The following is a 112750-nucleotide window of genomic DNA, read 5'->3' as shown; positions in this document are numbered from 1 at the left end:
GTTACCAAAACAATTAATGGGGAAAATATTTCATCAATGCTGCTAGAACAATTAGATAACTATGCAAAACAAACAAAAAATAAATAAAAACAGACCTCTATTCCTATCTCACATCATATACCAAAAATTAATTTGAAATGTCTCATAGACCTAAATCTGGAAAACTTCCAGAAGAAAGCACTAGAGAAAAGTCTCAGTTACCATGAGTTAGGCAAATAGTTCTTAAATATAACACAAAAATATGAACTGTAAAAGCCATAAATCAATAAGTTGGGCTGTACCAAAATTATTTTTTTTTCTTCAAAAGACAGTGGTATGAAAATGAAAAGGCAAACCTATTGTGGAAGGAAATATTTACAAAGCAAATCTGTGCAGTCAAGGATTAACTTTGCTGAAAGAAAGTTTCTCCTTTTGACTCCTGGTAAGTATAGAATGCCCCACCTGATAAGTGTGCCTTTGTTTGCCTGGGGTGTTGGACCCCAGATAGCCCATGTCGACAGCATGATTTATAGTGGATGCCTTAGGCCAAACAGTATCAACTTAATCTCTGAAGGGACTGGATACTAAGGTCAGCCACATGGGTGATCAGCCATGTATACATGGCTATACGCTAATACAACCTCTGGACATCAAGCCTTGGGTGAACTTCCTTGGCTAGCAGTACTCCATGTCTATTGCCACACAATTTCTGGAATAAGTAAATGCTGTTTGCATGAGTGCATTGGAAGAAGACAACTTGAATCTCTGTGCCTAGTAACTCTGGGACTCTGCCCTACGGACGTTTTCCTGTTGCTAATTTTAATCTGTATCCTTTAGTTGTAAAAAATCATAATCATGAATATAACAGCATTTCTGAATTATTGAACCTGAAGATGGCCTTGGGAACTTTCTGAACTTGTACTACCCATCAAAGGGCTTCTATTTAGGATACATAAAAATTATTACAATTTGATAATAAAAACACAACAACAATTCTTTAAAGGGCAAAAGTTTTGAAAAGTCAGTTGAAGGAAAATTGATAAATGGCAAATAATCACATGAAAAGATGCTCATCATCATTTGTCATTAGGGAAATGCAAATTTAAAGCACAATTAGATACTATTACACTTCCATGAGAAGGGCAAAAATCTGGAAGACTGACCATGCCAAATGTTGGCTAGAGTGTGGAGCAACCAGAATCTTGTACATTCCTGGTAGGAATGCAAAGTAGTACAATAACTCTGGAAAACAGTTTTCTTAAAAAGTTAAATATGTACTTTCTTTATGACATAGGCATTCCACGCCTAGATATTTACACAAGATAAATGAAAACATGCCCATAAAAAGATTTGTACAGAAATGTGCATAGTGGCTTTATTTGTAATAGCCAAAAACTGTAAACAACCCAAACGTCCATCCACACATAAATGGGTAAACAAATTTTGGTTTAAACATACAATGGAATATTCAGAAATGAAAAGAAGTAAACTATTGAGACATACAGCAACACTGATGTCTTAAAATAATTATGCTGAATGAAAGAGACCAGATACAAAAGAGGACATACTGTATGCTTCCATTTATATAAGATTCTGGACAATCCAAACTAATCCATCATGATAGAAAGCAGGTAAGTTGTAACCTGGGGATGTGGGAGGAGTGTGGGAAAGGACAGCAGGAAATACAAAGGGACATGAGGAAATTTTTGTGGGTGATGGAAAAAGTTCATTATCTTGATTATGGTGATGACTTCATGGCTGCATATGTATGTCAAAACTCCTCCAATTACACGTGTTAAAATGTGCAGTTTGTTGCATATCAATTATACTTCAATAAATCTGAAAAAAATCACTGGGATGAATGATATGAGGAAAAAAATCCCAAGGTAATTTGGGGATGCACTGGGAAGGCATCTAATCCAAGCTAATGCTTGAAGGCACAAAATAACTACCTAGAGGAAAAGGCATCTAGCCTGAACATTGAAGGAGGAATAAAATGTATCCAGACGGTGAAATTTTTGGTGGGGAGAACTTCCTAGCATGCAGAAGAAAAATGTACAAAGACACAGATACAGATGGTTTGGGAGGTCTTCCACAAGCTAAAGTACTTAACAAAGGCTGAAGTAAAGAATGAAAGGAGAGAGGTGATGGAGATGATATTAAAGAGGGAAAAGAGGGAAGTAGGAAGGATACAAGAGACTGTACATTCCATTTTATGGGCCTGGATTTTCTCTTGGAAGTTATGGAACGTTTATGAGGGCTTTAAAACACGAAATGATGCTACTTTCTCTAAAACAGTTTTAAGTAGAGAAACTTTAAAAATAAATGGCTCATTAGTCATAGGCAATGCAGGCAGTTCTGAGAAAAGAAAATTCAAAAAATTGTGTCATTGCTTATAATTCGATGTTGCTTATTCTTACCACAGTTCTCTGAAACCATTGCATTTATTTAGAGTAGAGTCCACTGCAGTCTTGGAGTCAGCCTTTCAGTAACATAAACATTAGTTGGTATCCCATTACAAAGAACAACTTTTAATTTACAATAATTGTCTATAGTCTGGTATTTAGACTAATGCTATTGTTCTTTTTCACTTTCAGTCTTAAACTCCTCCTCCAAAATTACAAAACTCAAACCTCTCATCTTCAACCAGTAATACACCAGAATATTATAGAAGAATAATGATTCTCACATACTCCTTGTATTCATATTCCCACTAATTTCTCTTTTACTTATTTTACCCAATGGTGTTTGATGTTAATACCTGGTATATATCCTTCCTCATCTTCAAATATATACAAAACAAATCTTGGTCCATCCAGAGAATTTTGGTGTTGTTTCAATTTACAAAAATAGTATTATACATTTATTTGCAACTTGTCATCACTTAACAATGAATGGACATTTATGATTTTATAACAAAATTTAAGAAATTTGTATCTACTCCTTTACATAAGAATTATGTACAATCCTGACTTCTGACAGCTAAAGCTTAAATTTCACCCAGATTTGACACTTACAAATCACATGCAGTACCGGTCAATGCTATCTTGGAAAGTCCAAAGTGAATCTCTATTTTGGATATTGTTCCAGTTTGCTAAAGCTGATGTTATGCAAAATACCAGAAATGGATTGGCTTTTTTTTTTTTTTTAAATCTTCATTTTATTGAGATATATTCACATACCACGCATTCATACAAAACAAATCGTACATTAGATTGTTCACAGTACCATTACATAGTTGTACATTCATCACCTAAATCAATCCTTGACACCTTCATTAGCACACACACACAAATAACAATAATAATAATTAAAGTGAAAAAGAGCAATTGAAGTAAAAAAGAACACTGGGTACCTTTGTCTGTCTGTCTGTTTGTTTCCTTCCCCTATCTTTCTACTCATCCATCCATAAACTAGACAAAGTGGAGTGTGGTCCTTATGGCTTTCCCAATCCCATTGTCACCCCTCATAAGCTACATTTTTATACAATTGTCTTCGAGATTCATGGGTTCTGGGTTGTAGTTTGATAGTTTCAGGTATCCACCACCAGCTACCCCAATTCTTTAGAACCTAAAAAGGGTTGTCTAAATTGTGCGTAAGAGTGCCCACCAGAGTGACCTCTAGGCTCCTTTGGAATCTCTCTGCCACTGAAGCTTATTTCATTTCCTTTCACATCCCCTTTTTGGTCAAGAAGATGTTCTCCATCCCACGATGCCGGGTCTACATTCCTCCCCCAAGAGTCATATTTGGATTGGCTTTTATAAAGAGAATTTATTAGTTTACAAATTTACAGTTCTAAGGCCATAAAGTGTCCAAACTAAGGCATCAACAAGAGGATACCTTCACTGAAGAAAGACCAGGGGTATCCAGAACATCTCTGTCAGCAGGGAAAGCACATGCCTGGTGTCTGCTGGTCCTTTGCATTTCAAAATGGCCTTCTCCAAAATGTCTCTGGACTTCTGTCTCTCTTAGTTCCTCTCAGCTCTCCACTTGGTTCTCCTAGGGCATTTCTCTCTAAGCATCTTGGAGTCCTCTCAGCTTCTCTGGGGCAAACTCTGGGCTTCATCTCTTAGCTTAGTATTTCCAAACATCCTTCTGTCTCCATCTCCCAGTGTCTCCAAGTGTCTGGGCTTGTGTCAGCTCTTAGCTTCTCCTGGGGGCAAACTCTGGATTACATATCTTAGCTTCTCTCCAAAATGTCTCTTTCAGCTTCTCTGAGCACCTTCTCTCTGTGAGCTCTCTGAAAGGACTCCAGTGATCTAATTAAGACCCATCTGGAATGGACAGGGTCACATCTCCATGGAAGTAACTTAATCAAAAGGTCTCATGCACAGTTGGGTGGGTCAAATTTCCATGGAAACATTCAATCGAAAGGTCCTACCCCACAAGATTGGATTAAAAGATCACGGCTCTTATGGTGTCCATAACAGCTTCAAACCGGCACAGATATTGTGAGGACAGTGTCTCTTCCATCTTCTAAACACTGTATTGAAAGTGAGTTTTCATAAACCTGATGAGATGATCCTTGGTTGTACTTCCTCAAACTCTTAAGCTTCTCCAGACCATCCCCTCCAAAATTCAAGGAGCAAACTCTGTAGTTTATATTTTGTAAACTGCAAAAGCTGAGGTTTCTCTGTTTTGGCTTGAGTTCCGTGTAAACAGAGCAAGAGATAAAGAATTTCATGCAGGAATATTATTGGGGAGCTATATTAGGAAATATATAAATAAGTGATGAAGAAATTCTGTTTGAGGTAGCTGCTGATCTGCAGTGCAGTTGAACTTAGGCCTGGTCCATCCTATATGTAGCTCTGGAGCTGAGATGGGTAGTTAGTGTTGTCTGAAATTGAGGCAAAGGGACTGTGCCTTTGTTTTCCTGTATCAGCCAGTCATTGGTTGTGGGCTGCCCCCAGAGACCTTGGGCAAGGCAGCTCTCTACAGCTGAGGGCAGCTCCCATTAAGGGACTGAGTTGTCAAGCATTAACTGAGTTGTTAATGCCAGTAGCTAGGCGGTGGTCTTCGGGGGCATTCTAGGTGAAACACCGTAGTCTGCACTACAATAACCAATTGCAGGATGATAAAAATCATAAATTAAGACATAATAAGTTAAGATTTAATGTTTAGCTAATTAAGTCAAGTAGTGCTGAAAGAAGCTGCAGTTTAGACTTTGGACACAAATATAAGTGATGAATGAGCACACGTATCTGTAAATGTTTATTTTGATCTAGCTACTAAAATGCTGTTCTAAAGTAGTCAGGTCATCCGAGCCAGTCTACACCTAGAGAACAATGCATTATCACTCACAACCAACTGAACTGCAAGAGCTATGAGTAATACTATTGGAGCATCAATGTTGAAGTGAAATAAATGGAATTAATACAATTCCAAATCCTTTAATTTGTAAGACATTTTTGCCCTGAAATCTTATTCTTCATGAGGCTGAAAAAAACAGGAGAAACAGAATGCAATTGAAAAAAGATTTCGCCACACTCCTTGCCTTACTAGAACTAGGTATTCATGCTAACTAGGCCCTTATGTTTCCAAAGAACATTGCCTCACTTCAAGTAACTCAAATCATTGGGGTGACATTATTAGGAAATATGTGGAAATAAGAAAAACAATATTTCAGCCATGAATCCAAGCTTCATAGAACCCAGGAAAAAGCTGACCAACCAAGGCTCTTTCAAAAAATAGTTACTATAGTACATCAGGCCCACCAAAAAAAGGAAATGAGAAGTGGTTCAAGTTCAAGATCCATTACAGTATTTTTGAGTGCATCTTCTTGAAGTACCTCCATGAGCAAGAATTGGTTTTATATCCATTGTGGAGACTCAACTTCTTTCTCTCTGTCTCTGATTTTTAAAAATGTATGTTTCGCATATGATCCAGCAATCCCATTATAGGTATAAACTTGGAAGAACTGAAAGCAGGGACACAAATAGAGATTTGCACATCGATGTTTATGGCAGCATTATTTACAATTGCCAATGGATGGAAGCAGCCAAAGGATCCATCAGCTGATCAGTGGAAGGGTAAATTGCTGTGTATACATACAATGGAATATCGTGTCACTGCAGGAAGGAATGGAGTTGTGATGTATGCAACAATGTGAATGTAGCTTGAGGACATTATGTTGAGTGAGATAAGCCAGAAACAAAAGGACAAATATTGTATAGCCTCACTAATATGAACTAAATATTATGAGCAAAATCTGAGAGTTAAATTCCAGAGCATAGGTTACCTGGAGATAGAAAGAGGGCAGAGATTGGGCAATTGATGCTTAAGGAGTACAGAATGTTTAATAAAGTTAATTGTAAAGGTTCAGAAATGGATAGGACAATACTGTGGGATGGTAACACAATATTGTAAGTGTAATTAACAAAACTGAGTGTGAGTATGGCTGAAAGAAGAAGATTAGGGTTGAGCATGTCACCAGAAGAAAAGCTAGAGGATAAATACTAGGACAGCATAACTTAGTGAAACCTAAAGTGGAAGATGATGGTGGTTAATTGCACAAATATAAGAAAGTTTTTACATGAACTAGAACAAAGGTGTTAATAATGGGGTGGTATTTGGGAAAAATACAATTAACAAAAACTAAGATCTATAGTTAACAGTAACATTATAATATTCTTTCATTAATTGGAACAAAGGCCCTGTACTAAAGTTAGATGTCAATAACAGGGGGTACAAATGAGGGGTATGGGATTTTTTTTTTCTTTCTTTTTGGAAGAAATGGGAATGCTCTCAGATAGACTGTGATGGTGAGTACATAACTATGTGATTATACCAGAAGCCATTGATTGTTTACTTAGGAGGGATTGTATAGTGTGTGAAAAAAACTGCTTAAAAAATATATTTGTATTTCTACTTCTGCTCCCACAATCACTTTGATGTTTCCCCCAAACCTCACCCCACCCTAGATCTCTAATTCAAAACCCTAAGATTGGTTAAGAAATAGTCATAGTTTTTGTTTGTGCACAAGTTTGGAATTACACAGCCTCACGTACCAGTGTACAGATCAGACGCTTGTGTCAGATGGCCATGTCTGCTTCAAACAGCTAGTCAAGGGTTAGAACAGCACAGTTCAGAACATGGCCACATATGCCAACAGAGCTGTCCAGATGGACCCCTCAGCAGGGGCAAAGGTCAGGGCAATTTCAGTTAGACAGGGCAAGAGGTAGCAGGTATTAACATAGTCATGTAGATAGAGAAACACAAGTCCATTTACACATTTAAAGATGAGATGTTCATATAGAAACTGTTATTTAAATGCCTGGATCTGCTAAAACACACACATACATAGAAGGTGGCACATACACTAAAACACCTCTGAATATGCTTTAAAATTTTTTCACCACTTTCAACAATTTTGATTTCAAAATAAGAGATCTATAAGAAATAGGTAGAAAGTATTGGAGGAAAATAATATATATATTTTCGAATGGGAATTAGGGAAATTATAATGAGAATAAAGTGGTTATTAACAGTGGCTTATTCTCAGAAGACAGCTAGATACATTGCCAGGATAAAGGATTCTAGTTTGGACTTGAGGGAAATTTTGGTTTTAAGCACCAATTTCAACAAAGATCAACAATATATAAGCCAGTCACAGAGATGGTTGTTATAACAGGGAAATCTGAAAGCTTGGAAAATAATTATTTGTATCACACCTGATAATTATGTGATATTCTTTAAGAAGTTTATGAAATCACCTTTTAAGAAAATCATTTTTGTGTGCTTAATCAATGCAATAACAGCTAAAATCATATAATATTATACTGATGTGGAACTAGAATTTACACATCTCCCTCGTTTGCAAACACTGAGAGGAGGGCAAGGTAGAGCAAGGACAAAGACTGTATATACATCTTTAAGTCCACTGTTCTGGGCACTGAGATGCTCAATAAATATTTGGTAAACTAATGATAAGTAAAAGAGACTGGGAAAAGGAGAGTGTGTAATGAAGTTACATGAGTGATGAAGCCAGAACTAAAGCTTATGTTTCTAACATGTACTTTCTACTCTACCACTTTTCCCTATTTGGAAGACTAATAATAATCCATAAGTACAATTTATAATGGATTTGAAAGTGCAGTGTTAGAGGACAGTTTAAGCACATTTTTCTATTATGGTATTAGAAAACCAGAGATATTTTACATAAATCTCTTTTGGTATGACATTTGAATTTACCTAAACCACATATTTTATTTGAAATGCTGTATAAGTAGTAAAACACCATATGGGAAGAAAATGACAGAACAGACACTAGCTGCATTTTTTAATGTGCCAAAATTCCATTTCTTTTTACATGCGCCTCCAATTCCAGCAGTAGCTCTTCAGTGGAAAAAATGATTTCATTATAGGAAAGCCTCAGGATACAAAAGCAGTGTGGGTTAAAAAACTAACCCTTTTTTTTTTTTTTCCCAGTAAAAGAAACATTTAACATTCTATCTTATAATATTTCTAAAGGTGAAGAAAGTATTTTTGCTACAATTGAAGGGTTTGCATTTTTCACTCTCATATTTATATCATTTTTTAATAAATCAGAGGATAATATGTCATTGTTCCAAATTAAAAATTGCAAAGGACTCATGCGAAGTCCATAGGTGGTTTAGGGCAGAAATTCAAGACATATTTCTTAAAGTGTGGCCCATATACATCCTTATCTCGAATCACCCTAGCACCTTGCTAAAATAGATATTCCTGGGCCCTACCCCAAATCTATTAGTTTAGAAGCGGGTGCAGAATCTATATTTTTAGTAAGTGGTCCAGGGGATTCTTACATACACTAAACTTTGAGATTTATTGGTCTTACATATTCCTCCTTTATATGCCCTAAATGCTGAAATGGACACAGTTACTGCACTGGGGTAGTCATTTTGAGTAGAAAATCAATGAGACTAAAGAAAATCTTATGATGCCACTTGGACACATGTACTTATTTGATACCACAGAACTCACTACTAACTCTCCCTGACCAATGTATTTTAAGTAGACAGCAATGTATCTTTACTGTTGCTAACTTGGAATTTCTTAGCATTTAATAAACTAATTTTGGAGAAACTACTTTAGAAGAGCCAAGATTTCTTCTTTTTAGAATATCTAAAACATATTTGTGCATATTAGAAACATTTTAAAACAGTGTTTGTCTCACTGAATTATTACTTGTTAGGCTGTAACAAAAAAGTAAACACATCAGTATTGCTGATTTTAAAACAAAGAAACCAAATCACATTTATGTGTATTGTAAAATAACTTTGAGTGAAATGATATGGTCTTTTAAAAAAAGGAATTTAGAAAACAGTACGTAATATTCCACAATGTATAAAAGTAAAACAGAAGATGGAGTTTTAAAAACTGTTGTTATTGTTGTGTGACAAGATTATAGGTGAATATAATTTTAAGCATTATATCTGTGTTTTCCAAGATTTCCACAATGAACACGCATTGCCTTTGAAATAAAATAAATGTTATTTTAAGAGATCACTGGCAATTCATTTGTATGTGGTAGCAGTAAAATTCCATTAACTTGATCAATCATGCATTATGTAGCCATTCAAAAATATTTATTGAGAACCTACTGAGTTTCATGCTTTAGATTTGGTTCATGAATGGGGTAGTGCATTAGACAGTCATAGTTGCAAAGCTTACAGTCTAGTGGGGGTATATGAGCTATTCAAATAAGCAACTGAGACTTAGTCTGAAAAGTGACATAGGAAAAGATGCATAAGATTCTCCAGGAACATTAAACAAAAACTCATAACCTAAGTGGAAGGAATTTGGGGACACTATTAGGAATTAGTGGCTACTAAATTGAGACCAAATATGAATAGCTGACTGTCAGGTGAAAGGAAAAATGGAGGTAGCAGTGTGGTGCTTTAATACAGCTAGTGCTTGCAATAAATGAGTGTGTCTGTGCATAGACATTAAGAGGGTCTGTGTATGTGTAAGTAGGCCAAGCTAGGAAGCCAGCAATGTAATCAGGGCCTAGATAAAAAAGACCTTACAAGCCATGCTCCTATATTTGGATTCTGTCCTAAGTAAATAGGAATCAATTGACAGATTTTAATCAAGATATGATATGATCAAATTTGTTTTTTTAAAGAGTAGTGCAAAATGCTATAAAAGTTAGCTGGAATAGGCAAAACAGGAGTTAATGAGACTTGTTAGGAAACTGATATATTAGTGATGGTGACTGGGACTAAAGAATGGCTATGAGAATGAAAAATGAGAATGTCAAAACTTGCAGTTAAAACTATTTATATCTAGCTTGCAAAACTAAATAGAAGGTAATGTTATTTGCAGAGACGGTAAACATAGGAGAGTAATTTGGTGGGTGGAGGAGTGAGGGGTAGGTGAATAGTTCAGTTTGGGACAGGTTAAGCTTGAGATAACTGTGAATGACCAAACCTAAATGTCCAGAAGGCAGTGGGATATTTGAGTCAGAGTTAGAGCAAAATATGGGAGGAATAATGACATCATTACAAAACTATATGAGATGGATTTCATACTCCAGGAAAGTATAAAGAAGGAGACCTAAGACACAACTCTGAGATGTCCCAAAGAAAACACAAAGGAACCTTTGAAGAAAACTGAGATAGACTTATGGCAGAAGTAGGAGATAAATTAGATAGACAAGCATGCTGAGGCAGAATAAATTAGTTTAAGAGATAAATAGTTAAATTGCTCAATACTACTAAGAGATGAACAAAAATAAGGAACTGTAAGGTCTTAGAAACAACAAACTCATTACCTACCTTTATGACGGCAATTTTAGCCACATGATAACAATAGAAGTCAGGTTGTACTGCCAAGGAATGAGTGGAAAGTGAGAATGTGAAAAGAGGCAATGCAAATTATACTTTCAAAATGTAGGGCCACAAAGAGAGTAGAATTATAAGGCATCAAAGCACATGTGCATTTGTGTATGTGTGTGTGTTTGTATGTTTGTGTGTGTGTTTTTTTAAGTAGGGTGTTTGGTGGCTATTTGAATAGAGATTTAAGATAAAGAAAGGGGTAAGAATAGCTAAATTAGAAATTATTTGCTTGCAGTGTTGAAATGTACAGTGATTGAAATTAAGCTTTGGAAAAGTAATTTTTCTTACAAAATGTATTTTGAGATTAAATGCAGAGAGAGACAGTTATTGTATATACAAAAGTGGGGGAAACTGCTGTCAGAATTAATCCATATGCACTACAAATTTGTATCTATCACAGTAACCCTGAAAGATGGGAGAGGGAAATTAGGTAATTAATTGAGAGAATTAAAACCATAAAATAAATCCCTCCCCTCACAACAACTCACCCACCTACCCACCCGTTAATACACTTTATTTCCAGAGCAATGATTAATCTAGGGAAACTGTAAAGATGGTACAATGATTTCCATATGTATTAAGATTTCTTTCCCTCATTTTCTTGTTGCTCATTGTAACCACAGGCAATCTTAAAGCAAAATATGTGTCCTTAATCTCACTTCATTCCTCTGCTTCTTATAAAACTTTCTTGGCTAAAGGCCCATAGAATTTTCATACTTTCCTTTAGGCTTGTTTATACTGTGGTTTTGCTAATAAATAGTGTATTCACCAACATACAACACAGCAGCCAATTAAAAAAAATTGAATTTCTTCTTGCATGTACAAAATATGCATATAGAACTTTCACTGTGAGGTGAGCAATAAAAGAAACCTGGCAACCAAGTTATTTCTAAAACTATGATTGTAAATATGGAAAACAAAATTCAGTCAACTGTAATCCTTGGAATTTTTATTTGGTTATTAATTTGTATATATATGGGAATGATTATACCCACTGTAAAGGCATATTTATTTGATTATAAGAAGACACAAACTGCAAACATTTTCTCTTTTGTATCAGTGAATAAAAAGAAGTTGTTATATGACTAATAAATATGCAATATTTTTCTACAACAGTCTCAAACTCTGCAACCAGACCCAGAGGAAGGGAGAACATGAACAAACACCATTTTAAACAAACTTCCCCAACCTGCCCCAGAAACCTAAAATAAATAAAAATAATTAATCCTTTTGGATCCTGGAGTCATATTTTCCAGAAATGAGCTCTTTTCAATGCAGTGGGCATGCTGAAACTACAAAAATAGTGCCAGGGAATTAAATTCCTTCTATGTAGTTTTTAGTTATATAATTTATTTTATCTATTCCCCCATTGCTTCTTAAAAAACTCTTTCATAAAATGCACAAACCTGTTTATTAGCTACAGACATACCTTGGAACTACAAAGAAGACCCTTTGGTTATTCCTTTCTTCTTCTTTACTAATGCTCATTCTTGTTAAATAAATTACTGCTGTATGTAGAATTTTGGTAAAATGACTAAATTCTCAGCTTAATGTGGGCAAGAACTGTTATCTGTTGGGTCCATTGTTTTAATCCAAGAGCCTAAAAGAGAACCTGACAGGGTAAAACACAATAAAGATCTGTTTGTATGAATAAAATAATTGCAGTCTTAGTTTTATTTTTATGAATAAAAATCAGAAAAATATACTTAAAAAGGCAAAAAGTAAGTGACAGAGTTGATATTCAAACTCAGGTCTTCTGAAATGAATTTTTAACAATTAGCCTTGTGAAATTGGTATTTTTTTAGCTCAAATAGCATAATCCACATACATTATCACATTTACCTTTAACAATATTCTGTGAGGTAAGTGTTATTATTACCGTCTTTTAAGATGAGAAAATTTATAGCCAGAGATAACAACCCATTAAGCAGGTGAATTGGGAATAGAAACCAGGTCTATCAAGATGCTAAAACCTATGGTTTGGAATTTGTTCAGATAATCTGGTAATTTGGTTCCAGTATTAAAACTCTTGTTATGAGAGGTAACTATCCTATTTACTGTATATTTTGATAAATTGATAAGTCATATTATACTACCCAATGTTTCTTTGTAATCCAACTTGTCCTGCTTATGACTGACTTTATTTTGGGGTTTGAAGGCTCTTAAGTGCTAGTGATATAATAAAAAGAAAGATGTAGATTTTTATGTTTACTTCTTTATGGTGTTTCCTCTTCTTTTCTTCTTCTTTTTTTAAATCATGGAAATAGTATTGAACTAAAAGAAGCCTGAAAATAGACATTTCATTGCTCATTGCTATAAGAAGTGTGTGACTAACTCCCCAGATGTTAGCTCCTGACCTCTTGAATTTTGATGTTTTTTCAGCTTTGTTTTCTTCCAGGAGAAAAACAAGTAAGACAGAAGGGAGACTTTTAAGAGAGCCTATGGTAGAACATAGCTACTGAACACCACCTACATTTGAGCAAAGGCCAAAAAATTAAGTGAATGCTACATTACTCATCACCCACCCACCTGGGTCAGGCCATTTGTGGCCCAACCCTAGGACAGTGGGTCAGTGTGGGGGAGGACCTGAAAAGTGACTTGTGTTCTGCTGTCCCTTTCTCACAATGAAGGGCCTAGCATTTAGGTATTCCTTTATCTAGGGAAGTCACTGGGATTTGGAGAGCACTTGTTGGCATCATACATTATTAAACTCATACTTACCCTGACTTCCTCAATAAATGCAGTGTTACAATGGAGAAAGATAGAGAAACTTTATCAAAAAAAAAAAAAAAAAAAAGAAGAAGAAGAAGAAGAAAATAAACAATCTAGACAGCCTAGCCCACTGAACTATTAAAAATGTTGAACTTTTAAATTTACAGGATTAATTAGATCATTAGTGGGAAAAAAAAAATCCTATTTTCTCCTAGGATGAGAGAACAAAAATGCCTTTTTTCCTCCCCTTCTTCTCTCCTCTTTCTCTAAATTTTAAGGCCAACTGGAGAAAGAGGAGAGAAATTCCATATCATAAACTAGAACGTCTTGTAAATTTGATTGTATTCATGCCTGCAGAGAAGTTTCCTAAGATTTGCAGGCTGTGTCTTTAAAGAGCTTTTGGCAGTCTTTGGGTCTCTGAAATGCGGGTGTGGGATTATTGGGGGAGGTGGAATCTGGGGATGCTTAAGGGTTTTGGGTACTGCTAGCTTTCATTCTTTTTTGGACTTGATGTTGCTTTTTTATAGAGGATGCACTTTCTTTTTAGAGAGTAACTTGAATTTTTCCTATAGTCTATGTCTTGGAAACCTAACATAGGAAGACTTTGAAATGCTGATAAAGTAAGTAAAGAAACCTCAATAATTCTATTAATTTAGTAATGGGAAATAGTTTCAGTGCATCCACAGAAGAAATTATGTAAATAAGCAAATTCTCAGCAGTCCCCTGATTTAAATATTACTGGTATCACAAGATCAAGATGGTAGATTGGGCCTAAAAAATATCTTCCCACCCCCTCTCCAAAGCCCTTTGAAATGTTAATGAATCTACATTAAAACAATGATTAAGAGGGGACTGCGCTTCTTATTTTGTTATTATTTTTCTAATGGAAAAACAAGAAAAGATACCATCAGTAGGCCAGACAAGTCACGGGAGATATTGAAAAATAAATCACAGGACAGAGAACTTTAACAAAGCCCAAGCGTGCCCGGGAGAGAGCTGCATGTTAGCTCTTCTTTAGTGGAAGCCCAGAGAGACATTCACACAGCTGGCTGGTACAGATAAAAGAAATGAGCTTTGGATCGTATAATTAGCTTAATTTACTGAAGAGCTGTTTATAAAATAAATGAGACAACCCCTTTCCCTATTGCATTTATATTAGTAAGCTGGCTTCAACATCTGCTCCCAATGCAGCCTTGAGAATTGGTTTCTAAATAAAGGGAGAGAATTTCTTAACACAGGGAAGAGGAGTGATTTAAAGGAGAATAGGATTTTGAGGTAATTCTAGAGAACCACAGAGTGAGCAGAAATAAAGAAATGGATAGAAGAGCTCTAACAATGCCTTCCTTGCTTTCACAATAATCAGACCCTGAGTCAGTCTTGTCTCTCTCCCTGGCTGAGGCTCTTAAAGGAAAGCTTGCTTATTGGCAAGACCCATGCATTTAGAGCCCAGAATTCAAACTTCTCATTCAGTGTGTGTATAGAGGACACTGGGGTGAATGGCGGATAGAGAGAAGGGAAGTGCATGTATTTACTATTTATTTAATAAGTCAATATTTACTGAGGGAAGTGAATGTATTTATTCCTTATTTAATAAGCAAATATTTACTAAGTACCTACTACATATCAGAAAGTGTTCTGGACACAGAATATGGCAATGAACACTACACAGTTCCTGATGGGCTACGAAGAACTCACAGTTCTCTGTTGAACAAAATTCTGGTAGGTTTTTAGACACACCTCAATCCACTTGCTCATTTACCTGATTGGGAATTAATCTTCCACATTTAAAAGTCAAGTAAAGTTCCTAGTTTTATTCCAATGAATCGAATACTGTATTTGGAAACAAAAGTGACAGTGTTCAAATGTTAGTATTCAGGCTCACTTTGAACATTGAGTAGATTTTAGCAAAAGTTCACCAGAAACAAATATTCTCCTTTTGATCTGAAAAGTAATGACCATTCTGGAAATAAAAGAGCTGGTGTAAATAAAAAGTATTACTAAAATTAATGGTTCTTATTGAAACTTTTCTTGAAGACAATACCAAGACTTATTTTGATCACTCATTCTGAGGTGATTTTGCCTTACTTTACTTTTTTCTCTCATTAGCTGTAATTTACCAAAGAATTAGCTAGCACAAATTATATTTCTTGCATGAAGTCTCCAAGACCACTTGGTTTTTTTTTTTCTTTAATCACCTGAAAGTTTGTTGCCCTGCTCTGAATTTGTCCATTTTGTAATGTGCTATCAGGGTATGCCTTACAGATATATAGGGTAGGCCACAACTGATTTGACATGATTCCTGAAATTCTGCCAATAAAAATATATAAATGCATTTCACTGGAGGAACCATCACTTCCCTCAGCTAGTTCAATAAAAATTCAGATACCTAAATGTAAATCCAACAGGCTAAGTCTAGTGATTTCATCAATCCATTCTGGCTCCAACATATTGTTGATTTCAATTATATTTTTAGCATATTTCTAATGCAAAACTCAATTTCAGAGTTTCCTTCCCTTTAAGTCATGCAGCTTAAATTAATGAATAGCTGCCAAGAATAAGTTTTGCTTAAGATGTGGTCTTTCTCACTCCCCACTCCCTTTCTTTGTATTCAAGCTACCAATAATGGTGCAAAGAAAGCGAGAATTCATATATACCAATGCCACATATTGATGTGGTTGAGTTCACAGTTTTTCTCATTTGGTAGCTGCTCTCAATTAATGCAATTCGTTTTCTGAAACTTACTAATTTGAAGTCTGTGGAAACTGAGTGACTGATAGGTATAGTTGATTATCAGTCTGGTCCTGTGTGCATGCCTATGTTTCAGTAATCGCTAGGGTATTCAGCTCTATCTCCAGAAAGTTGCCTACCTAAATTTTTTTAATGTGGGTGCCATTTTTGCTCCAAGCTATGCCTGTCGCTTTCAAATCTGCAGACCCCCTATCTTATTTATTGTCATTATCCTTGACTCAAGGTCAGTGGACTCAAGAAGAATCTTTTTTTCTGAGCCTCTCAACAACCTCAAGGAAGTGAGATGGGGTAGATTTTGGTCCTTGTCACTTTTCACCCTGTTGCTCAAAAACCATCTTGTCTTTCTTTCCAAAATAATCTTTGGATACTTTCTTTCACCCTCTAGAGACTGGACAGCTTGGGCTATTTCTGTTGCTAGCAAACCTCCAACTAAAGCACTGGAGTAAAGCCTAGACTTCCTGTCATTACCTCCCAAATTTTATGAGTGGATATTCTCGGTACCTCAGCAATAAAGACAGAGGGCCTGGTCCCTCCAAACTCTAGTTTCCCAGTTAACTTTGCATGATACAAGAGGTACCCAGCATTCCCCATATAAAGAGAGTGAAACAGAAGTAACTGAGAGTTGAGAGAAGTTGGCCTATCATGGGGCCTCAATGATGAGGGATGAGATGACCTTATAATGGAAACTGCAAAACACTTTTAGAGAATGTAGCTGAGATCAGAGTATGCGCTGTACCATCAAGAATTAAAATGGGGTAAAATTAATTGGTAAGAAGGGTCTGTGGGACTTAACTCACACTGAAAGAACAAGCCATGCATTTCACCAGCCACAGATATCAAAAGCAGATGTCAATAGGACAATCAGTAGCCAGTAAGCCAATGATATCTCAGAAAATAGAAGAACCAATGAGAACTCAAAGGAGAGCCTATGGGAGGCCCCTTCCCCACCACCCCCAAGATATAAATTTATCTCTATATGCTGATACCATCTTTACCAGGAGAATAATCACAGGATCCCCATGGGGTCATTACAATTATCTTTCCCAATTCAAGATGGGAAAATACAAGTTCTAGAGATTAATTAACTTGGTCATGGTCATAACTCAAATAAATGTTACTGTTTGGGATTAGAATCCAAGAACTCTGAATCCAGAGACAATATGAGTACTATAGTTTTTTGCTTCACTGCCACGTGCAAAAGAGTGGGGATACAAAGACTGACAAAACAGCCTCAGCCCTTGAGAGCTCAAGGCATAAGATTATAGTTTGTTTGATAACTACTACAAATAGAAGGATATGAAAAGCTCTTTGTGGGGCATCAAAGGAGGACTCATTTGACAAGAACACGATATTCACATGTCAACCCAAGGGATAAACAACTAATAACATATAACTGTTGTATGTGTGTCTATATATATATGTATATATAACAAATAATATGTAAAATGTGCCACTGTGCATAAACTGTCTATCTTGAACCTTGGAAGTGAACCAACCTCAAGCCTAAAGCAACTGAAAGAAAAAAGCTTCAAGTCTCTGGTATTTTAGCACTAAAGTTTCTTATTCCATTTTCATTTTTGTTTCACCTTTCAGACTAGATTGTCCCTATATGTTCCTGGTTTATAAAATCATCATGTCAGTTTCTAAGCATATACCTTAAGTGCAATCCTTAGACTGGATGACAGAATCCTGGTTGTGACCCTCAGAATGTTCTTGCAGGTAAATATCCATTTGCCTATCATCCTATTTAAGTGATCATCTAATTCCTTGCCAGTCTAAATCCTTATAGTCAGGGTACAATCCTTTGTAACAGCAGTATGTGGAAGGCACTCAGGCAAGTAAACAACAGCCTCTGTGCAAAGGCAGAATCCTTCCAAGCAAATGGGCACAGAATCTGGAATCATTGTTCATTTGGACCCCTGATGATGTTTGCTACTCTTGGAAATGCTGAAAAGACTCATAAATAGAATACTACGTAACATCCTAAACCAGGGGTGATAGCATAGGAGAATAGTCTATTTAAATGACACTTTCACTTACTTTCTGCTCCTTCACTCATATAAGACAATGTATTTTCAGTAATGGAATATTTAGACCATCATAACAGTATGACATCTCAGCAATCCTGAGAGATATAAGCAAAAATTCAGAAGACAGATGTCTGGAATGACTTATGGAACAAGAGATGATTGTTTCCATACTGAGCCAGCAAGTATTTATTGAAAAGCTTTGTATAAGGAATTGTGCAAGGTTTGGGAGAAACAGCTATTTTTGCTGTCCTGGAGCTTATATTTTATTAGTAGGTAATAGAATTAGGAAGATGCTCCAAAGTAGATAGTCCTACAGGGTCATCAATGACATCCAGAAGTTCAGAGTAAATGCTTAGCAGTTCAATCTCACTTCTCCACCATCCCTCTCTTTCCAAAGAACTTCTTCAAAAGTTTTGACTGAATTATGCCTATAATAAATTTCCAAGAATCCATGAGCCTCTTCCTCATTTGCACTAACCTAGCTGATTTGTATATCATAGAAACAGAAGTGATTTACACCAGAATAAAATTTGTCCGACAGTAAGTGAACACCAGGACACAGACAGAGTCCTGGAGCAAATGTCTCCAAGAAAGTGGTTCTGGTTGTATAGGAGTATGCAATTCTTAGCATCAGTAAAGCCTCAGGTCACTATCATATCTGTCTTTCCAAATCTTAGATAAATTATTTATTTTGAAGTCTCCTGCACTGCATCTCTTTATAAGGCAGAAATTATCTTAATCATCTTGTTGTCACCAGATCCTACTACTTGTGGTTGGAGAAAATAGCTGCTCAGTGAGTACTGGTTTAACTAATGTGATGAAAGTATTACAAACAATGTGCCACTATTAGAAAACAATATACACTGGAAAATAACTTTGAATATAATTTTTACTGAAATACTATAATACAAATCACATAAAATTTATGAATCCAAAATTTTAATTTTTAAAGCCTAGTCATAAAATTAGACTGTAAAATGTTGTATCATATTCTTTATAATTGAGTAGTAACATGTTACTACTCAAAGAAGATATTGCATATTATTTTATTTTCCTATATTTTGGAGTCTGGTTTCACTGACTTATTAATGACAATATATTTAATATCACTATAACATAGATGATAAAAACAGAAATAAAGAAGAGAAAACAAGATGGAAGTTGTAGGAAAGGCATTTTGCAATGCTATTTTGTTTGCAATGTATGTCTACTAGTACCTCACTAGTAACAAAATTAAATACTTTCTAAATATTCAATTAGCAAATATGAATAGTCTTCTCAGAATAATATAAATACAGAAAACAAATATTTAATTCCTTGTAAAATTGTACTCTGGCCATTGTAATATTTGCTTCCGTACACTCAAAATGTTTAAAATGTTTTTACTTTCATTTTTTTCTCATTGCTTTTGTAGATTTGGTATTATGCCAAGAGGAACATCATCCAGCTGAACAAATAGAATTTTTCCCAGTTCATTGGAGCATTGAAATGTACATTGAAAATAATTTGAAGATAATTTGCTGGTTTGGTCCAAAGGCTAAGATTATTTCTGAGCACTTGCCAATTTTTCTATACCTGGTTAATTACTTTTGGAGAGATGTACAACTTTGTTAATTATTTCCCATCGCTCTCAGAATACATAAATCAGGGGAAGACTAATTAAATTCATGAATTTTTGGCATGTATGTAAAGTTAATTTCTTATGGGTGGGGTCATTACAATTCTTGTGCATTAAATCATTCTGGGATAGGCAATCACTTAAGTATTTAACCAGTTGTATCTCTTTTTTCAATCTCCAGCCTTTAAACATTCTATATTATTACAGAATTATTCACATGGTTTAGGAAACAGGTTTAGCTAAATAAAAAAACTACAGTTTGCCAAAAGTACATCTGGAAACAATGTTAAAGGTATGATTTATACATACAGAATCTTATAGGAAAGGTATACTTCTAATGAAAAGAGAATTCCTTCAACCTACTACTGTTCTTTTAGGAATCATTTCTAATTTTTCAATGTTCAATAGCAGTTTAATATAAGTAATAACATTGGAGGAGGAAAGTATGGATCTTGGATTTCATTTCTTAGTACCATCCAGTTAGAGCTAAATGCAGAATGTCAGTTTACGGATATCATGTACATAACAGATTGAGGTTTCCTGGTATGTTCCTACTGTGGCCAGTTGAAATGTTTCCATCCCTCCCTTGAGTGTAATGAGAGAACACATTTTGGGCTTTGAGGCTTGCAAATGCAAACTTCTTCATTTGTATCTTTAAAAACAGCTATCAAATAACTCTTTGGTATGTTCCATTTTCTCTCATCTACTCTGAATCTGTCCTTTTCTTATATTTTTCTATTTAGTTTGGCATTTGGCCCAAAGCCTGTCCCCACAGGTGGTATCAATTTGACTCCTGGATTCTCCGGGACAGTATGTGCTTTGGTAGCCAGCTGGCCACGAGAAGTCTGATTGTGGCAATTCACTGACACAGTAAGCTGCTGTCTGTACCTTCCAAACTTGCAGGCTCTCCCTCATCTGGTTATTTGCAAATAGATGATACTTTCTTTTTTTCTGGAGGTCATTCTCCTACAGTGATGGAAAGAGAGAAATCCCTGATAATTTCAATCAGAGATGACCCAAAACATAAAATTCTGTCCTGATTGATGAACAAAGTAAAATCAATAAGCAAAGAGTCACAAAGGAAACTGAATAAAGTCAAGGAAAACTACCTCTCAGTTAAATCCCATACTCACCCACATGTTCTACCTTGCTTCATAGCAGAAACGGAGAAAATGGAGACATCTCCTTCTCCAAACAAAGGCTTCTCCTAGTCAATCAACTCCATACGTTGTCCTCTGATTATAACCTTAAAATTTCTCTTTCAATTGTAATTGCCCCTGTAAGGTTAGTAAGTAAACATCCTTAACTCTCTCCCATTAAAAATAAAAACTAAAACAACTTTTCCTTGATGCCACATCTTCCTCAAAATAATACCAGCTCTTCTCCACAGTTCAGCATTTTAACGAGTTACTTACACTGTACTTATTTGCTCCACGGTTTTCTCCAAGTCGCCTCTTGATTCTAATTTTACAATGCTCTCAGATGCAAATAACATCTGAGAAGAAAAAAAAGAAGAGTGACTCAAACAGTAAGTGTTTTTATTATGTCACCTAAAATAAGTTCCCAGTTGAGTGGTTCTAGAATTGGTAAATACAGTAGTTCAGTGATATCAGGGAACTGTTTCCACCTCTCTATGATTATCCTGAATTTCCTGTCACGGTCATAAGTAGGTCTCTGCAGATCCAAGAATAAGCTCCCTAAATAACAATGTTCAAGTGGGAAAGAAGGGACAGAACTTCTCCATAGGAATTTCTTTCCTTTTATCAAGAGAAGAAATATTTCCCAGAAGGAAAGCAAGGTAAGAAAAGCACACTTACCAGCACATTTAATTGGCAAGAAAAGTAGGATAAGATAACCCCGGTGTTAATCTTCCCAGTAAATCAAATTGCTTACCTGATATTTTTACCTAAATGTCCCAAAATCCCTTTAAATTCAACATATGCAAAATTTAACTCATTATCTCACACCTTAATTTCTGTACAGGCTCCCTATCCTAATAAGTGACACCTGCATATACTTATTTCCTGAGAAGAAATGTGCATTCTTAACTATATACCTTATCACCCACATTCAGGTGGACACAAAATTGTGGTCATTCTGTTCTTAATACTTCTTCAGTCCATCCGCTCCATTCCATTACCAGTGCCATTAATCAGGTTCAAGCCGGCATCATCTCTTGGTTGGATTACTACAATGCCTTGCTAAACTGAGCTCCTGCTTATCTTTTTATCCCCTTTTATAAATGTTCCACATTTCCAGAGGGATTGTTATAAAAAGTAAAGTGGATCATGTCACATCTACCTGCCTAAAGTTACTAAATAGATCCTGGCAGTCTTAAACATTAATTTCAAACCATTGCAGGTATATGAGGCTCTTTGGGATTTGGCCACTGCCAGTATCTCCAATTTCTCCTAATTTGACACCTGTCTTGCTAAATTATCAGCAAGTCTCCAATTCACCATACTCTCCTTTTCTCTCTCAACTACAGGCCTTCACAGATTGCAGCTTCTTTTTTGAGAATGGTTTCCCAGACCTCCAGCCCAACCCCACTTAACCTGGCTAACTCCTCTTTCAAAACTCAGTTCAGAAAATGTTCTAAACTTGTCCCATTTTTTCTCAGTCTGGTTGAGGTGCCCATTCTCTGTGCTCTCTCCATCCTAACACTTTCCTTATTATATTGTCATCATCTAGTTTCTTATCCTTTTGCTTATTGACTGGAAGCTTCTTTCAGGCAAGTACTAGATATCCTCTGAACTAAGACAATGCCTTGAGCATAAGCAATGCTCAATAAAAGTTTTAAAATAAATATATGCCGATTTTTAATACAAAATCTAGATACGTGGTACAATAAAGAAAATGTTCTATGTATTTTGATTCTTAATGAACATCTCACAAAAACAGAACAATTAAATTGCATTTAATTGGACAGTACACTGAAAATAATAAAATCTGGACTTTCTATAAACTCTAGAATATATGAACAACATACCTATAGCACAATAAATTATATTGGAGTTGCTTCTACATATGAAATCATATCTCTATTATTTTACCATTCTGAAATTACATTTTACAACTAAATTTATTTTTTAACTCTACTTCACTTTAATTTTTTACTCCTTTTACCATAGTACCATGTTTCCCTTCTATGGCTCAGTCCTGATCTGATTTAGCAAGTGTCTTGGCCAAATATTTGTAATTATGCCTAGTATAGTTAGTTAAGATTGGGCCCAAGGCTGGGGACCACTATAAATCATTTAACAAGTTGAGAAATTCATACAAGAAAATTCAGTCTAAAAAAAGCCCTAGAAAGACAAATAGGTAATACTCTGCATCATGGTAAAATTTTACCAGCATTTGATGGTAGCACAACATTGTGAATGCAATTAATAGCACTGAAATATGTATCTAAATAGGATTAAAAGGGGGAAATGTTAGATTATACATATGGTTAAAAAAAAAAAATCCCCTGAAACTGTACTATACAAACAGTGAACTCTAAGTTAAACCACAGACTTTATAAACAGGACAAGTATAAAAATGGGTTATCATCAATAGTAACAAATGTTCCACACCAATGCAAGGTGTTGGTGGTGGGCTGGTGTATGAGAATCCTTTGTTTTATTCATGATTTTTCTGCAAACTCACAACTTCTCTAATAAAGGAAAAAAATTCTACCAGGGTAAATCAAGGATTAATGACATCCTTATATGCAAATGTATTTAGTATTTTAGGTGGGCATTCCCACTGAACAAAGATTGACTGTAACTGATTAGATTTATGATCCAAACATTCTGTTTTGGTAGTTGCAGAAGAGAATTTCATTAATTAGTTAACTCATGCATAGACATATTAAACAAACATAATTACAAGTTTATAATGATCCAAGCTGTATGGTAAACATTGATGGTGCAAAGATAGTCCAGATGGAAGACAAGTAAATATAAACAAATATTTACAGTGCAATACAAGTCCCAAAATCACATTTTGACACAAATAAATGTACAGAAAATCTTAATTTCATTAATAATACTTTAGAAATATATTTACCATCAGTACTACCTGTGGAATCATGAATTCTATATGTTGACCATTTACTGTAAAAATTATTTCATTTTTAATTATCTTAAATATTCTCTCTTGATCTTTAAACTTCCTACACTAATATTTGTTCTCCTATAAAAGCTCAACTATGTACCAGACACTGTGCTAGCTCTTTTGTTTGTATGGTCTAATTTATACTTAAAATCGGGGAGGAAAACTATTGTCATTCTTATTTTACATATAAGAAGCTGAAGTTCCATGAAACTAATTGTCACAGCATAGTATACTTCCAATTGCACGTGTCAGAAACCCCAACTGAAAATGAATGAACTAAAAGCTTCCACTACTTTGTCTTCAGCCTCTGGCTCCACTTAGCAGCATGCTGCTGCATTAGGGCCAGAATTTATCTCTTCTTCTTAGAAACTCAGTGGGTAATTTGAAAGCCTCGGTAAACAAAACACTATACATAATCTTCTCTTTTCGGGCTGCAATTCTGCTGCAGCAATTGTCCCCTTGTGATACAGGGAGTATATAGCATGAGGTTCTTGGTTATTACCTGCCACCGTGCCTCTGAGTGTTATTTTGGGTAGCATTTCTATCATGCAAAGACTCAGAATTTCAGTCCCTCAAACATCACAGGTAATGGACCCTATGCAAACTGGCTTATATCAGAAAAATTGCATATTCTTCCTTCCTTGTTTCCATATAGGCCAGTTTTAACTAAACTTTTCTGTTTCATATAGCTCCTTTCTAAGTACAAAATGTAACCAACATACTCCAACATCCTAAATTTTTCCTACCGAGTCCCTTATCCTGTACCTTCACTAAGGTCATTATCTAAATTCCATGACCCAAAAGGCAACATTCAAATTAGCTGTCTCATCACCACAAACAAGGCTCCTCACACTGTCTATCCTATTGCTACTCCTCCAATATCAACATGTTAGGATCTGTTACTTGGAATACTTCCACACTCTGATACCAATATCTGAGTCAATTCTTTAGTGCCAACAACCAAAAACTCAACAGTAAATGGCTTTAAGCAATAAAGGGATTTATTGGTAAATACAACCAAGAATTCTAGGAGTTGACCTATCTCTGGCACAGGTGAACATAAGGCACAAGCCATGTCACCAGGACTCACTTTCTCATGTTGCCGATCAACACCTCCTCTGAGTGGTTTCCAGTCTCAGGTTACACGTGGCAATGAGATGACTGCTGCAGTGCCAAGCCTGGCAACCTCTTGGGTGAAGCACAGTGAAGGAGCATCACCTCAGCTCCAGCATTTCAAACTGAAACCTCACTGCTCATGACTCATGATCATGTCTGAGCCAGACATTGGGTCTGAGGCAAAATAATGCACCAATTAACTGAACAAGTTCACTTGCTCCAGCTCTGAGCTAGAAATGAGGCCCAAGGCAATCACATAGACTGAGAGTTAGAGGAAGACGTAAGGCCAGATGAAAGCAGGGTTTTTTTTTTTTAATGGAAACAGAGGGAAATAATATGTAAAACCAATTAGCAGCAGGCCACTACACCAAGACTGGATAGCTAGCATGTGACTGGAAAAGAACTTGAATCTACATAAGTCTCTAAGTACAAACCACACAGCTCCCTAATTCCAATATTAAAGATTTCCACAAATAAATCAATTGTCTAATTCCCTTAATTATCTTTCATATATTATAAGCCCTCCCTTTTCCAGAAAAATGTTCTGAAACCTGCTGTGAATAGTATCATATTATTTTTATCAGTGGCACTTTTGTGTGGTTATTAACAACAAATCAAAGTGTGTTTGCAGTTCATGCTTGTGCAACTTCAAGAAATAGGGCCTTCGTTATCTGTTTAACATGCCTTGATCTAAAAGTGACATTTGACCTCAACTAGTTTTCTAAGTTATTTTGTATTAGTATTAAACAAACAGACTGGGTCTTCATTCATTCCCAGTATACAGTTGGACAAGTTTTGGGTTTTCCTCATTTTTGAAAATTTTCTCCAACTCTTTTGTATTTCTACCATGATTTGTAAATGTATTTATTTTAATTTTCCTTGCCCTTTTTTTTTTTTAACTTTTTACTTTTCACTTCAAAATTTTTATACTGCAATTATTTGTCAAAATAAAGATTCTCAAGTAAAAAAAGAGGAAGCAAGTCAATCTGTAGTGTGCACACAATCCCAAAGGAATAAATTTTTTTGAACTAGAACAACATCCTAATCTAGGTATAAAGTTCACCTAATTGGACCAAAGGGATGGCAAGAAAAGGCAAGCAGTGAGCCAGTTACAATCTGAGAGGAGAATGGAAGCAATACGACATTTAGACCACAGCATAGACAGGTTTTTTTTTTTTTAAGTGAGCCTCGGTGTAAGTCCCGGAGAACTTAACCTTAAGTCTACGCTGAAACTTAGTGAGGCAACAAACATGAGGAATTTTTTTTTTAAGTAGAAATATAAATACAGGAAGAACACAATGAAAACTTGAACACTTACGTTCAGATTTTCAGCGATTCTTAGAGGAAGAGCAGGTGGCATATAAGAAGCATTGGGGTGCTGGACATTGTTGTAATTTGAAAAGTATGTTATCTGTTTAACATGCCTTGATGCATCTAATACTTCTTTTGGGGGGCAAAATATCTTTATTTGATATCATTTTCCCTATTAGGATGAGAAAACATTTTGAAATCAAACCAAACCCCAATTTATCTTGAATACACCCATTGCTACTATGAAGAATTTTAGAAAAATTTGAAGCTCTAAAAATTGGTAAAGCATTCTGAATTTGTTTACACTCTATCAGTAGCTCCTTGATTCTTGGGGTTATAAAAATTAACTGAATAGGCTAGACCTTGCCAGAGGGAGAAACCTCCTCTAAAGCCCTAGGCAAAAGAAGAACCAATATTTGCATAAACCGTGGCAGTTTTCAGGGTATGTTCCAGCTTGTGCTGGTTTGAATCTATTATGTACCCCATAAAAGGCCATGCTCTTTTAATCCAGTCTTGTGGGGGCAGACCTAACTGTGTGGTGGGAACTTGTGATTAGATTGTTTCCATGGAGATGTGACCCCACCCATTCAAAGTAGGTATTAATAGACTTGCTGGAGTCCTCTATGAGAGGATAAAAGGCAGAGATGGTTTGGAGAGAGCTCAGAGAAGCTAAGAGAGACAGAAGCCCAGAGACATTTTGGAGAAAGCTATTTTGAAACCAGAACACAAGAGAAAAAGGACTAGCAGATGTTGCTATGTGCCTTCCCATGTGACAGAGGAACCCCGGATGCCACTGGCCTTTCCTCAGGGAAGATATCTACCCCTTGATGCCTTAATTTGGACATTTTTTATGGCCTTAGAACTGTAAACTTGCAATTTAATAAAACCCCATTGTTAAAAGCCAGTCCATTTCTGATATTTTGCATTTGGGCAGCTTTAGCAAATTGGAACACAGATCCTTCAGATAGCCAATGATATATTTTATTTTATTGGAATTTTCTAATTTATGTTAATGTTTATTCTTATTCAAAGCATTTCACATCTTATATTCCAAACATTTTACTTTTGTATAAAAGAAATCAAATTTTCTAAGTTTCATCTTAGGACTGGCTTTATAATCTGAGATTACTTGAATTAAGTAATTACTTAATTGATTACTTGATTACTTGAATTATTCACTTCTGGAATGTCTCCAGATCCATCATATATTTTCAGGATAATAACACAATATAAAAACTTTCATGAATTTCTCACGAATTGTCCTAATTAAATAATTAATGAATTAATTCTAAAGTTTATTTTAGCCTTTTTCATATGCCAACCACTGTAGTAAACAATGGTGTTCAGTACAGGTAATAGTCACAATCTATGGCTATATGCAGTGCAGAAATAATTGCAACAAAAATGATACATTAAGTTTATTCTTTCAACAATATACAGTGAGCATTTGTCATGAGTCAGACATTATGCTGAGAGCAAGGAACATATTAGTAAATAAAACATGTACTCTGTACTCAGGTAATGATGGGATAAGAGACAAACAATCTTATAATACCGTGTGTTAGATATTACACTTTAAAAATGTTTGTTTAATTTCTTATTAATTTTTTTAGAAGGTAAACCCACTATAGGTGACTAATTTATAATAAACTTCCATTTGTCTGAACCAGTAATATTAAAGAGAGAATGTTTCTCTTTACCTAAGAAAGTTTAGATAACTTTCTTATAAATATGGGTTCCACATACTTACTATAATAATACTGCAGCATTTTTTCCCCAAAAGAATAGGTTGCATAATCATAATAATCATTCCTTCATTTCATCAATGAATTATTTTTGAATATTCAATAAACCAATTCTGTTTCAAGCCCAGGAGACAGAGCAAAGGGAAGAAAAAGGCAGAAAGGCATAAAACATCCTTTCTTTTGTGACGCTTATATTGGACAAAAGATTAAATAAATAAGTGAAATGTATAATATGTTTAATAGTAATAAATACTAAGGAGGAGAAGCAATAAGGAGTACTGACAGCAACACAGTACAGGGCATAAATCCAGTGTATAAAAGAGATCAATATAGGAAACAGAGGCAGGACTTCATGACTTTTAAGCATCTATAAGGCTGTGGTGTCAATAAGTATGAAATTACAGAATAAACGGCAAATCAAAATAATGAGATGGTAAAGTTGACTCTAAGCAAATGAGTCAATTTGAGAAGAAGAACAGCATTTTTAATGGTCTAATATTTATCCTAGATACAGTGAGGATCATAATAGATATAGAAATCCAATATTATAAATAAATTTAATAAAATGGAAAAAAAATATCAGAGGGAAAAATATCTTTGGGGTCTGACAAAGATTATCCAAAAGGATAATTGGTGTCCCCAGAAAGAAAACTCAAACAAATGAAGCAGAAAAATTGTTCAAGGATTTAATACAGTAAATGTTCCCTGAAATGTAAAAAGAACTGAATCTTCAGCTCAACAAAGACCACACAGTCTGCTATTAAAACAGTCTGCTTAACATAATGAACTCCAAAATTGAAGAATTTTCCAGTCATCAGTCATAAAATTAGGCACCTTACAGATTAAAAAAAAATCTTCAAAATATATCTAACTAAATTTTGATTTAAGTGTAAAGGCTGTCATTCATAGACCACTAAGAACTTAGGTAAAATGCCACTTTGTGCCCTTATAAAATCTACCTGTTGTCACTATCTGTTCAACTAAGAAAATGCACACTAAAAAAATTCAGTAATGGAAACCTGTGGCTATAAAACAAAACATAACAAAAAAGCAGGTGATAAACTTTGACCATAAACATACAATGAAGACTAAAAAACTGAGGAGTAGTGTTTGCAGGAAAGGTTGTAAATACAAACGCTAAGTAAAAAATAATATTAGCAATAACATTAGCAGTAAAATCAGAGTGTGGGAGAAAATAAGAGGAAGTGTGAAAGTACAAACCTCTTCATCTTTCATAAGAGAGAGTCATGAAGATAGTCTAAAGTTGGATATGTAGTTAACAGAAGGACAGTCCCTTAAATGGTTTATGAAATATTTCCCTTAATGTTAGAGAAATATAATGGGACTAGAGTACTTTATGGCAACTAAACATTTCTGAAATTCAGCGACTCTTTCTGTTTTACTTGATTTTTCCCCTTCTACCAATTCAAATATTAGACATGATATATTTTACTACTATTTTAAAAGTATTGCAGCATCACTGCTGTTGTGAGCATGAAACTAAGTGATAGATATAAAGGACTGAGAAGAAATGATTAAGTACTTAATAAAAGTTCCATTCCTATAAAATCAAATTAAAATATTTTCTGTCCTTTTGTCTCTAGCTATAAATCTCCTTTGATATTCATATATATATATATATATATATATATATATATATATATACACACACATATATATATACATGAAGACATTTGAAGTATGGTTCACCAAATGTTTACACTAGACAAAACTTGGTGGGGGTTTTTATTTCATTTGTTGCTTTATTTTTATATAATTCTAAACGGAACAACTTCTTTTATAACTAAGAGTCTCTATATAGTGCTCTGAGAATAAATAGAAAAACTGTGTCCTTAGGGATCCCTCATTTTGGACACATCAAGAATTCTGCTAGATGCTTTCACACACAAAAATCTACTTCAATTTTCAAAAAATGTGTTTCTATAAGTAAGTTGTTCAGAAAACATAAAAAACTCCAAGAGATGAAGACTCCTGTCTAGTGTCACCATGAAAGTAAGCAGCAGACTTAGTTCAAAACTTCTTTCTCCAAATGCTGGGTTCTCCCCTCCATCACACAATTCCACAATAGATTAAAAAAAAATATTACCATGGCTTCTACACCAAGAAAAATAAAGATAGGTACAGAAACAAACCAGAGGTCAGATGGTTAATAATAATGAAAGAGACTGCCATCTAAGGGCAAAGTGTGGAGGAAGTCAGTCAAAGCAAACAGTCAGCAATATGAAGCTTTAGGAAAGTGGGAGGCAGTATCTGCAAAGTTCTAAGGTCAGAAAAAAAATACATGGCCCCAGTAGAAAAGAAAAGGTAGCTTTGTCTACCAGCTTCAGATAGGCACCAGCTCTTCTTGGTTGTTAGAGAAAGTGGGTGTGGAGAATAGACTTAGTCATCTGGCAGAGATATTTTCTTGACTATAAACTATCGTTTGGCAATCTATTGACAATGAAATATATACTTGATATTTTACATATTATTGCAGTCATACTTAAAATCCCTGTTAGTAAGAATTGAAGGTTTACTTTTTAAAATGTTTATGAACTTTATAACTCTTAACTATGCAAGCAGAACCACAATTCCAAATATTTCTGCCAGAAATGTTAGACCCCTACTGCAACATCTCTTCAATGTCCCATAATCATACCTTGTTCAGTCACACTTCTTGCTCTGTGTTTGCCAATTTTAGCATTCTGAACTGACTATTCCTTTTTCTTTTATGAATGTTCATGTTTCTGCCATCTTTTAAAGATTGAGAATTTGCCCCAGTAACTGCCACTGCCCTCAGCCTTTCATTAGACTCTGAGATTTTCTTTTTAAAATTTTACACTTACCCACAGTATAAAATTAGTTTCTGTATACAAGCATTTTCTCCTTTTTCGATCTGTGTGGTTCTTAAGAGGATAGACTATGTCATGTGCTTCACAGCCCCTGAAAGTTTAAATCATAAAATGTGAACAGGAAATTGTTCTTGTCGGTTGCTGATAACTAGTACCTTAGACTCTTTATCAAATGTTACCTATTTTGCTCTATATTTCTAAAGTATATTATACATTCTTCTTTTAGAATATGAAGCAAAAGATTTTGAATTTTTGTTGCTTGCTTGTCCCGTTGTCTAAACTAGGATTTGCTTGAAGGTATAGCCTTCATTTAGGATGGAGTTCAGCTGTATATAACAGTAAAACATCAGTTAAAGGCATATTTTGTTTTCCTCTCTTATAAAGGAAGTCCAGCAGGAGGCAGTTCAGAGCTGATGTGGAATCTACAGCCCTGTGGGCTCATCTGGAACCAGGCTCCATCTGTCTTGCCACTTTGCCATTCCTTATGAACCATTCTCTTGGTCAAAGATAGCTGCTTGAGTGTTGGCCATTGCCTCCACTTAATACAAAGCAGGATGCAGAAACAGGACATAGCTTTGCCATTTAAAAATACCAAACACAATCACATCTTAACTTTAATTAAAACTTAGCTGCATAGCGCCACTTAACTTCATATGGGATGCATTAATGTCTGAATAAAAATCAGTATTAGGGGGAGAAATGACATTGTGAGGCACAACAATCATAGATTATAGTATTTCAAGATTTTGGTATATTAAGGTCTCAATAATTGAACATAGCAAATATAGACAATTTTTCAAGGTGATCTGGCAGCATTTTATAGAGGGACTCATTGAAGTCTGGACGGTTAAGGAAAGAGTTAGAAAGTGTCATGTGAGATGAGATCTGAAGGCTAAATAAGCATCAATTAGGCAAAACTTACAGTGTGGGGAGAATATGTTAGCCAGAAAGACAGCAGCTGTGAAAGCTTGGAAGTGAAAGAGAACGTTAGCGTTCTAGGAATTGAAAGGAATAAGGAGAAAGATTGAGAAGAGAACCAAAGGGAAATGACACAATATAATAGTGGAAATATTGGCAGGGGCACCTCTCTTACAACACCAACCACATTAGATCAATTAGTCTCATAATATGTCCTCTATTTGGCCACAAAATTCTTCCTGATTGGAACTGCTCCTCAAGATGCGGTTTCTTTCAGATGTTATGAAACTGTATGTTTTTAAATATCACTAAATGAGTTACAAAGCATTACCAAATTTTTAATTTGTTACTATATTTTATTGAACTCTCTAATTCTACTAAGAAACCTTGCTGTTAAGCCACAAAATCACCACTGTGTACACCCACGGACACATGGTTCCAAGCCCCATGCTTAGCATTGGTGATGTTGTCTTGAATTGCTTGGGGTTTTCAATTGATGCTATTCTTGCTTGTTAATTATAAATTATTGTTAGATTAACTTGCTTTTTATCAAAGTAGTTCCTTGATAATCGTTTGGTTATCAACTTTACAGTGTACATTCTGGCATATTTGCATCAAGGGCATCTTCAGCCTATGACTTTCCAACATCATAAGTTTAAGACTTGAATGTGTTTTGGTTCTTATATATGGCAGACAGATCCTGGAGTTACCTTCATAATTCCAACCTCCTAGTGTTTACGCTCTGTACACTCCCTTCCCCTTGAGTATGGGAAGGAACATGTGAATTGCTTCTAGCCAATAGAATATGGCAAAGGCAAAGGTATTTTTCAGCTAAGGGTGACCTCCCACAAGGAACTAAAATCCTCAGTCATACAGAAGGAAGGAAAAAAACATTCTGCCAACAATCTGAATGAACTTTGAAGTGGATTCTTCCCTAGTCAAGTCTACAGGTGAGAATGCATACCAGATGACACATGAATTGCAGCCTTGTAAGACACTGGGGAAGGGACCCAGTTAGGCAGTGCCTGGACTCCCAACCCTCAGAAATTGTGAGATAATAGATGTGTGCTATTGCAAGGCACTACTTTTGTGGCAATTTCTTTCTTATGCGGCAAAAGAAAATTAATACACTAGATGAATTACTTCTATTGCTAAAGTATACCCAAATACCTCTCACTCTTCATCATACATCAATCTCCTCACTACTAATATCTTGAATTTTAGAATCAATTTCATTTTGGTATCTAAATGAATCACTTATACCTCTATTGCTAAACTAGATCTGTTCATATTACAGCCATCCACACACAGAAATTAGTGTTATACCATGATGTTTGATTATTATCACATTGTTCATTACTGGATTTTAAACAAGCAGAGTAAGAGAGCTGTAAATTATTTGATTAATGAGTTTCAGAGCAACTGCTTTGCATCATAGATATTCAGAGCTTATTTCTCTCACTATTTGAACTCTCATATCTTTGTCAAGAGGATGCACATTTCACTCACCTATACAACTAATACACAAAGTAGTAACTCAGTGATCATTTGTTGGATAATTGGATGAAGAAAATAATGTCTAGACTCATTCACTGATTATTAAAATCTACATTCCCTGATTTAAAAATGCATATCTCCCAATAATAAATGCTATTTTTTCTAATTTTTATAAATTTTTTTTGGAAATGAATAACTGGAATAAAAATTAAAATATTAGTTGATTCCATACAAATTCATTTGTTGTAGGTATTAAAGTTACATTTCAGGTATATTTTTAGTACAGCTATCATGACTTTAGAAGATCTATATGGCTTTCTTAAGACCTAAGTATGATATTGAAAATTATGTCTTATAATTACTTACAAATGTAACCACTGGAATATTGGCATAAATCAGAATATTGTCTTGTATTTTGCTGTAGGTAATCAAAAAAATCATGAAGCAAATAGGATTGTGGTTTAGCAAAAAGAGCATGAGATTGGAAGGCATATGTCCTATGTCAAGACTTATTTCAACTGCTTTCTTTAGCCTTGCAAAGGCCCTTCAAATCTCTGAAACTCACTTTCCCATGTATAAAATGGAGATAGTACACCTGCACTATTTGCATGAGTTGTTTAGAAGATCAGTTATAAAACATTTTTGAAACAACATGTGTTACATATGATACACAAAACTACACAAATGTTAATTTTATTTATGGCTTTTTGCTCATAGTTTACGTCAATGAAGTATTTCATTAACTTTATAAATTTAATATGTTCAATCATATATTATATTTATATGGTAGCTTTCCATGAAGAAAAACTTAACATTTTATAACATGAAATATAAATGCTGGGAATGATTTTTTTAATTACCAAAAAGATTATAAAAACAATAGAAATGGGGAGGTAAATCTTAAAACGTTACTGTACTACATTTTTTACTGGGCACAGTGTGATCTATAAACAGAAAAAGAAAAAAAAAAAAAAAAACATGCCCACCACATTTTTCCTTGTGTATTTTCCTCCAAAGAATATTGCTAACATTCACAGGGAGGAGACAAGCTGACATTGAGAAGCTGATGACTTAGAGTCCACTGTTCTAAACCAACTTTCTTTTCTCCTGGGAGTGTTATGGATGGGTTGTGAGGGGAAAGACCAGCTATTTGGAACTTTCTACACATAGTCTGTTTATTCATTCATTCCACAAATATTTGTTGAACATCTTCTATATGCCCACAGTTCTAGCCAGGGAATACAAAGATGAATAAGTCACAGTTCCTGCATTCAAGAAAAAAAAGTTTATGAAACTATTCTTTTTTGAGATGTTTTCTGGTGACTGCCTAGAATACCCTTTTGGGCAGAGCACTATTCTATGGATGGTCAAGACAGAGATACAAATCTGCAAGAATGAGGGACATAAAAATGCTTTGAAAAGAACAGTAGGGATTAGTAATATATAAATACACATACAGAAAGGCACATTAGTCCCAAGCCTACAGTCAGCATGAAAGTACATTTGCAAATACACTAAGGAGGCAGAAGCTCATTTTCAAGAATTTTTATTTAAGGCATCTGAATGGCTTAGATCTGCTCTATAAATATATTCTTTATGGAAAATAAAGTAGAATATACATGTATAAACAAATAATGCTGAATAAAATATTTCTTTTACCAATAAATTCTCAAAATCTGTTAGAAAATTTCTGGGCTGGAGCTTCAGGAATATTTTGCAAACAAAATATCACTCAAATGACTAAATAATTGAATCAAAGTCTATTTTCCTTAACTCCACTTTGCTGGTTTGGATATCAGAATTTTGGTAACTTTTCTATCAGTGAATTATCCATATTTCTACTCCCCATGTCACTTGAATAAGGCTCCAATGGATAGCTCTGGTGGTGTTGGCTGGTAAATACAGAAAAGGGTTTTGTCTGTATATTTGTTTTGGGAGGAATAAGTTGAACACTTCTCAGAGAATCAACAAATCAGCTGCTTGCTAATTTTAATTCTGAACTTTCGGGAATGATCATAACCTTTTTATAACAGTCTCAGTAAAGATTTTTTCCTTAGATGGCCAACAGTACTCAGGTATGATGGACATTGCTGTGAGTACTGGGAAATAAATCAAGAAGAATATATTATAACATTAAAATGTAAGCCAAAAGACACACCAAATTAAAATATTGCTCTGTAACTTTTGGCTCATCTAAAGGAGATATTGTCTTTCAATTCATGGAAAATATAACTGAAAAACATTTTTAAGTCATTCTCTGATTCCTTACCATTTCAAAGAGAGGAATAATACAATTACAATGATTTATCTAACTACCTGCTTTTTCATGTCCTTTTCCCAAATACTTCTCTTCCATCAACCTTTGATATCTCACTCCTACATTTTTAACCTAAGACCTCTCATTTTAGCTCTTGAATTCCTATGTTGCCCTGCCTAACTTAGAATAAGACAGTATATTAATTTGAGTGGATTCCTTAGAAGTTTACTTATGCTGGAAAGATTCCATGTGAAAAAATATATCTACTTTCTAGGGGAATGGAAAGGGAAGAAAGCCATATAAAGATGTAATAACAATTAAGTCCTTTGGAAGATAATATTGGCTCAAGCCTGCAGAGGAAATCTGGAGACAGCATAGGAAAATGACACCTTAAGGCTGTCCTTACCAGAGATGGAATATTAAGACCTATTTAGGACAAGGCAGGACAAGATGGCAGCATAGGGAAATATGGAATTTAGTTCATCCTCTAGGGCAGCTAGTTAATAGCCAGGAACTGTCTGGAACAACTGTTTGGGGAACTTCTGTGACCAGTTATACATCATACACCAGCCTGGAATGAGTGGAATTGACTGAGCTCAGAATACTGGAAAAGTGCTGTGACCCAAGAAAAAGGGCACATTGAGCCAGGTACTACTCTGGCTCTTAATTGGTAAACACAGGGGGCTGGGGGCTGACTCTGAAAAGGAATTTCTTTCTTTCTTTCTTCCTTCCTTCCTTCCTTCCTTCCTTCCTTCCTTCCTTCCTCTTTTATTTACTTCTTAGGAGCCCAGTAAAGAAAGCAGGAGGCATGTTTAGTTGTCAGCACTGCACCAGGGCAGGGCAGAATTAAGGTATGTCTGAGAGACAAAGTAACTAGTCAGTTGAAGGAGATAATTCCTAAAGGATGTTTCTCTCCAAGGAAAGTGGGGGTTGGGAGTGGTTTGCATGGCCCAGCACAAGTGGTAGCTCTCAGAGAATTTAGGCCCTAGGTGCTGGAAAGCAAAAACAGTTTACGTCCACCCTCTGCTTCACACTCTTTCTCAATTATGCCCCATCAGAGACAGGGTCTTCTGAGAATCAGAGGCCCTGTACCACTTAACAGCAGTGGGGAGCTGTGGGCTGACAAGTGCCATCTGCTGGGCAAGATAGGAAAAACACAGAATCAAGAGGCTTCACAGGAAAGACTGGCATCCTGCTCAGTATCATCCCCAGTAAAGCTTGATACTGCTTACAACATCTTCTTGAGTCCTGGGCCTGTCTTGTCTTGGAAAATCTGACTGAGGTTGATCCTATCTGTGAGACACTCCTCAAAAAACTTCCATATAAGTGGGACAAGAATGAGAAAAAGTTAGAGCTGAAAAATTCTGATCAAACAGAAGCTATGCTAGAGGTCTAGAATAAATTGAAATGAATGTCAAAGAACAGATAGAGAACAAAGCCAACCAACATGAAAAACCTAGGTAAAAGAGAGAAAATGACCTACAGAATAAACTAACCAAGAAAATCACATGCCTAGACACAAGCAAAAAAATCATGAGTCATACAAGGAAGCATGAAGATATATCTGTGCTGGTTTTGATATATTATGTTCCCCAAAAGCCATATTTTTAATCCAATCTTGTGGGGGTAGAGTCATTAATCTTTCTGATTAGGGTGCTATCTCTTGATTGAAGGTTTCCATGGAGATTTGACCCCACCCATTCAGGGTAGGTCTTGATTAGTTTACTGGAGTCCTTTAGAGGGAGTGCACACACAGAGCAGCAGAAAAAGACTTCTGGAGAAAAGAAAATTGATGACCTCAACAAACCAATCACAAGTAAAGAGATTGAATCAGTCATCAAAAATTTCCTAAAAGAGAAAAGTCCAGAAACAGATAGCTTCACATGTGAATTCTAACAAGCATTCAAGAAACAATTAGTACCAATCCTACTCAAACTCTTCAAAAAAAATTGAAGAGAAGGGAAAACTACCTAACTCATTCTATGAAGCCAAAATCACCCTAATACCAAAGCCAGACAAAGATACTACAAGAAAAGAAAATTACAGGTCAATCACTTTAATGAATATAGATACAAAAATCCTCAAGAAAATATTGCAAATTGAATTCAGCAACACAGTAAAAGAATGTCTACACTATGACCAAATGGGTTTAATTCCAGGTAGGCAAGAGTGGTTCAACACAAGAAAATTAATTAATGTAATACACTACATCAATAAACCAAAGGGGGAAAATGACATGATCATCTCAATTGATGCAGAAAAAGGCATTTGACAAAATTCAGTATCCTTTCTTGATGAAAACACTTCAAAAGAATTCAAGGAAACTTCCTCAACATGATAAAGGGCATATATGAAAAACCCACAGCTAACATCATACTCAATGGGGAAAGAATGAAAGCTTTCTCTCTAAAATCAGGAAAAAGACAAGGATGCTCACTGTCACCATTGTTAGTCAACATTGTTCTGGAAGGGCAAGCTAGCACAATTATGCAAGAAAGAGAAATAAAAGGCATCCAAATTGGAAAAGAAGAAGTAAAACTGTCACTATTTGCAGATGACATGACCCTATATGTAGAAAATCCCAAAAAATCTACAGAAAAGTTACTAGAACTAATAAATAAGTACAGCAAAGTGGCAGGATACAATATCTACATGCAAAAATCAGTAGTGTTTCTATACACTAGAAAAGAGCAATCTGAGGAGGAAGTGAAGAAAAAAATCCATTTAAATTAGCAAGCAGGAGAATCAAATATTTAGGAATAGATTTAACCAAGGACATAAAGACCTACACACAGAAAACTACAAAAAAAAAAAAAATGCTAAAAGAAATCAAGGAAGACCTAAAAAAATGAAAGGACATACCATATTCATGGATTGGAAAACTAAATACAGTTAAGTTGTCAATTCTATCAAGTTGATTTATAGATTCAATGTAATTCAAATTAAAATTCCAACAATTTATCTTGCAGAAATAGAAAAACCAATCATCAAACTTATTTGGAAGGACAGTGTGCCATGAATAGCTAAAAATACCTTGAGAAAGGAAAATGAAGTGGGAAGTCTCACACTACCTGACTTGAAATTATATTACAAAGCTACAGTGGTCAAAGCAGCATGGTACTAGCATAAGTATAGATATACCAACAGACAGAATCAAGTTGAGTGTTCAGAAATAGACCCTCTCATCTGTGGACAATTGGTATTTGATAAGGTGGTCAAGTTGACTCAACTGGTACAGAGCAGCCTCTATAACAAATGTTCCTTGGATAACTGGATAGCCATATCCAAAAGAATGAAAGAGGACTCCTTATACAAAAATTAACTCAAAAAATTAACTCAAAATGGATTGAAGACCTAAACATTGGAACTAAGACCATAAAACATTTAGAAGGAAATGGTGGGGAAATATCTTAAAGATTTGGTGATAGGAGGTGGTTTCATAGACCTTACACCCAAAGTGTGAGCCATGAAAGAAGAAATGAATAAATGGTATCTCCTTAAAAGTGAATGCCTTTGTGCATCAAAGGACTTTGTCAGGAAAGTAAAAATCAGCCTACATAATGGGAGACAATATTTGGAAACCACATATCAGATAAGGGTTTCATATCCAGAATATATAAAGATATCCTACAACTCAACAACAAAAAGACAAACATGCCAACTTAAAAATGGGCAAAAAGACATGAATAGCAACATTTCCAAAAAGGAAATACAAACGGCTCAAAAACATGAAAAAATGCTCAATGCTCAACTTTACTTGGTATTAGGAAATGCAAATCAAAACCATAATGATGTATTCTTCTCAGACCTAATAGAATGGTTTTTATTAAAAAAAAAAAAAAAAAGAAAACTACATGTGCTCTAGAGGATGTGGAGAAAGAGAGACACTTATTACTTATTCACTCTTGGTAGGCATGTAGAATGGTGCAACCACTCTGGAAGGCAGCTTAGTAATTCCTCAGGAAGCTAAATGTAAAATTGTCATATGATCCAGCAATCCCATTACTACGTATATATTTGGAGGAACTGAAGGAAGGGACATGAATGGACATTTGTACACTAATGCTTATAATGGCATTATTAACAATTGCCAAAAGATGGAAACTGCCCAAATGTCCACAAATGAACAAGAGATGAGAGGATAAACAAACTATGGTATATACATGTGAAGGAATATTGAACAGCTGTAAGGCAGAATAAATTTTGATGCACGCAACAACATGGATAAACCTTAAGGGCATTATGTTGAGCAAAATAAGCCAGAAATAAAAGAACAAATACTGTATGGTCTCACTAATACGAACTAACTTTGATGAGCAAACTCTGAGAGTTAAAATTGAGAGCACAGGTTATCAGATATAGAAAGAGGGTAGAGATTAGGCTTCTAATGTTTCATTAGATGTTCAACAGGATTGATTGTAAAGATCCAGAAATGGATACACAATACTGTGTGATGGCAACACAATATTATAAGTGTAATGAACAAAGCTGAGTATGAGTATGGTTGAAAGATGAAGGCCAGGGGTATGGAAGACACCAGAAGGAAAAATAGAAAATAAAAACTGGGACTGTATAAATTATCAAAACCCATAGTGTACAATGATGGTGATTAAATTTAAAAATATAGGAAAGTTTTTACATGAGAGAGAACAAGTGAATGTCATCATTGCAAGGTGTTGAAAGTAGGATACTATAAGGAAAAAATACGATCAGTGCAAACTAGTGAATATTGTTAACAGTAGCATAGTAAAAGTCTCCCTTTAATTATAACAAAAGCAATATACTAAAGCTAGAAGTCAATAAGAGGAGGGCATAAGGGAGGGGTATGGGATTCTTGTTTTTGTTTCTCCTTTTTATTTATTTTTATTTTTTATTTTTTTTCCTTTTCTTTCTTTGCAGAAAAGTGGAAATGTTCTCATAGATTGTGGTGGTGAATGCATAACTATGTGATTATACCAGGAACCATTGACTGCTTAGGATGGATTGCATAGTGTGTGAATAAAATTGTTTAAATATAAAAGAAATGTACAAGTGCTGGAGAAAATGTGTAGGGAGAAATATACCTATTCACTCTTGGTAGGGAAATAGAATGGTGCATCTCCTCTGAAGGGCAGTGTGGTGGTACCACAGGAGGCTAAGTATAGGGTTGCCATATGAACCTGTAACACAGTTATTAGGTATATACATGAAAAAACTGAAACAGGGACATGAATAGACATTTGCACACTGGTATTTATAATGGCATGATCATGATTTGCAATGGATGGAGATGGCCTAAGGGTATATTGACTGATGAATGGAAGGGTGAACTGTGGTGTATGCATACAATAGAATATTCAGTGGCTGCAAGAAAGAATGAAGCTGTGAGGCATGCAACTAGGTGAAAGAACCTTGAGAACATTGTGTTGAGTGAATTAAGCCAGAAACAGAAGGACAAATATTTTATGTTCTCACTAATATAGACTAACTATAATGAGCAAATGCTGAGAAGTGAATTCAAGACCATAGATTATCAGGGGATAGAAAGTGGGCAGAGATTGGGCAATTGATGATTAAGGTGTACAGAATGGTCAATAAGGCTTATTCTAAAGGTTGTTAGATTGTAAATTCTTATGGCAGTCACAACTATTCATGATTTGTTATGGTTATTTCTAAATTCTGAGATGCTGTGCTCCTTGTATATAACCTGGCAGTTCCTGGAAATTTGGGTATCTGTGTGAGACCTGAGACTCAGAGTTAGAGTTCTGCAGCTCTGTAAGTCAGCATTACTCCATACAGCAAGTGTTAAAGAAGCTGAAAAAGAGATCGGACTATAATTAGAGATATGAATGAAGTGGACTTCATTAGGACTAAGGCAAATTAGAATACAGGGTAAAGGATGTTGACTATATTTTAAAACCCCAACTTCTGTGTGAGACCAAAGGAAAAGAGGTTTATTTGGTACAAAAATTATATTTTCTGTAGTGCACTAATTTAACCTGTCTTGTCAGTTTATTTAAACAAAGTAATTATATGGATCCTAGAACAAAGAATGAGTTATTTTCATTCTGTATGGGCTAATGTAATACCCAAATACATTCTAGAGTATTTTGGACAGAAAATAAAAAAGTATTTGAAAAGTCCCCTTGAGGGATTGGTGAAAAATGTGAAGCAATTAAACTTCCCCACCTGAAGAATTCCTGCTATTGTCTCAAGTAATAAAGGATCATAATGTAATAAGCCAAGCCCTCGATCTGGAGGCTTGCCCTTGTGAAACTTATCTCTAATGGCAAAGCTAAGCCTTCTTATAATTATGCCTAGGAATTAACACCAGAGAACCTGTTTTGTTGCTCAGATATGGCCTGTATCTCTAAGCTGGCTCTGCAAATTAACTCACTACCCTCCCTCTTACTTGGGACATTACTCCCAGAGATAAGTCTCCCTGGCAACCTGGCCCTGGCATCCTGGAATCGAGAATGCCTTCTAGACCTAAAGGGGGAAAGAAATGAAACAAAATAAAGTTTCAATGACTAAGAGATTTCAAATAGAGTCAAGAGACACTCTGGAAGTTATTCTCATGCATTATGTAGATATTTCTTTTTAGTTTCTAATGTATTAGAATGGCTAGAAGGAAATACAAGAAACAGTTGAACTGTAATCCAGTAGCCTTGATCCTTGATGATGATTGTATAACTATATAGCTTTTATTGTGTGAACATGTGATTGTGAAAATCTTGTGACCAATATTCCCTTTATCCAGTGTATGGGCAGATAAGTAATAAAATAAAGACAAAAATATATGAATAATAGTGGGCAATAAGGAGTGCAGCATATTTTGGGAGTTCTTTTTATTTTTTCTTAATTTTAGAGAAATGGAAATGTAAAATTGATTGTGGTGATGAGTGCACACCTATATGATGATACTGTGAATCATTTATTGTATACTTTGGAAGGATCACATGGTATGTGAATATATATCAACAAAATTGCATTTTAAAAAGTCCTATTTACCTACCAATCATTTTAAGGGCTGCTTTCAAGGGGTGGTATACTTCCAGGTACTTGTGGTCATCAGGGAGCATAGGCAAAGACAGTACTCACATCCTGAGAGCAGTCCTTCAAAAAGAGACAAAGGAACTGACTGGCAGGAAAGAAAGCACACCAAGAGCTTGTGAGCATGAAATGGCAAAGGTATCCAAGGGAATACATGCAGACCATTGACAGTGTCTACTTCATATGTGTAATCACTGTCAAGTATTAAAAAGATATACTTGACACTATCAGAAGTTCAGGATCTATTCCACCATTTGTCATTAATAAAGTAAAAACCAACACAAACTATTTTAGTCAAATAAAAGAGAATTTATTGGTTCATGTAGTTAAACCACTGTATTAGTTAAGGATAGGGTTTTACCCCATGGACCAGAGGAACCTGGTACCACTTACCTTTCTCATTTCTTCTATTCTTTGTGTGTCAGATTCACCTTCTTCCATGAAGTGGATGTCATCACCTTGGTCCATTCTTGACTTCACAATTCACAACTTCTTCATCCTTTTCTCATTTTTTTCATTATATATTCATTTTTTATTTCATTATGTATATATATGTATGTATGTATAATTGAAATTGTTCACATATCATACAACTATCCAAAGATCCAAAGTGTACAATCAATTGCCCATGATACCATCATACAGGTGTGCATCCATCACCACAATTAAGTTTTGTTCAATTTTTGGAACATTTTCATTACTCCAGAAAATAAATAAAGACAAAAAAAAAAAAAGGAGACTCAAATCCTCCCATACCCCTAACCTAGCCCCCCTCCATTATTGATAAATATTTTTGGTATAGTACATTTGTTACTGTTGATGACAGAATGTTAAAATACTACTAACTGTACTATATAGTTTGCAATAGGTATATATTTTTTCCTGTATGCCTCTCTATTATCAATTTTATTTGTCCTAGTTCATGAGAGAGATTTCTAATATTTGTATAGTTAATCATGGACATTGTCCACCACAAGATTCACTGTTTTATACATGCCCATCTTTTAACCTCCAACTTTCCTTCTGGTGACATACATGACTCTGAACTTACTCTTTCCACCAACTTCACATGCCTTTCAGCACTGTTAGTTTTTCTCACATGCGAACATCACCTCTGTCCATTTCCAAACATTTAAGTTCACGTTAGTTGAACATTCTGCTCATAATAAGCAAATGCTCCCCCTTGTTTAAACTCATTTTATATCCTGGTAACTTACATTTCATGTCTATCAGTTTACATATTATAATTAGTTCATATCAGTGAGATCCTGCAATATTTGCCTTTATGTGTCTGTCTTATTTCACTCAATATAGTGCCCTCAAGGTTTCTTCATCAACCACTTTCTTTTAAGATGGTTTTGTTCACACACCATACATTCCATCCTAAGTAAACAATCATTGGTTCCCTGTATAGTCACATATTTATGTATTCAGCACCATCACCACTATCTATATAAGAACATCTCCATTTCTTCCCCAAAGAGGAGGAAAAGTCAAAGAAGCCAGAGAGACAAAAGAAAAAGAAAAGAGAGAGAGAGAAATACAACAACAACAACAACAACAACAAAAACCATGACAGCTAGAAAGAAACAAAAGGAAAGATAACATTAACCTAAAGTAGAATAAAGAGTCAGGCAACATCACCAATGCCAGGAGTCCAATATCCTTACCCTATTACCCACCCCCCTACTGTACACATTTAGCTTTGGTATATTGCCTTTGTTATATTAAAGGAAGCATAATACAATGTTTCTATTAATTATAGTCTCTAGTTTGCATTGATTGTATTTTCCCCCAAACCCACCCTATTTCTAACACCTTGCAATTTGACATTCATTTGTTCTACCTCATATAAAAACATATTTGTACCTTTTATTACAATCATTGAGCATCCTAGGTTTCCCTGATTTACACAGTCCCAGTCTTTATCCTTCATCTTTTGTTCTGGTGTCCCACATGGTCCCAACCTTCCTCTTTCAGCCATACTCACAGTCATCTTTGTTCAGTGTACTTACATTGCTGTGTTAATATCTCCCAGAATTGTGTTCCAAAACTCTCATTCCTATCTTTTCCTGTCTGCAGTGCTTCCTTTAGTGTTTCCTGAAGAGCAGGTGTCTTGTTCACAAACTCTGTCATTTTCTGTTTGTCAGAGAATATTTTAAGCTTTCCCTCATATTTGAAGGAAAGTTTTGCTGGATATAGGATTCTTGGTTGGTAGTTTTTCTCTTTCAGAATCTTAAATATATCACACCACTTCCTTCTTACCTCCATTGTTTCTATTGAGAAATCTGCACATAGTCTTATCAAGCTTCCTTTGTATGTGATGGATCACTTTTCTCTTGCTGTTTTCAGGATTCTCTCTTTATCATTGACATTTGATAATCTGATTATTAAGTGTCTTGGTGTGGGCCTATTCATATATATTCTGTTTGGGGTACACTGCACTTATTGGATCCATAATTTTATGTCTTTCATAAAAGATGGGAAATTTTCATTGATTATTTTCTCTATTATTGCTTCTGCCCCCTTTCCCTTCTCTTCTCCTTCTGTGAATCCAATGACACATACATTCCTGATTTTCATATTGTCCTTAAGTTCCAGTAGACATTGCTCATATTTTTCAATTCTTTATCTGTTCTTTTGTGTGTAGGCTTTCAGGTGCCTCGTTCTCCAGTTCCTGAGTGCTTTTTTCTGCCTCTTGAAATCTGTTGTTGTATGTTTGTATTGTGTCTTTCATCTCTTGTGTTGTGCCTTTCATTTCCATAGATTCTGCCAGTTGGCTTTTCGGACTTTCAATTTCTACCCTATGTACACCCATTGTTTTCATTATACATACGGTCCATCTCTTTTGTCATATCCTCTGTAAACTTTTTGAATTGACTTAGTATTAGTTGTTTAACTTCCTGTATCTCAGTTGAAGTATAAGTTTGTTCCTTTGACGGTGCCATAACTTCATTTCTCTTAGTGTTGGTTGTAGTTTTCTGTTGTCTAGGCATGGTTTCCTTGGTTACCCCAATCAGGTTTTCCCAGACCAAATCAGGCTCCAGTCCCAGAAGGAAGAACTATTCAGTATCTGATTTCCCTGAGGGTGTGTCTTAGAAAATTGGTACACTCTGTGATGCCTCAGGTCACTGTGCTTTTCTGCCCAGCAGGTGGCACCTGTCAGCCTGTAACTCCAGACTGGTGTAAGGAGGTGTGGCCTGTGGCTGTTTTCTCCCTGGCTCTGGGGTCTGGTTCTGAATGAAAGGTGGGTAGTAGAGCTGGGTAGAGCTCTTAGGGAAGATAGACTCCTTAGGGAGAGGTCATTAGCATTTCAGTGGTCTCTTTCTGCCTGTGCTATCTCCATCTTTGTCTGGGTCAGAGCACTGGGAACTGAAACTGGCCAAGGCTTTCTCCACTGAGCCAAAACAGGGACAGAAAGCCACCTCAGGGCCAGTCTGCAGCCACCCTCTGGCTCTCCAAGGTCAGTCTTCACCCAAAGCCTCTGTCTGCTTACTGGGGATTTGTACCAAGCAATCCACATTTGTTAATGAAAACCCCAGTTGGAGCTCAACTGTGCCATATTCACTTGCTTGGAGAGAGCTGCTCTCTGGCTCCACAAGGTTTTGCAGCTCGGGCCATGAGAGGAAGGGGCTCATGGCTTGGATCCACAGTTTCTACTTATAGATTTTATGTTGTGATCTCAGGCATTCCTCCCAATCAGGTTCTTGTATGATGAGTGGATGGTCACCTTTGTCCCCCCACAGTTACTCTGGATTATTTCCTAGCTGTTCCTTGTTTTCTATTAGTTGTTCCATGGGGACTAACTAGCTTCCACTCGTCTCTATGCCACCATCTTAGCTTGATTCCTTTCATCGTTTTTGTTTTTAAACTGCAGAGGAGGAAAGACTCTGACTAACCAAAGTTGATAAAAGAACTTACCTCCTCTATAATGACTGTGGCTACAGGGGGATTTTCCCAGTTCAGGACATGCAGCTATCCTTGGATAGATCAATGTAGCCAGCAAGGTGTGATCACATAAGATCACGGATGCTCTGATTTGGACACATGTTTAGAGAGGGCAAAGAATAATTCCCTGGAAGGAAATAAGACATTGCCATATCATCTGAGCTTTAGTTTCTTCATTAATAAAGTGAGGTTCAAAATATTTCTCCCATTTATCTCACAAAATTATTGCAAGTTTTGTATATGATAACATCAAAAATTGTTTTAGAAATTATGAAGTTTGGCTAGTGTGCATCACCTATCTGTTATGCAGTATGCTAAAATATCTCTCTTACCTGGTCATCTAAAATATATTTTTATTCTACCATTACACTAGGAATTAGGCAAGATCCCAGAGTCCTAGATCTTCGTAAGTAAAATTCATATTTAGTTGCCCTGACAACTTTGGAGCTATAAATCTTAACATCCAGTTCTCTTTTTAAGACAACTGTTTATCATTTAATATGGGGACAGAAAGGAGCAGTTCATTTTCTCACCATTTTTTTACAAAAGCTTTTAGGCATACTATCCTTATATTGGTTAGAAAAATTTTCAGCTACCAGCTGGGTCATAGCACCTTTCTTGGAAAAAGTGACCTCTAGGAACCCATACAAACAATTTCTTTCTTCTGGGTGAGGGGTGGTGGGGAGTAAAGATGTAGTTTAGACTTACTTTCCTTACTCCTCCCAGCTACTCACACTGAAAACTTCTCCCACATACCATTAGTCACAAAGTTTTGTTCAATAAGATTTTGTAACCTCTAAATTTTACTATGGCCTGGCTATTGATTGTTATTTCAATATAGAGAAGTCCTTAAGGACCTCAGAGTCAAATGAGAGAGGTAAAATGTAAAATTCTCCTTTTTTCCATTCTGCCTGTCTTTTATATTCTATATTTTCCCTGACCTTTGTTCCAAACCTTATCACATCATTCTTAGATTTTAGTAGCTGCCTTCTAATTGGTCTTTCTGCCACCAGTGTTTCCTACAATCCAACACATAGTCAGACAATTTTTTCTAAAACAATTTTTGTACCATATCATTTTTCTGAAATAAAACAAAAACTCTCTGGCTCTTAAATTTCTATAGAGTAATATTTACTTACTGAAAGAATGCTAGAACTGTGGGGAAACTTAAAGATTTCACTGAACTCAATCCAGTTTTGGATAACTTTCACTCACCAGTAAGGCTAACACTTAATGAGCATGAAGTAGTTAATAAAATTCCTGGTGCTAGGAAGAAATTGTGGGAAGGTAAGTCATCTTTATGTTGAAGCATTGAGAAGTAAATAAAATTCTGAGCAATGGAGAAATGAAAAGAAAACTATCTGGTGTATATGAGTGAAAAATAGAGAAAATGAAGGCTGGAAGTTCAGTTAGGAGGCTAAAGCAACTATCTAGGCAGAAATTGATAATAGCCAAAATTTGAATGGTGGCAGTAAAAATGGAAAGAAAAGTACAGATGCAAAAGACATTATGAAAGATAAATTGACAGAACTTGATGGCTGAGCCAAGGAAGAGGGATATGTAAAAACTATTTTGAGGTTTTGGCTCTGGGAGAATGGTGGTATATACTATAACAAGAATAAGTAAAGCATAAGGAAGAATAAGTTGGTTGACGTTTTTTGAGAAGAAATGAGTTTAGTTTTCACCACATTAAATATTCTTGAACTGGGCATGTGTTGTTCTGTCACCAATCACTGTTCCCCTGATAACAGTGCCTACACTTTCCTTTGGCAAACCATTGCTCCTTGACTCCTCATCCAGCTTGTGCGTCAGTCCTCCAATAAGTGCATTGCATTTGCCTGGACCAGATGATTGATTCAGGGGCACATGAGACCCATTTGGAAACAACATTACAAAATAAGGTTTTGCTAAAACAGTTGGGGAGAAACAAGTGCTTTTCCACCTGCCTCCAAAAAGTTAGCATTATATGGCTGGGGACCACGACACAGAGCCTGTGAGTGAAATCAAACCAGCAAAAGGCAATGCCAAAAATGGAGCAAGCCTGATTTTCTGATGGCATCCTTTGAACCTCTAATTCAAGCCTCCCTCTACATTTTCAGAACATGAGGCAAATTATCTTTGGGATTAAAGAAGTTGGGTAGACACTATGTTGTTGGCAACTGTAAGGGCCATGACAGAGAGCTCCAGCTGCTTCATAACAGCCATCTAGAATAATGGGAATAATGGGACTCCTCACCTTAAAAAACAAATCAGAACTGAGAGAGAGAGAGAGAGAGAGAGAGATAACAAGAGCCTTCTTGAAAGCTAAAATGTTAGCACTTCTGGGAAACTGAAATGCATATTTGCCATTTATTTTAAGGTGAACATCTGTTGAGAATTTTTCCAATCTTTTGCTCATTTCTTTAAACACATGGCATTCTTCTCTGAGCATGTGCATGAGCTGAACTGTATCATTATATTTATTTTATATTGTAATCTCCCTCTGAATCCATAAGCAAGCCTTTCTTTTGACATGTGTTCTCTTATAAACCCACAAATTACTACTGTAAGGGTAATAGTATATTCCCTCTTTGGAGTTTTGGCATTTGCAGAGGCTGCTGTGTTTTCATTAGTGCCTTCCTTGCCTTTTCCATTAGAATTCCAGGGAATGAAACCCCAGAATCAAGAGCAGAAGATGAATGCTTGAGTAACTGGCATCACCAGCACATATGTTATACTTCATTTGATACTTTCTTTAAAAAGTAAAACTGAAACCTACATTTTTGACTAAAATATCTGGTTCTTGTCCTTTCCAGGGCCTGATCTGTTCTTTTATTTTTCTAAACTACTTGTATCCTTTAATTAATTCACTTATTTTCCCTGCTTAAGTAAATTATTTGATTGCAATAAAAAATCATACACATATACATAGGAATATTTATTTCATTTTATATATAGGCATGAATCAAAGTACTGATATAGGTATAAAACAAAACTAGCTTTTTCATATATATATACACACATACCCACATACATATACATTATTCTGTTAAAACACATTTTATGCTAAAACACATAGAATTTATGTTTATGGAATTCTATTCTGCAAAGAAAAGAATAGCAGTCTATACACTTTGATTATTCGTTAATACAATTATCTTTCTTTTCTTGTATTTAAAGCAAAATAGCACTCAATCTATCAGGAAATAAGTACTTATTAAGCTTCAATTATGTTTTTGCTATTATAAGGGATTCAGACTAAATATATCACAAAGTCCCATTATCGCTGAGTTCATAATCTAGTTAGCAATAGAAAATAAATGACAGACATGAGGAGGCAATATTAAGCTGAAAGAAAGGCATTAGATTGCTGGCCTGGGAAGTACATTAGCTGAAAGAGTGAGATAAAGGCCAGCAACAATTTCAACGTTTCCTACTAGCTTCTCAAACCCAGCATATGCAAAACAAAACTTTTGTTCTTTTCTCCAACCTCCCCCCTACAAAATCTGCCCCTGCTGACATCTTTGCCATTTTAGTTATTGACTACTGGTCCGTCCAATGACTCATATCAAAGACATTAGGACTGTATTTGACTCCACTCTTTCTCTCATACCCACATCTAATCTGAAAGGAAATCTTGCTGCATCTGCCTTCAGTTTATCCCCAGACTTTGAACACTTGTCACCACTCTTTCGTTCCCATCCTAGTTCTAAGCCACCACATCTCTTGCATGTGTTAAGTTAGTCACTTCTGATTGGTTATTGTGCTTTTGCCCTTGTTACTCTGTGGTCTGTTCTCAACACAGTAGTCAGAGTTATTCTTTTAAAACACAAGATAGATCATTTCACTACTTTTCATAGGAAAAGCCAAAGTCCTTCTGACTCCTCAATGATCTGCAGGATCTGGCCTCCTGACACCCCTCTGGATGCGCCTGCTGCTTACTCTCCTCCTTGCCACACTGGCCTCTTTGCTGCTCAAAACTACCAGGCAAGAACCCACCTCAGGCCTTTTGCTCTTGCCTTTCTCTCTGCCTGCCTGGAAAACTCCCTATCTCCTTCACCTTCTTCAAGTCTTTGATCTATTTTGACCTTTATAATGAACCTATTTAAAATTACACCTCCAGATATTTTCAATACCTCTTACTCTATACTTCATTTTTCATAGCACTTATCACTTTCTTTAAAAATGCAATATAATCTTCCTTTTTATTTTGCTGTTGACTATCTCTCCCTGCTCTAGCATAAGGTCCACAAGGGCAGGCAGCTCTGTTTGTTTTGTTTACTAATTTATTCCAAAAACTTAAAACTGGTGCACAATAAAAATTTGTGGTAAGAATTTAACGAGTATAGAATGATGCCTGCAGAGGATAAAGCATAGGTTTCAAGTCAGATGATCTTACCTCTGATTTGATTCTATCATCTTAGAACATTTTGCAATGTTTTGTTTAGTCATTACAGCAGTACCGTATGGTCGATAAGGGTATCACCCCATTTTTGACATGAGGAAAATAAGACACAAACTAAAGCAAATTTCCCAAGGTCACGTAACTGATATGTGATGGACCCAATATCTGAACTCATATTATCTGAGGCCAGAGGCAGCAATTTTTATCACTCTGCTACACTGTCTTGATTGAATACCCTTGAGAAAGTCATTTACACTCTATTAGCTTCTTTTCTCTCATCAGTTAAATGGAGACACTAATGCCTCCCATGTAGGAGTGTTGTAGAAAGCAGAGATAATATGTGTAAGTGTCTGGCATATAATAGGCAATCGTTAAATGAAAATACTATTCTAGTACTTCCCATATGATGAGAACAGTGAGAGAGGTCTCAATCAAGCTAAGTCCTTATAGGAAATGGCTCTGCTCTTAAAAGACATGTGGAATCAAGTCAGGGCTCAATGTAAAGGGCCAAGAAACAAGCATATCCAAATGTAATTTAGATCTTCGGCTAGACAGCCAAAATCATTTCTCAAAGGCCAGACTCTAACTTAGCTTAGCTCTACCTAATAAAAATGAATGGTGCATTTTTCAGAATGTCCTTTATGCATAGTTCCTTTGCGGGGTAGCCAAGGCCACCCTTGGAAACAGAGCTCAGTCTTCATTCCAGCTCTGCCACTTACCCAACAAGTACCTCTTGAGGATTGAATCATGTCCCCCACAAAAGGAATTTTCCGGTCCCAATCCCTGATCCTGTGGTTGTGAACACATTGTGAACAGGATCTCTAAAACATGTTACTGCAATTAAGGTGTGGCCTAACTGAATCAGGTTGGGTTTTACTTGGGATTACTGGAGTCCCAGTAGAATGAGACTCAGAAAGAGAAACACCACTGGAACATCCAGAAGTTAGAAGTCAATGGAACATAGAAGTAAAAGGAGAAAAAGCCCCCATGTACATTGCCAAGTGATAGAAAAGCCAAGGAACACCAGCGATTGCCGTTCAGACAGAGAATGCCAAACCCAGGAGGAAGCAACCCTTCTAGCCTCTGAATGCCCAAGCTGAGAAATTATTGTTATTAGGCCAAAACATTGTATGGTGTTTGTTTTAGCAGCCAGAAAACTAAAACATTACCCTTAAGCACTTCCCCCTCTCTGTGCATTACAGACTGTAAGTGAAACTAATAAAGCTTACACTCAAATAGTGCTGACTCTGTGTCAGGCAGTCTCCTTACATACTAGCTCCTTCAATCCTTCAACTTTCCAATCAACAGGGAGATCAGGGAAAGAGACATCACTGAGGGTTGGGGTCACCAGATGTAACAACAAGAAATAACTGGGTCTTAAGCTAATTCTTGAAGGACAGAAAATTTAGATACACAGGTAAGCAAAATGAATGCATTTCCAGAGGAATGACAGCACTGACTCTGCGAGTTAAAAAGCATGCATCGAGTACTGGGTGCCAGACACCTGCTAATGCTATGTGCAATATGTAAGTAAGGGCATGATACTTAAAGGAGAGGAGTTTACAGATTTTACAGACTGACAAGGAGACATTTAGTCATTATGTGGGGCCAACTGTGACCGATATTGTAATATAAACAGCAAAATGCTTGGAAGCAGAGAGAAAAGAAAGAATAATTTTAGCAGATCATCAGAGAAAATTTTACAAAGTTTATGATATATGAATATGTGACACAATGAGATTATGATTGATTGGAAAATATTTAAAGACATTGCAAGCAGCAAGACAATCTGAGTGGAGGCTTGGGTCTGTGAAAGAGCAAATGGCTCAAAAGCAGAAATGTATGTAGCATGCAAAGGGCAAAAATGAGGAGGGGGTATGAAAAGATAATGTTTTAATGGTATTATTGTAAATCAGTTAATTTGCTCTGAAATCCCAGTTTAATGAGGCAAAGTAAATGGTGAAGAAAATATCCTCATAACTGTTCAAGTAATGAATCCATACTTTGCAAATTCGTTGATTGTCATATGTAGACTTTGTCATCACTGTACACATGGAAACATCCCTGAGGGAAACCCAAAAGCTTGTTGAGATTTTCTGTCTGTTCTCTTTCTCTGAATTGCTACAGCCTAAGCACTTCACATCTCAAGGAAACACAGCTAGACTCATTGACCTCACAGCAAAGCAAATTTATTCTTAAAGGACTAAAGTAATTGATCTAAGAAAGCATACCCAGGAAACACCAGACCACACCACCACCCCACCCCCAGAGCATTTCAGGCAACTTAAGGTCTAAATTTGAGCAGATGGACTTCAGTGCAAGTAATTACAAGCTGGAACATAATTTCCTTGAAATGACACACATACTAGACAAACACTTATTTGTGGTTATAGAGTGGGTAAAGTTACTATAAAAGTAATAGCACACCTTATAATAGTGCCACATGCCATAATTTACCTTTGCTATATCTGAAGTGTCATATATTGTTCCAGACTTAATATTTAGTAACTAACAATTTCATGTACAAATCTCCAGCTGAAGCAAGAAAATAATTAGAAGAGGCAAGGCCCACTTTTGACATGAAAAAGTATAGTAAACCATGCAAAGTTCCTGGGGATTAAACAGAATGGGGCAGTGATTTTCAGTCATGAAAAACATAGAACAATTTTCAAATAACTCTCATAAGGCAAGTGGCTAACTCAATGTGCATATGCAGAAAAGAAGTAAATATCATGAAATACACACAATTTGATATGCGCCTGCCCTCTGGAAATAGAATTAAAACTTAGTAGAGTACAAAATGCAGTAAAATCCATCACAAGTTACATCAGCCACAGTGAGTGTGATGACTATGTTCTGTCCCTGCCAACATGTTTTGGGAAAAAAAAACCATTTTCCTATGTTACAGAATTCTTTGAGTTATTGGAGTTAATTAAATAATGGGTGATTGAATTAGCTTGCCTAAGGATTCAAATATATATATATTTGAATATATATATATTCTCTGGAGAGAATTTGACAGAGTGAAAGGTAAGTGTCTAGAATTCAACTCACTTGAAAATGTCAGCGCTCATAACGCTCTCCCAGAATAAAAGTTATTCCTGGGAGTTTATATGAAATCTGCTTATCTATCTATCTATCAAGGAATCAAAGGCAACATTTTATGAGCTTTTTCAAGTTACAACAAAACTTGTAAATTTGTTGAGGATTTTCACTTGGAGATTCATAACTTAGATAATGCAAATACAGTACACACACAACCTCTTCTCCATCTTCCCTTAATCTTTATTGTTTCAGTTTTTATCATTCTTGTCAAAAATTGGTAAAAAGAACATACAAAAAGCATAGCATTTATCACAAGGTCTAGTTCACAGAAGGCATTTAAGGAAGAAAGATTTGAGAGAGGAAAGGTGGAGGGGCGGAAAGGAAGGAAAAAAGACAAAACACAAATTTCTACCCAACCAGAGAAATATTTAGTGTGGTAGCACACAGAGTTGAATTTGAAACATTCCCTAAGAACAACAAAATTTATGAAATGAGACTTCCCTATTAAAGTTAAGAGTTAAAATCATCCTATAATTGACAAAAGCAAATATAAGCAAAGTCACTTTAAAGACATAGATTGGTTCAGTTATTAACAAACCTCAAGAAATTCTGGTAATATGTCTGTAAAGTTCTGTTTACATATCTGAAAAAAGTAATAGTTAATCAGAAAGTGCTTTGTAGCCAAGGAATCAATGAAAAAGAGATCCAAGAAAGCAAGCAAGGATAGTCTGGAGGTGAGAGAGAGAGAGAGTTTTTGCCATGGACTTCGATCACCTTCTGTTGAATTGAACTGATGGATGGAACAAACTTTCTTTACCTGATACTCTTTAGCTAATATACTAGTATTTTAGCTCTGTTTAATTGAACGATAGTAAATAATCTTACGATTAACATTTTTAATCCCTCTGTAGAACTGCCAACAGGGTGAAAATGTTGAAACTACAGAAGACAGTCTTTAAAGGAAGAGAACAAAAGTGTTAACTGTATCAAAGACATCATGGACGTTTCAAAATTTGTCTTTTTAGACCATGGGTAATCTTAGCACAAATCATTTCTGGAAGGTAGTAGAGCTGAAAATTCAATTGCCATAGGTTGAGGAATGAGAGTTGAGGAAATAAAGCCAGCAAATGTAGACAGGTTTTCAGTAAGCATTGCTCCGAAAGAGAAGAGGATAATAGCCAGATCCACGAAGGTCGAGAATCAAGATGGGAATTAGCCATTCTCTAAATTTGAAGAGAAAAGAGAAGATCTGCTACTAATATAAGTGAGCTTTCATGTTTGGAGAAATTAGTTGAGAAAGTTTGTGCCTGATAGCATATCTTTTTCTCTGTGAACTAGAAGTCCATCTATAATGAATCAGAGGTACTTTCAATTAAACATGGTGGATGGAAAACACCCACTTAATCTCTCCTCCCTCTAAAGCCTACTAAAATTACTATAAAGGAATAAAGAGTTGTTTTTAATGAATGGAAAAATAGAATGAAAAATCAGATAATAGCTGTCAGGAGATCAAAGAAACAGGAACTGTACCTCAGGAGACAGACAGGATTGTCAGAATGATGATAAAGGGACATCCTAGGACACAGTTGAACATAGTTTTAGAGAAAAATCAATCCTGGTAGAATCAAAAGAGCAGAGATCTCCAGGAAAAATGACATTGTAGATGAAAGATAGATGATGATAAATGATATAGCTAGCTAGCTAGCTGGATAGGTAGACAGACAGATAGACTGGTAGATTATTTGATGTATCTGACCATTTGGCAATCATTTTATAATTTTTTCAGAGTTAGAGGAAAATTACCAGAAACCTAAACAAATGCAATAATGAAGTAATTACTAATTCTAGGAAAAATAAAAGCCATTCAAACAAAGAAGTTTCACTAGAGTACATTATATAGCTCAGATTGAATAATATTTACGTGTTCGTAGTCACATACACACAATTTTTATACAAAAACTGTGATAAATCTATATTAGGAGTTTAGTGGAGGAAAGTGTGCATACTTATGTGTATGTATATGAAAGAGAGAGTTAATTTGGGGGCAGATTATTAGCATGTGTTGGAGAGTGAAATCTTCATCTTCCATAATAGGAAATCTACACATATAATTTCAAATTTGAATGTTAAAAAATAGCAGTGAGGGTATTAAATTTATTAATTTAAAATCAGGAAGTAAAGATTTTGTCAATAGCAAAAAGATAAAAAGTTTTTTGTGGAGTGGGACTTGGTGTTGGGCAGATTGAGCAGGGAACTATTATTTTTGTGATAAGAACTTTAGCTACAATTTTATTAAAATACACAAGTGTATTACTTTAATAAAAATAAAAATTTAATTAAAAAATGAGTGAAAGGAGAATTTCAAAGCTTTTGAGGAGAATAGCTGTAAACGGTAAGAAGGACAATGAAAATACAGAATTAAAAAATTGTTGTCTTGAATTGCTTGGGGTTTTCAATTGATGCTATTCTTGCTTGTTAATTATAAATTATTGTTAGATTAACTTGCTTTTTATCAAAGTAGTTCCTTGATAATCGTTTGGTTATCAACTTTACAGTGTACATTCTGGCATATTTGCATCAAGGGCATCTTCAGCCTATGACTTTCCAACATCATAAGTTTAAGACTTGAATGTGTTTTGGTTCTTATATATGGCAGACAGATCCTGGAGTTACCTTCATAATTCCAACCTCCTAGTGTTTACGCTCTATACACTCCCTTCCCCTTGAGTATGGGAAGGAACATGTGAATTGCTTCTAGCCAATAGAATATGGTAAAGGCAAAGGTATTTTTCAGCTAAGGGTGACCTCCCACAAGGAACTAAAATCCTCAGTCATACAGAAGGAAGGAAAAAAACATTCTGCCAACAATCTGAATGAACTTTGAAGTGGATTCTTGCCTAGTCAAGTCTACAGGTGAGAATGCATACCAGATGACACATGAATTGCAGCCTTGTAAGACACTGGGGAAGGGACCCAGTTAGGCAGTGCCTGGACTCCCAACCCTCAGAAATTGTGAGATAATAGATGTGTGCTATTGCAAGGCACTACTTTTGTGGCAATTTCTTTCTTATGGCAAAAGAAAATTAATACACTAGATGAATTACTTCTATTGCTAAAGTATACCCAAATACCTCTCACTCTTCATCATACATCAATCTCCTCACTACTAATATCTTGAATTTTAGAATCAATTTCATTTTGGTATCTAAATGAATCACTTATACCTCTATTGCTAAACTAGATCTGTTCATATTGCAGCCATCCACACACAGAAATTAGTGTTATACCATGATGTTTGATTATTATCACATTGTTCATTACTGGATTTTAAACAAGCAGAGTAAGAGAGCTGTAAATTATTTGATTAATGAGTTTCAGAGCAACTGCTTTGCATCATAGATATTCAGAGCTTATTTCTCTCACTATTTGAACTCTCATATCTTTGTCAAGAGGATGCACATTTCACTCACCTATACAACTAATACACAAAGTAGTAACTCAGTGATCATTTGTTGGATAATTGGATGAAGAAAATAATGTCTAGACTCATTCACTGATTATTAAAATCTACATTCCCTGATTTAAAAATGCATATCTCCCAATAATAAATGCTATTTTTTCTAATTTTTATAAATTTTTTTTGGAAATGAATAACTGGAAAAAATTAAAATATTAGTTGATTCCATACAAATTCATTTGTTGTAGGTATTAAAGTTACATTTCAGGTATATTTTTAGTACAGCTATCATGACTTTAGAAGATCTATATGGCTTTCTTAAGACCTAAGTATGATATTGAAAATTATGTCTTATAATTACTTACAAATGTAACCACTGGAATATTGGCATAAATCAGAATATTGTCTTGTATTTTGCTGTAGGTAATCAAAAAAATCATGAAGCAAATAGGATTGTGGTTTAGCAAAAAGAGCATGAGATTGGAAGGCATATGTCCTATGTCAAGACTTATTTCAACTGCTTTCTTTAGCCTTGCAAAGGCCCTTCAAATCTCTGAAACTCACTTTCCCATGTATAAAATGGAGATAGTACACCTGCACTATTTGCATGAGTTGTTTAGAAGATCAGTTATAAAACATTTTTGAAACAACATGTGTTACATATGATACACAAAACTACACAAATGTTAATTTTATTTATGGCTTTTTGCTCATAGTTTACGTCAATGAAGTATTTCATTAACTTTATAAATTTAATATGTTCAATCATATATTATATTTATATGGTAGCTTTCCATGAAGAAAAACTTAACATTTTATAACATGAAATATAAATGCTGGGAATGATTTTTTTAATTACCAAAAAGATTATAAAAACAATAGAAATGGGGAGGTAAATCTTAAAACGTTACTGTACTACATTTTTTACTGGGCACAGTGTGATCTATAAACAGAAAAAGAAAAAAAAAAAAAAAACATGCCCACCACATTTTTCCTTGTGTATTTTCCTCCAAAGAATATTGCTAACATTCACAGGGAGGAGACAAGCTGACATTGAGAAGCTGATGACTTAGAGTCCACTGTTCTAAACCAACTTTCTTTTCTCCTGGGAGTGTTATGGATGGGTTGTGAGGGGAAAGACCAGCTATTTGGAACTTTCTACACATAGTCTGTTTATTCATTCATTCCACAAATATTTGTTGAACATCTTCTATATGCCCACAGTTCTAGCCAGGGAATACAAAGATGAATAAGTCACAGTTCCTGCATTCAAGAAAAAAAGTTTATGAAACTATTCTTTTTTGAGATGTTTTCTGGTGACTGCTTAGAATACCCTTTTGGGCAGAGCACTATTCTATGGATGGTCAAGACAGAGATACAAATCTGCAAGAATGAGGGACATAAAAATGCTTTGAAAAGAACAGTAGGGATTAGTAATATATAAATACACATACAAAAGGCACATTAGTCCCAAGCCTACAGTCAGCATGAAAGTACATTTGCAAATACACTAAGGAGGCAGAAGCTCATTTTCAAGAATTTTTATTTAAGGCATCTGAATGGCTTAGATCTGCTCTATAAATATATTCTTTATGGAAAATAAAGTAGAATATACATGTATAACAAATAATGCTGAATAAAATATTTCTTTTACCAATAAATTCTCAAAATCTGTTAGAAAATTTCTGGGCTGGAGCTTCAGGAATATTTTGCAAACAAAATATCACTCAAATGACTAAATAATTGAATCAAAGTCTATTTTCCTTAACTCCACTTTGCTGGTTTGGATATCAGAATTTTGGTAACTTTTCTATCAGTGAATTATCCATATTTCTACTCCCCATGTCACTTGAATAAGGCTCCAATGGATAGCTCTGGTGGTGTTGGCTGGTAAATACAGAAAAGGGTTTTGTCTGTATATTGTTTTGGGAGGAATAAGTTGAACACTTCTCAGAGAATCAACAAATCAGCTGCTTGCTAATTTTAATTCTGAACTTTCGGGAATGATCATAACCTTTTTATAACAGTCTCAGTAAAGTTTTTTTCCTTAGATGGCCAACAGTACTCAGGTATGATGGACATTGCTGTGAGTACTGGGAAATAAATCAAGAAGAATATATTATAACATTAAAATGTAAGCCAAAAGACACACCAAATTAAAATATTGCTCTGTAACTTTTGGCTCATCTAAAGGAGATATTGTCTTTCGCTTTTGAGGAGAATAGCTGTAAACGGTAAGAAGGACAATGAAAATACAGAATTAAAAACAAATGCTTTATTCTTATTTAAACCTTTAAAATTGTCACAATCTATGTTTCCAACCACATATATCACAGTTTCAAAAATGCACTGTAATATTCAACCAAACTAAGCCATTTGCTGTACCACAAGATGTTCTCAATCCCCAGTATAAAATCACCACTTCTCCATTTCCACTTATCAAAATTCTAGCAATCCCTCTGGCCTACCTCAAATGTGGCTTCACATTTTTCCTGCCCTCCCCATCAAATCTTTTTGTCTTATGACTCCATAGAACCTTGCACTTTCCTTACTGCATTTATTTTAACCTGACCCCCATATTCTTTTGTCTAAACTTCTGAAATCTTGAGGCTGTGTTACTCATTTTTGCATCCCATGCATTAACCAACAAAGCATTTTGAACATAGTAGTTAATCTCATGGCTGAGTTGAATTAAATTGAAATTTGGCATTCAATATTTCTCTATTTTTAAAAGAAGTATAACTAAACTGCCATTATTTTTATTATCAGTGGTTAAAATTGCTTGTACTACTTTACTGCTAATACATTAAAATGGTTCATATAATTTGGTTAAGAGAAATGAAATAAAACCAGGGAACGAAGACTTTTATTTGGATTATTTTGTCGTAAAGTTAGTTTTATCAGAGCTATGGGGGAAAATGTTTTTCTCTTGTTTTAAAATTGTAAAAATATACACTTAACAGTCAGGATACTAGCATACAGTAGCTATGGATTTAATCACATGTCACTAATAAGAAATTCATCTTTGGTTAGAATCTTTGTGAGGGGAAAAAAGCAATTATTAGTCATTGTCAAAATCAAAGAATGTTCTCTATGGAAATAATAATAAAAATTATTTAAAATAAAATAAATGTTTGATTTGTTTTAATCAGTAACTGCAATAACTCCTCCTTAATAAGTTACTATGTAGATTTATTCCTATTTTTAAAAATTCTAATAATTACTAGAATATTCTAGGCACTGTCTATGGTCTTTGTACTTATTATCTTATATAATTCCACAGAAACAACAAAAAAAGATAGGTAATTTAATATTATATGCCATGCTCTTAGGAGCTTTTTATCACATACTAAAATATTATGCTTCATAACTACTCTTTGAAATAGATACTAATCTCATTATTTCTATTTCATAACTGAGGAAACTGCAGCACAGACAAGTTAAGTAACTTCCCTATGGTCACACAGCTACAAAGTGTAATACCAGAATTGGAATCCAGGTTTCAGAATTCATATTCTAATCTCTATGTTAGATATTCTCATTACCTTTATTATCTTTACTCTTTAGATGAGTAATCTAAGACATTAAGATGTTTAATAAGTAGTCCAGCCAGAATTTGAAATTAAATCTGTTATGTTTGATAAGAATTATGCCATAGACCTAACACTGAAAAAACAAACAAAAAAACAAAAACAAAAACTATTATTTAAAACACTAAATTAATTTTAAAAAATAGTCATTTTTCCATTTAAAAAATCTTTGGGTACATGCCTTACTAGTATGTATGATTCATCCCATGTTACACATTTCTGTATCAATCAGGAGAAAAATTGAGGAATTTAAATATATTATTCCTTTTTAGGTCTTTCTCATAAATTGGAGGGTAATATGGTCTCCAACACTGGCTTCTTAATATTTTTGCATTTGTATAAAGTACACATACCATGTGATTTTTTAAACTGAATTTTATTTCTTATTTTGTTTGCTCCTACATGTTTTGCTGCTCAAATAAGCAGTTGCCATGTATAACTTCAATGGATTCTTTCTGATGCCCCAAAATAAATCAAATTATACAGCAAGCAGGGATATCACTAAAGTCTATGTAAATAAAGTTATAAAGAATTAAATGTAACCTGTCATTTTCCTTGTGACTATTCAAAGCAAAACCATTCATGTTGTTCCAAATAAAACTCCTGAGGGTCACTATTTTTTCTAACAGGGTGGTAACTGAGAATGAGCACTTTTCAACAGGGAGAGAAAAGGTCTTTTGAAGACCTGCTCAGGCCAAGTCCCCATGATCCCTCTTTCCTTTACTGTATCCCAAACCCACTCAGAAAGATTACAGGACTTTCTTTCATCAACTCATACACCACTGAGAGCAACTTCAAAGTGAATTGTCACAACAGTGTGCAGTAGTCTGTAAATATATAAAGCATAATATGAAAGCTGCTCAGTTTGTGGTTTAAAAAAATGTTTTCAAATAGGGAAGGTCAAAGGCATAGTAGCTCAAAGACATTTTGTTCTTTATTTTTACCAATTGTAACATCATTTCTCAAGGAACAAGTTTTGGGAATTTTGGAGTCTTCCTTCTGGGACTTTAACCTCATCTCCCCAAATTTCCAATCGACCATCCAAAGTCTTTGATAAATCCTTTTTAATCATCTCACTTCATGATTTGTGCAATAATTTCTTAACTAGTCTTCTGATCTCAAGTTTTTCTTCTCTCCACTTCATCCTATACAACATTAATAAAGTAATCTTCTAAAATGTGCATTTATTGAGTGTGGTGTCCTTACACAAAGACTTCAAGTGCTTCCCAATATTCAGAGAAAAATCCAAATTTTGTATCCTGAGAAAAGATTTCATCCTGCTCACCTAAAAACAATCTTCCATTCTAGTCAAAGCAGTCAATACACCATCCCATCCCCCTTCTCATCAAAAATCAAACCTTGATAGCTCATCCACTGATTTAACTTCCATTAGTTCTTTCAGAATCACTTCAAGTGTCAGCTCTTCCTGATGTCTTTCTTCCCTCTTCCTGAGAGTGCTATGCTTCAGGAAATTTTTCATCCTCTGACTTCCTGAAGGTTATTCCTTCTGTTACTCACTTATTTGGCACCGAAGATATGCTGCTTTCTTTTTTTTTTTTTTTTTCAATTTTTTTTTTAATTTGCTCTGAATTAATCTATTTGTTACATATGTTTGTAAAGATATTTAAGCAAGAGCTGAGAAACCCATGAGAAGAATGCTTTATATAGGAGACTGAACTAGATGACTTCTAGCATCCATGTTGTATCTAATTTCCTGTAATATTCCATAATTCTAAATACTTTAGAAAGGCTAAAAGTGATGAATCTAAGCTTCATGAATAAAATGTAACATACTATACAATTTGTTCAGTTCAAAAATAGATTAGCCATTTCTATACATGTGCTAGTGAGGGTTGCCCAGAGAAAGAGAACTGACAGGCTGCGCACACATACACACACACACACACACACACACATAACACACATATGTAAGGAGATTAATTACAATAACTGGCTCATATGACTGTGGGGCTGGCAAGTCTGAATTTCATAGGGTAGGCTGTAAGCTGGAAATTGTGATAAAGTGGATGCTGAAGTTGAATCTAATTCCACAAGGCAAGCTAGCTGAAGTTGAAGCAGAGATTCTTTTCTGATTCCTCAAATCCTCAGTGCTGGATTTTAAGACCTTCAACTGATAGTATGAGGAAACCCCTTCATTGCTAAGGACAATCTTCTTTGCTGATTAAAGATGCTATCAGCTGTAGCCACAATAAACTGATTATAGATGCAAATCCATCTACAAAATATCTTCACAGTAACAATCAGGCCAGTGCTTGTTTGACCAAGCAACTAAACACCATAACCTAGTCAAGTTGACACATGGACTTAACCATCATAATATGCAAACCTAGCATAATAGAAAAAAGGAAAATTCCATGTCTCCCAAGAATTTGCAGTCTTATTGGAGATGTAAGATATACATACAAATAAACTAAATTAACAACAAATACCATATTATAAAATGTTTAATATGAAGAAGAAAAAAGTCTTAGACATTCACTGAAAACTCATATCTACTGTAACATTGAGTCTTTATAGAAAGTGTATACCTGTTTTTAAATTTTCTTCTATTTTTGTGACCAATGCCTAATAATATGAATTTGATTTAGTAGATCATCCCATCTCAACAAGATTTCTGACTTCCTCATTACATTCCTGGCTTGAGCCATCACATCTAAATACTTTACATATAATACCCATGCAAAATTTTATTGATACAACCTAAAATCTTGCATTTTTCTCTTGTGATCACAGATTGAAACTTTTTATTAGCAAATCAGGATCATTGGGTCCTGGCTCTGAGGGCAATTGTTTCAACCCTCTCCAGACACTGTGGACGCAGTGGAGATGAAAGATGCAGGGCTTCCTAAGAACTGTGGGGGAAAGTTAACTGAATGGCTGCATTTGCTGGGTAGGCAAGGAAAGCTCAGCTTTAGGAGGTCATTGAAGAAGTTTTTGGCACCTTTCCTAACACCTTCCACAGGACACTTTGGAGCTGATCTGTGCCCCCTTCATGGGTCCCTGGCCCTGTTTAGGCTAGGAAAAACCAAAATGGGAAAGTTCTCCCTGGGGTGACCATCCTGCCAGAATCTGCCCTCCATATGAAGGCAGCATGAGACAACGAAAGGGGTATAAAAATCTATGGAGACAGACAGTCTGGGACTAAGGCTTGCCAGCTTCAGATACCCAGATGGAGGTTTGTCCCTGGAACACAGATAGGACAACAAATCTTCTATAAACAGTGGAACTCCAAAACAACGAAAAAGCAAAAGTCCAGGACAAAACAAAAGCCCAGTAAGACAGAGATAATCCTGCACAGTTCACTTGCCTTGGGAAGACCTTCCTGATAGGATGTCTGAAGCTCAAGAAAATCTCTGTCTTCTTACCAGCTGGTTGCAAAACCAGGAAACAGACATCCTAGTGAGTAAATCCCAGAATTGGCATTTTTAAATATTAAAATGTACAGTGTACAATCAGAGTACAAGGCAAAGAAAGAAACAGGAAATGATGGCCCATTCAGAGGAAAAGGATAAAGATATAGAAAGCATCAACAAAGAAGATAAGAATATGGATATAACAAACAAAGCCTTAAAAAAATGATATACAAAGGCTCAAGGACATTTGGGGAATGCTCAGGAATGACTATGGTGTGTTAATTTCTGGGAGGTATGCTAGGAACAAAATAGCAGAAATGTAGCTATTTTAGGTTATTTGGTTTCTTATTCCTCTGCTGAGTTACAGCCTGTTTATTTTCTTGGGGTAGGGTAGGAACATGTTGGAAGCAATGTAGGTATTTTATGTTATTTGTTTTTTCTTATTCCTTTGTTATGGTTTCATTTGAAATGTTTTTTTATTTTTTTTAATTTATTGATAAAGTTAAAAAATATTGCATGGGAAAAAAAGAGAGAATGTCAGGAGTGAATTGTTTCTATGAATGTAATGGTAATTCATCTTTAGGTAGATTCAAGTAGTGAAACTGTGGCTTCTTTGTTTCATGATCAAAATAAAACCAAAATATGCAGGTGCAAAAATAAATCAATAAATGAAGTCTCAAGGATATGAAGGCTAGTACAGAGAAAGAACAACAGGATATCAGAAAAACAATGAAAGAACAATATGAGAGTTTATGTAATAACATTAGACATTTTTAAAAGGAACCAAACAGAATTACTGGAGTCAAAGAAAACAATAACTAAAATGCAAAATGCCAAGGGGGGTGTCAAAAGCATATTGGAGGTGTCAGAGGAAAGAATTAATGAACTTAAAGACATGATAGTTGAGATGAGTCAAGCTGAGGAGCAGAAAGAAAAAAGAAATAGAAATATTGAAAGGTAAAATAGGCTAAGACAGCTATGGGACACCATCAAGAACATGAATGTAAGTGTTATGGAGTTCCCAGAAGGAGAAGAAAGAGACAAAGGGGAAGAAGGAATAGTCAAAGACATAATGACAGAGAACTTCCCACTCTTAGCAAAAGACGTGAATATGCACATCCAAGAAGCTCAGAACACAAAACAGCATGTTTTGGTTTGCTGAAGCTGCTGGAATGCAATATACCAGAAATGGGTTGGCTTTTATCAATAGGGATTTATTAAGTTACAATTTTAAGGTCATGAAAATGTCCAAATTAAGGCAGCAACAAGATGATACCTTCTTGGAGGAAAGGCTGCTGGCACCCAGGATTCCTCTGTCATGTGGGAATGCAAATGATGATATCTGTTGGTCTTTCTCTGCCTGCTCTAGTTTTGAAATGGCACTCCCTCTCCAAACTTCTCTGGGCATTTATTTCTTAGCTCCTCTTGGGTCTCTTCAAAATGTCTCTGCCTTTTATCTTCTCATAGAGGATTCCAGCAAGGGGATTAAGACCCATCTTGAATGGGTGGGGTCACATCTTTATGGAAACCCACAATAGATCTGCCCCCACAAGATTGGATTAAAAGAACATAGGCTTTTCTGGGGTACATTACAGATGCAAACCAGCACACAAGATAAAGATGAAGAAAAATACATCACATCATGTATTGATTACACTATCTAATGCAAAAGACAAAGAGATTTCTGAAAGCTGCAAAAGAAAAGCAACAGGTTACATACACAAGAATCCCAGTAAGATTAGAAACCATGGAGGCAAGAAAGCAGTGGATTGAAACACTTAAATTGCTGAAGGGAAACAACTGCCATCCAAGAAACTTATATAAAATGTGACACTTTCAAAAACGAGGGATAAATTAAGATATTCTCAGATAAGCAAAAGCTGAAAGAGTTCATCACCACAAGACCTGCCCTACAAGCAATGTTAAAGGGAGTTCTTCAGACTGCAAGGAAAGGACCTTAGACAGTTATTCAAAACAGCATAAAGAAATAAAGACCTGCAGTAAGGTAACCATTTGGGTAATTATAAATATTGTATTGTGTTGTTTGATATATCACTCTACTTCTTACTTCCTACAGGTGCTAAAATGCAAATGCACAAAAAATAATGAAAAAATCTTTGTTTTTGGACATAAAATGTACAAAGATATAAGTGGTAACAAGTACAAAAAATGATGGTGAGACAAAAGTTTATAGGGAAAGTATATGTGCACACCTTTGAAGTTAATTGGTATCAAAACATATATAATTGATATATATTTAAGATGTTAAATTTTTAACCCCATGGTAACCACAAGGAAAACAGATGAAAAATATCTTCAGATAGAAATGAGAAGGCACACAATAGGGTACCACACAAGAAAGGAAATACATTTAAAAGTAGGCTTTAATGGAGGTGAGGGATGAAATGGTTTAAATCTTACAAAGACTAACCAAATGGCAGAAGAAAGTCCTGTATTATCAGCAATGACTTTAAATGTAAATAGATTAAACTTTCCAATCAAAACACAGAGATTGGCTGGATGAATAAAAAAGCACAATCAAAGTATATGTGGTCTGCAAGAGATTCACATTAAAAATCCTAGATACAAGTGGTTGATGGTGAAAAGATGGAAAAAGATATGCCATGCAAGTAGTAATAAAAAGAGAGTTTGAATGGTTACAGGGATATCAGGTAAAATAGACAGTAGGTCAAATACTTTTATGAGGGACTAAGATGATCATTACATACTGACAAAGGGTTTAATTCAACAGGAAGATGCAGCAATTATAAATATATATGCACCTAAAGCAGAGCCCCAAAATACATTAAGCAAATACTGACAGATTTTAAGGGAGAAACTGATGGTTCTACACTAATAGTAGGAGATGTTAATACATCATTCTCAATAATGGATAGTACATCTAGTTAGAAGATCAAAAGGTCTTGAATGATATGCTAAAGCAAGTAGACCTAACAGACATATAAAGAACATTACATCCAACAAAAACAGAATACACATTCTTCTAGAATGTACATGGCTCATTCTCCTAAAAAGACCATAATTTGTGTCACAAAACAAGTCTCAAACATTCAAAAAATATTGAAATCATACAACGTATATTCTCCAACCACAATGGAATGAAGCTAGAAATCAGTAATAGAGAAAGGGAAAATTCACAAATATATGGAACTTAAAGAACATACTCTTAAACAACCAATGGATTGTAGAGGGGAAATCAGAAGTGAAATTAGGAAGTATTTTGGGCAAATGAAAATGAAAATACAACTTACCAAAACATATGCAATGCAGTGAAGGCTGTGCTGACAGAAAAATTTAAAGCTCTAAATGCTTACATTAAAAAGAAGGAAGAATTCAAATCAGAGACATACTTCAGAACAAGCAGAACCAGAAAAGGAAGAGCAAACTGAGCTCCAAGAGAGCAGAAGGAAGGAAATAACAAAGATTAGAGTGGAGATAAATGAAAAAAAAAGTAAAAAAAAGTAAAAAAAAAAAAAAAAAGCGAGAGAATCAACAAACACAGCATTCGTTCTTGTAAAAGATCAGTAAAATTGACAAAACTTTATCTAATGGATAAAGAAAAAATGAAAAATACCTAAAATTACAAATGAAAAGAGGGACATTATTATTGGCAACATTGAAATAAAAAGGACTACAAGAGGATCACTACGGACAATTGTATGCCCACAAATTAGATAACCTAAATAAAGTGGACAAATTCCTGAAAAACATGCAAAGTACCTAAACTGACTAAAGAAGAATTTGAATATCTCAATAAACCACTAACTACTAAAAAGAATGAATCAATAAACAAAAAACCTGTCACCAAAGAAAAGGCCAGGATCAGATGGCTTTACAGGGTAATTTTATCAAACATTCCAAAAAGAATTTACACCAGTCATGCTCAAATTCTTCCAAAATGTGGAAGAAGAGAGAAGACTCCCTACTTCATTCTATGAGGCCGTCACCTTAATACCAGTCAGATAAAGATACCACAAGGAAAGACAATTGCTGACAAATATTTTCTATGAATATGGATGCAAAAATCCTCAACAAAATACTTGCAAATTGAATCCAATAACTCATTAATATAATTATACACGATAATGTGGTATTTATCCCAGGTATCCAAGTGTAGCTCAACATAAGAAAATCAATTAATGTAACATACCACATTAACATACCACATAACCATCTCAATTGACACAGAAAGGCGTTTGACAAATGTCTCACCTTCTTGGAAAATACACTTAGAAAACTAGAAATAGAAGGAAACTTCCTCACAATGATAAGGGGGATATATATGAAAAACCCAAAGCTAACATTGTACTTACTGGTGAAAGGTTGAAAGCTTTCCCTCTAAGGTCAGGAATGAGAGGAGGATCCCCACTGTCACCACCATTATTCAACATTGTACCAGAAGTTCTAGCCAGAGCAGTTAGGTAAGAAAAAGAAGTAAAAGGCATCTAAGTTGGAAAGTTAGAAGTAAAACATCCCTATTTTCATGTGACATGATCCCATACACAGAAAATCCTGAAAAATCAACAAAAAAGCTCCTCGAGCTAATAAATGAGTTCAGCAAAGTGGCAGGTTACAAGATAACACTCCAAAACCAATAGCATTTCTATATACTAGTAATGAACAATCAGAAGAAGAAATCAAGAAAAAAATTTTATTTACAGTAGCAACTAAAAGAATCAAATATTTAGGAATAAATATAACCAAGGATGTAAAGGATTTGTACACAGAAAACTGCAAAACATTGCTAAAAGAAATTGAGGAAGACTTAAATAAATAGAAAGACATTACATATCCATGGGTTGGAAGACTAAATTTTAACATAATAATTCTACCCAAAGCAATTTACAGATTCAATGATATCCCAATAAAATTCTAACAACCTGAGTGCAGAAATAAAGAAGCCAATCATCAAGTTTATATGGAGGAGTAAGTGGTGCTCAATAGCCAAAGCCATCTTGGAAAATAATGAAGTTTGCAGACTCACACTTCCCAATCTTAAAACTTATCACAATACCATAATAATCAAAACAGCATAGTACTAAGACAAGGACATACATATAGAACACTGGAATTGAATTGAGAGTTCAATTCTCACATTTATTGTCAATCGATTTTGGACAAGGCAGCAAAGACTTCTCAACTGGGAAAAAATAGTCTCTTTGTCAAATGGTGCTGGGAAAGCTGGATCTCCATGTGCAGGTGGGCCCCTGCCTCACACCATAAGGAAAAACAAAACAAAATGAAACAAAACTCAAAATGGATCATAGACCTAAATATAAGAGCCAGAATTCTAAAACTTCTGAAGAAAACCTATAGAAGCACCTTCAGAACCATGTATTAGGCAATGAAGACTTCACACCCAAAGTGCAAATAACAAAAGAAAAAAACAAATAAATGGGATCTCATCAGAATTTAAAATATTGTGCATCACAGGATTTTGCCATGAAAGTAAAACAGCAACAAAAACAATGGGAGAAAATATTTGGAAAGCACATATCTGATAAAGGTTTATTATCCAGAATATATAAAGAAATCTTTCACTTCAACAACAAAATGACAAACAATCCGATTTAAAAAAAAAAATGGGCAAAAGACTTGAATAGAGATTTGTCCAAATAAGATATACAAATAGCCAAAAAGCACATGAAAAGATGCTCAAAATTATTAGTCATTAAGGAAAGGTAAATAAAAACCATAATGAGATACCATTTTATACCCATTAGAATGGCTACTATTTAAAATTTGAAAATTACAAATGTTTAAGAAGATGTGGAAAATAGAAAGACTCATTCATTGCTGGGTGCAATGTAAAATCATGTAGCCACTGTAGAAGACAATTTGGCAGTCCCCCAGAATGTTTAGTATATAATTACTATATGATCTGGCATCCCACTTCTAGGTATACACCCATAAGAATTGAAAGCAAGGACTCAAACAGGTAGTTGCATACAAAATGTCATAGCAGGATTATTCACAATTGCCAAAAGATGGAAGCATCCCAAGTGCCCATCAACTGATGAAAAGATAAACAAAATGTGGTATATACATGCAACGGAATATTATTCAGCTGTGAAAAGGAATGGAGTCCTGATACATGAAACAACATGGATGAACTTTGAAGACATCATGTTGAGTGAAATAAGCCAGACAGAAAAGGACATACATTCTTTGATCTAACTGATATGAAATCATTAGAATATACAAACTCATAGAGTCAGAATCTAGAATATAGGTTACCAGTGGACAGGAATGTGATAGGGAGTAGGAAGTTAAGGCTTAGATGTACAGAATTTCTATTTGAAATGATGAAAAAGTTTTGGTAATGGATGGTGGTGATGGTAGCACAACGTTTTGAATGTAATTAACAACACTGAATTATATATTTAAATGTGATTACTAGAGGAAATTTTAGGTTGTATACATGTCACCAGAATAAAATAAAAAAAAAATTCCATGGAACTGTTGTGATGGCTTGGAGGCTTTATGGACCCCGAAAAGTATGGTCTTAAAGTCAATCCATTCCTGCGGGTGTGTATCCACCATAGATAGGATCTTTTCTTGAGTAGGATCTTGAGTTGTAACCAACCTTGTTCAGGGTAGATCTTAATCCTCTTACTGGAGTCCTTTATAAAAGACAGAGAGAAACTGACAGACTAAAGCCCCAGAGAAATTGAAAGAGAAAAGCCAGAGAAGCTTGGAAAGATAAATAGAAGCTAAGTGAGACAGAAGTTAAAAGTGAGAAACATGCAGAAGCTCAGAGAGGAAGCCACTGAAGCCAGAATCTGTAAGCAACAAAACCCAGGAGGGAAGGCAGAGACCAGCAGACACCCTATTTGCCTTCCCAAGTGACAGAGGAGCTGAGGAAGCCAGTGGCCTGTCTTCAGAGTTCTGGTATCAAGCTGTTGATCCCTTGATTTGGACATTTTCATGGCCTCAGAATTGCAAGCTTTTAAGTTAGTAAATTTCCATTGTAAAAATCAACTCATTTCTTGTATATTGCATTTAGTCAGCTTTAGCAAACTAAAACAACTCCACAACACAGTGAACCGAGTTAAATCATATACTACAGTTAATAATCCAGTTATACAAATGTGCTTTCATCAATTGTACCAAATGTCGCACTTCATTGCAAGTTGTTAATTATAGGGTGGTATATGGGAACCCTGTATTTTATGCATCATTGTTCTGTAAACCCACAATTTCTCTTATAAAAAAGTTACTATTGTGATTACTAAATTTATTTCAACATTTGCAATCGTGCATCTAGTTCTAATATAACCTAAATAACACTGACTGGCGTTCTCTTGATCTCACTGCTTTGTGCTGCCTCACACTCAAATAAGTAGTCCTTATACCTCTTACTATATTTTTTTTCATCATGGAATATAGATACATAATTTCTAAATAAATATCTAAATATCTAAATTTATTTAGGCTGAAATTCAGCCTTAGCAAAAAAGCAGAGTGATGGGAAAAATGATGATCCTTAATTTGAGTTTAAGATAATGAGCTTCTATTTCATTATTGTTAGGTTTTCTGACTGGGAAGAGAAGAGATCAAAGGTCAATTGGAGGAAGTTTTATTGTAGCCATGTGCAGGTGGGCTGAAGCCTAAGAGTGGCAACAACCCCAAACAAAGGTGGAGTACAGTTTGATAGCTTTTTGGGAGGGTGTTGGGGGAATAATTGTTGGTGGGTAAGATAGAGAAGTAAGGAGTTGAATCAGGGGATTGGTTTGCTCAGGGTAGGATAAGGAGTTGATGTCAGGTTAAGATAAGTTGTTGAGGTCAGGGATGCTAAGGGTAAGATAAGGAGTTGACATTAGGGAGGTTATTACATTATGGAGAATTTTTGTTTTTGTTCTTAGACTGTTAGCTAAGAGTGGGTTTTATGTAAACAGTCATGTCTGTTTTGGGAGAGCATCTGAGTGTGTTGTGTATGTGTTGGGGGTGGGGAGTTTTGCCTAACAATTATGTTGGTTTATAATGGTAGAAATTATATTGTCTTTGGTTAGGAAAAATATGAACTAAATATCCACTGAGGTTGAAATGGAATATATTTTTTGTTAATTAAGAAGTGAAAAAGATGTAACCCAAAACTCTAGTTTCAGTACTCCATTTGTATAAATAGATCAATTGAAGGAGTCCTCTAGGGATAAAATTCAAGATAATAGTCAATTTTTTTCTTTTTTTCAACCAATATTGAAGACATCAACAGTGACATTTTTATGTTATGTGAAGATCTGTTTATCAGAACAGTACAGTTCCTATACAGTATTAAAATAATTTTATACTAAGTTCAATCACACATCTTATGGGAAAAAATGTTTTAATCTTTGTTTTTGTAAAGTAGACAACAATGAGATGACTTCTGTGGTTTTGGGGAATTATTTCTAAAATCTTTCTTTAAAACTCAAATGAATGTGCATAACACAAAGAGTGAAACTTAATGCAAATTATGGACTAGAGTTAATTGCAATGTATCATTATTGGTTCATTAATTATAACAAATGTACCATATTAATGCAAGATGTTAATAATAGGGGAAACTTTGGGGGTTGGGAGTGGGAGTGAGATGGATACATGGAACTCTACTATCTGCTCAATTAATCTGTAAATCTAAAATTGTATTACAAATTGTCTACTAATTTTTCTTACATCACATGATTGTATTGTCTCAAACATTATACTGTAGAAATCATTGCCCTTATACCATGGTAATAATTTTGAAATTTCTCATGCTAAATTAACACCATCTTAATATAAATGAATATTTTAACCAGAAAAAACAATGGCAACACCTAAAAAGGTAAAGACTTACTTCCTTCCTTCTTTTCTTCTTATTCTTGTTTATCCTGTTCAGAATGTTCTCTATTTCTTTTATCACTCTCCTACCAGCAAAACTATGAACACACACAAACACATACACACAAATTACATGAGCCCTGAACTTACAGCTAATCATTTCATATGCCTCTGAAAAACTGACTAAAAATTAGGGATTAATCCATACTGTGATGAGAGAAAAAGAACCAAGATGGAAATTATTTTAATGTCTGGTAAGAAAGTTGTTCATGGCTATAACAAACACATAAAAGAGGTGTGACAAGATGAAAACATTATGATAATTAAAAATAATGACTGTGGGAAAAGAAAAGATTAATGTAACATTCATTTATCATAATCAGATGTCAGAGTAAGTTTTGTTCAAATAAAGAACCATTTTTTAAAAGAATCATAAAGTATTCTTTCTGGTACATAATTATTTTTAGAAACTTTTTAGAACAGATCAACTATTTAAACAATATCAACACAAAGTTTGAATGGTTCTTTAATTTAAAGTTTCTATCTTTTAATCATCTCATTATAAAAATATATTTACTTTGATGACATATATTACTTTACAAAGAAAGAAGTCAACTAGAATATTTTGCAGAAACCCCTGTGAGATTCCCCAAAACAGTTCTGACACCAATTGCAAAGATTGCAGTAAGTTAGTCAATTTATTGCTGACTCTAACTACTCAGGGTTAAGCCAAACTGCCCAGGTTAAATATCAGTACTCTACAAAACTGTCTTTTAGGCACCAGTAGCAAAATCTGGGGCCCAGGACACCCACACTTCTGAGCAATTGGCTACAAAATCCATGGTTCCCACCATCCCCTTGAATTTGGTAGAATGACTCACCAAACTCACTGAAAGTACTATAATTATTTTATTTTAGTTAAAGGACACAAATAGGATGGGAGCTAAGATGGCAGATTAGAGAGGAGTGGGAGCTAGGTAGTCCCTCTGAAACAACTAATAAACAACAGGAACAACTAGTAAATAACCTGGAATAACTGCGGGGAGATAAACATGACTGCCCATTCATCATACACCAACTTGAATTGGGAGGAATGCCCAAGATTGCAGCATAAAATCTGTAAGTAAAAACTGCGGACCCAAGCCAAGAGCCCCTCCCTCACAGCAATCTGAACTGCAAAGCCTCATGGTGCTAGGCAGCAGCACTCTCTGAACAAGTGAATATACCTCAGCCCAGCTCCAACTGGGGTTTTAATGTTAACCGCTCAATACAAACCATGAATCCCCAAGAAGCAGACAGAGGCTTTTGGTGATGACTGACCTTGGAGAGTCAGGGGATGTATCTGTCTCAGGACAGGGGGCCCAAAGAATTGGGTGCTATCTCTTGCTGACAGGTGAATCTGGGGGCTGTAGACTGACCCTGAAAGGGGGCTTTCTGTCCCTTTCTCTTTCTCTCAACTTGGCTGGCACAGTGGAGAAAGCCTTAACCATTTTCAGCCAACAGTGCTCTGCAGTAGAGAAAGCCTCAGTCATTTTAAACTCGCAGCCCTCTGACTCAGACAAGGGTGGACACAGTAGAGTCAGAGAAACAAAGAATTTGTTTGTATGCAAATGACCTCTCTCTAGGGGGCATATCTTCCTAAGAGGAAAGCAATGGGGCCCAGCTCTACTACCTGCCTTCCTTTTAGAACCAGACCACAGAATCTGGGAGAAAACAGCCACAGGCCACACCTCCTTACACCAGTCTGGAGTGACAGGCTGACAGGCACCACCTGCTGGGTAGAAAAGCACAGGGTGTGTCAATCATCTAGGATACACCGTCAGGGAAACTGGATACTGAATATTTCCTCCTTCTGGGACCTGAGCTGTTCTCATCTGGGAAAATCTGATTGGGATGGCCAAGGAGGTCAGACACCTAGACAACAGAAAACTACTACCTACACTAAGAAAAACGAAGTTATGGCCCAGTCAAAGGAACAATCTTACACTTCAACTGAGATACAGGAATTTAAACAACTAATGCTAAATCAATTCAAAAAGTTTAGAGAAGATGTGGCAAAAGAGATAAAGGCTATAAAGAAGACACTAGGCGTACATAAGTCATAAATCAAAAGTTTGAAAAAACAACTGGCAGAATCTATGGAAATGAAAGGCACAACACAAAAGACAAAAGATCCAATAGAAACATACAATAGCAGATCTCAAGAGGCAGCAGAAAACACTCAGGAACCGGAGAACAAGTCGCCTGAAAGCCTACACACAAAAGAACAGATAAGGAAAAGAATGGAAAAATATGAACAATGTCTCTGGCAACTTAAGGCAAAAATGAAATACAGGAATGTATGTATCATTGGTGTCCCAGAAGGAGAAGAAAAGGAAAAAGAGGCAGAAGCAATAATAAAGGAAATAATCAATGAAAATTTTCATCTCTTATTAAAGACATAAAATTCCAGACCCAAGAAGCACAGCATACTCCAAACAGAACAGATCTGAATAGGTCTACACCAAGACACTTAATAATCAGATTATCAAACATCAAAGACAAAAAGAGAATCCTGAAAGCAGCAAGAGAAAAGTGATCCATCACATACAAAGGAAGCTTAATAAGACTATGTGCAGATTTCTCAGCAGAAACCATGGAGGCAAGAAGGAATTAGTGTGATATATTTAAGATACTGAAAGAGAAAAACCACCAACCAAGAATCCTATATCTGGCAAAACTGTCCTTCAAATATGAGGGAGAGTTCAAAATATTCTCTGACAAACCAGACAAATGAGAGAGTTTGTGAACAAGACACCTGCTTTACAGGAAATACTAAAGGGAGCACTACAGACTAATAGGAAAAGACAGGAGTGAGAGGTTTGGAAACAATTTTGGGTGATGGTAGCACAGCAATCTAAGTACACTGAACAAAGATAACTATGAATATGGTTGAAAGAGGAAGATTAGGAGCATGTGGGACACCAGAAGAAAAGAGGAAAGATAAAGACTGAGACTGTATGACTCAGTGAAACCTAGAGTGTTCAACAATTGTGATTAATGTACAAATATGTTTTTACATGAGGGAGAATAAACAAATGTCAACATTGCAAGGCGTTAAAAATAGGGAGGTATTCGGGGAAAAATACACTCAACATAAACTAGAGACTATAATTAACAGAATCATTGTATTATGCTTCCTTTAATGTAACAAAGGCAATATACCAAGGTAAATGCAGAAAAGATGGGGGCATAGGAGAGGGGTGTGAAACTCTTGGCATTGGTGGTGTTGTCTGACTCTCTATTTTACTTTGATCTAAGGTTATCTTTCCTTTTGCTGCTTCCTAGCTGTCTTTTTTTTTTCTTTTTCTTTTTTCCTTTTCTTTTGCCTCTCTACCTTCTGTGACTCTTCCTCCTGCTTTGTGGAAGAAATGTAGATGTCCTTATATAGATAGTGATGTTGGTGAACACATAAATATGCGACTATATGGGGAAAAATTGATTGTTTACTGGGATGGAATGCATGGCATGTGAACAAAACCATCTTAAAAAAAAATGGGTTGATGATGAAAACTTGAGGGCAATATACTGAGTGAAATAAGCCAGATACATAAGGACAAATATTGCAGGGTCTCACTGATAGGAACTAATTATAATATGTAAACTCATAGACATGAAATATGTTACCAATGTACAGAATGAGGCTAAAGAATGGGGAGTGGTTGCTTAGTATGAGCAGAATGTTCAACTAGGATGAACTTAAATGTTTGGAAATGAACAGAGGTGATGTTAGCACATTGTGAGAATAACTAACAGTGCTGAATGGTGCATGAATGTGGTGGAAAGGGGAAGCTCAGAGTCATGTATGTCACCAGAAGGAAAGCTGGAGGTTAAAAGTTAGGAATGTATAAAACAGTAAGCCTTGTGGTGGGCAATGTCTGAGATTAACTGGACAAATATTAGAAATATCTTTCATGAACAAGAACAAATGTATGATACTACAACTAGAAGTTAATAATAGAGGGACATATAGGGAAAAAATATATGCCTATTGCAAACTATATACTACAGTTAGTAGTATTTCAACGTGCTTTCATAAACAATAACAAATGTACTATACCAATACTACGAGTCAACAATGGAGGAGGGGTGGTTAGGGATATGGGAGGATTTGAATTTCCTTTTCTTTCTTGCCTTTATTTCTTTTCTGGAGTAATGAAAATGTTCCAAAAATTGAACAAAAATTAATTGTGGTGATGGATGCACAGCTGTATGATTGTACCGGGGGCAACTGATTGTACACTTTGGATCTTTGGATAATTGGATGGTATGTGAACAATCACAATTAAAAAAAAAAAAAAAAGCCAAAAGAAGAGACACTTGGGGCAAGGTCTGGGGGAGTCTTAAAGGAAAGCATCCAAGTCCTCTCAGCATGGAGTGAGAATCCATCATGCTCTTGGCACAGAGATGTATTTTATCAATTGCAGAAGGTCATCAGCACTTCCAGTGCCCCAAGTTTATATGGGGTCTCATTACATGGACATGCTTGACAGAAACAATGCCCACATGATTGAAATCAATCTGCAGTTCCCTCCCCTCCCAGAAATCAGGGAAGTGGGCTGGTGTGGGTTGATATGGGCTGACATAGGCTGATGTGACCTGTCTCACAGCCTCACTCCCTAATCCCATGGTTGGTCTTCCTTGTGTGACCAGTCCCCAGCCTAAGAGTGCAGGCATGACTGGTCCCACTCTGTAACTACCAGGTGTGGTCCTGGGCCCTAAATGAAGAACAAAGGACACCTCTATCACTGCCAAGTTTTTGATTATACTACATCAACAATTGAGGCCAAGCTTCATTCCCTATTCTGGTTTGCTAAGCTGCCATTATGTAAAATACCAGAAATGAAGTGGCTTTTATAAAGGGGGTTTATTTGGTTAGAAAGTTACCAAAGTGTCCTAAGCCCATGAAACTTTCCAAACTAAGACATCAACAATAGGGTATCTTCACTGAAGAAAGGCCTTTGGTGTCTGGAAAACCTGTCAGCTGGGAACGCGTGTGGCTGGTGTCTGCTCCAGGGTTCTGGTTTCAAACCAGCTTTCTCCAAAATGTCTCAGCTTCTCCATTGCAAATTCTGGGCTAGCATCTCCCAAGCGTCAGTGAGGGTCTGTGTGGCTCTTTTAAAAGGACTAAAGTACACTAATCAAGACTCATGCTGAATGGGCAGGCCACACCTCTGTGGAAATAATTCAGAGTTATCACCTACAGTTGGGTGAGTCACATCTCCACGGAAACAACCTAATCCAAATTTCCCGCAAGATTGGATAAAACATGGCTTTTGGGGAGACATAGTATATCCAAACTGGCACAGTCCTACTTCTGGTAAGAAGTCTTTCCACATCATCCAAGTGTGAGGTGCTTTTTCTCTCCTCTAGACTCCTAAAATGCTTATTGCCTGTACCACACATCATATTCCGTCTCATTACAAATTTTTGTTTCCAAATTTAAACTCCTGCAGGCTATAAAACGTAAAACATTTCTTAACCATCTTTATAAGATCCACATCAGCTAACAAGTGTATTAAATGTGGTAGAAACTTAATACAGTTTTTTTTGCTGTATATTGGTTTTAATAAAGTATATCAAGAGATGAAATATAATTGTCAGTATGGGGATACTTTCTGAGTTATGCTGTTGTGGTTGAGATATGATGGAAAAAGGTCACTTTTGTTCCAAAAAATTGAATTTAGTTTGGCTTTCTAGTAACACCAATCTGGAAAAATCAAAGTATTGCATTTCTGCCAATCTTTTAATATATCCTTAAGCTTTTCTTTTAAATTATTTCTGCACAATAAGATAAAACATGTTTTTAATAGTTACAATAATTTATACAAAGCATTTTTGTAAAGATAAAATAAACTTAAAAACACTCATTTTTAATTTCTACTTGTAGTTTTACATAGATGTGTCCAAAATTTTAATGATTTTCATGTTTTCCATCAAGACGCTTTGTTCTTACAAATATTTATTTAGCCTTACATTTAAAAAAGAATAGGATGAATAAAGGAAACACACAATACATAAAAGCTTCCTGAATACCTGTTTTCAAATGGATATGAATTCACAGTTCTATGACTCTTTAATTACCAACTTATTCCTTTCTTCTTTCTTTCTTCCCTTCCCTCCTTCCTTCCATTTTGCTTGTTTCACTCTTTCCCTCCTTCTTTCAAACAGCAAGTTAATCCAAAAGTCATTAGGTGAATCTGAACAAGGTTGACATCTGTGCAGTGAAGGGGGCAGTGTCCATCAAGGGGCTCATGTTGGCAGCTTGGCATAGGGTTTCAGAACCTAAAAAGTTTTGAGGGCAACCACAAAGTAGTAATGGGGTAGGGGAAGGAGGATGGCAGGGAGGTGGTGATGATGACAATAGGAGATTGGTTACATATAGCAATGTTTGATCAAATAAGCAAATACAATGTGGAATTTGAGAACTAGGTTTCTTATTGTTGGAGAAAGAAATAACAAATAAGAAAAGGGAAACAATTATAATGGACCCTGTGGTGCTGAATTAGAGTTGGAGATACTGTTGCGAATTCATGGCTTTTAATTCATAGAGATAGATATAAAAAGATATATGTAGGTATGTGTGCTGTGTATGCATATGCATGTATAAATATATATGCACATGTGTGTGTGTGTATGTGTGTGTGCATCCATTCATATATTCTCCCAGCACTGAGGTCAACAGGAAGCAATGCCCTAATGTTAATGAACATACCTACTGCCTGTATCTTAGTTTTGAAACACTATTCTCCATTACAAGGAACAAGGGCTCCTTGAAGAAATGACTGATATCAGGGCCAGGGCAGAGAAAGTACAAGATGAGCCTGGAAATTTTTGTTGTGTCGAAAAATAAGAAGGTGCTCATATAGTGATGGTGGCTTGCCAACAGGACACAGATGTTGCTCAAAAGGGCCTTCCACTGGCTTAATCTGGGACAATTAGAACATAAATCATAATAGTAACAGGTTATAACCCTTTAAATAAAATAAGTTTCCATAGTAATTGGATAGATACATAGATGGATGATAAATAGATCAGCTATAGATTATTGATAGATAGATGATACATAATAATTGGGAAGAAAAGAAAGCTTTTCCTTATGATGAACTAGCAGCTAACAGAAATAGAAGATACAATGGAATTATTGGGACACTTCATTAACTTGAACAATACTTATTAGGGGATTTGTCTGTAATAATGAATTAATTTGAGTTTTCTGGTGTTGGCTATTTATGAAGGAAAATACCCTTATTTTTATAATTTGCTCACTAAACCATAACTTGCTCAAAAGATGTTCTTTGTATTATTTCTGAAATTTATTTGCCAGTTTGACCACATTTCAAAATTTAAAAAATTGAAAGCAAAGCGTCAATTTAAGATGCCAAAAAGAACACTCTTTTTCCTTTAAAATCTATCCAGTTTCTATGGCAGGAATCTTTGGGAAAGTTGGAAAGTTGGTACCATTTCAGTAGGAAGAAGATTATTCTCACTGATTAAAGTGTAAATCTGTGAACTATAAAATGACAATTATTTTTGAGATTAGGAGCATGAAACCTACCAATCCACTCTTTCTGATTTGTATAAATGGATACCAGTTTTTAGGCTTTTGCTAAATTAACCATTTATTAATTAATCCATCACTAAAGTCAAAAGTAATACAAATGTCTGATAACCAAGCAAGCTACCTTGTCTGGTGATAAAGATGATGAATAGCTAAAATATATCTGAATATTACAGCTATTTATACTTAAATTAGATCAGCCATGTAAGTGTGTTGACTGACAGGACAAAATAAAAATGTGAAACTACTACAAATCTTCAGCTTCTGATAATATCTTAGATTCTTTTTACATTTAAATCATTAAATTATTTGTTGAACAACTACTATGTTCTTGAACTCTTCCCAGAAACTGAGAACATGAAAATGGACTAGGCATCTACTTTTAAGGAAGTTATAATTCCACTGAGGAAATACATTTTATGCAGATACCAGAAATGTTTTGTCTATATTTTTTTTTCAAGACTTGTGGATATAGCAGAGGTTCCAGCTTGATTCTATATGTCAATTTAGCCTGTTTTGGCACTTTTGCTCAATTGTTGTATCAGGGCACAAAGAATCACTTTTCAAGAGAGATTTGGGGGTTACTTAAGAAATATGAGAAAGAATTTCATCTGTCTATTTGGAATTTTTATTTTGTTCTAATTTGTGAGTACTTGGCAGGAAAGAGGAAAGAAGAGGAAAATGTGGATTTTTACAAAACTGTATTTCACAATACCCCATGTACTCCCGTCTGGGGCCGTAGGGAGACAAAGACCACACAAAGATGCCCAATTGTCTGATTTCATGACAAGTTTTGTGAACATGGGGACACATGCAAGAAATACAGATAGAAATGTGACTCAACATGGGAGATTGACCGTCTTTCCCTAAGTCTGTGTAGAAAACAGATAGGCTTTGGTAAATCAAGAATTCCAGGCACATACTGCTGCTTGAGACTCTGTTTGCCCCTTTGAAATTATCAGGAGACAAGGCATTTGGCATGATCAGTGATGTTGCAGTGGTGCTATCAACAGCAACATTGATGAGGTGCCATGTTCAAATGGTTTTGAGGGCAGTAGACATTGATAGGGGACCAGAAAGAAAGCACATGAGGGGACTGTGCTGAGCTCTCTTATGATACCCCTTAAAGATTACCAAAGATAATTAGAATTCGGATGGGAACATGAAATCCTGCATTTTGCAATTGGGGATTGGGAAAATGACAGCTGAATTTTGATGATTTCCATTAGTGTCATCTCATATTTACCCCGATAGTTGAAGCTTAGAGTAACACAGCTTATATATATATAAATATAAACTTTGGGCAATCATTGAAAACTTAAAATTATGAATTATTAAATTAATCTCTTGTTAATGGTAGTGGAATATTATCTAATCATGCATATATGAGGATATCTATAATAATTGGAAATAGACTCTAATTGAGACAGACTTCCGGTTATAAGTTACATCTCAGAGTGAGGGACATATATATTTCTTTGTATGTGAATGTGTGTGTGCACATGTGCATGTGTTTTCTACAACAGTATTTGTAAAGCCAGTATCTAAATTTTGCTTCAGTTCAAATATGTAGGCATTCTTGGGTTTTTACTACATATTTCTTGATAGGTAAATATTCAATTACAGTTTGTTCAATCTCATATAAATGGGCACAACCAAGACTATTCCACAAGGATAACCTTCCCTGAAACATTCCCTAAATTATGTTAATTACTATAAAAATTTTCAAATAAAACTACCTTTGCTGGGGAAGTCACAGACATATGCTAAGCAGCCTCCTCATACTGTCTGCCCCCACATCTCTTTTTCTATTGTGCTCAGATGTTTCAGTCTGTTTCCATTCTGCAGCCTGGAGGCCAGACCATATCATGAAACTGAAAACCAGGAATAAGAGGCTCCAGTTGCTTATCAGGGCAATAATTCTCAATGACAGGGCCCCCTCCCCATTGCATAATATAAATTACCATTTTTGGCAGCATGAATTTGTCTCTCCTATCAGATTTGAAGTGGGGTATGTGGAGCTGTCATCCACCAACCCTGAGGTGAGCAGTTAGCCTCCCCGGGAGGCCAGCCATGATGGACCTCTTCTCCTGCTCTTTTGGACCCTTTGTGCTGTGTAAGTAATAAAGCAATCATTTGCTGAATGTTACTGTTATACTTGACCCCATGTTCCCATGATGCAAATCAGTCAACAATCTTCTTCAACTTTTAGGAGAATATTTAAAAGAGTAAACCCATTGGCAGTTAGAAATAGTGAATACTATATTACAGTTAAAAATATGGAAGCATTTAAGAAAAAAAGTTATATTTTAATGTTCTGATAGTGAAATTTTTCCTGATTTATCATGAAAAGCATGCGTCAGTTGATTATAGTGAACATAGCACGCATTGATTTTATAAAGTACAAAGTACTAACAACAGGAATATGTGCCCTTGACAACTTTTTCCTGTTACAAGCATATAGAAAATTAAGAGCATTATAGCCTTTTACTTATACCTAATCAAAAATGAAAACACAATCAGATCTTGTTTTGTTAGGTAGACCTGTCATTTAAACTGGACAACACTAGAAAAAGAAAAAAAAAATCCATGCCTTGGAAGTCATCATTAAAGTCACAACTGAGAATCTAAGAGAAAGGATCCCTCAAAACTCTTCATTTTATTTCCTACAAAAACCACACTTTTCATCAACGATTTATTATCTGGGGAAAGCATTGGAAAAAAAAACGTAAATTATACGAAATAGCAAAGATTCTGTTTAGTTTTATAAATACTGTATTTTGTATTTTTAGCTCTTTTTATCACACTATAAATTCATATGACACTAAGGAGTCTAATAATTGATGTACTGTGTTTTAATGCAATGAAAGTGTTCCTTCACGATTCTGCAGCAAGCCCTATGAAACAGCCAATATCTTCAACTGCCGATACATCACAGCTGTTTTCCAGCTCAAGTGAATAAAGAAGTTACATTGCCCTGTGAAAAATGCTTTTAAAATATCCCAATTCAAGTATATGAATAAAATGCAGCTTCCTTTGCACAGGATTTATCACCAGGTCCTGCTCTCCTCCCAAACCTCATCTTCCTCCACCCACTGATGCACCCTCCATGCCTGAACACCTTGATGTTTTTAATTTCATGCTGTTGTTCATCCAGATTCCTCTTTATTTCCTTAACTCCTATTTAATCCTTCAAATCCTATCCAGAGCATGGGTCTGTTTTTCATGAATCCTTTCCTGACCCTATCGCTATCCCCCCACCTGCCAGACAGATCTGTCTCTGTTTCCTTCATTGCATCACACTCTCCCTCCAAACCGTAAATGGACCTCCTCAGTCATTGCATTTGTTACCTTGTATTGAAATTATCTTGTTATTCTGTATTTCTCTTTAGTCTGGAAAACTATTTGAAGCCAGGGATTATATCCTACTCATTTTTGTATCTCTGACACAATAAACAGATTTCTATCGTTTAGCAGGTTTTCTCTGAAGTTCACTGTATTTAAATTACCACAGGGAGGCTGTTTGGTGTGATAAATAATTGAGGAATTATTTTGTAAACTCCATCGAAGGCCAGTAAACTAAGTGTCAATAAGATTATATTTTTAAATGTAACAAACAATATTTCTTTTAAAAGAAACTATGTTTTTATAAGCCAATGCTACTAAGTCAAGTATTAATTCTCTCCAGCTGCTCTTTGAAGGACAGCTGCTGTTCCATTTCAGCCTCGTGGTTCAGGTGGATCTGAACCGATCTCCTGGCTCAAGGGTTGAGCACAACATGGAGTTCTCTCCAATCAGAGTACTCTATCCCTTCCTCTCTCCAGGCCTCAATTATTCATTGATTCAGGAATGGGCAGAGACTCAAGGTTGTTAAATCAAACACTCCTTGGGATTTGGACTGGAAGTTATGAGAAAAGAGGCTTTCTTTCATTTACTACTGCTAGCTCAGAGTTTTTTGTGTCTCTAAGCACTACATGAATCCAGAGTTTTCAATAAATATTTCTGCTGCTCTGTGGCTAAAACCTGCCTGAGAATTTTACTAGCACAGAGGAAATCACAGCCAAGGATAGACACAGAATATTCTATATCATAGAACCCACACACCACCCTGATCTCTGCTGATTTGAACAGGATGACATCTATCTTATAAACACTCAGACTAGAGACTGTCCACTCACACTTAAGAGGGCCTGCCATGGAGATGTTTTGACCAAACAGCCAAGCCAGTAGTAGTCTCCTTGTAGGAATTCAAATTGCAAAATACAAATGGATAAACACACATCACTTCAGGAGCTAAAGCTCCAAGATGAGCACGAAGTTACCAAGAAGCAAGAGGTGTTATGGCAGGCCAGGAGACAACTTTAATTATGAATATGCAGAAATGAAGTAGCAAGAAGGTACTCAGAGGAAAGGATGAAGAGACCATTAGCAGAGGAGAAGAAAAGTGAGAATGATAATAATTGCTAGCAATTATAAAGTATTTATACCACATTTCAAGCACTGTTTTAAAAAATCTAAGCAGATTATCTTATTTAATAAGGTGGCCATATTGTAAATATTCTTCCACACATCTTGCATTCACTTATTTTTTTCATTCCTTATTCATTTAATAAATATCTTATTAGACTCTTACATATACCAGGTACTGTTCTAGGATCTGAGACTATAGAGGTAACAAAGATAAAAACACGTTTTTGATAGCTTGGAGTTTTTGCCATATCATCCTTATTTTTATTCCTAAAGCCTAACAAGGCTACCTGGCACATAGTAAATAATTATTAACTATTTGTAGGCTATTGAATAGAGTAAAAAAAAAAAAATGGAGGAAATAAATGGTTTAGTAAACATTGGCTGTGTGCTTAAGAATGTGCTGTTCTCTGCATAGTTTCCTTCCTTTTAGTGACACAGCTACCTTACGATATAGGGATGAACTAGGGCACATATGCAGTTTTCTAATATACCTTCTAATCTTTGACAAAAGAATCACTAGAATTCCTTTTTTCAATGAAATGGTAGTTGAAGAGATTATTTCCATCACTATAGAATTTTGGGAAACATCTTTGAGAAATGCCTGGCATTGCCTTTGTCAATAGTTGTATAAATGACTTTAGAGAATTTTAAAAACAGAAACTCTAATTATTAGATGTAAAAATAATTTTATATTGCTTATTTTGCTTGAAATTAAACTATTTCTTTAAAAGTTCTAATTTTCTGTACGTGACCTTAGGATTTTAAACAAATCATCAAATCAACTAATCAGTTGTAGTAGCTCAGATATCCATTTATAATCTAATTGTGATAGGCTACAATTTTTTTTTTTTTTTTGTGATAGACATGCTGTTACTAAGAAGCTATCTTCTACAGATTCACCAATTCTATTTACTTGTAGTTATGGATATTTGTATGCTCAGAGTGTTACCTACCCCAATTAATTATCAGACAGTAAACTAACTCACCTATCATATTGAGTTAAATGATTTGCTTAATTAAAGTCAATTATCTAGTTTTTATTCAGCTGAGTGTTCCCTGATATTTATTATAGCATATTATATAAAGCATTCTTTTGTGGTATATGTTGAAAAATGCATAAAAAAACAGCAGAGGCCTATATTATGTTCCTGACTTTGCAACAGGCCACCATGTACTTTGTGATGAGCTCTTATCCTGCCAGATTTCAGCTTTTTCATCTATAAAAATGAGAATTCTGTTTTGCAAAAGACAAATATAAGGAATAACTATTTTATCTTAACAACAAAGAACAGTAGTGATGAGAAAATGCTGGATGCTATCATTTGTTAAGCAGCTTTCCATATTTTTTAAGTATGGTTTATTTTAGCAAACCTTTACTGTGTTTTGATTTACCAACTTTCCATTAAAATTCTTCTTGTACTCTAAGAAATATCAAAGCATTTATATTGCTTTTTAGACTTACTAAACTTTTTTGAAGTATATTTCTTTCTCTGGAGTGTAAATATGTTTCTATATTAGGTAGAGTCATAACACAAAGTTTTCTTCAAGGAGAAATATCTAAATAACTTGCCAAGAAAATTAAAGATAAGAAGTATGCAAGCTTTCACTATATATACAAAAATTATTAAAATATTTTGTCATTTCATCCAGATAGTCTTTTCCTCCCTCGATATATTGTATGTTTTATCTGAGACAGAGAAGACTTTGCTATTTCAATAATAAGGAAAGAAGAAGGCTTTGCAGCTTCAATAAAGGAGAGTGTTAAAGAGTGGAAGTAAAATTGAGAAATGTAGTGTAGTATGAGTGACTCCATCCTTGAAGTGAAGGCAATAGCTTCACTAAGTTAATTTGTTTTAAAAACTTACATGCACATTAGAAAATATGTCACTCCAAACCAATGTTATGTTAACATAATTATTACAGTTAAAAATAGCATTAAACTTTTTCCATGAAATAAGTCTACTGATCTTGCAAAAGTGGGGATCTGTGAGACAGTCCCCTTTGTCCTCTGCTGGTGCTTTCTGTGTAGTTTTATTATATTCCACAAATATGATGAACTGGGAAAACTAAGTCACTTGGAGGCCATCTATCTTAACTGTGTGTCTGTGCTGCACAATTTAGGTTTCTTACCACTGACTAGAATTTATATCAAGATACAAAAACACTCATGCAAAACTGTGGGGTGAGGTGTGCTTGAGGTGAGTGGAGCTGGAGATAAGACCAGAGGCCAAACTCAGGATCTGACAAGATATCTGGGCTGCCCCTCAGGATTATCAAGGAAACCCAGCATTTTCTGGAAGAACCAGTTCCCAGTATTAAAGCAGAAACAGATGAAAGCAATGCTTGTTATTTTTATGTGGTCTTTGCTGTCCCCCAAGATTCCCCCTTTGAGAGAGGGACTTTTAAGCCTGAATGACTCCTTCCAGATGAATACCCAGTGGCAGCCCCTAAAGTATGTTTCATGACCAAAGTATATCAGCCTAGTGTAGACAGTTGGGAAGAATATGTTTAGACATTTTGAAAGATAAGAGGTCCCCAGCCCTGCAGAGCCGCACAGTTCTGCTATCCATCTATGCTTTGTTAAGTGCTCCCAATCCAGATGATCCATTAGCAAATGATGTAGTGGAGCAGTAGAAGACCAAAGAAGCCCAGCCCATAGAAACACCTAGAGCACAGACTAGGCTGTATGCCATGAATAATATTTAAATTGATCTGATCATCAAGTGTGCACCACTTCTCCTGTTCTGCCAAGACTTCTTCCCTTTTTGTTTGCATTTAATGGGCATAGTCTTAGAAACATTACAGAATAAAAGTCCAGACATCTTCAGTCCTTTGGTGATTAAATGCACACTAGAAAATCTATGTCTTGTCCTGATTCACTGTTGCAAAGTATGAGCAGAGGCTAGAAGTATCATCTATACCTGCTACTCCCACAGCACTTTGGCAAAGGGCAAATCTCCCCCTCCTAAACCTTGGAACAAGTTTGTATAAATTGGGGGAATAGAGGGATTGATGTGGCTCAAGCCCAAAGTGACTGAATAGCCCAACAGAATGGGGCTTAAAATAAAAATTGTTAAGTTATATAACTTATAAAATATTACTTGTAGTCTTATATTTGTATCCGTCATATGCATGAATTATTTGTTTATTTGTTTACCAAGCCAAATGCCTCTGGGCATTGATAGGGTCAAAAATCCTGGAAACATTGCTCTATACAAACATATTTCTGTTACTCTACCCATAACTTGAAATTTTAAAATTCCTCCCTTCAGCTATTTCAAGTTCCTGCAGATAACACAAATGTTTATGAACATGACTCCTCTTAGCTACCACATTTTCTCTTCCTCTTTCTTTCCATCCTTCTCTATTTTCCTTAGAACAACAAACAAACAAAAAGAAACAAGGAAAACCCTCTGTAAATGTTTAGGAGGTGGTATAAAGGTAGAAGGCAAAGGCTCTGAAATCAATCAACTTTAGTCCAATTCCTACATTCACTGCTAATTAGTTCAAGTTGTTTAATCTCTCTAAGTTTTCAGTTTTCTTATCTGAAAATTGAAGGGTAAAAATAATACATAAATAGACAAATTGTGAGGATTAAGTGAAATGGTGAATTAAAATTGCTTGACACAGTGACTGGCAAATAATATAAGCTCAATGAATGATGGCTATTCTTATTAGATTTCTTCATCAAAGATGCCAATACCAATATTGTAGCATCGATAGCTCTGAATGAATGGAGATGCCTCCATGAAGCTCCAAAACAATTACTCCCTGTTGCCTGCTCATTTCTAAGATACACCATTGTCTTTGATGCCATCAAAATAAACAAACAAAAAAACAAACATTGCCAATTAAACAATGATGACACTTTATCATGTAGAATTTTTATTTTTTACTTAATTCAAAAAGGCTTTAGAACTTCGGATGTAGACTTTTATCAGGTACTTTTCTTGTGCACACATAAAAAGAATAACAAAAGGAAAACAAATTGGTAAAGGTATTTCTAAGAATTACATGCAAAGTTCTACTTTCATGAATCACTTTTCACCTGAGAGTCACTGATATCTATGGATTTTCCAAGCAAATAACATCTTCAAGACAATTTCTGATGCAACATTTTGTAAAGGACCCTCCACTATTATCTCTAAGATGTTTCGCCAAGCAACTGACATCCATTCTGTCCATTCTGCAAGTTTTGATGCTCCTTCTTTGGTAATGACAATTATGTCAATGTCAACACTCACGAACATATGTATTCTATATCATAATGTAAGACATTTATTTCTGGGAGTCCAAATCAAAAGAAATTTGAAAACTTACCCTCTGAGCCATTTCTCTTCCCTTAGAATGAATTCTGATTAAGTTTTAACCTAGATTCCTCATAAAATCAGGTGCCTACAAGTGTTATGACACCTACACAGATGTGATTAATATATAAATTTTAGAGGGAATATCTCCTAAACTGCCCAGTTTTAATCTGTTGCCATATGTATTTGCCAATTTGCTTTTTCCATTCAACTTTGCCATCTGCTTTCCCCACAATTACCTTCCAAGTTAAATATGGTAGACAAAGCCTCCATTAAATAATTGGAACACTGCAGAACAGACTTTCAAATTTTATGGAATCTGGTTAAAATATTGTATAAATAACAATTTATACTAACAAAATATCTGTAACTCTAACCATTTATTTTCAAAGTTTATTTTCTAATAAAACTTTTGTATATTTCCCATAAAATGATTGCTTTTTTATATACCAGAAAATTATAATGTAGTTTTAAAGCTTAGTACTGATGATTAATGTATCACAGTGTAAAGAAGAAATAAATCAGTTTGTTTAAACATGAACTTTGTTCTTATATAGGATACCTGAGCTGAGAAATATACTGTCGTTCTGCTCACTTCCAAAGCAACTTTTCTAATCTTCAATGTTGAACTCTGATACTTTATATTTTTTTATTAAAATGAGAATAAAAATATTTAATGTGTCTCTTGCTACTTTGAACTGAATTCCTATCACAGTTTATTTGCTCTCCTTTTTTTTTTTCCTCTCTCTATGCCTATTTTCACACATTGGGCTGAATTATTTCATTATAGAGTACTGAATGGAATCATACAATTTTAGGCAACTCCAAACATTTGCTACATGCAGCTGGACTGGGATAGCACAGACTGGCTTTCCAGAACCCACACACACATGCACACATGCAAACAAGTCACACTGAAGTGAATGGAACTATTCATGGCAGTAGGGAGAGGGACCTGTGCAAACTTTGAAAGAACTGTTGTTCCATATATGCATATTCTACCACATTTGCCATCTTTATTTGTGGAGTGCAAATCTTTCTGTCCTAAGGTTTACTGCTTTTAGACCCTTATTCATTATTCACCATTGCATTTTCATCTTTTTTTTTTTTTTTCTGGGAAATGATAGTAGTTTGAATATTTAGCTTGCTTTTCAAATGAAAACAAACAGCACGGTTAACACACTCCCAGACAAGCTAAAAGCAGCAAATGAGAGAGTTAGAACTGACAGTTGATTCCTTATTCATTCATTTGTACATCATTTTGAGATGCTTAAAATGGGACCAGGTTCTTCTTTCTTGTGCAAACTCTGTTGTTGTCAATGCTTTGGAATTTTTGCAGAATGGAGAGAAGTGTCATATGCCATGGTATGATAATTCCACAAGATTTTGAAGATTCTGGTTTAATAAAAGGTGGATAAATTCAGTAATGTCAAATGATTTCAAGACCCAATGAAATATTTTTAAAAGGGAATTATTATTTAAATATATTGTATAAATATATGTAGGTGTTACTTGACTAGGTTTACAATCATAAGAAATAATAGAAGCTTTAGGCTAGGATCATTTACCTAAAATTAACTTTATTTTATTTTCTTCTCCTATTCTTTTCCCATTCAGATAAGCAAGTAAATAACCATCAGTAAACAAGTAAATAATCCGTATATTCTGGATCTGAAATTTAGAGCTAAATACTTGCAATATGTTTGTGGCTTTCGCCAGCTTACTTCACAACTTCTTACCTTTCCATGTATCCTGTGTTAATGAACTTCAGCAATTTTTTCATCTATAAAAATATCAATTAATGATCTTTATGTACTATTATGATCATGTTTTTAGGAAATTTTATCTCAATAATGTAATTGATGAAAACATTGATTTTTTAAATATTAATTGTTCTTAATATTTAAAACTGTTTTTGGAAGCACCGGTAAGGTTCTCTGAAAAAACAGGGAGAAAATGTGTAAAGGGACAAATAAGTAAAAGCTGACAGCATGTTTTGAAACTTCAAGTATTTTTGTAACATTAGAATCCTTGGTATATCTGAGAATAGAATCCAGATATATAATTAATTGATAAATTAATTATGTTCCACACAGCCAGCAGGCATTTTATACCCCTAATTTTCTAAAACACAAAACACATTACAGTCAATTTTCAGATGGGGTTTCTTGTTGAATTAATAAATACCTAATCTAGCTCATGTCTTCTTCTGGGACTTCATAAAAAAGTTAAACTGCCTAATTTTGTCCCAGGCCTTTGAGGTTTTATTACTTTAAAACCTTTTTTTTAAAAAATTCCTTACTAAGCCTCACTTTGAAAAGTTCTTATTGCATTACCTCCAAGATCCTTTTTTCCTATTCCATTTGTTTGCAAACCCACACATTTTTTTCATTTCAAATATTGTGTTTTCAGTTCCAGAATTTCCATTTATTTTCTGATATTCCTCATCTATTCACTCATTATGTCCATTTCTCATTTAAATCTTTAAACATATGTTTATAGTTGTTTAGAAATCTTTGTTAATTCCAGCATGTCTGTCATCACTTTTTCACTATTCAGTCAAAGACTTAATGGGCAGATTTTTGGCAGTTTTCTCTGCACAGAACTCTCTTCTTCCCCCAAACTTTCAGGTGCTTAGCAGCTCTCACACATAATCTCTGCCTCAGTGAGCCCGCTGTGTTCTACACAGAGCTCTACCTCACCTACCAAGGTCTAGTAACTGCTTTCAGACAGAAATCATGTGTGCTTAGCTCTTATGTTTTCCTTCTCTCAGAGAATACGATACTAGGTTGTCTGTTTTGCAATGGCCCAAAATAGTTTCCTAATATATATTGCCCAATTTATCATTGTTTAGGATAGGAGTCTAGTCCTGTACCAATTACTATATCAGCTAGGAGTGAAATCTATCTACTTTAATTTTAATAGAAACTGCCAGATTGCTTTCTCAAAGAAAAAAGCATTTTCACACTCCTATCAGAAATGTATGAAAATGCTATTTTCCTAAAAATCCTCTATCCATAAAGATTACTCATCCTTTTTATTTTAGTTTTTGAAAATTTATCATATGACAATATTATGTTAATTTATGTTAATTTTCATTTCACTAACAGTCAAAATATCTTTTATACCTTACTTTGAATTGCCTGTTTATATGCTTTGCCCATTTTTTTATTGAGCTTATTTTGTCTTTTTCTTTTACTCTTGTAGGATCCCCATTGCTTTCTAAGAAGTCACACTCTCTTATTTTGAATATTCCATTATCTTAAAATTTTCAAAATACATACTTAATTTACAACAATATTTTGTCCAATTGCATTGATGTATATTTATTCACCAAATAAATTGTATGTAAAGATCATATATTGTATGTAGCACTGTGCATAATGTTTAATCAATAAATATTAATCATCGAGCAATTTCTTCCTATTTATGTAGTGCTTTACAAGCAAATGAGGTGAATATTTTTGATGCAATTTAAAAAAAACTCTTTTGTTAACTTTGACACAATAAGACCATTTGCTGCATTAAAGTGATGATTTAATATTAAGTCTACTACACCTTCCAAAAGAACCAAACAACACTTGAAAGAATTGGCTTAGACACTGGGAAAAATTCCATATAAGCTACTATATTTATAGTAGGTAGTTTTAGTGGCTTGTGATTCACTCAGCATGCAATAACTGCAAAAGTTACCTATTTCTTTAAAAAATATTTTGACTAAACTGGAATGTCAGAGTAGAGGCTGAAGTAATTAATGTAAAATTTTGTCCAAATTATGTTTTGTCCTAGATACGAGCTGAAGAGTTATGTCATGTTTCCGTCAGTTAGCTAAAAGTTTTTAGTATTTCACTTGATTTTAGAGTGAATTACAAAACCATTTCTGCCCAAAAATTACTTACTAAATAATAATATTTCATATGGAGCATATGTTATATAATTACTGCTGAATTTTTCAAGAATGATAAGGCAGTTGAGATTTAGATCCATGAGTTTTCTTTGATTGACATATTATACAGATAGATTGAGTCAAATTCAAGACAGATAAAATTATGGTAAGATAATATATAAGATAATCATACAATTCTATCAGCAAGCTAATCTATAAAGTCCCCAATCATATAGACATAGATACCCGGATATATAAATTAAAATACAAAAGCTAAATATGACAGAGCTGAAGCATTTTATTTCAAGGAACATACTGGAGCTGAAAAGATCATTGAGATATCATCCTTTCCCCAGGAAATTTGCAGCCTGATGAAAGAGAGAGATGTATGTATTATAAACAAAAATATTCAGTTGATACTCCTTATTTGTGGATTCAGTATTTCTGAATCCTACACACCAAAATTTTATTGGAGCCCCAGAGTTAGTATTCACATGTTTTCAGATCATTGATGGCATATGCAGAGCAGCAAAAAATTTGAGCCCCAAGACATGCACATTCCCAGCTGACTTTGAGCAAGTCATGCTCTGCTTTCTTGTTTCAACTCGTGCACCAAAAACAAGCATCCTTTTCTTGGTATATTTAGCACCATGTGTTTTGCTTTTTTTGTGTGCTTTTGGGGGAGGAATTTGCTGTTTAAAATGCCCCCCACACATAACGCAGAGGTGCTGTCTAGTGTTCCTAAGAGCAAGAAGCCTTACAGAGAAAATACACGTTAGGTAAACTTCATTCATGCGTAAGTTATAGTGCCATTGGCCATAAGTTCAATGTTAATTAATCAGCAAAATGTATTAAATAAGGTGTCTTTAAACAGAAAAGCACAAGTTTAAGTATTGATTGTTTGATGAAAATATTTGATTAAAGGCTCATAAGAACCTAATCTAGCATTTCCTTTAAGAGCAATGGTTCAGTAATCACTAATTCAGTGCTTGTCGCAACTTTATAGAACAGAGTTCCATGAATAATGAGAATAAAATGTTATTACATTTATTAAAAATATTTTCAGCCAGTTTCCATTTCTTATTTAATACTTGGTTGGTACCAATCACAAGCAAAGAGATCCAATCAGTCATCAAAAAGCGTTCCACAAATAAATGCCCAGGGCCAGATGGCTTCATGGGGAATTCTACCAAACTTTCCAAAAAGAACTGACACCAATCTTACTTAAACTCTTTCAAAACATCAAAGAAAATGGAACACTACCTAACTCATTTTATGAAGCTAACATCAATCTAATACCAAAACCAGGCAAAATGAATATAGATGCAAAAATCTTCAACAAAATACTTGCAAATCAAATCCAAAGACACATTAAAAAAATCATACACCATGACCAAGCGGGGTTCATTCCAGCATGCAAGGATGGTTCAACATAAGAAAATCAATCAACATATTACAACACATTAACAAATCAAAAAGGAAAAATCAAATGATCATCTCAATAGATGCTGAAAAAGCATTTGACAAAATCCAACATCCCTTATTGATAACAACACTTCAAAAGGTAGGAATTGAAGGAAACTTCCTCAATATGATAAAAAGCATATATGAAAAACCCACAGCCAGCATAGTACTCAATGGTGAGAGACTGAAAGCCTTCCCTCTAAGATCAGGAACAAGACAAGGATGCCCGCTATCACCACTGTTATTCAACATTGTGCTGGAAGTGCTAGCCAGGGCAATCCCGCAAGACAAATAAATAAAAGGCATCCAAATTGGAAAGGAGGAAGTAAAACTGTCATGTTTGCAGATGATATGATCTTATATCTGGAAAACCCTGAGAAATCGATGATACAGCTACTAGAGCTAATAAACAAATTTAGCAAAGTAGCAAGATACAAGATTAATGCACATAAGTCAGTAATGTTTCTATATATGCTACAAATGAACAAACTGAAGAGACACTCAAGAAAAAGATATCATTTTCAACAGCAACTAAAAAAATGAAGTACCTAGGAATAAACTTAACCAAAGATGTAAAAGACCTATACAAAGAAAACTACATAACTCTACTAAAAGAAATAGAAGGGGACCTTAAAAGATGGAAAAATATTCCATTTTCATGGACAGGAAGGCTAAATGTCATTAAGATGTCAGTTCTACCCAAACTCATCTACAGATTCAATGCAATCCCAATCAAAATTCCAACAACCTACTTTGCAGACTTGGAAAAGCTAGTTATCAAATTTATTTGGAAAGGGAAGATGCCTCAAATTGCTAAAGACACCCTAAAAAAGAAAAATGAAGTGGGAGGACTTACACTCCCTGACTTTGAAGCTTATTATAAAGCCACAGTTGTCAAAACAGCATGGTACTGGCACAAAGATAGACATGTAGATCAATGGAATTGAATTGAGAATTCAGAGCTAGACCCCCAGATCTATGGCCAACTGATCTTTGATAAGGCCCCCAAAGTCACTGAACTGGGTCATAATGGTCTTTTCAACAAATGGGGCTGGGAGAGTTGGATATCCATATCCAAAAAATGAAAGAGGACCCCTATCTCACACCCTACACAAAAATTAACTCAAAATGGACCAAAGAGCTCAATTTAAAGAAAGTACCATAAAACTCCTAGAAGATAATGTAGGAAAACATCTTCAAGACCTTGTATTAGGCGGCCACTTCCTAGACTTTACACCCAAAGCACAAGCAACAAAGGAAAAAATAGATAAATGGGAACTCCTCAAGCTTAGAAGTTTATGTACCTCAAAGGAATTTGTCAAAAAGGTGAAGCGGCAGCCAACTCAATGGGAAAAAATTTTTGGAAACCATGTATCTGACAAAAGACTGATATCTTGCATTTGTAAAGAAATCCTGCAAGTCAATGAAGATAGTTCAGACAGCCCAATTATAAAATGCGAAAAAGATATGAAAAGACAGTTCTCTGAAGAGGAAATACGAACGGCCAAGAAACACATGAAAAAAATGTTCAGCTTCACTAGCTGTTAGAGAGATGCAAATTAAGACCACAATGAGATATCATCTCACACCAGTTAGAATGGCTGCCATTAAACAAACAGGAAACTACAAATGCTGGAGAGGATGTGGAGAAATTGGAACTCTTATTCATTGTTGGTGGGACTGTATAATGGTTCAGCCACTCTGGAAGTCAGTCTGGCAGTTCCTTAGAAAACTAGATATAGAGTTACCTTTCAATCCAGTGATTGCACTTCTAGGTATATACCTGGAAGATCGGAAAGCAGTGACACGAACAGATATCTGCACGCCAATGTTCATAGCAACATTATTCACAATTGCCAAGAGATGGAAACAACCCAAATGTCGTTCAACAGATAGTGGATAAATAAAATGTGGTATATACACATGATGGAATACTACATGGCAGTAAGAAGGAACTATGTCATGAAACATATAACAACAAGGATGAACCTTGAAGACATAATGCTGAGCAAAATAAGCCAGGCACAAAAAGAGAAATATTATATGCTACCACTAATGTGAACTTTGAAAAATGTAAAACAAATGGTTTATAATGTAGAATGTAGGGAAACTAGCGATAGAGACAATTAAGGAAGGGGGAACAATAATCCAATAAGTACAGATAAGCTATCGTGGGTAAATTTAACATTCTGGGGATGCCCAGGAATGACTATGGTCTGTTAATTTCTGATGGGTATAGTAGGAACAAGTTCACAGAAATGTTGCTATATTAGGTTACTTGGGGTAGAGTAGGAAAATGCTGGAAGTAAAGTAGTTATCTTAGGTTAGTTGCCTTTTTCTTACTCCCTTGTTATGGTCTCTTTGAAGTGTTCTTTTATTGTATATTGTTTAAATTTAAAAATTTTTTTTTTTATTTTTCATACAGTTGATTTAAAAAAGAAGGGAAAGTTAAAAAAAAAAAAAAAAGAAAGAAAAACAAGGAAAAAAAAAATGATGTAGTGCCCCCTTGAGGAGCCTGTGGAGAATGCAGGGGTATTCGCCTACCCCACCTCCATGGTTGCTAACATGCCCACAGACATAGGGGACTGGTGGTCTGATAGGTTGAGCCCTGTACCACAGGATTTGCCCTTGGGAAGACTGTTGCTGCAAAGGAGAGGCTAGGCCTCCCTATAATTGTGCCTAAGAGCCTCCTCCCAAATGCCTCTTTGTTGCTCAGCTGTGGCCCTCTCTCTCTAGCTAAGCCAACTTGAAAGGTGAAATCACTGTCCTCCCCACTATGTGGGATCAGACACCCAGGGGAGTGAATCTCCCTGGCAACATGAAATATGACTCCCGGGGAGGAATGTAGACCCAGCATTGTGGGATGGAGAACATTTTCTTGTCCAAAAGGGGGATGTGAAATGAAATGAAATAAGCTTCAGTGGCAGAGAGATTCCAAGGGGAGTCGAGAGGTCACTCTGGTGGGCACTCTTATGCACAATATAGACAACCCTTTTTAGGTTCTAATGAATTGGGGTAGCTGGTGGTAGATACCTGAAACTATCAAACTACAACCCAGAAACCATGAATCTTGTAGACAATTGCATAAAAATGTAGCTTATGAGGGGTGACAATGGGATTGGGAAAGCCATAAGGACCACACTCCCCTTTGTCTAGTTTATGGATGGATGAGTAGAAAAACAGGGGAAGGAAACAAACGAACAAACAGACAAAGGTACCCAGTGTTCTTTTTTACTTTAATTGGTCTTTTTCACTTTAATTATTATTCTTGTTATTTTTGTGTGTGTGGTAATGAAGGTGTCAGGGATTGATTTAGGTGATGAATGTACAACTATGTAATGGTACTGTGAACAATTGAATGTACAATTTGTTTTGTATGACTGTGTGGTATGTGAATATATCTCAATAAAATGAATATAAAAAAAATACTTGGTTGGTAGGAGAAAGAGAATCAATTTCAGCACATTTCTTTGTGGAAACAAGTCTATGTGAAAGTACTATTTAATGTGCAACCCCAAAAGGTTGTATGGCCCAAGGTATATGAGAGAAGAATAAAAAAAGGAGTAATAAGACTAGATAAAACTTTTGAATTGTTATTTTTTCTGGCATTGTGCTAATTGTGCCATTGTGCCAGCAAAATTATTTGAGTTAATTTCTTTAATCTCCACAAATCTCTATGAGAAAATTACTCTCCCAAATCAGGGAAGAGGAAACCAGTTTAAGAATATCAAGTGAATTGCATAACTAATGATATGAAAAACTTGGAGTAAATTTAAGATTAGTCTGTTGGCTGTGTATTTTAAAAGTAGAGCCTGAGAGGGTTTCTTATAGAAATGTATGCTCATGAGAATATTCGTACCCATGTGTGGTCCCATCCTTTTCAAGCCTGACTCGAGGACTTTTCTCTTGCTTTAGCCAATAGAATGCAGTGGAAGTGACCCTCTGCTAGTTCTATGCTTACACATGCGTTTGTTCTCACACTGATATGTATATTCAACCACCTTGTTGGAGAGACTGTATGGTTCAGGGAAAGGTCATGTGGAAAGGGAGAGGCCTTGAAACAGCATGGAGGGTGAGGAAGGAACCCAGCTAACAGCCAGCAGAGAGACCATCTACATGAAACCTTGGACATATTATCCTTGTTGAGCATTTCAGGCCAACCCTAGCTTTTCAAGACTTCTTAACTGAGATTAAGGCATATAACTAGAGAAAGTCATCCTGAACTTTCTAATACTACCAGATATCACATGGGGCACAGACAGATTTCCTTGCCATGCTATGTCTGAATTCCTGACCCACAGAATAGTGAGCAAATAAAATATTATTGTTTTAAGTCATTATATTTTGGGGGTAGCTTGTTACACAGAAATAAGAAACCAAAGCAACTAAGATTTTTTTCCCCTTCATAATGAAAAGATGAAAGAATATGGTGTACCGCAAGTGGAATATACTTAAACAGTCCAATCTCAAGGGAGAACTCTTCTTTGTAATATCATGTTTCTGTTTTTCACATTCTAACTTCTATGGAAATATCTTTTGTCTCTAACATTCCTTTTAAGAAACTACAAAAATGTGATCACATGCATAAAATATACTTAATTTTTGACAGAATCACCTTAGCTTTGAAGAAAAGAAAGCAGATTTTTAAAGAAATCTGTTTCCACTCAAGGATTTCAATTTTCATTTCAATTAGCCTGGTCTGCATTCCAGTAGCCTTTTAATTTCCTGTATCTGTGTCAAAAACAGTAATAGCAACCCAAAAGAATGAAACAGGTTATTTATAAGATACATACCATATGGTTTCAAAGTCTCATCCCTTCATTGATTTGGAAATTACTGTATGTGATTCACATACAGTAGTAAGTCTGACTGCTAATTGCTATTCCCTGTGTATAACTGTGTAAGTACTGGATATTACATAATAAAAGCATGACCTTTTCTCTCAAATCTTGTCTTTTAGATTTTCATGTTCATGATATCTTAACTACGACATTTCTTAAAACATGCTTTCTGTGGCAGGGCAGGGGTTTTGTTCTATTTGACCCTTTATATGTTTGCTGGAAAATAGTATAGTTTACCTTCACCAAATGTCCTATAGTTTACAAAATTTCAAGCATATTTGGAGAAGATGTTTTGTCAATTTGATATTGAAATTACAAACTGGTACAAAAGGTTTGCTCTTTATAAAATTATATTAAGTACAGAATTTACTAAGTTAGTACTCATTAATTTTGCCAATAACATAGTTAAGTTGAAAATAAAGTTCTCTCATGGAACTTGAAAAGAGAGTTCACAGCACAACAACCATTTTATAGCTAGTGAAGGCTATTGATTACCCTTAAACCAAATTACCATATCAAAAAATCTGAGACCTAGAAAGTCATTTTGTGCATTATTTGTTTATTTAGTGTTCTAGTTTGCTAATGGTGCTGGAATGCAAAACACCAGAAATGGATTGGCTTTTATAAAGGGGATTTATTGATTATAAGGTTACAGTCTTAAGGCCATTAAGGATCTATCAACAAAGGGTACCTTCACTGGAGAAAGGCCATTGGCATCTGGAAAACCTCTGTTAGCTGGGGAGGCACGTGGCTGGCATCTGCTCGTTCTTAGGTTGTGTTTCAAAATGGCATTCTCCAAAATGTCTGCATCAGCTTCCAACAGCCATCTTCAAAATTTCTGTCTCAGCTCCAGCTTGCTATGAGCTCCTTCTGTCTCAGTTTATAGTCTCCAGTAATCTAAACAAGGCCCATGATGAATGGACAGGGCCACACCTCCATGGAAATTATCCAATCAGAGTTATCACCTTCAGTTGGGTGGGTCACATCTCCATGGACATTGGACCAATAGGTTCCAACACAATCCACCCTAATACGTCTGCCCCCACAAGACTGCATTAAACAATATGGCTCTTTCCGGGGGACATAATATATACAAACCAGCACACTTAGTAAGCTTATGTGTAAAGGCAATCAAGCACATTGATATTTGCTTGATAGATTTCTTCTATAAGCACACTTTATTTAGTATGTCAACAAATTTTAGCAAGATCATATTAGAAATGTGAAACCCTAGAATGCAAAATCACCTATCAAAATTTAGTCATTATTTCTGATAGGATTATTACAATCTCCTGAAAGAAGCAAGATCAGGAGAATATGGCTACTGGCACGTAGCCCCTAAATAACATTCTAGAAATTAACATTAAAATGTACACAAAAAGAAACAAAAAGAAAAATTTGTAACACAGGAATTAAACCATGTTTTAGTTTTCCAGGCTGCTAAGACAAATACCACAAAATGAGTTGGCTTAACAACAGGAACTTATTGTCTCATGATTTTAGAGGCTAGAAGGCTTGCTTTCTCCTGGGGTCAGTAGCATTTAGCTGGCTGGCAATCCTCAGGTTCCTTGACTTTCCCTTTAAGTGGTGATGTCTTCTCCTTTCTTGTCCCAGTTATCACTGACTTCCCACTTCCTGTTCCTTCCTCTGACTTCCTCTTTATAAGGCCAGTAGTAATAAGATTAAGGACCATACTGATTCAGATGGTCACACCTTAACTAAAATTAACAACTTTCCTATTTACAATGGGTTCACATCCACAGGAATGGTATTAAGATTAAGTACATGGTTTTTGTTTGTTTGTTTGTTTGTTTGTTTTTAAATCTTGGGTACTCAATCTACCATATGTCAAATTCCAGGGACAAGTTCATCAACCAATGAAGGTGGCTGGGCTGAGAAATACACTCTAGATCTACAATACATGCTCTTAACCAGAAGAAAACAGATGATTATAATAAAAAAAGGAAAATAAAATCTGGGAATCAGAAGTTATGCTACTTTGCATACTAAAAAGCTATCTTCACTCCAGCTTCATGGGACCTACTGTCTGAACAAATCAGAATCTTTTCTGCTCTTTGTACATATATTCCAAGTATACAAATGATTAAAATCTCTAAAAGGGTCAGGTTCTTCAGCTTCTGAGATGTGCAGGCACTTCTGAATGAGATTTTTAAGCAGGGAGGCAAACAGTAATAGAGAAAATAACTTGTGGTTCTAATGCTTTTACATAAGGATAATGATCAGAGACTGAGGAAGGTCTACAACCCAGTTTTCCAATCAAGGTTAATCCCAAGATTTTTTCAATACTGTGTCCACAAATAACAATAACACATTATAGGTGAGACACATTATTATTAGCTGAGTTGGAGTGCACCACAGGCTCAAGGCACAGGCCAAGTCATTCCTTACACAATTCACAATCTTGCTACCTGGCAGCTGCCAAGCCACAAAGGATAAGAACGCTGCCACATGTAACGGCAGAAAATAAGAGGGAAAGAAAATAATCAAGCACCAATTGTTAAGCCTCAGAAGGGCTCTGGTTCTGGAAGCAGGAGGTGGCTAACTTTCCTGAACAGAAAGGCTTAAGTTCATTTTCAATCTAGTTGCAGAGAAGGAAAATATGTGTGTGGGTATTTGTGTGTTAAAATACAAACATATGACTCTGCCCTCTAATAAATGTAATCTGATCAGTACTTGGATTTTCACCAAACAGGGGAGGAGACCTAAAGAAAAGAAAAAAGAGAACAAATATAGACCATCAACAAATAAATATTGAGTGTTCACCAAATTTTAGGCACAGTTCTTGAGAGTGGGCATATAGCAGTGGACAAACAAGATTAAGCTTGAATTCTTGGGTGGGAAGATAGACAATAAATACAAAAATAAAATTTAAAGTAACTGCAACAAAGAAAGTAAAAAAGGCATAATGAGATAAGGAATAACTGAGAGGGAATCATTACTATAACTACTGTGATCAGGGGAAGTTGCTTGGAGAAGGTGACAATTAAACTGAGTTCTGAATGAAAATACAGCTCAAACTGATGGGGCAAAGCATTCCAGGCAGAGACCCTAAAACCCTTAGTCCCTGAGGAATGACCTTAACCTTGTCAAAGAACAGAGATGAGGCCAAGGGAGCTCTGGCAGGGTGAATGAAGAAAAAACTAGATTGGGTGCCCAGTGAAGGGAAGAATCAGTGACAACCCCTGCGTTGCTGGCTTATGCAATTGCCATTGACTCAAATTAGAATGACTAGGTGGAAATGTATTAGTGCCAGGAATTGATATTGCATTCTTCATCTACTACACTTGTATGAAGAACTCTTCCATCTGAAGTTATAACATTGTCAAGGAATATGGTATTTAGCAAAGGGAACAGTTTCACTTCATTGTGGAAGAACAGTCTGGAAAATCCATTCCATGTAATTGAAGTAGGAATTTGTCTGTCAACTTGCCTTCCACCTCAGGTTCTGAAAAAAATAAAAAAACTTCTAGGACGAGGTCGTGGCAAGAGGGTCTAAGGTAACAATTAACTTTAGCAAACACTAGGCCCTAGGTCAGGATATATGTTTTCTATCCAAACTTAAATAAACAAAACAACAAAAATATGAGGGCCTGTAAAAGTTTTTTTTTTTTTTTCTTGCACAAGGGAAAATGAAAACAATCCTAAAAATCCAAATAAATACATGTCTCTGAGTATTTACTTGGTTCACTGAAAAATATGCAATAGACAAACCTCAGTGATGAGATGCTGGGATTCATAAGGACAAAATGGATATAGACAAAGAATGAAAATAGAATTAGCAAAAAAAATGAAAAAAATGAAAGCAAATTTAACAATGAAATAGACAAATTTAAGTCCACATGGAAACAAGAAGAAGCTGAATGGACACTGCAGAAAACTGAATCAATAGTTGGCTCCATATAAGATTAAAAAAAATAAAATTATGACAGATGATATAGAGAAAAGATTAGAGCTACCAAGCCTGAGAATTATGGACAATGGCAAGAAACCTGAGTAACTGAGAGCAAGCAATAAACAAATGTTAAAGTATAAAAAAAAAGCTTTCCTGAGCTGAAATATTACTCAAGTCTATGAACCAAAAGGACTAACTTCATAAACTTAGAAAAAGAGATGAAAGGAAAAAATATAACTCAAAATGAAATATAAGCATTCAGACAGGAAGGGATAAAAGTCATCTATGGTACTACAAAAGTTGGGCTGTCCTCAGATTTCTCTTCTACGTAACTGAATGACAGAAGACAATAGAGAATGTCTATGGAATTTTAACAGAAAAAGGTTTTGACCTGCAAATTACACATTAACAAATTTGTTGCGCAAATGTGAAAACAATATAAGACATTCTTAGATTGTAAGGGTTCAGAAAATATTTCAGCACAGTACACTTCTTGAAAATAAAAGAATTAACAATAAAATTCAGGTAATAAACACATAAATCAAAATAAAAAACTAAAATATAATATCCATATTTGGGGATAGCATAACTGGCAATGATTGAGACAGCTTAAATACATTAGATTAATACAACTAAATTTGTTTAAGACTAAACATCCTTCAGCAAATATTCGCTGAGAAACTACTACGTGCAGGAACTCTTCTAAGTACAGGAGAAATAAGAATAAACAAGGCAGACAGTGTGCCCTGCCCTGCTGGAGATACATTCTAGTGAGTGACATGGGTGTCAGACAAACAACCAAAGAATGTCAGACAGTGATCAGTGCTTTGAGAAAACGGAGGAAGATTAGGAGATATGATCACACTGCAGTTTTTGATAGCTGGGCTCCAGAAGACCTTTCTGAGGAGCAGGGAATGGCTACAATGAGGGGACAGAATTTTAAAGGTCTTAGAGAAAAGTTTCCAGGAAAGTTCCAAGTATCTGAGACAGAGTTTACCATGTTTGAGGAATAGCAGGGAGGCAGCTCTGAGAGTGCAGTGAGAAGAAAGGTGATAAAAGTCCACAGTGAAGTCCTCCTGGACCAGATAGCAGTAGCCAATTCAGTCATGGTAAGGACTTTGGATTTTGCTCCATCACAGTTGGAAAATCAATACAGAGTTTTAAAAAGGGAGTGATGTGATCCAACATCTTTAAAAAGCATGTGTTTTGCAATTATATGGGCAATAGACCAAAAAATGTCAGGGAGATCAGTTAGGAGGCTAATGTGGTTGTTCTAGTTTGCTAATGCTGCTGGAATGCAGAACACCAGAGATGGATTGGCTTTTATAAAAGGTGGTTTATTTGGTTACACAGTTACAGTCTTAAGGGCATAAACTGTCCAAGGTAACACATCAGCAATCGGGTACCTTCACTGCAGGATGGCCAATGGTGTCCGGAAAACCTCTATTAGCTGGGAAGGCACGTGGCTGGTGTCTGCTCCAAAGTTCTGGTTTCAAAATGACTCTCTCCCAGAACATTCCTCTCTAGGCTGCAGTTCCTCAAAAATATCACTCTTAGTTGCACTTGGGGTATTTGTCCTCTCTTAGGTTCTCCAGAACAAGGGACTGCTTTCAATGGTTGTCATCTGCAGCTCCTGTGCTTCTTCAAAGTGTCCTTCTTGGCTGTAGCTCTTCTTCAAAATGCCACTCTCAGCTGCACTGAGTTCCTTCTGTTTGTCAGCTTATTTATATGGCTCCACTGATCAAGGCCCACCCTGAATGGGTGGGGCCATACCTCCATGGAAATATCTCATCAGAGTTATCACCTACACTTGGGTGGGGCACATCTCCATGGAAACACTCAAAGAAATCCAATCTAATCAGCACTAAAATGTCTGCCCCACAAGATTGCATCAAAGAATATGGCTTTTCCTGGGGGACATAATACATTCAAACTGTCACAGTGGTAATTGCCTCTGTGATCCCATATTATAAAAAGACTGTAGTGTCTTGGGAGGAAGCGGAGATATAGGCATTTTGAAGTTCCTTATTGTACATGAGAAAGTCTAAATTTATTGTACTTTGATAATTAGAGAAATATATTTTCAAGTAGGTATTTAGTAAGTTTAAAACAAATAGTAGTAAAACTTAAAATAGACTGCCAAGTAGCTGTTGAAGGTAACAATAGACAAAACATGAGCTTTACCTTCAAGTGCCTACAGGGGCTGGAATAGTTGCAAAATAGGTGAAATCCAGTAGCTATAGGCCAGTGGACAAATGTGTAGAACTGTGTTGAACTGGCCAGAGTCCCAATCCCTCCAAAGAAGCAGAAATTGTACAATATATGGACAGATCTCAGTTTATCAAGAGAAGATGGAACTTTGAATTTTTCATGTGAAATATCTTAGTTTGGAAAGCACTAGATGTGACCTGAACCCCTATCAACCTTTATAAATAAATAAATATATAACGATAGATTTGGCTTGTTAGCTGTCAGTTGGCAAAATCAGTTCTAGATATTGAAAAGTAGAAAACACCAGGAATATCAAAGAAGCACAAAAATCAAATAGTACCAAATAAAATCACAGAACTAAACATTAACTCTTCTACTAAACATACTACTTTTAACATATACAGGCCAAGTTCTCTATTACTTTAAAAGAGCCCCCAAAAGAGGTTTGTTACTCTATTTTTAAATTTATTTTTAATCCACTTATTTTTTTAAATAATGTGATTAATTCAATGATATACTGCTATGAGATTTTCTAAAAACCAAAGCCAAAAAGTTAAAAATAAAAATGATGGATAAAGTTAAATTCAGTGCTGACAGAGTCTTGGAATTCTATAAGATACATTTTTTTTTTTTTTTGCAAAGATAAGTAAACAATAAACTAACTGTTCACCTATCAGTGAGCTACTGGATAAGATGATCCTGTACTTCAGTTTATCACAGATCTGGAGCTAAAGTATATCATAAACAATTAGCACCAGCAAAAGAAAAACAAACATATTTGCCAAGTGAAAAGCAAATGGTCTGGTGAATGGAAGACCATGGTCAAGGTGAGTTTCTGGAAGTCTGCAAAATGTTTTTGGTAGTAATCCACAAGCAAATTATCAGAACTAATAAATGAATTCAGCAAAGTGGCAGTGTGCAAGATCAGCTTGCAAAAAAATACAATTGTGTTCCTATACACTAGCAATGAACAATCTGAAGAGGAAATTAAGAAAACAATTCCATTCACAACAGCATTTAAATGAATAAAATATCTAGGAGTAAATTTAACAAAGGATTCAAAAGACTTCTGTAAGGAAAACTACAAAAGACTGCTGAAAGAAATTAAAGAAGACCCAAATAACCATCAAGACATCCTACAATCATGGATTGGAAGAATGAATATTCCTAATATATCAATATTACTGAAAACAATTTACAAATTTAGTGCAATCCATATCGAAATTTCAGCAGCCTGTTTTGCAGAAATGGAAAAAAAAAATCCTCAAATTCATATGGCAAGGGGTCCTGAAAAAACAAAAAAATATTTAAAAGGAAGCACAGGGTTGTAGGATTCACACTTCCTGGTTTCAAACTGTACTACAAAGAAATAGTAGCAAAAACAATGTGATACTGGTGTAAATAAATCAATAGAGCAGAATTGAAAATTCAGAACTAGACAAGCACAACTATGGTGAATTGACTTTTAACAAGAGTGCTAACTACATATATTGAGGAAAGAGTAGCCTCTTCAACAAAGGTATTTAGAGAAAACTGCATTCCACATGCAGAAGAATGAAGTTAGACCACTACTTCACTAATAACACAAAATCAACTCAAAATAAATCAAGGACTTAAACAAAATAGCTAAAGTATAAAACACTGAGAAGTTAAGAAAGGGTCAATTCTTCATGACCTGGAATTCTGCAATGGATATTTAAATATGACACTGAAAGCATGAACAACAAAAGAAAAAAATAGATAAATTTTATTTCATCAAAATTAAAAACTTTCATGCATTGAAGGAAATTACCAATAAAGTGATAAGACAATCTACTAAGTGGGAGAGAATAGTTTCAAACTCTATAGTAGATAAGAGCTTATTATCCAGAATATATACAGAACTTTTAAAATGCAAAAATAAAAAGACAAACAATTGAAAAAAGGGCAAAGGACTTGGAAATATATGTCTTCAGAAAAGATATACAAGTGGCCAATAAACACATGAAAAGATGTTCAACATCATTAGCCTTTAAGGAAATGCAAATCAAAACTACAATGAGATGTTGCTTCACAGCCACAAAGATGACTATAATTTAAAAAATGGAAAATGACAAGTATTAGAAGGGATATGGAGAAATTGGAAATCTAATGTATTGTTGGTAAGAGGGTAAAATGGTGTAGACACTATGGGAAGCAAAATGGAAGTTCCTCAGAAAGTTAAATATAGATTTTCCATTTGACCTGCCAATCCCACTTCTAGATATATACTCAAAGAGAGAGAAAACAGGGTCACAGACAGGTACTTGATACCAATGTTTATAGCAGCATTATTCATAATAGCCAAAAGCTAGAAATAATTTAAATGTCCATCAACAAATAGACAGATAAACAAAATATGGTACACACAAACAATGGAATATTATTTGGCCATAAGAAAGAATGATGTTATGAGATGTGCAGCAACATGGAAGAAACTTGAAAACAATATGTCCAGCGAAATAAGCAAGGCACATAGGACAAAAATAATAAGATTACACATATAACAGATGACTAGAAATAGCAAATTTGTGGAGGTAGAATGCAGATCAGAGGTTACTAGGGAACACGGAGGTAGGGAGGAAAGAGAAGAGTTTGTAAAAATAAGAAAAACACAGATTTTGTGGACAGAAGATAAATTTTGAACTTAACTGAGTTACTAAAATTGATATTAAATTTAGTGTAGTTATAAATTCAAAAAGCTTTATTTCCCTCATAAGTTTAAGGTTGTGGTAGGCTGAATAATGGCCCCATATGGTTTCTACATCTTAATCCCCAAGGACCTGTGAATATGTTATTTTACATGGCAAAAGGGTCTTGGAGATGTGATTCTTTTATAGCTCAATTACATCAGAAGGCCTTTTATAACATAGAGGCAAGAAGGTCAGAGTCAGAGAAGGAGATATGAGGAAGGAAGCAGGGGCCATAGTGGCAGAGATTTGAAGATACTGCACTGCTGTTCTGAAGATGGAAATAGAAGCAGCTAGCCTAGGAATGCAGGTGGCCTCCAGAGGTGAAAACACAGGAAATGGATTTTCCCCTAGTCCCCCAAAGGAACCTCCTGCTGATGCCTTGATTTTAGCTTATAACACCTGTTTCGGTTTGGTAACGGTCCTGGAATCACCATACCAGAAAGGGTTTGACTTTTACAATGTGGATATATTACCTTATGATTTAACAGTGCTTAGGCCATGAAAATGTCCCAATTAAGGCATCAATAGGATGATACCTGGCCTCTGAAGAAGGCTGCTAACATCTGGAACACCTCTGTCACATGGGAAGGCATATGGCTAGTGTCTGCTGGTCCTTCTCTCCTGGGTTTCATTGCTTTCAGCTTCTGCCTGCAGTTGCTTCCTCTCTGAGCATCGGTGGGTTCTCTCTTACCTTCTCAGGGACTTTTCTCTGTATGCTTCTCTTAATTTCATCTCTCGGCTTCTATATGTGTATTAACCTCTTATAAAGGACTCTAGTAACAGGATTAAGACTCACCCTGGAGCAGCCTCAACCAAAATAACCTAATTGAAAATTCCCACCTACAAAGGGGTGGGGCAAGATGTTGGAGTGGTGAGGTGTGGGTTTTAGTTACTCCTCTAGGGCAGCTGGTAGATACCCAGGAACTGGGAGGACTGGACACCTCAGGGGAATCTGAGTTTGGACATGCATCACACAACAGTCTCTAGCACGTGGAACAGCTGAGGTCAACAAAAACTGTAAGTTCTCACAGCCAGGGGACCAGCACCCCACCCTGCCAAGCACAACGGACTGTTTTGCAGATGGTTTCCTGAGGGAGGAGGGGCCATTGGTGCTGGGAACCAGGAGGGAGAACTGCAGTTGCAGAACTGATTAACAAACTCAGACTGCTGAACAAAAACTCCAACCATAGATAAACTGAGACCAGACACTGGAGAATCTGCGAGTAGCCAAAAACAAACAAACAAACAAAAATCATAAACAAAAACAGAGACATTTTTGGAGTTGGGGGTGAACGTAATACAGAGAAGGGCTGGGATCAAACAGAATCAGGCATATATGCAAACCCAGGAGGCCAGGGCCCTTCTCTGAAAGCTGGTTTTGTGGTTCCTTGATTGCTCCTCAATTGCTCTCCAACTCCTTGTCTTTTTGCATTTCAATAGCTGAACAGAACTGCAGGGACAGAATTAATGGGCCTTTCTTTAAATAGCCTATACTGGGCCCTTCTTTTTCTTTTTTTTCTATTTTTTATCTCTTTCTCCCTCTCTCTCTTTCTCTCTATCTCTTTTTTAAAAATAACTATTCTAAGTAGCCCATTGTAGAAAGCCTCAAAGACTTGCAATTTGGGTCCAGGCAAGAGCAGAGCTAAAATAGCTCTGAGAGACAAAGCAATAAGTCTAGTGGGGGAGACAATTCACTGAAAGTCATAACATCTCCAAGAAAAGGGGTGCTTGGTCCAGCTCAAGTGGTAGCCCTCCTTCTGGGAACTCAGACTCCAGGGGCTGAAATTCAGAAACCAACCTCAGTCAGCCATGCTCCAGACAGGGTCAGGGTCAGGGGAGAATTAAAGGCTCCATGTCTCCTTACATTGGTGGGGGAACTGCAGGTTGGCAAGCACAACCTGCTGGACAGGATAGGAAAAGCACAGAATCTAAAGGTCTCACAGGAGGGTCTCATTCTCAAGGAAACTTCATACCCTCCTCCTGAGACCTGGGCCTCTCTGAACTGGGAAAACAAGACAGGGGCTGACCACATCTGAGGAGATCCTCACACAAAAAGGCTACATAGAGGCAGGCAAGAAACAGAAAAACAAGAAGTGAAAAACTGAAATCAACTAAATAGAACCTATGTTAGAGGCTTAGAATAAGCTGAACTGAACACCAAAGGTTATAGAACAAAGCCAACCAACAAGAAAACCCTAGGTAACAGAGTGAAAATGAGATCCAGAATAAACTAATGAAGAAAGTCAGATGCCTAGACAGCTTAAGATAACAAGCCATAATAGGAAACAGGAAAATATGGATCAGCCAAAGGAACAAACTAATAGTTCAACCAAGATACAGGAGTTGAGGCAACTAATACTAAATCAATTCAATGAACTGAAGGAAGAACTAATTAAAGATGTTCAAACAAATCTAAATCAGTTCAAAAATCAACCCAATGAACTGAGGGAAGATATAGCAAAAGAGATGAAGGATATAAGGAAGATACTGGATGACCATAAAGAAGAATTCATAAACTTGAAAAAAAAAAAAACAAAAAAAACAAATGGCAGAACTTATGGGAATGAAAGTCATAATGGAGGAGATGAAAAAGACAAGGGAGTGATACAAGAGTAGATTTGAACAGGCAGAAGAAAGGATCAGTTAATTGGAAGAGAATACATTTTAATTCATACATACAAAAGAACAGATGGTGAAAAGAATGGAAAAATATGAGCAGGGTCTTAGAGATCTGAGTGACAACATGAAGTGCATGAATATATGTGTTATGGGTGTCCCAGAGGGAGAAGAGAGGGGAAAAGGGGCAGAAGGATAATAGAAGAAATATTCACTGAAAATTTCCCAACTCTTGTGAAAGACAGAAAATTGCAGATTTAAGAAGTACAGCATATCCCAAATAGAATAGATTCCAATAGACCTACTTCAAGACACTTACTGATCAGATTGTCCAATGTCAAAGACAAAGAGAAATCTGAAACCAGCAAGAGAAAAGGAGACCATCACATACAAGGGATACTCAATAAGGCTATGTACAGATGTCTCTGTAGAAACCATGTAGGTGGGAAGACAGTGGTATGATATATTTAAGATAGTGAAAGAGAAGAAATGTCAAGCAAGAATTCTATATCAGGCAAAACTGTCCTTCAAAAATGAGGGAGAGATTAAAATATTTTCATAAAAAAAGACACTGAGAGAGTTTGTGAATAAGAGAACAGTGCTACAAGAAATACTAAAAGGAGTGCTACAGGCTGATAGGAAAAGACAGGAGAGAGAGTTTTGGAGAAGACTATGGAAATGAAGATTATCAGGAAGGGCAAAAGGAGAGAGAGGGAAAAAAAAAGACATGACATACAAAATCCAAAAGACAAAATGGTAGACGAAAGTACTGCCCTTACAGTAATATTAAACTCCCCAACAAAAAGACACAGGCTGGCAGAATGGATTAAACATCAGGACCCATGTATATGAAATAATAGGCTGAAAGTGAAAGGTTGGAAAAAAGATATTTCATGTTAACAGCGACCAGAAAAAAGCAGGAGCAGATATATTAATATCAGACAAATTGGACTTTAAAAGTAAAACAATTAAAAGAGACAAAGAAGGACACTATATATTAATAAAAGGGTTAATTCTTCAAGAATATATAACAATCATAAATTTTATGCACCAAGCCAGAGTGCCCCAAAATTCATGAGGGAAACACTGAGAACACTGAAGGAGAAGGAGATACCTCTACAATAATAGTTGCAGACTTCAATACACCACTCTTATCAATGGATAGGACATCTAGACAGAGGATCAATAAGAAAACAGAGATGTTGAATTGAACAATAAATGAACTAGACTTGGCAGATATTTATAGAACACTACACCCCACAGCAGCAGGATACATATTTTTCTCAAGTGTTCATGGAACATTCTCTATGATAGACCACATGTTGGGTCACAAAGTGACTCTAAACAAATTAAAAAATATTGACATTTTAAAAAAACACT

The 112750-nt window shown here is 35.4% G+C and overlaps 1 pseudogene; it reads left to right on the top strand.

The window, feature by feature from the left end:
- The first annotated feature begins 7070 nt into the window (after window positions 1-7070).
- On the top strand, window positions 7071-88127 carry LOC119513453 (annotated as a pseudogene).
- The last annotated feature ends 24623 nt before the right edge of the window (window positions 88128-112750 follow it).

The sequence above is a fragment of the Choloepus didactylus genome, chromosome 2 (assembly GCF_015220235.1).
Source record: "Choloepus didactylus isolate mChoDid1 chromosome 2, mChoDid1.pri, whole genome shotgun sequence".
NCBI classification, from domain to species: Eukaryota; Metazoa; Chordata; class Mammalia; order Pilosa; family Megalonychidae; genus Choloepus; species Choloepus didactylus.
This window is presented reverse-complemented; position numbering and strand designations above follow the sequence as displayed.